The sequence below is a fragment of the Hemiscyllium ocellatum genome, chromosome 8, assembly GCF_020745735.1.
Source record: "Hemiscyllium ocellatum isolate sHemOce1 chromosome 8, sHemOce1.pat.X.cur, whole genome shotgun sequence".
Taxonomy (NCBI): domain Eukaryota; kingdom Metazoa; phylum Chordata; class Chondrichthyes; order Orectolobiformes; family Hemiscylliidae; genus Hemiscyllium; species Hemiscyllium ocellatum.
This window is the reverse complement of record NC_083408.1, coordinates 49,044,191-49,188,369: the sequence shown is the minus strand read 5'-3', so window position 1 is coordinate 49,188,369 and position 144,179 is coordinate 49,044,191.

Below are 144,179 nucleotides of genomic sequence, written 5' to 3'. Positions count from 1 at the left end.
ATTCCACAGATTCACTACCTGCTATGAGAAGAAATGTCTCTTGGGCCTAAAGATGTAACCCCTTAATCTTCAGTTTTGCCCTTTGGTCCTAGGCTGTCCCAGAATAGGATCCAACCACTCAGCATTGACCCTGTCAAGCCCCCTGAGAATCTTATGTTTTATAATAATGTTGCTATTCATTCTTCTGAGGACAGACTTGACCGACTCAACTTCTTATCATTAGAAAACCCCTCCATACCCAAAATCAACCAAATTAACCTTCTCTGCTTTGACTCCAATGCCAGTATATCTTTGTTAAGATTAAGAGAATAAAACAGTTGACAATATTCCAATTGCCTTTTAATTAGCATCTTGATTAGTTTTAACAAGACTTCCTACTTTTATACTCCTTTCCCTTTGAAATAATGGCCAACATTCCATTTGGTATCCCTACTCCCCATTGAACTTTTATGCCAGCATTTTTGAGATTCATGTACAAGGAAGCTCCAAATTCCTCTGTGCTGCAGCTTTCTACAGTCCCACTAAAATAATATTTGTCCCTTTTCTTCATCCAAAGTATATAACTTCATATTTTTCCCCATGTACAGTCATAGTCATAGAAATGTACAGCAGGGAAACAGACCCTTCAGTCCAACTCGTCCATGCTGACTTGATATCCTAATGTAATCTAGTCCCACTTGCCAGCACTTGGCCCATATCCCTCACACCCATCCTGTTCAGTCTGAGAGCTGACTCTGAAGGAGCTGGATCGATGTCAAGGAGACTCCACATGAAAGTAAATGATGACTTGGTGACAGGTTGCAACAGCTGTCTTTAAATTAGGGTAAGCATTTATAGAGCCATAAAGATATACAGCATGGAAACAGACCCTTTAGTCCAACTTGTCCATGCCAACCCGATATCCTAAATAAATCTAGTCCCATTTGCCAGTATTTGGCCCATATCCCTCTTAAACCCTATTCATGTACCCATCCAGATGCCTTTTAAGTGTTGCAATTGTACCAGCCTCCATCACTTCCTCTGGCAGCTCATTCCATACACACACCAGCCTCTGTGTGAAAAAGTTGAACCTTAGGTCCCCTCTCACCTTAAACCTATGCCCTCTAGTTTTGGACTTGCCCACCCTGGGAAAAAGACCTTGTCTATTTACCCTATTCATGCTCCTCATGATTTTATAAACCTCTATTAGGTCACACCTCAGCTTTCAGGGAAAATAGCCTCAATCTATTCAGCTTCTCTATATAACTCAAATCCTCTAACCTTGGCATCATCCTTGAAAGGGTTCAGAAAAGATTCACAAGTTTCACAACTTCTGGCATCATGCCATTATTGGGAAGCTTGCCTCATTCAATCCTGCCATCGAAGATTGAGCCCAGTATGTGAAAAGAATGCATTATTATTTTTCAGGCAAATGACATTGGGTCAGATAAAAAGCAACAAATAATTCTCCTAGCAGTTTGTGGACCCACAGCTTTTTCAGTTATTAGGAGCCTTACTCTCCCTGAAACACAAGATACTAAAACCGTCCAAGAGTTGATGGCTTTAGTTGGAATATTACAACCCCAAACCTCCTCTAATTCTGAGATGTTACTGGTTTAACTCAGCAATTTGAGAACCATGGAACTCCACATCGAGATGTTTGACTAAGTTAAGACGACTGGCAGACGCATGTGACTTTGGGCTATCCCCTTAATAAGACACTGATTTGGTATGTGCGATTAATGATGCATAAATGCAAAAGCACCTACCAGCTGAAGCCCAACTGAACATCAAACAGGCACGACAACTGGCTTTATCACTGGAAAATGTTACATGGAGCATATGAGTTGCAGTGTACTCTAATGGAAGTGGACACCGTCACCAGTCTAACTGAGCTTGGGGAATACCAGTTGAGTGAAGGCAATTGCATAGCCTCACTCAGGGCATATCCTGAACAGAAGGACACTAGGCCAGCCCACAGCAAAACCCCAAAACAAAGCCAAGCCTAGGTGGAAGGTTTAAAATTTTCTTCAGGATCCCGGCCTGCAAACTATTGTAGTTGCTGCTGGTATGCAGATTAGAGACAGGACAAGAGTACCATGAGACTTGAATTCAGTAAGAGAACTCAAAGGCCAGTATCCTGGAGAGTGCACACCCTGGAAAGCCCACTACATCTGGTTGGGAACCGGTAAATTGATTAGGAACATCCAAATCAGGACCAATCAAAATAAAGGTCTGATTAAGTGTTTATCTGGTTCTAATGGAGATCCATATCAGTGCGGCTGTTTCACTGATCACGTAACTAGTCTTTAACAAAATTTGTTCTGGCCCCCAACCCTTAAGTTTGCTCAATATCGAGACTGAGAACCTATACAGGAGAACCTTTACATATTAAGAGTACAGCTTCAGTTCCCATCGCTATGACAAGCAGCTGGTAACATTACCACAATTGCATTTAAAAGGCTTGGGCCAATGCTTGAAGGAGCGAAGTTGGTTGAGAAACATTCACAGAGATTAGCTCAACCTTTCTCGGTTAGAAACTGGCTCCCTGAGTGAAGCCCTAAGTAAAATACCTGGAGGTTTTTCAGGAAGGTCTAGGGACAAGGCCACTTTGCAAGTTGACCAAAAGTATTTTCATAATTCTCAAGTGCTTATGGGCATAAGTAGAGGCAGAAATCAGAAAGCTGGAAAGTGTAGGATACATCGAATCAGTCCAGTTTGCAGAATGGGCAGTACCAGTCATATTAATTGTGAATCCCATCCAATTGATTCACCTTTATGGGGATTTTAAACAAACAGTAAACCACTTCTTGCAGCTGGATAAATACCAATCCTTCACATAGAAGAATAATAGTAAAGTTGGCAGAGGTGTTGACCTTTATGAAGCTGGACATGAGCTGTGTGTACTTGCAACTGCGGTTAGATGAGGATTCCCAGAAGTATGTTATAATTAATACTCATAAGGGCTTGTACCAATATATGACACTACTATCTGGGGTCTTGTCAGCCTGTACAAGTTTTCAGCAGATGATGGGGAACATTTTACAAAGTATTCCCCAGATTGAAATTTATCTGGATGACGTGGTAATAACAGGGAGGACCACAAAGAGCACTTAGATAACTTGGACATAAACCTTAGACATTTCTGTAAGGTAGACTTTTGCCTAAGAAGAGAAAAAATGTGTGTTCCATGCAACCCAAGTGACCTATTTGGACTATAGAGTCAACAAGACTGGGTCACACCAGTTGGAAGATAAAATGAGGACAAACAAAGGAGCTCGGGCTCCCGCATTTGTACTGGAGCTTAGGTCTTCCCTTGGGCTGGTGAATTAAAATGGAAAGATCATACATAACCTGGCCTCCATCTTGGTACTTTTGTATCAATTCCTAAAAAAGGGTCAGCCTTAGAAATGGTTGCTCAGCTAAGCCATAGCTTTCAAGGAAGTGATGAAAGAGCGATCATCCTCGAAGATGTTGGCACATTATGATCTCATGCGATGCCTGATATTGACATGCAATGCTTCCCCAAATGGCTTCAGGGCAGTTCATAACTCATTAGCTCATAGGTGGCCCAATGGAGAGGAACCCCAGTAACGTTTGCATTCAAGACTTTGGCTATTGCAGAGCATAAAGATACCCAAATAGAAAAGAAAGGTTTGGTGGTCATATTTGGAGTCAGGAAGTTCCACTATCACCTCTATGGACGTAAATTTGAAATAATAATGGACCACAAATCCTTGCTAGGTCTACTTAAAGTGAACCACCCATAGCTTCAGGCCAAATTCAGTGCTGGGCTTTAATGTTAAGTGTGAATAATTACAAGTTGGAACACTGTCTGGGAGGCAAAGTAATAAATGCACGTGCATTGAGCTACCTTTCACTGGCAGATACACTACTGGTAGTACGGCCATGGAAAATTCCGTGATGATTTAAAATTTTCTTGGCAGACTTTCTGTCACAACTGACAATATCAGATTTTGGATGCAGAAAGGTCTGGTCCTTGTAAAACTGAAACAACTGGTGATGATAGGGGAAACCAAAAGGCTGTCAAAACCTGAATCAAAACTTTCTTTGGACTCGGAGAGACTCGATCATAGTAGAGGTCGACATATTATTATAAGAGCTGAAAATGTGTTGCTGGTTAAAGCACAGCAGGTTAGGCAGCATCTCAGGAATAGGGAATTCGATGTTTCGAGCATAAGCCCTTCATCAGGAATGAGAGAGAGTAGCCAAGCAGGCTAAGATAAAAGGTAGGGAGGAGGGACTTGGGGGAGGGGCGATGGAGGTGGGATAGGTGGAAGGAGGTCAAGGTGAGGGTGATAGGCCGGAGTGGGGTGGGGGCGGAGAGGTCAGTAAGGAGATTGCAGGTTAGGAAGGCGGTGCTAAGTTGAGGGAACCGACTGAGACAAGGTGGGGGGAGGGGAAATGAGGAAACTGGAGAAATCTGAATTCATACCTTGTGGTTGGAGGGTTCCCAGGCGGAAGATGAGGCGCTCCTCCTCCAGCCGTCGTGTTGTTATGTTCTGCCGGTGGAGGAGTCCAAGGACCTGCATGTCCTCGGTGGAGTGGGAGGGAGAGTTAAAGTGTTGAGCCACGGGGTGGTTGGGTTGGTTGGTCCGGGCGGCCCAGAGGTGTTCTCTGAAGCGTTCCGCAAGTAAGCGGCCTGTCTCCCCAATATAGAGGAGGCCACATCGGGTGCAGCGGATGCAATGGATGATGTGTGTGGAGGTACAGGTGAACTTGTGGCGGATATGGAAGGATGCCTTGGGGCCTTGGAGGGAAGTGAGTGTGGAGGTGTGTACTCGAAGATATTATAAGAAACAAGAACAATTGTACTGAACAAAGGTCACTGCCAGGTACTAGCGGAACTCCTCCAGGGTCATCCAGGGTTTTCTAAAATGAAGATGTTGGCTAGTAGTTATGTCTGGTAACCAGGATTAAATGCAGACATAGCTTCATTGGTGGGCAGTGCCCAGATTGCCAACAAGGACAGAAATTACTGTCACAGATCGCCCACATTCGTGGGAATGGCCAGGTCAACCCTGGACACAGTTACATGTCAATTATACATATCCTTTTATGGGCTCAATGCTCTTAGTCATTGTGGATACCCATTCAAAGTGGCTGGACCTGCATAGATTTCACTCATCATCATGGGGATGATGAGAGAAAAACTGCACCCATTTTTTGCACTCACAGAAGACTTGAGAACAGGAGTATCGGACATCCTGTTCACTCTGAGAGCTGGGCCTGAGGGAGCTGGAATAGTGTCAAGGACTCTCCATGTATAAATAAACGGTGACTTGGTGACGGGATACCAGCCTCTGTGGAGACATTTCAGAAATGTGCAAAGTTTTTTGTTCAGGCTTTCATAGAATTCCTACAGTGTGGAAACAGGTCATGGGTGCAGGCAGGTGGGACTAGATTGGGTTGGGATATCTGGTTGGCATGGACGGGTTGGACCGAAGGGTCTGTTTCCATGCTGTACATCTCTATGACTCTATGACTCTATAAGTCCACATCAACCCTCCAAAGAGTAACCCACCCAGACACATTCCCCCAACCCTATTACTCTACATTTACCCCTGACTATTGTATCTAATCTACACATCCTTGAACACCATGGGCAACTTAGCATAGCCAATTCACCTAACCTGCACATCTTTGGATTGTAGGAAGAAATCAGAGCAAACTCACCCAGATATGGTGAGAATGTGCAAACTCCACACAGTCGCCTGAGGCTGGAAGTGAACCTGGGTCCCTGGCACTGTGAGGTAGTAGTGATAACCACTGAGCCACCTTTTTCTGACTTACAATCAAGACTTGTGTGTAAGAAGTGTGGCAACCAATTTGCATAAAGGAAGTTGTTGTAAGGTATTGGTGCCTCCAGCTGGCATTTGCTTCTACTAGGGTCTATTTTGGTTAGATTTGCCAAAATTCTGGTCTATACAATTTACTAGAATGAAGTGATGAAAATTTAACCATAATAAATCTTCTGCTGAAGATGTACATACTTGAGTAACAAATAGTACATAGTGGTCAGATAATTGATTACATTAATAAAACTAGTTAACTTCATTACTACTGGACTACAGACATTGTTACATTCTAGGAGAACTAGAGCTATGCTACATGGCAACAGACTGTAGAACAGGCCAACAACAAACTAGTAGAACGAGAATGGACTAGCTCCTTTGAGAGATTTTCATTTATATATCAGTGGGTGGAGCTGTTTTAAAGTTTTAGCGTTAACCCTTGCAGGCCGACTATCTGATAGAACAGAAGCTCCCATAAACCACATTGAGGTAACAACTAGTAATCTATTTCATTCCTGCTGAAGGGATAAATTTTGACTGCATAAAGCTACAATTGAATTTCCTGATCTATTATACAGAACAGGATCCCAGAAAGTATTAAACAATTTTTGCTAAAAGTAGTCAGGTTAAACTAGCTTGCCTATTGATTTTGGCTCTAAATACACTTGGGGTCGTTATTAGTCTTCATTATTAAGTGTTTCCCATCATAATTCTATCAGGAGATCAAGAAAATCTCTTGGAAAAAGATAGGGACGTGGAATCCATTCTGGCAAAGCAATTGATAGCAAGGGCATGGAACTATAACATGTGTTACCCATGCTGGGAGTTCCCACACATCAGACTAAACATGGCCCTTGCAGTTCTGTGAGAAATAATGCTTTGAAGCTAAATGAGGTTAATTGTCTAACCCAAAGGCAAATGTGAGCTCCCACTGTTGGGGTCGCCTTGAACCCTAGAAGACAAGGACGTTTTTATTGAACATACTTTTCATACAGTATGACCCACTTATGCATCAAGCCACAGAGACCACAGCTACGATACATGTGGACCTAACAATACATCCCATACATGAGGAAGCTGGCATCGGATAGTCAAGGATAGATGAGTGCCAGAGATGCACCATTGGTTTTACACCCACTTGAAGCAAAATGCCCTGCCACTGACTGTGTAACTCATGGAGTCAGCACTGGATGATACAGGTGGGATGCCTTCACTGTGGTTTATTTAGAAGACTATTTAGAGAATGAAGCATAATCAGACAGAAGACAAATACAGGGCTCCTTGTGTCCAATGGAGACTTGTACTTGGAATGGAATTGAGTCAGATGACTGACTAGAATGTTGGTGGTGAGTGTGACCTTTCACTTAGCACAAAGGATTGGTGGCACTACTCTGTAATTTAACACAATTTAAGTTAATTACAGAGCCTGAATCAGCAAAGTCTTAGTTGTAAGTATATGACACATTAATTGTGACTTCCAAGTTTATTGTGTTGTACCTCTCGGAAATGTTTGAGTTGCAGTACAGCTTCACTTCAAAAAAATGCCCAGCTCTTGGAAGGCAACAGGATGACTCCAGTGAAATGGTTTGGTGATTTATTGGGTTCACTGGGCATTTTATAATCTTAACTAAGTTGATACAAATGATTAGAATGCGTACACTGCTGTCTGCGCTCTGAACTTTAACAACTTTAATAGTGGGGAGGACTGTGCAGGCTGTAATTATGTTTGCTTGGATGTCTATTGCCAGGCAGGGGAGCTCCAAGCAAATGGAGCCATATAATATAAACAAGACATTGCCTGGGCTGAAATGAATAGTCTCACATTGGTAATGCATTTATCACAATCTAAAACTCTGGCAGATTGTAAGCTTTGATTACTTAACCATTCACTAATGGGATGATTCCAAAAATTTATTTCTCCTTCATGTTATAAAATTAAACAGAGAGTTTTGCCTGATCATATGAGCTGATGCAAATGCCACATCGTAATCCTGTGAAAAGCTTTGACTGGTTTGATAGTTAATCCAAACATGTGTCTGTTAACTTGGCTATGGGAAGAATTAATCTTTAAAAAATTGCATCTTCGAAAAGGAAACTAATTTTGCTCATATTCAGCAGCTTATTAAAAACTGAAATTTTGAGCTCAATTAATGGATTCCTAGCTCCTACTAAATGCTCAGCTGGGTGAGATCAACAATGACAGTTGGCTCTGGTCTTCCAAAGCTCATTACTCACACAGATACACATTTGGGTACGCAATGACATCATTTCGCAGCAAAAGACTCAGATGTGTGCTTAATGAGGCGGCAAAAAGTGGCCAAGAACAGTGAGGAGGAGTGTAGCACAGCAGCAGCCCCGACCAGCCAGGGAGGTTAGCCAGTTAGCATGAATTCCACTGGAGTTCAGCTGGGTTGTACTTCCTTTGTCTGAATCTGCCTTGCTAATGGGTCAAACAATCAAATATTTGACCGAAGAAAAGGTTCAATAGTTAGCTCCAATAAATTAGTGTTTGATCCGGACATTGCTGGAGCTATATCATTTTAGATCAGAACTGCAGTTTCTTTATTTCATTTAAAGAAGATATTTCACAATATTTCAGCAGTAGAGGTTTTTTTTTATTTTTCAGTCTTATAATATGATGCAATTGCATTTTTGCAGTTCCAGGAAAAAAATTTGAAAGGGCTATATCCTAAACAAAAAATTTGTCTAAGTGGACAATCAAATATGCCATAAGGTCAATTGAACTTTCATCGTGGTGTTTTTTTTTATTTTGATCCGTGATTTTTATTGTGATTTGTCTTTGTTGTCTGTATCCACTTTGTCAAGCAATCACTAACATGAACCTCACATTCTTAGGCTTGCTCTAAACTACGCTTAGAACATGTACTCTAACTGCGCAACTGCAATCCCCAGCTCCTCGATTTGGGTATAATCCAATGAAAGAAACTTTCCAGGGCTTTATTCTTAAGGTTACATTGAATGGAATGCTGATGCCATCTCGAGCTCAAACACACTGAATTTAATTAGCTGGATTTTCATCACTTCGCCATTGGTGGCCATGCCTGCAGTTATTTCTACAATCCCCTTGCTAAATATTTCTGCAGAACTGACCTTTTCAGATGCTAATTAAAACTGACAATTTCAATCAAATTTTTGGCCAGTTGTCTTAATGACTTAGAGTAGGATACATCCGGTTATTTGAAATCTATCCTGCAGCATTCTATTTAAAAAGACATTAGCCTGTAATTTTCGCCCAATCCTCATTAGACACAGGTGAGGTGCCAGAGGACTGAAGCAATGCAAATGTGATTCCGTTGTTTAAAAAAGGTACAAAAGAAATGCCAAACAATTATCGGCCAGTTTGTCTTACCTTGGTAGTAGACAAATTATTAAAATCAATCCTGAGTGTTCAGATAAACTGTCACTTCAGAAGGCATGGACTAGTCAGGGATTGTTGGCATGGCTTTGTTAAAGGAAGGTCATGCCTCTTGAATTCTTTGAGGAGCTGACAATGAGGATCGATAAAGGTAATGCAGCAGATGTGGTCTACATGGATTTTAGTAAGACATTTGATAAGGTTCCACACGGCAGACTGGGCAAAAACATAAAAGTCTATAGGATTCAGTGTAATGAGTTTAATTGGATTAAAGTTGGCTTAGTAATAGGAAACAAAGGATAATGATTGATGGCTGCCCTAGAGAATGAAAAGCTGTTTTAAATGATGTTCCACATGGCTCAGTTATACATTAATGATTTAGACTTGAATGCAAAAGGCCTAATTGGAAAATTTTCAGATGGTACAAAAATTGGCCAAGCAGAGAGCAGTGCAGAGAGTACTGCAGTGTAGTCTAAGGTCCCAAATTATATAGACAGCTGTAAGTTCCAAAATGATATTGAGTTGGTGGAGTAACAGGAAAGTGGCAGATAGAGTTCAACTCTGAAAAAGCATAATGTAATGCAGTTAGGGAAGCCAACGATTAGAAGGAAATACATAATAAATGGGAATATACTGAGGAGTGTAGATGAAGTGCGAGAGCTTGGTGTGCAACAAGTTCCTAAAGGTAGCAGTACAGGTCGGTGAGATTCTAAAGAAGGCACATTGAATTCTCTCTTTCATTCGCAGAGGTATAGAATACCAAAGTAGGGATATAATGATGAAAGTGTACATGGCACTGGTGGTATTGTGTGCAATTCTGGTCAGCGCATTATAGGAAGGATGCAATTCTCTGGAGAGAGTGCAGAGAAGATTTACTAGAATGTTGTTAGGGCTGGAGAACTATAGCTACAAGGAAAGATTGGAGAGGTTGGGGGTATTTTTCTTGGGACAGAGAAGGCTGAGGGGTGACATGATTGAGGTATACAAAATTGTAAGGGGTAGGGAGAAACCTTGACAGACAGTTCAAAACTCAGGAGTCATAGATTCAAGTGAAGTGGCAGAAGGATTAGAAGGAATGTGAGGAAGCCTTTTTTTAAAGCAGTGGGTGGTGCTGGAGGCAGAGACCATAAACTCTTTTTAAAAGATATCTGGATCTGCACTATAAGTTGCAGGAAGATGGGATTAGAAAAGGTATCTGGGTGTTTTTGGGTTGACATGAATGAGATGGGCCGAATGTGCTGTATCATTGTGATGGTAATTTTCTACAAGAACCAGGCAACGTGCTGCAAGTTATTACAGTCACAGAGAAAGCCTCAAAACTGTTGGTTCAGGAGAGAGAAACTCAGTCCCCTTCTTTACTCATCCTCCCACCCCAGCTCCTAGGTGGGGAGAAGGATGGTGGCAGGTGAGACTAGCTTAGTTTGGGATTGTGTTCAGCATGGATTGGTCGTTCCAAAGGGTCTGTTTCTGTGCCATATGGCTCTATAAGATACAAATTACATACCAGAAATTAAAGAATTACATTGGGCTATTAAAGTGAGATAGCTAAATCATTTAATGTAAGTAGAGAAAATACACTAGAGAAACTTAAGGCACTAAAGCTGACAAGTACTCAGGGCCCAATATACCCTAAGGTTCTAAAAGATATAGATTTAGAGATAGTGGATGCATTGATTTAATTTTTGAAATACCTTTGATTCTCGAATGGTTCCATGTGAACTGGTAGTTAATATATGTAACACTGCTGCTCAAAGAAGGAAGGAGTGCTACAACATGAATGGAACAGCCACTGATATCAATTTTCAGCAAACTACTGAAATTTATTTGTAAAGAAGAGTTAATAATGCACCCAGAAGATCGTAGCATGATCAGACAAATTCAAACTGGCTTTGCAAAAGAGAAATCATGTGGATAACGGGGAGCCAATAGATATATCAATTTTCAAAAGGCCAATCAATAATGTGCCACACAGAAGATTACTAATGCAAAATAAAGACTCATAGAGCTTTTTTAACATGCTATCATGGATTAGTTAACAGAAAGCAGAGTCACAGTAAGTTGGCCATTTTCAAGTTGGCAGGCTGTGTTGAGCAGTAGTGCTACAACCATCAATGTTTGACTTCCACTCATTTATAATATACACACTAGCTTTGAAGAGACTGATGGTAATGATTCGAATGTTGATGATAATTGAGTACAAGAGTTGGCAGGTCATGTTACAGTTGTATAGGACTTTGGTTCGGCTACATTTGGAAATACTGCATACAGTTCTGGTCACCACATTATCAAAAGGACATGGATGCTTTGGCGGGGGTGTGGAGTGAGTTCACCAGGAGGTTGCCTGGTATGGACAGCACTAGCTATGAAGAGAAGTTGAGTAAATTAGGATTATTTTCATGAGACGGAGGTTGAGGGGGGACCTGATTTTGAGGTCTACAAAATCATGAGAGGTGTACACAGGGTGGATAGCAAGAAATGCTTTCCCATAGTGGTGGATTCAATTACTTGGGGTCACGAGTTCAAGGGGAGAGGGGAAAAGTTTAAGGGAGATAAGCGTGGAAGGTTCTTTACACATTGGGTGGTGGGTGCCCGGAATGCGTTGCTAGCGGAGGTGGTAGATGCGGGCATGATAGCGTCATTTAAGGCGTATCTAGACAGATATATGAATGGACAGGGAGCAAAAGGATACAGACACTTAGAAAATAGGTGACAGGTTTAGAAAGAGGATCTGGATCAGTGCAGGCTTGGCGGGCCAAAGGACCTGTTCCCGTGCTGTAATTTACTTTGTTCTTTTTTGTTGATAATGGAACAGAAGCTGGGAAAGTAAGTTGTGAGGGGGACACAAAGAGCATGCGAAGATGAACAGATTGATTCAGGTGAATGCTTAACAAGATGGCAGCTGGAATAATAATACTGGGAACTTGGAGTTCATTCATTTGATAGCAAAAATAGAAAAACAGATCATTAAAATGAAGTTGGAAAACCCCCAAATATTGACTTACAGAGAAACTTGGGAAGGCAAATGGCCTTGTGAGCCTTTATTGCAAGAGAAAGGAAAAGCCAAATAAGAAAATCCTATGACAATTGTGCAGGACTTTAGTGAGATGATACGTGGAATACTGTGACTAGTTTTGGTTATATCTGAGTAAGAATATACTCCATGGAGGTGGCACTTCAGGGATTCATTAGATTGAGGAGAGGGGTAGAGGTGATGAGAACTCCTTGACTGGAGGTCAGCATCACCAAGAGAAGCAGGCAAGAAAAGAGCGCCTTGACAAGCAGTTGGAGAAAGAGTTGGATTCATTGGAGCTGATTGGAATTGGTTTTCTCAATAAAAGAGAAAGACTCTTTGGTCAGTCACTGATAAGTGGTTAAGGTCTTTTTTTATTGTTGTTAATAAAATATGTAAAAGTCAGAATAAGTAAGTGAATAATACAAGTAATTTAGAAAACCTCAGTATGGATGTGAGTTCAGATGATATTTCAAGGCTGAAGTATTTGGGAGCCCTTGAATACCATAGATATGTTTGCCCTGGATCATGCCAATTATTTGTTCAAGCCGTTTTGGCTCATGAATTTATGGCCTTACGGCTGAAGTACAACATTGCAATGTATCAGGGAGGGTAAATGTTACCTAGATTCTTTGAACAGGAGCAGTCACACTATTTGGGATAGGTTCTTCTGATTTAGGACAGTGCAACTGTGCGCAAGGCAGCTAATGGGACCCAGAGATCAGGAATGCAGGAATGTCAGCTTCTGCAATGGTCCAATAGGTTTTAAAATCTCTCAGCCTGTTTGGAGGAAAATGGTTCTGCAGGGTGGATGTGCTAATTGACACAGTTCCATGGTGTAGAAGCCATTCAAGTGAGTGGAGCAACAAAGAATGTACTGGCAGTAGGGGAGTGTATGATGATGTTGATTGATAACCATTTTTTGCAGCAAAGAGCAATAGTCCAGATAACTGTGTTCCTTATCTAGAGAGGCTCTGTATAAAGAATATGAGGAGGTGGTGACAGCCTAATGGAATTATTGCTGGCTTATTAATTGAGGGAGTCAGCTAATATTCTGGAGACCTAGATTCAAATCCTGCCATGGCAGATGGTGGAATGTGAATTCAATTGAAAGAAAATCTGGAATTAAGGGTCCAATGACGATTATGAGTCCATTGTTGACTGTCAGAAAAAAAAACTTTTGGGGAAGGAAACTGCCATCCTTACCTGGTCTGGCCTACATGTGACTCCAGATCCACAGCAACATGGGTGACTCTTAACTGCCCTCTGGACAATTAGGGATGGGCAATAAATGCTGGCCTCGCCGCTGACGTCCTCATTTCATGAATGAATAAAAGAAGAGGCAGGTTCTAATTCAAAAATCAGAATCTCAAAGTTACAATCTCTGGATTGCTCCCTGAACCATGTACAAATTGCCATACAGTATATAAAGTTAGACAGATGAATACCTAACTCAAAGGTTGGTGTGGGAAAACTAAATTCAGGTTCATGGGCCACTGGAACCAGTACTGGGGAAAGAGGGGCTATACCTGAAATATGCTGGGGTTGGATACTTTGCCAATCATTAACCAGGGAAATAGTGATGGTTTCAAACTAAATAGTGGGCTATCAAATGTGGAAATAAGTGGTATATCAAAAATTAAGTACATGATACGGAAGAAAACATTAGTATAGTAAATGAAGGTAAGAGAATGGCTGGAAGGAGCAGAATACATTTAAGATCAAGTATTACAGAAATAACAAAAAAAACTAAAAACTAAAAACGCATAACCTTCATAACAAAGTACAAAAATTGTTGGCGCACATTAAAATGAAATAAATAAGACCCGTTAGCCATTACAGAGACATGACAAGGATCAGATACTGAATACTGAGAGTTATTGACATTTAAGAAAATAAGGAAGCTAGGTAAAGATGGAAGGATAGCACTGCCCATCAAGGATGGCATTTGTGCAATAGTTAGAAATAACAACCTTGTTTTAGGAGATCAGGATGTAGTAGTGGCTTGAGTAGAGACATGGAACATTAAGGCAAAGAAATCAAAAGTGGGAATGGTCTACAAATGTTGTAATGGTAATCACAGTGTGGAACAAAATATACAAGGATAAATATTGAGTGCTTATGATGAAGCGACAGTAATAGTCATGGGCGATTTTAATGTGCATATAAACTGGAAAAATGAGATTGTCAGTGGCTTGGATAAGGAGTTCGTAGAACACTTGTGAGGTATTTTCCTGGAGCAGCATATTCAGAAATGACCAGAGAGCTGTTTATATAGACTTTGTATTGTTAATGTGACAGGATTTGTTAATGAGGTCAGAGTAAAGGCATTCCTAGGTAACAGTGATCAAATATAATTGCATTATACATCCAGTTTGAAAGGGAGTAGACTGTGTTTAAGACTAGTATTTTAAACCTAAACAAGGGCAATTACATGGGCATGAAAGCTAAGCTAATTGAAGTGAACTGGTATACCAGGCTAGGGGATAGATCAATTGAGATGGACTGGCAAACATTTAAGGGAATATTTCAGAATATTTAAAAAACAACTCTAAACAAAGAACCCACCATAAGGGGTACACTGAAGGAGTTACGGAATATGACAAATTTAAGAAAAAAGCATATAATTGCAAAGATGAATGATAGGTCAGATAATTGAACAAAATATAAAGAAAGGCAGCGATTGGACAGTCTGGGCTTGTTTCCAAAAGAATATAGAAGAGTAAGGGATGATGTGTGTATTTGATTGTTGTGTAAGGCCCTGAATGGCCTTAATGGACATGGAAAGAATGTTTCCTTTCATGGTTTAGTCCAGACCCAGAGAGTATAGTTTTAAAATAGGAGTCACCCATTCAGGACAGAGGTGAGGAGAATTTTATTTTCTCTGAGAGGGTTGTGCACTGTTGGAACTCTGAAGGTGCAGTCATTGAATATTTTTCAGAGAAAGGTGGATAGATTCTTGTTAGGCTGAAAAAATCAAGGATTATCGGGGGTAAATTGGAATAAGGAATTCAAAACACAAACCACAGTCTTATTGAATTGTGGAGCAAGTGCTAGATCGTGAAGGGTTTACATATGCTCCTGTTTAGTAGGTTCATCAGTCTGTGTTTAGATTTGTCTCCGGGACAAGAGGGCTGTCCTATGATAACAGGCTGATTAAATTAAGTATACAATCTTGGAGGTTCAGAAGAATGAGCAGTGACCTCATATAAGATTGGCAGAATAGACACAGGAGTTGTTTCACCTGGCTGAGAATTTGGAACATTGGGCACTATCTCAGTGTAAGCAGCTGTTCATTTAGGACTGAGATGATGAGAAAATGCTCTGTTCAGAGAGTTGCAAATCAGTGGCATTGTCTGTTTTTAAGAGTTATGAATGATCCTACACTGGATATATTTAAGAATGAGATTAACAAACCTTTAGTCTCTCCAGTGTTCAAGGATATGGGGAACAACCAGTAAAGTAGAGTTGAAGCTGAAGATCAGCCATGACCATGTTGAATGACTGAGGAAGCTCGCCAGACCAAATAGTTTGAACCTGCTCCTATACAGAAGCTTGATGAAAACCAAGACAAGTTTAAGGGCATAATGCCATTTTTCATAAAGCTAGCAAAGAAATAATAAATGATCATTGTAAAGAGAAATTTGTAAATGTCAAAAAGAAACATATTCTTCTCTGAAAATAGTTCACTTTCTAAAAAGGTTTATGTACTCACTGTATCCAGCGTGTTGCTTATTCTGTACAAAGAACTGTTAATTGTTATACTATCATTCACTTTAGCACCAAATGCCTTCCAAAAAAGGACTTCAAAGAAGAACAACCTTCAAGAAAAGTGTTGTCCATGATCCAAGATCAGAGAATAAATAAATCTCCTTGACTTTTGGATTGCTGGCTGTCCAACCACCTCATCAAGTTATGCATGCCATCACCAGAACTACAACAGATACCATATTTTAAAAATGTGATGATAAGAAACCAGCAGTTAGAATTTCAGTTACTAAATTGCATTAAGAAAAGGAGCTGGCTTGATAATTGTTTAATCAAGGATTGTAGATACTAAGGGCAAAATCTTCCCGTGATGTGGACATCAGCAAGAAAGTTGGGAAAACCTCAAGCCAGGAGCTTCTCAACTTGAAAAGCAAAAGGTCCCAATACCTAACCAAATATTGAACTGGGAGATGCTGAACAGTGACAAGAGGCCTATTTGAGTATATTAACATCTCTTTATTTAATCTCACCTCATTATTATGCAGTTTCCCATTCTCCCAACCACCAGATGGAAATATTGCCTGACAGAACAGATGCCGAAGGACTCCAACTTGATGGTTACTCCTTCAGACCTCCAACCTGGACATCTGACACCACCATCTCTTCATGGAACTTTTAATGTACAAATGTTATCTTTTCCAAGTGATGAATTAAATTGGGGAGGAATAGATTTTTTTGAGGCTGTGGGATCATGAAAAGTTGTGGAATCATGAAAAGTGAGCTTCAGTACATTGGCTCAAAAGAATTCCATCTAATTTTAAAACAATGGAACTCAAATTATTTCAACAAGTAATAGGTTGAAAAGACAGTGAAAAACACAATCTGCAAAGCCCTGGTAAAAAGCTCAGAATCCCAATTAATGATAAAAATGAACACTTCATGAATTGAAGCTCAGTGAGTCTGGTCCCTGTGTAGGCATCCCTTGTTCTGTTAGAAGCAATAGTTTCAAAGGGCTGAATTTTCCAAGCACCAGGCTGGCTTGGAGGCAGGGTGAGGGAAGAAAGAAACGGGAAATTGGGAAGGTTGTGTTGGACAAATGCTTAGTGATTTCCTGTTGCTAAAGAAGTTTCCCAAGGAACCAGATTGCCTACATCCATGATATGGGAAGCCAATTAACTAAAAATGTCCCAAACATTCTCCCCATCACATGTGGAGAATATCAGCTCAATAGAGGCAGGTGATGGGCCCAGGGGAACTGGAGGCTCCATTGCCCAGTGAAAAACACGGACAGAAAGGTCCACATCCACACATAAAATGATGCTTCTGGAGGGATTTCCTCTTTCACTGGGGAGCCTAATGGCTTTGATTCTATTAGTGGTTGAACTGAACCCATTCTCTGAGGGTGCCTCTATGTTGTCATGCCCTTGCGGTCTCCAACACATCTCAGCAGGTCCCACCTTTACATGTGGATCTGCCAAGGCCCTCAAGTTGCCAATTACTGGGCTGGCGGCGTTGGAAGCCCATCTGCCACCTTCAATAGAATGGCAAGTGTGAAGTTGGCCAAATTGTGCAGCCAGTCTTGCCGTCAACAATGCAGATTTGAAACTCCCATTTTATCTTGACACTGGGGTTACAAAGAGAAAATCCAACCCAATGATTGTGAAGAAATGACCTTTTCCATTTTTATGCTTTTATCTTGTCCATTAACTCATTTGTAATTGTTGATCAGTTTAATGGAACATTATGATTTAGCTATGAAGGTTGTTTTCAAAAATAATGCAAGTATCAACTTGTAAAATCCAGTACACCACATTTATATTTAAATGATAATATTGGCTGTTAATGCCTGCAGAATTAGAAGCTAAATGCTTCCTGAATTAAGTGGCAAACGACTAGATAACTCCTTTATCAATCATTCTGTTCTTGACCATTGATCATAGCTGATCATAATATGAAGCAAAGTTAAAAATAAATTTTAATAGGATTTAGTGAGAATGACTCCAAATTACTGATCCAGCTCTATTGGTTTGGGAATTGCCACTATATGCCCACATTCTGGCTACATAAGATTAATGTCTTGGTCCACATTCTTCTCTTGGTCTGCTTAATCATTTTCAGCGAGTAAGGGATTCTGAATATATTCACTGCAATTGTTTTGGTTTAATAATCCCTGAAGGAAAATCTTTAAACTATAAGTGTTCCTTAACATGTATTCTTCTTCTGACTGACATTTAGTAAGAATGATGATTGACAGAATTATAAGGAAATGAAACTTCTGTCGTATTACATCAATGTTGCATCATGTTTTGCATTTTTGGTCATCTTTCATATAACAATCACAATATATAATCCACAATGTATAATGTGTCATTTAAATATATATATTTGAGTAATAAATCTTCCACAAATAATATTAATAGACAATACAGATGTCAGAGATAGTTTCTTTACTCAGACAGTAAGACAGGTGTGGAACGCACTGCCGGCAACAGTAGTAGGCTCGTCAAGTTTAAGAGCATTTAAATGGTCACTGGATAAACATATGGATGAAAACGGAATAGTGTAAGTTAGATGGCTTCAGACAGGTTCCACAGGTCAGCGCAGCATCGAGGGCTGAAGGGCCTGTACTGCAGTGTAATGTTCTCTGTTCTATGGTACATTCTGAGGCAATCTTTTATGTAAATGTTTAATATAGGTTACGATAATTACTGGATTTTATAGCTGAAGTCATAAACCTTCAGATAGTGCAATTGAGTTATTACATTTTTGAAAGGTTATTTATAATTGTATTAGTTTCTACAATGAAACTGCTGTGAAGATTAGCTTAGATTCAGTAACAGTGAGGCTTGCTGACTGGTTTCGCACTCCATTCAGTAATCAATGCAGTTTTGACCAGATCACATGATTTACAAGTATATAGGTAAGCTGAAACAACTAATGTTATTACATTAATATATTGTGTGATTCATTTTGTTCACACACACCATAATGATCCAATATATATTTTATGCCATAACATTGATGAAAAGCTATAAATGACCTTCAGTGCTAAGTCCATACTATTTTAAATTTCACATTAATATGTTTACATCATAAATATACATACAATCTTACGTAATTATACATCTATTTAACAAACTATAATCAACTATAATCCTTGCTCAATAATGTCACCACTGACAAAATGCTGAGTGAACAGTGGAACAACAAGAAATTTGTCATAAAGCAAGATTTCACATCTCATTTACTTGAAGGTCTTATTTCAGTGATTGACATTTTGTTGGAAAAGTTGTGGTAATCATTTAATTCATGGTGCAACCAATTTGACTGTAGCTAAACTAGTGTGACTTATTGTTCATCAGGTGATGATTTTGTTGCTAATATTTATTATCAACATCTTTTTCAAATATGAGAAACAAATCTACAATGCCCTCCGATTTTATGCATGTCATTTTTGTAAATGGTGGCTGTGAATACCAGTGAATGCCGGAAGGCAAACCAAAGAAGATTTTTAACTGGTTTACAGATCCATCTGCTGTGAATATTTGTTGTAGTGCAACTCAGTGAAGTCAACCATAGCAAAATGAGTGTTGAAGTTGAGAGCAAAGCTGAATTTGTTTGTAAATTTTGAACTATTAATTGCTCTCCGGCAGTGATATTGTGTAGGCAAATCTGCAGAATTCTCCTAAACAAATTAGCTGTAAACTGAGCGAGAGGGCACAAGGGTCATCATATAAAGCCAGTAGCTGACAGGCACTGGGATCTCTGTGCATAGCACATAGAACAGATGTTCCCAAAGATGCAGTGATTATTGCGCTGGTAATAAAAAAGCATCAGCTTACAGGCAAGGATAATGGATGCTAGTAACTAGGAACCATTCCCCAAGGAGAAAATGACAGAAATCTGCTGTATCTCCAGATCACGGGGGTATAATTAAACCTCCAGTAACAGTTGTTAATAGGCTGCAAATAAAATTGAGGGGTATTTTTACACAACCTTTCCTTTGTCCTTTTTGAATGGTACTGGGACATTTGGAGGCAAAATTGTGCAGCATTACATGATTATAGGCAAGCTGTTTTAATATGTTACCTAGTTTAATTAGCGTAATAATGTAAATAAGATTACCATCTCAAATTTGTACTGGCCTACAGCCCATACTCCAAATGAGGTTATCAATGGCACATTCTAGTAAAGAAAACTTTATTGCTCCAAGGATTCAACGAACCAGTTTTGAGGTATCATTTACAAATTTAAATGGAGAAATAGTTCATCCATTAACATTTAAGGATTCCTGGAACATTTCTGTGCCACATGGTTACAAGAATTAAATTAGAATTATGATATAAGGAGTAGTGCCAGGTGCCTGAGGCCTGGTCGTGTTGCATTTGAAAATACAGTTGAATCTCAGGGAATATTTGACTCGTTTGCTAAGAAACGTTGTGTTTGAATCAAGATTATGCTTGGATCAGGACTGCTTTGATGATGAAAGTGAACTGACTGGCACTGTGGAATTTTACACTTGGGTCACATATGCATTTATTCTGACTTGACTACAAGGAGCACGACGTGAGCTACAGTTATTTATTTCAACTGACGAAGTTCAATAATCCTCAAGAGGTCAAACTGTACACTTCATTGAAATATTGTAATTGTACTGGAATTAGTCTACTTTCCAAGACAGAATTGTTTTTTACAGCTATGTTTCGTAAACCTCGACAGTTCTATCCCAAAGCTGCTGGAAGCTTTCTGGTGCTGAAACTTTAAAAAGTTATTCCTATGTGGTTCACGGTGATCCATGATAACAATTCTGGGAAATTTATGGGCTGAGTTGGTGAAACTATGTTGACAGTGAAGAACAGTGGTTACATTGTCTGTGGTAAGCAAGTCTGTGAATGTGTTCAGGGATTGATTATGCTGACAAAGGTCAGTTGCCAATTTTATGCTGCTCCCTTTCCTTTTTACAGTTTTAAAAAGGTTAATTTTATTCATTTTAAATTAGCTACTAAAATAGTCCATGCACAAAATCTTATTTTTAAAGATGACAAATTGTACCACCCTCATACAGCACAGGGCTCCTTGGAATTGGCACTGTGGTCTAGGTAGATTTGGGATAACACCATCAGGAATGCTTTTGTGACACTAAACTATTGACCTTGAAGTGTTTCATCAGTGAATAACTTGCCCTAAAAAATTGGACTTCTGAGAACATTGCATTTCCTGCTTTTTCTTGTACAAGCCTCCATATAAGATTTATTAAATGCAGTTAACCCTGACTGAGATATATTCACAACGCCACCTTTTACAATGTCATTTTTCTATGAAAAAAATGTCACTTTCATATTTATCCAGGTACATGTACTCCAGAACAATCCTTCCCTGATAACAGAATTCAATTTGAAAAGTAAATTAGAAATTCCCAGTATAGATGGATCCAGGTTTCAATTTTTACAGATAAAACATTATTTTCAATAGCTGGGCACCGTTTATGCCTGTGAGGTTTCCTTGCGCTGACAATGACGATCAGTATCTGGTGTCTGCCTTAATCTTTGAACTCTCTTCTCATGTGTGTCTTTAGGGAAAATGAATGGATTCTGCCAATTTCATGTAATGACTCAAATTGCTTGTGGCTTTAATAATAGATCCCATTCCCTTGAAGGCTTTACTGGATGAATTTCACTGCCTACCTTTTTTATGATTCCCATTCTCATAACAACTGTACCAATTTCATAGCACTCTTTACAGCTCTATAAAATGAATCCTTAAGCAGATTTTTCTAGAGCTTTCTTACTATCTGCAGTGCTACTAATTATCCCTGTTGCTCCAAGTCTTTTCCCCCCTTGATGAACCCCATAATGTGTGGTTTAAATAAATATTTCTCACTTTACAATGGTTTGTACCCAATCACCCACCTTTTCTGCAGTTTCAATAAACAGCTAACTTCTTCTGTTAAATTTTATCTGTTTTGACATATAAGTTGCCCTTCACATCTTTGGTTCTGGCTTTTTGATATTCCTGGGTCTGTGGCTTTAGTTAAAATTCCTTCTGTGGTCCATGATTCTCTTTCCGGTAGTCTGTCTGGTGGTCTCCAAGTCGAAAAGGGTGACGCTGGAAAAGCACAGCAGGTCAGGCAGCATCCGAGGAGCAGGAGAGCCAATGTTTCAGGCAAAAGCCCTTCAGCAGGCTTACACCTGAAATTTCCCTCTCCTTGGATATGGCCTGACCTGCTGTGCTTTTCCAGCGCCACCCTTTCCGACTCTGACTCTCAAAAATCTACTGGGCTCACTTATACCTAATTGCTATAAACCTCACTTTCTCCTGTCTTGTGGCATCTGTCTGCTATGCAGTGATGCTCGCACTGAGCTGTAAATATTTCAAGCTTTTCCAGCCTGTAAGCTGTGCAGTTTATCTCTTGGCAACTTGGGATTTTAACTTTACTCAAACAGTTACCACTGGTGTTTGCTTTACAGCTGAACCCTGCACTTCTACAGGTTTTTGATGAAATTTGTAATTATTTCATGTGACTAGTGTTTCAGCAGTTTGAACTTTCAAGCTCTCAGTCACCACTGAATATCTCTTATTGGGTCTAGATTTTTTTAAAACAATTAATTGTAGATTCTATCTTGCTTAAACTTGCCATGAGGCCCTCTTTTGCAGGGTTCCTGAATGTTATCTTCCAGCTGCTATCCACCCAAGCTGCCTTTTAAAGTTGTCTTTGAAGAATCAACAGATCTGCACCACTAGCAATGTTTTAAATAGAGTCTGCACTGCTTATTGCCAACTTTATCTGACGAATCCTTACCACAGCTCATCATAGTAGAAGATCCGTCTGGTAGATTCAATGCTGCCAACATCTTTCTTGGTTGGGCCTGTTGCTCTGGTGTAGTAGAGGAAACCCATCTGGTAGTCTAATGACAAGAGACTCCTATCTTAAATAAGGTCTGGCTTGTGACAATTAGGAATGAGTTACATTGGCAAGATAGACATGTTACTGAGAGTATGAGAGAGACTTCTGCGCTAGATCCTACCTCTCCAAGATCCAAAACTGCTCCCTAACAGAATGGGGGTCACTCAAAAACATAGAATCCCTACAAGTGGAGAAACAGGCCATTTGGCCTAATATGTCCACACCAACCATCTGAAGATTAACTCACTCAGACCCATTCCCCTAACTAACACATCCCTGAATACTATGGGCAATTTAGCAAGGCCAGATCACCTAACTGCATATGAAGACACCGGAGCACCTGGAGCAAATCCACGCAGATACAGGGAGAATGTGCAAACTCCACTCTATCGGTCGCCCAAGGCTGGAACTGAACCTGGAATTCTGGCACTATGAGGCAGCAGTATTAACCGTTGAGCCACCATGCCACCCAAATATTGGGTGAAGCTGAATGAACTCCTAAGTATGAACCTTTGCAGACACTTATACAATAACACATGGTTGAGCAATGTCTAGTCCATTAACAAATAGTGAATGGGATTTTGCTGGTCACTAGAAACAAGCTATTCAATTTTCACCTTTAATATTGGCATCAAAACTTTTAAAAACAAGTATAGAAACTTATTAAGATCAGAAAATTGGTGAATCTGGAAAGTTATCCATTCATACCAAAAATCAATGTCAGGAGACAACAAAAATAAAGACAAAGCAATTGAAGAACACATTCGGATTCTAGGTATGGTTACCTATTTGTGGTGGGAATGGTGGAATTTTATAATAAAATTAAATAAGAGGGAATGTTTTAAAAGTAACAAAATAAATCTGCAATGGAACAAAACATATGCAAAAACAACCAGTCACAAAAATATAAAAATGGATGAGTCATTCATCGTCCCAATGAAGCCCCATCTCAACAGTCAGTAGAATCTTTTGCCTTTATTATCCTCAAGTATTGATCACTCATTGCGAGAAGAAGTACTACTTTACATCTCTCTTTGCATCTTATCTACACATATATGTTACAAGATTCCTTGTCTTCACATCTTTCAAGACTGAGAATTTTCTATATGTTCCTTATAACTCAAATTATGAATCTAAGAATTAGCCTTGATGTCCCTCCCTGAACCACCTCTTTATTCATACAATTTCTTTATGTCTTATGGCCCAGTTGAAATTATAACTCAAGTTGTGGCCTGAGCAGAATACTATACAAGCGCTTACTATTATGTATGTTTTGTTAATTATTGCTTTGTATGATTGATTGTTGTTTGAACTGGTGAAATATGAAACTAGACAATAATACTTTTCTTGATAACACAGAATGCAATATTATATAAAGAGCGTTTCTTATCTCCTAGCCCAATGTTCTAGCTGTCTCTCTTTATAAGAGCTTTTATAAATTTTTATAAACAGTATTTAATTAAAAGTACTTAATGAAACTATGCCTTTCAATGTTGTATATTAATGATTAACATAAAATTAACAGATGCAGTTCATTTAGAGTCTTCCATAAGCCCAAGGAGCTAATTTTCTTTTCCAGGCCTTGATCCAGCTATAAGAATGAAGTGCCAGTTGAGATTCAGTCCTGACACTGGAACCTAGAGGATGATTTTTGGGGAGACAGATAGTTAATTATCCCCCTTTGGGGGCTATTTTCAATTAAGGACAGAGAGTAAATTCCTGGGTCCATAGGAAACCCTCCAACAATGAAAGGTTAGCAAGGTGCCAGCCAAATGTAGTTACCAATGTAGCTGAGGGAACAACAAGGCACCTTAAGAAGGAGGTGACCTCTGAATATTGTCTTATAAATAAAAATAAAATGTGTTGATTTGGAGTGCAGTCTCCCACCTCACTGGTGGTTGCCTCTTCATCAACAGGGTTTTGGCCTGTGCAGAGATCCTCTCTGTAGGTTTGTAATGTGTGTCCTCAATTGGCCTCATTGGTCACCTGCTGGGAGACAGGTATCCATAATCTAGCCTTAAAAGAAATTACCAGAGGATGGTATGAAACTGGCATGCCAGCCAGTAGCGGGAACTTGCAAGTTGGCAATCTTCAGACCCTGCCTTGACAATGATCTCTCCCAGTTTCTGTACTGACTAGTGCAACACCATTAATGAAGTATTCCAAATGAGTTACAATATGTACTATTCTGCATTGAATCACATGTAATATCTGGGACATTCTGCATTTTTTCAGATGGCTTTTCAGATTCTATATACCTCTAAATATGGTATTATCTACAAATATTTTCATCTGTAAAAACTCAATCCAGAAGGATCATGAAGATCAGATAGAGGAGAGGTTCTAGCACAAATTCCTGGATGGATTCACTTAAAGTTCCTGCTTTTTCTTCAGCTTCTGTATTAGGCTTGATTGGCTGGAACCTATGATAGGGAGGGTATATGCATCACAGCAATAATGTGGTGGGGGTAAGTGTGGGGGTTCGTAAACGAGATTAGGATCAGAATTCACTCTTCCTGAACAGGAGGTTTCACCTGTTGGCCAATCTGCTCAAAATACAAGAAGGTGTAGGCAAAAGTGTGGTGGTAATTGCACAAAGGCTTTTCACAAAGAGAAGCCTGGTTCTGGAGGACCAGTGAGGAAGAACAAAAAGGGGTGTGGCAGAGTTGACCTCTTTGGAGGAGGGAAAATAGGAAGATCTCCAATTGTGCTCTGCATTCTGCCTGTCTTTACAAAGAAGCCCATTCAACCCTGGCCTGCTTGCCATAATTGAAGATTTATGGCAATAGAAGTGGATTGAGGACCTTAATTGCTAAGTTAATGGGCAGTTAAGTGCTTCCTGTTTAAGAGTGTGCACCCTGGTGGGTCACTTCCCCCACCCCACCCCTCTCTATTATGGGGAACAGGTCAGTGGTGGGTTGGAAAGGAGTGAGATGGACACTCAATGTATTATTGGCTGTTCACTGGAAAAAGCATCCATGGACAGGCATAAATCTTAATCCCATGGAGAATTTCCTTGAGTTCAGAATATTTGGTCTAGCTAATTATTGCCACTATCTGATTACTATTGCTTTGATAACTCACTGAGTAAAAAGTGTAATCATGTTATAGAGTCATGAAGATGTACAGCATGGAAACAGACCCTTCGGTCCAACCCGTCTATGCTGACCAGATATCCAACCCAATCTAGTCTCACCTGCCAGCACCCAGCCCATATCCCTCTAAACCCTTCCTATTCATATACCCATCCAAATGCCTCTTAAATGTTGCAATTGTACCAGCCTCCACCACTTCCTCTGGCAGCTCATTCCATACACGTATCACCCTCTGCATAAAAAAGTTGCCCCTTAGGTCTCTTTTATATCTTTTCCCTCTCCTATGCCCACGAGTTCTGGACTCCCCCACCCCAGGGAAAAGACAGTTTATTTATCCTATCCATTGTCCCTTATGATTTTGTAAACATCTACAAGGTCACCCCTCAGCTTCTGACGCTCCAGGGAAAACAGCCTCAGCCTGTTCAGCCTCTCCCTATAGCTCAAATCCTTTTACCTTGGCAACATCCTTGTAAATCTTTTCTGAACCCTTTCAAGTTTTACAACATCTTTCTGATAGGAAGGAGACCAGAAATGCATGCAATATTCCAACAGTGGCCTAACCAATGTCCTGTACAGCCGCAACATGACCTCCCAACTGCTGTACTCAATACTCTGACTAATAAAGGAAAGCATACCAAATGCCTTCTTCACTATCCTATCTACCTGCGACTCCAATTTCAAGGAGCTTTGAACCTTTTCTCCAAGGTCTCTTTGTTCAGCAAACACTCCCTAGGACCTTACCATTAAGTGTATAAGTCCTGCTAAGATTTGCTTTCCCAAAATGCAGCACCTCGCATTTATCTGAATTAAACTCCATCTGCCACTTCAGCCCATTGGCCCGTCTGGTCCAGATCCTGTTGTAATCTGAGGTAACCCTCTTCACTGTCCACTACACCTCCAATTTTGGTGTCATCTGCAAACTTACTAACTATGCCTTCTATGCCCGCATTCAAATCATTTATATAAATGACAAAAAGTAGAGGGCCCAGCACCGATCCTGGTGGCACTTCATGAAATATTTATCCATTGTTGCATTTGACTGGTTGAATCTGGTATAATTGAACATTTGTTTGAGTCAAGTTCTCCAAGAGACACATTTTCCAAATTAATCACCTTTTGTCAGATATAGTTCCTTAAGGTCCTCTGTTTTCATGGAATTGCTTTTTGCATTAGCTTAACTTTGATAATCACTCACTTCAGGTAAACTGCATCAAAAGATTTCTCCTCAGAAAACTCGCCCCAATCTCAGCAATTGCTCTGCAGTCCCCTTTCTGAACTTCAGAGACCTTCTTGATTATGATGGGTCAAATCATATGTTTTCTAAGACTAGCAGAAAAAAAAATGCTTCAAGATTCACACAAAAATTCACCAATACACACTAACTAAAATCCTGACAGTCACAGCTCTGCAGAATTCCATGTCACAACTATAGGTTAATGTGAATGATCTCGGCCTCACCCTATTACAACTAATTCTTTGAAATCTTTGACTGCTTGTTTTCACATTAGAGTTTCTTACAATTAAAAATGTGTTTGTTGGTTTATTCCTTCAAATCTATGTTTTTTAGCACATGGTTCACCGTAGGGTTTTTTTTAACAGGGGAACAGCATCCAAGTTTAAAACCTGATATCATACAAGGTAGAGCTTAAAAGGCTTGTTACACATGAATCAGATAGCCAGAACTTCACTCTGACATCTGATACTGTTCGGTCAGAAAGGTTAAAACAACCTGCATGAGAAGTTTGAGTATAGAGCTAACACATAAAATCAGAGTTATACAGCATGGAAACAGACCCTTTGATCCAAATCGTTCATGCTAACCATGCTCCCAAGCTAAACTAGTCCCACCTGCCTTCGTTTGGCCAATATCCCTCCAAACCTTTCCTGTTCATGTACTGATCCGAATGTCCTATACATGTTGTCACATACCTACATCCATCACTTCCTCTGGCAGTTCACTCAAAACATAAACGACTCTCTGTGTAAAAAGGTTGTTCTTCATGTCCTTTTTAAAACTTTCTCCTCTCACCTTAAAAATATGCCAGGCAGAACTGAGTACTGGAGATCAGAGTCAAGATTAGAGTGGTGCTGGAAAAGCATAGCAGGTCAGGCAGCATCTGAGGAGCAGGAAAATTGACGTTTCAGCCAAAGGCCTTCATCAGGAACCAAAAATATGTCCCCTAGTTTTGAACTCCCCACCTTCAATTCACCTTATCTATACCCTTCATGATTTTATAAACATCTTTAAAATCATCCCTCAACCTCCTACATTCCAGGGAGAAAAGTCCCAGCCTATCCAGCCTCTCCTTATAATTCCAACTTTCCATTCCCCTGACAACATCCTGGTAATTTTTTTTTCTGAACTCTCTCCAATTTAATAATGTCCTTCATATAACAGAGTGACCAGAACTTCACACAGTACTCCAGTCCTGTACAATCTCTATATGACATCCCAATTCCTGTACTCAAATGTCTGGGAAATGAAGGCAAGCATTCTAAATGCCTTCTTCACCACTTTGTTTACCTGTGACACTGCTTCTGACCAGCCTGTGCCCAGTGTACGCCAGCTAGTGTACGTCAGTGTGGATGCTCATTTGAGTGCATTTCAGATGAAAGTCATGCCTCAGTTAACATTACCTGCATCAGAAATTTTAATGCAAAGTCCAAGTACACTTTTGAATTCTGCCATTCACTCGTTCATGATTCTCTGTAATTTTACAGCAATCTGAAGGGATTAGAGATTAAGCCAAACATTAAAGAATTTTCATTCTGTATCTGCATAGACATTTCCAATGGAACATGGCACAAACATGACAATTCAGCTGTCTCGGTATTGGAGACTGATTGCCATTATAGAGCAATGCTAAGCGCCAGCTAGGGGCCTGACATTTAGGTCCCATTGGCGTAAGGGAAGACATTTCATGGGCATTTTCATCAAATTAGAAGAAGACAACTCCACAAACTTGGTAGATCTGGCAATAAGTCCAAATAAGTGAGGTTAGGAGTTAATTGAGGAGGTCATGGAAGCCCAGGTTGGAAGTTAGCTTAGGAGGGACATGGTTGCTTGGAGGTAGCAACCAGGAATCAGTCATGGGCTGCACTAATTCAACCCAAAAAAGACCATCACAATTGTGAGAGCCACACAGCCATTGGCATTCAGGTGCCATGAGGCATGCACTGGTTGTGGGGAGAGTATTGCAGGGATTAACAATCGTTTGGGCCGAGGAGGAAGGGAATGATGCTTTTGTGCATTAGGAGTCAAGTTGAGTGCATACATGGCAATGGCTGATAATGATAGTATAAATCAATAATGGGTTCAGTGATGATGAGGAGCAACTTCCTTTGTAGGAATGTTAGAGCTGTCATGGTGGAAGATTTCACAGAACTGTTCATCATCTCCTGCTACTAACTGTTGAATCACTTCCTCACTACTGTCATCTTCCAAAAAGCAGTCGTGCACCATGGTAACATTTTGCATTGTACATCATAGAAACTTGGGAATTAGGAGCAGAAATAGGCAATTCAACCCTTTAAACCCACACCACCATTTAACGTGATCATGACTGATCTTATCCTGGTCTCAGCTCCACTTTTCTGCCTGCTCCCCATTGCGCTTTTCATTAGAAATGTATCTATTTCATTCTGGAATCTGTTGATTGATTATGTCTCTGCTGCACTCTGGAGCAGTGAGTTCCACAGATTCATGACCCTCTGAGAGAAGTAGTTTCTCCTCATCTCAGTTTTGAACCTACCTCCTCTCACTCTATATCTGTGACCTCTTGTACGAGACTGTCCCACAAAGCAGAACATACATTTAACATCCATTTATCAATCCTCTTTAGCATTTCATATGCTTCAATCATATACCTCTTGCAAGAGCTGGATAGTACATGTCAGTTCAGGAAGATGGGACCTCACATACAGAGGGAAATGGGTCTTATCCTCACAACTGGATCTTTCCAACTGCAAAGCATCATTAATTGCACTCGTGACCATCAAGGCACTCACTGAGGCACAGAATGAGATTTATCAATAGGAAGTGGAAGATGTTCAACTGCTCTGTGGCCACAACAAGAGTTTCCTGTCTGTCTGAACTCACTATCTGAGGAGCTCCCATGATTCTTCATCTGCTGTCAGTCCAGTTTCCTGTAACTCGCCAGTGTCCCCAAACCCAAATGATGTGGATGAATTCAAGGAAACGAGGGATATACCTTAAATGAGAGGATACTTACCCCTCCAGGAGAACCTGGACAGAGGCACTATACCCCAGACTATCTGCTCACTAAACTGCAACTGAGCAGCCTGTGAAGTATCTGAAGTTGCTATTCCAATATTTACCCTGGTCGGATTTAACTTTGCGATTTGCTATTATTGCAAGGTCTGCAGCTCTCTCAAAAACACAATCCTTCAGAGAATGGGTCATCCCAGCAATCTCCATAAGCTCCCTCCTAGATGATGATTACGACATGGAAATACAGAGGCCCTTCTCAAGCCAGTGCCTTTTTTCTGGCAATGTCAACAACAGAGAATGAAAGCAATGCGGCCTCTCTGGCCATTGTCAGCAGCTAAGAGAGACAGGAAGTCACAAGAATCAATGTTGGAAAATCCTTAGTTGCTGCTCAGCTACTTCAACAAGCCTTGTTGAGAGCTCAGTAGGTGCTCTGAGCTCACATTCTATTTGCAGGAGTAGCATACACACTCAGATTCGTAAGCTGGTGTGGTTTCTGGAGGTTGAATACTCAGAGGCAGTCCAAAATGGTGCAGGTTAGGTGAATTGACCATGGTAAATTGCCCATAGTGTTAGGTGAAGGGGTAAATGTAGGGGAATGGGTCTGGGTGGGTTGCTCTTCGGAGGGTCGGTGTGGACCTGTTGGGCCGAAGGACCTGTTTCTACACTGTAAGTAATCTAATCTAATCATATCCAACTGTTTGGTGATGCATTCACCTTGCCAGAGTGAATGAGGTAATTGAACCTTTGCCAACATTAAATCCAGTTCTTCAACATATTTTATTTGCTGATGGTCATAACTTCCATCCAAACCTGTCTAAGTAACTGCCAGCTTCTGCCACTATCACAAAAAAGGACATTTTTTCCGGTTACAATATTGAGTAAAACCTCTTGGGTCAACGTACACAAAACAAAAAGCAGCTCTACCTTGGGTTCCAGATCTCTACTTTTCCCATCATTGTAATTCAGAGTTAAATATGTTACTACTGGATAAGTCAGATTCCAATGATGTAATGATTTCTCTGTTTATTTTAATGAGATTTAGCTTTCAAGCTAGTGGTATAGAGATATTGGTCTAGGTTTTGTGAAGAGATTAAAATATTAAGTAGGTCAGTCTTCTTGGAACCATTACTTGAAACCAATTTTCAAGGGAAGGCCTCATGGAGTGTTCATGGAAGTTTGTCAACACGGTGTGAGTTTACAACAGAAGGTAACACATTCAGCCAGTAGCTGTAGTAGAATCTCAGTGGAGCAATTTTAAAAAATAACTAGAAAGGGCAGCATGGTGGCTTAGTGGTTAGCACTGCTGCCTCACAGCACCAGAGACCCAGATTCGATTCTAGCCTCAGGCGACTGTCTCTGCAGGGTTTGTACATTCTCCCCATTTCTGCATAAGTTTCCTTCTGGTGCTTTGTTTTTTTTCCCCAACATCCGAAGATGTGCAGGTTAAGTGGGTTGGCCAAGGTAAATTGCCCATAGTGTTCAAGGATGTGTAGGTTAGGCACATTAGCCATGGGAATAATGCAGGGTTACAGGGATAGGGTCTGGGTGGGGTTCTCTTTGGAGGGTCAATGTGGACTTGTTGGGCTGATAGGCCTGTTTCCACACTGTAGAGATTCTGTGATTAAAAAAATAGTTGGAAAGCCTTTGGGTTCAGGTTGAAGGAGATCCGACAGGGGTGAGAAGTAAGTCTAATCTCTCCCATTTCAGGAGATTGTTCAGAGCAGTGAATGAATAATTTACCTCAGTAAAAGTTTGTGAAACCTCCAGACCAGGGATGTTTGGTTAGCATTCTGTAGATCGTTAAAAGACTGAGAAAATCCAAGCTTTCGGCACAGATGGGCCAATGGGCTGAGAAGTGGCAGATGGAGTTTAATTCAGATAAATGTGAGGTGATGCATTTTGGGAAAGAAAATCTTAGCAGGACTTATACACTTAATGGTAAGGTCCTAGGGAGTGTTGCTGAACAAAAAGACCTTGGAGTGTAGGTTCATAGCTCCTTGAAAGTGGAGTCACAGGTAGATAGGATAGTGAAGAAGGTGTTTGGTATGCTTTCCTTTATTGATCAGAGTATTGAGTACAGGAGTTGGGAGGTCATGTTGTGTTCAGGACATTGGTTAGGCCACTGTTGGAATACTGCGTGCAATTCTGGTCTCCTTCCTATCGGAAAGATGTTGTGAAACTTGAAAGGGTTCAGAAAAGATTTACAAAGATGTTGCCAGGGTTGGAGGATTTGAGCTACAGGGAGAGGCTGAACAGGCTGGGGCTGTTTTCCCTGGAGCATCGAAGGCTGAGGGGTGACCTTATAGAGGTTTACAAAATTATGAGGGGCATAGATAGGATAAATATACAAAGTCTTTTCCCTGGGATGGGGGAGTCCAGAACTAGAGGGCATAGGTTTAGGGTGAGAGGGGAAAAATATAAAAGAGACCTAAGAGACAACTTTTTCACGCAGAGAGTGGTACATGTATGGAATGAGCTGCCAGAGGATGTGATGGAGGCTAGTACAATTGCAACATTTAAGAGGCATTTGGATGGGTATATGATTAGGAAAGTTTGGAGGAATATGGGCCAGGTGCTGGCAGGCAGGACTAGATTGGGTTGGGATATCTGGTCGGCATGGATGGGTTGGATTGAAGGGTCTGATTCCATGCTGTACATCTCTATGACTCTATGTGAGTGGTCAAAGTAAAAGACTTCACAGAACAAGCAGTTAAATCAAACCTACAGTTTGAACAAGGAAACAAAAAAAGCCCTCTAGATTTTGATTAACTGTAAAGTGATAGTATTAGGGAATACAAGTAGTTTGATAATGCAATGGTTGCATTCTTTTGCAACCCCGTGTTATGGAAAAATTGTGCTTCAGAAACAGCACTTAAAGAGTTGGCAATGTAATTACATTGCAGCTGACAAACGTTTTAAAAGTTTGCACTTTAGAAACAGTGTCACCAATTCGTCAATCATGAATCGTGTTAATGAAACACGTATTATAGCAGAACGACCTGTAGATGGGACTTTGTTTTGCCATGGGTTTTGAAATCTTCAAATTATTATATTTAGCTGGCTTGGGATGGTCTTTTTAAAATTTCTTTTGTGTAATAAACTTCTGTTTTATTGCTAAAACTAAATCTGCAGACTTGCATGCTTCAGTGAAAGACCAAATCAAATAAACCAAAACAAAAATTGTATGTCTATCAAGCCTGATTTTATTCTGGAATCTGACTTGTCATGCGGTAACATAGTTGGAATCACAACAGTGGCCTGTTTAAATTAGGCCTACACTCATTCAGATCCATCTCCATTCCACCCCTGCTGTCCATGATTGGCCATCCAACCCACACCACAACGAATGAACATGTCACTTATGGAAAAATCTAGACTTTGTCCACTTTCCCGTACACCTTCAGACCAGGATCGGCCCATGAACATAGTGCTGATACATGTTTTCTAAGTCTGGAGAGAAAATCAGGGTTCAGATGCTTGACTACAATGAACATCAGAAGATTGGAAGAAGGTTGCCTGAGCTATTAGAGAGTGGTTTAAAAACAGATTACTTGACTGCACTCTGAAGGGAAGAATTTCATACAGTGCAGAGAAGCATCAAAAGATCAAATGGAGAAGACTAAAGGAAATATTTTGTATAAAAATCAGAGAAATGTTCCATCAATAAAATTTAGGTTGAGCATTCTCTGCCTCTTCACTCTGGAGAATGACACAGGCACTGGGTTTTCAATTTTGATGCAATGGTGAAGAAAAATGTACAAACAAAACAAGGAAGGGAATGATATATTTTGCAATCAAATGTCTATATTAAATATTTCCACTTTCGGAGCTAATATATTTAAAAATGAATCTTAAGAGATTATGCAATGCCTTTGGCTTAGTGAGATATGGAACTGTTATCAATTTCAACATTTTTCCACTGTTGCCTTAAATTCAGATGAGTACGACTGTTGTTAATCAGGGGTGCTTGTATGTCTATTTTGATGATTGTGCCTAATGCAGAGAAGGGTTACACTTGTCCCCAAATGTTTCATCTTGAAACACATTGGAATAGGAGCAGGCCATTCAGCCCCTTGAGAGTCATTTGCCATTCAATCAGATTATGGCTGATCTCTAACTGAACTCCATACATGCACCTTTTCAATACATTCTTGATCCTCTGACACAACCAAAATACATTGATCTCAGTCATGAACATCTTGATGGCCCCAGAGTCCATTATCATTTGTAGGAATGAATTTCAGATTACCACAACTCTCTGTGTAAAAAGTCTGGCCACTGATAAAGTGCTGAAAATTCTTCAACATGCATTTTAAACTATCTGAATGAAAAATCACACATGACGTTATTGTACAAAATACTACTGAGCGAATTCGAATTGTGTCAGTTCAAAATACAAGTATTATTGATGATATACCACAGTAATTTTATTGCACCTATACCCAACTGAATATTGTTAAGCTTTCGCTAAGTTATTATTCAGCTATCATGAAGCTATTGCAGATTGATTTTGCCAGCAGCAGTCATCATGCATCATACAAATTCCTTGTCAGGCATTGTCAAAGAGATGAAAGCACTGTACTGTAATTGCCATTTTTTATCAACATAATGACCAGATATTACAAACCACTATCAATTGCGAAACTCCATTTTACTAAGGGCAATTCACATGGCTTACCCTTGAGAAACTTACTTCATACAAAATTGTTGCATGTTTGTATCTCCTTTTTTAACACACTTAGGAACATTATGCTGCTCTTCATTTATCCTTTCACTGATCTAATTGGCCCCATGGAGGACACAAATGTCATGCTTATATTTGCAACTTTACACCAGAAGGAAGTGTTGTTGGATCCCATATCGGTATCAAATAGCCAGTGTGTGCCACACTCAATCTAACAGCCAATATGGATTTATTGTATACTGTAAAACTTACCACTGCAGGGATAATGTCAAAGCACTTTTGATATTCATTTTGTGAAGCATCAACTGTGGCTTGTTTGAAACTAGTATCTACATCCTTTGTAATCACCAGCAGTGAAAGGTGAAGCTATTATCCAAGCTCTTTTGGGAAAGGTAAAATGATCCAGTAAGCTGTACAGACATTGTGCCTGTGTTAATACACTTTGTGCAAGTTCAAATGATGACATAACTGACTCCCTAGCACAGGTAAAATAACTGTAAATCTTTATGGATTAGTTTAAGTGTTGTTATTTTCATGGCTTCAAGATATGAATAGCATGTGTGTTGAAATGAAAGTATCTTTGAACTGTTTCAAGAGTCTGAAAGGCCATGAGATGAATGCTCTTCCTATAACTGTAACAATGTTTCATACCAGCCAATAGGTTGGTTAGACCGATGTGATACAATTGTTGTATAACTCCCAGAACTCACCTACAACTGCACGACCAGAAAATTTCATTTGAAATCTAACCAAAATTTAGCATCCAAATCCTAGTCACACTCACTGGAATAATATTACACAAAACTAATTTGGATAAGAACTATAATTATTTTGATTTATGCCAAGTGTTTGTTAAGATGCTGGAATGAGAAGTGGCCTCCTGGATTGTGAATCTATTTGTACTATAGAAGTAATCACCAGGGGCTGTGTGTGAAGTGAACAATGATATCAGTGCAGGTAATGTCAATAGAAGTTTAATTCTACAGTGCCTACGACGAGATGTTCTGTAAAGAGACAGCATTCCTGTTTTGATTAGTTTGTGTATTGAAACCTATTCAAAACACATTGCAGACCCAGCAAACAGGAGGGCAGATTCAAAGATTCTGACAATTTACAAACTTGATCATTCCTGGGAGCCAGCCAAGACTGTCAACCAGGCCTGAAAGCAAGCTGCCACACATGAATCTACGGAAAGTATCATTGTCTTCTTCTCTTCAATATAAATACACCAATTATACACAATAATCAGAGAAACAATAATGTGAGCTCTTTATTTGAAGATAAGATACAGAAAATGTTCACTGGGTGGATATGAGGCACCTGTCTGAGCTTGACTATTGCATATTGACTGTGTACTAGTCAATGGCATTCATAAATCAGATTCTGTATTGAAGTGTTGATGATTGATAATAGTTTAAAACATGTTTCAATGTACATAGCACGACACCACAACAGTTATGCAAAGTTATACAGCATGGAAACAGACCCTTCAGTCCAACACATCCAGATATCTTAAACTAGCCCATTTGCCAGCATTTGGCCCATATCTAAACCCTTCCTATTCATATACCTATCCAGATGCATCTTAAATGAGGCAAATGGGATCAAATGTTATGAGGAGAAAGCAGGATTAGGCTATTGAGTCAGACGATCAGCCATAATTCTGAATTTTGGTGGAGCAAGCTTGAAGGGCCGAGTGGCCTCCTCCTGCTCCTATCTTCTTTGTTTTTGTGTTTAAGTGTTGTAAACAAGCTCCTCTGGCAGCTTGTTCCACAACATCCACTTTTCTTTTTCCTAATTGAACAGATACCTTCAAGAATCAAACAGTTTACAATGACCATAAATTTGCAAGTTTCTGAAATATATTGACGGTTTGCTTTAGCTGTTCACAATTAGTTACGATGAAACTCTCTGGAGGCTATTGTCCATTCTCAGAATGCTGAGTTAGAGATACTTTGTTTGTGTTGGATTTTGAACTTCACAATTGCCCAGCATTAACCCATCTTTGTTTGTATAAAGTCTTAAACAACATTTTAGTCGCAATAGGACTACATGGTGTGTTTGGTGTGGCATCGTCCTGATTTGGCAGCTGTATCATTGCACTGTTGTGTCATTTATTCTGCTAGATCCTGCTGAGTGTTATATTCAAGCTTTATATCCAATGTTAAAATGAACTAATTTATTGCCTGTGTATTGCTCATGTGTATATTCCATCTTCCCTTGATGTTTGAGTAATGCATCAATTATTCCTGAAAGTATGCAAGATGACAGAAGTTTGCTGCACTTGTTTGCCGAATAGTAATGCCACATTAGTTTCACTATGCAGATGAACTTTGCAGGTTCAGAATGAGTACTCAAATGTACTATTGAGACAACTAGCTAATGATTTGCGTTGCAAAGTTAGATGGTCTTCTACAAAAAACATTGGTTTTTGATGGTACTGCTTATGGTCCTCAACATTCTCTTGATTGTATCATGGAAGTTGACCAAGAATAGGTTCTTGTACATTGGTAGACCAGCTATCATTGCTGTCATAATATAAAATGTTTGAGGTGATTAGTGTAAGTTTTTGTAGTGGCACTGAGACAATGAATCCAAGGGATGGATGCTTGAAGTTATTGTTCACAGCAAAATACTGTTGTTTGGGCAAATCATCACTTGCCACTTCTTTGGATAGATAAATGCAGTGTATGAAGTAGAGAAATGTTTATACCTAGGAGAAATTAAGGATTGCAGATGCTGGAGATCAGAGCTGAAAATGTGTTGCTGGAAAAGTGCAGCAGGTCAGGCAGCATCCAAGAAGCAGGAGAATTGACGTTTCGGGTATGAGCCCTTCTTCTGGAATGAGGAAAGTGTGCCAAGCAGGCTAAGATAAAAGGTAGGGAGGAGGGACTTTGGGGAGGGGCGTTGGAAATGCGATAGGTGGAAGGAGGTTAAGGTGAGGGTGATAAGGTAAGGGTAATAGGCCGGAATGGGGTGGGGGTGGAGAGGTCAGGAAGAAGATTGCAGATTAGGAAGGTGGTGCTGAGTTTGAAGGATTTGACTGAGACAAGGCGGGGGGAGGGGAAATGAGGAAACTGGAGAAATCTGAGTTCATCCCTTGTGGTTGGAAGGTTCCTAGGCAGAAGATGAGGCGCTCTTCCTCCAGCCGTCGTGTTGCTATGGTCTGGCAATGGAGGAGTCCAAGGACCTGCATGGCCTTGGTGGAGTGGGAGGGGGAGTTGAAGTGTTGAGCCACGGCATAGTTAGGTTGGTTGGTCCGGGTGTCCCAAAGGTGTTCTCTGAAACGTTTCGCAAGTAGGCGGCCTGTCTCCCCAATATAAAGGAAGCCACATCAGGTGCAGTGGATGCAGAAAATGATGTGTGTGGAGGTGCAGGTGAATTTGTGGCAGATATGGAAGGATCACTTGGGGCCTTGGAGGGAAGTAAGGGGGGAGGTGTGGGCGCAAGTTTTGCATTTCTTGCGGTTGCAGGGGAAGGTGCCGGGAATGGAGGTTGGGTTGGTGGGGGGTGTGGACCCGACGAGGGAGTCACGGAGGGATTGGTCTTTTTGGAATGCTGATAGGGGAGGGGAGGGAAATATATCCCAGTGGTGGGGTCCGTTTGGAGGTGGCGGAAATGACGACGGATGATACAATGTATATGGAGGTTGGTGGGGTGGTAGGTGAGGACCAGTGGGGTTCTGTTCTGGTGGTGATTGGAGGGGTGGGGCTCGAGGGTGGAGGAGCGGGAAGTGGAGGAGATGCGATGGAGAGCATCGTCGACCACGTCTGGGGGGAAATTGCGGTCTTTGAAGAAGGAGGCCATCTGGGTTGTTCAGTATTGGCACTGGTCCTCCTGGGAACAGATGCGGTGGAGACGAAGGAATTGGGAATATGGGATGACATTTTTACCATGGGCAGGGTAGGAGGAGGTGTAGTCTAGGTAGCTGTGGGAGTCCGTCGGTTTATAGTAAATGTCCATGTTGATTCAGTCGCCCGAAATAGAAATGGAGAGGTCTAGAGAGGGGAGGGAGGAGTCTGAGATGGTCCAGATAAATTTGAGGTCGGGGTGGAAAGTGTTAGTAAAGTGGATGAACTGTTCAACCTCCTCGTGGGAGCACGAGGCAGCACCGATACAGCCATCGATGTAACGGAGGAAAAGGTGGGGGTGGTGCCAATGTAGCTGCGGAAGATGGACTGTTCCACATATCCTACAAAGAGGCAGGCATAGCTGGGGCCCATGCGGGTGCCCATAGCTATACCTGCTTAGTTTATACCTGCCTAGTATTGGACCTAGATTACATTGACCCTTCAAGTGCGAGCATATAATCTGAATGATAGCAATGGCTTCTGTTTGTACCACAGTATCAACATGTTCCTTGATATTCACTGTTAGGTCTTTGTCACTGATCTGGTCATCCTCATCATTTGACCTTGTAACTTGGCTAAACATTTTGTGGATTGTATCTTTGCGCTCATATTTACTATTTGTGGGTTGCTGTGCTTGTCTGACCTTTGGCTGAGGGATCCCACAATATTGAACAAATTGTTTCTGCCCTTGCTTTTCATTTTGGTACTTCCAATGCTCTCTGGTGTCACATGCTTTGCATACAGTAATAAAAGCTAGGCAGTTTCTGAGTGCATCTATGAGACAAGTATCCAAATTGTTTATTAAGTTTACCTTTATTGGCTAATGTGACAATGGTGGATAAATTATGCATAGCTTGTTTCTCTGTCCCTCCATTAGTATCGCTTTGTATTCGCATTCACTTTCTATCAGTGCTTCTGAAGGTGTGACCTTTGGGGGAGTCCAGGATGGCTTGTTAAAAGGCTTACATTGGCGTAAATATTTTGACTGATGAACATTAATAGTCTGTCAGCTTTTTCTGCTGCTATGAAATCACAACTACATGTTGTTCTGCTGTAAAAAGCGTTTTGTCATTATGAATTGGCTATAACACTATTGACGATTAGGGGACGCTGTTTTTAAAGTGCAAACTTTAAAAATGTATATCGATGATAACGTGATTTCATCGTCAACCCTTTAAGTACTATTTTTATTGCGTGATTTTTAAAATATAGTGCAGGGTCACACAAGACCACAACCACTGCATTATGGAAGAACTACCTGCATGCAGTTGTTTTTGCATTGAATAATGAGTTGGACAGTGGCCTTTGGCAATTGCTGATTAAAAGAGATGAAATCATGGTGCTAGATACTTAAGTTGCACACTTAACAATAAAAACAATGAGCTGGGGATGCTGGAAATCAGAAACAAAAAAACAGATATTGCTGGTCAAACTCAGCATGTCTGGCAGCATCTGTGGAGAGAAAGAGTTAATGTTTCAGGTCCAGTGGCCCTTCTTCAGAAGTGTCAAGATGGATAACAGAAATGTTGCAAACAGATTACAGAATGAAGGTATAATCAAATTGCTGACCCAAACATTTAATAAGATGATAATACAAACTACTAAACTATAATGAGTAGCAGCAACCCAGATCACTTGAGATCTTCAAATATTGAATTATTGAAATAGTGTAGTGCTCCATAATTTTACTATTAATAATACAATAATACAACCAAATCATAAGTTTTTTTCTGACAGATTCTCACCTATGTTCACCATTTTGAATGAGTTCTCTGGTAGATTTGTTGCTCCCATCCTTTTTCTTGGTATGGATGTACAGACCCTATTTGTTCTAGTGAGGTAGAAGAAAACCACTTGGAAATCTAAGATGAAGAGACTTTTGTTTTAAATAATTGCATGATGGCAACAATGTCAAGTTACAGTCATGTGAAAGGTATTGTTACTAAGACTTGAGGAAGAACCTAGTCTTACTCCTTAAAGATCTTAAATTATTCTCTCAGCATTTCCCAAAGCCATTAAAAAAAACCAGAAGCGCTGCAGATGCTGTAAATCAGAAACAAAAACAGAGGTTTCTGGAAAAGCTTAGTAGGTCTGGCAGCATCTGGGAAAAAAAATCAAAGTTAAAGTTTCGGGTCCAGTGACCTTTCCTCAGAACACTGCTCACCATCTGCAAGGCACATGTCACAAATGTGATAGAATACTTGTCAATTGCTTGGATCCATGCAGCTCCAACAACACCCAACGAGCTTGACACCATGCAGCACAAAGCAGCTTATTTGATTGGCACCACATCCACAAACATTTGTTCCCTCCACCACTAATACTCAGTAGCAGCAGTGTGCACTATCTGCAAGATGCACTACATTTACGTTACTGAAGATTCTTAGACAGCACCTTTAAAGCCTACAGTCACAACCACCTAGAAGGACAAGTGCAGAAGTTGCAATGGAACACCACCAGCTGCCAGCTCCCTTCCAAGCCAATCTCCATCCAGTCTTGAAAAAACATTGCATGCCTTCAGCGTCACTTGGTCAAAATCCTGGAACTCCCAGCTAATGGCATTGTGGCTCTACCTAAAGCACATGGACTGCATTGGTTCAAGAAGGCAGCTCATCATCATCCTCTCAAGGGGTACCAGGGATTGGCAATAAATGATGACCCAGTCAACAATGCTCATGTCCCATTACTGGTTGGCAGTGATCTTCGTTTTTAAACCATTGTGTTCCATACAGTGTGGTACATCCACAGGGATATTAAGGAGGAAATTCCTGAATGTTGACCCAGCAGCATTGAACCAACAGTTATATAGTTCCAAGTCAGTATGGTGTGAGACTTGGAGGATGCAGTTTCCCATGCATCTGCTGTCCTTATGAACTCTATTACTTTCAAAAGGCCTTTACTTAAATTTAAAAACGTCATGGGTCTCAAATGAGCAAATTAACTTGCTGAGCATAATACACTAGATTTCCAATCCAGAAATCTTCTCTGAGGTCTCAGGTACGGTGAAAGAAAACCTCTGACATCTCCTAAACTGAATACTATAAACTAGTTAATTAAAATAAGAAAAGATAACATTTTCATTTTGAACACTGCATGAATAAAGTGTTGTCAATTTTAAGATATGGTGGTATAGTATAGAGGAAGATAGCAGTATTCATCCTTAAAAGATTATTTTGTACATTATTGATTCAATTGTGTTCTTTTCTTTTGACTTTCATTTGACTTGCCACAGGCAATTATTTAAAAGGTAAACACCTGAGATAATGAGATAATGTATTGTAGCCTCTTCTGGATCCATTAAAGTAAATGCTGCATTATTGTTTGAGGGTAACTACAAACGAAATGACAATTTTGTTGTGAAATACACATAGCTAACTAAGAATTCTTTGAAAATTGCATAACTCAAAATCATCATTAAAAGATATTGCTAGAAATGATCTCCATCTTAGCCAAGTTGAACAGCAATAAATCACAAATCAGAGCTATGAAGAAAATTATTAATTATACCTAAGGCACTTTGAGCCTTCCTCAGGTCCTGAGTTATGCTACAAGAATGCAAGTCTTTCTGTGCAATAAATACATCTTTAGACGAGGAAATTTCATGTGTCTTTGTGCCACAGATTTGTCCCTTCAAATGGTTTTCTTTTGTTAAGTTGGCCAACCATTTTGTTTTCAGCATTGATTTCATCTTTGATTAAATAGAATTGAAGTTTTCACTACTTTACAGGAATCACTAAAGCTACTCAATGTTACTATTTCTAATTTTTAACACAAGTGTCTTGTCACAAAGAATTGTGCAGGACATTAACATCAGCTGTGGATGTAATTATAGTTTTCACAACGCTTATATTTATTAACCCTAACCCAATTTATGCAGGAATAACCATTTCATTTCTAAATATTCCACAACTTGCTTCAACTTTGAGACTAAGAATGTGGCTGTTTGAAAAGCGCTTGCAATATTGTAATGAGTACTTTCAAAATGCCGCACTTGGTTCAATTCTACACTCAATACACATGAGGAAATGATTGAAATAATTGATATTACTCTGAACGCATAGTATAGTTTTCCCATGCAGCAAATTATGATGATGTAGCAATTTAAAAATAATTATTTATTAAAATTTTCTCCAATTATGAAAAATGGAGTTCAGCGCCATGTGTTTCTGCACAGCTGTTGGGACTGGAGGAACTCTTGGAGCACTGCCAGACCACTGAAGAAAATGTGCTCCTGGTAAAATGCATTGAGTTTCAGATGTAATGCGATAGGGCAAAAAAACAAAGAAAAACCAAAGAAATTCTTCCTTGTCTGACCCTTGCAAAATAACTGACTCATTTGTCATTCCACAGGTAAAGGATGAAAAATAAGAGTCCTTATTTGGCAAAATATCAGTTTTGCTGTTGTAATTGGCAATTTGAATCAAATGTCCAGGCAGGAAACTCACAAGATTGGAAAGAATGCAGGTTTTACACCCGATACTACTCTCTCTTCACTTCAGCATAAAGTGAAACCAGGTTCCTCCCAATCCTGTCAGTACGTTAGGTTCAAATTGCTAACGTTCTTGCTGTGAGAGTATGATTGTTGAACACTGAATGCAGCACACTTCCCTGCTGAAATGGGTACCTTAACTGCGACCCTGCAACACTGACCTCCTAACCCATTTGGAAGAAGAAGAGGATACTTTCAATGGGAAAAGTGCCGCATCATATTTATTCCTTTGAGCATTAATAAAAGGGTTCAGTTAGCCTCATCTCATTATTTTACTATGAGTATTGACTTTGGCCTACAGTCATGTATAGATAAAATGGTGTAAGGGCTTGTCCTAAGTGATTACTCAGAATTACAAATCATTCCACATGTAACCAAATACCACAGTCTCTCTGGCACCTCATTCAGTGCATACGAATAAGCCAAGGCAGAGAAGTGATTAATCTCACTTACAGACAGCTGAATTTTAATTCAGCAGATTGCTAGGGACCTAGCCACTGTCACATAGCATACGATTTGTGGTTTTGGGACAGACCTAAAGACATGACTTGTAGAAAAGAAATTTGCCCCTGTGGAGGATTTTCTGCCTGCTGCGCTAAAATTATAATGACACCAATTTTTAAAATCGGTGACAATGAAATTCCCATTGACGATGTAATTATAAAAATGTATTTAAATTTAAAATGCTTCTATGTACATTCATTTAAAATGCATACATGCTTCAATGCACCCAAGATATTTAGGAACTTTTTCATTGTTTGGAACGTCATCACATACAGTGTGATTCAGAACGAAGCACAGTTAAAACAGGAAATCTAAGTAATTGGATGCATCTTTTGAATGAATGAAAGGCATTAAATCACTTTAACATATTATTTCATAATCTGCAATGCAACATTCTGCAAAGTACCTCAAGTTATTAACAATAGATATTTGTTGAAACAAACTGCACACCAACGAAAGGGAAGATAGTATTGAGACCCAAAGGAATGCCCAGCCACAGATTGGTTTGTAGACTAGCTGATAACATAAATTATTTACTAAGCATGGAGAAAAGAAGCAACTTAAACACATTAAGTTTGTGGCCTTGTTATTTTGCCTTGACTCCTGCAACCTTTCCTGTTCAATTAGAGGCAGAGAAGGGGTGATCTGATGTGTCCTTTTCAATGTTCATAAAAAAACAGATTAAAATTTCATCTCTAGCTCCCAGCAGATCAATCTAATTAGGAAATCAGGCTTTTTAAAGAATATTTTATACACTTAATAAAATAGCATATCTAAATTCTGTGCCTGCTACTTGTCTGCAGGCAAATAAATGCAAAAAGGAACTTCTAAACTGTAAGAATTCTGACAGTTAAAACAATTTATATCATTTCATAATTATGTCAAATTACTAAAAGAGGAAAGTAGGTTCTCAAATTGCCATTTGGGCATTAAACTGATATGAAGTCGATAGAAATGAAAACTGGGGAGTTTCTGTAATCGACACCTAATCTGCAACATTAGTTTTACATCTGGGTGGCAAGTTAAAACGTATCCCAGGGTTTTGGTTTAACAGTGATCCTCCGGGCTAAAATCCCTGCATGTGGTGTGTGTAAAATTGTAAACACCTTTGTAAAGAATGAGTTTACAATGTCACACGTAGTGCACTTTGGAATGTTACCTGCTTATTTTACAATTCTTCAATTCTGAATGTTCTTCTGGAAATACATTTAGTAAAATACTTTGACAATATTGCATTTATATACATTAAAATATGGAAAACATTACTAGAGCTTTGAAACATTCAGGCACATGCACAGTGCACTCAGGATTAAAGAGTTTTTTTCAACATATTTTAACAGCATGTTGGGATAAAGGTTCAGAACTGGGTTACACTAATCAGTTTCTGGGTGAAACAATTTTTTTCAGCTGCAAACCCTGTAATATATTTACTCATTTTTTATGTGCTGAAGAAAATGAATGCAATTTGAAAATCATTACCAAAGATACCAAATCAACAAAAACTAATAGGGTGCATTGCCAGCTGGTGTAAACAATTTAACCTCTCAAACTGGTGTAAAGTATGCCATGATTCATGTGTCTATATTAACTCATTTCTCAATAAAGTGAGGTACTATGAAGACAGAAGTAGCTAAACGATTGCTTGGCTGTTTCCTTCTTCAATATTCAGACCTTAATCTCAATGGCAGAAACAAACAATATCCCCATGAATGAATGTTAATCAAGATCAAATAAAGTAATTAGGGCTCTCGTAATCACTTTGATCTCTGTTCAGCGCATTATTATCAGTTTCTCTTTTCTCCAATAAACCCAAGTGGTAGATGCTGAGTGCAGGTCATTTTGAGATGTTGAGCTAGAGACAGGGAAAGCTAATTACCACGACTGAGAGAAAGTGAGGACTGCAGATGCTGGAGAAATCAGAGTCCAAACGTGCGGCACTGGAAAAGCACAGCAAGTCAGGCAGTATCAGAGGATCAGGAGGATCGATGTTTCAGGCATAAGCTCTTCATCAGGAATGGGAGGGTTAGGGCGTGAGGGGGCTGAGAGATAAATAGCATGGAGGCAGTGAGCGGAAGGTAGATGGGAAGGTGATAGGTAGACGCCCCACCTCATCCCAGATCCAAATGTCCAACTTGTCATTGCCCTCTTGACCTGCCCTACCTGTTATCTCCCTTTCCACCTATCTGCACCACTCTCCCCTCCAACCTATCACTATCTCCCACATCTGCAATTAGCTATCACCTTCCCAGCTACCTTCCCCCTATCCCCATCCTCCTATTTAACTCTCAGCCATCTTTCCCACCTCCCCACATTCCCAATGAAGGGCTTACCCTGGAAGCATTGATTCTCCTGCTCCTCAGATGCTGCCTGACCTGCTGTGCTTTTCCAGTGCCACACTTTTGAAAAGCTGGTTGCTAGTTACAAATTTTATGCCAATTGATATGGCTTATGTGGCTTCCTGCAAAAAGCTACTATTTCTTACAACTGTCTACTTCCTACAATTCAGCATTTCTTTCATTTCTGACATTTGTACCTCTCGTTTCAAGATGCTGGTACAAATCAGGTGTTTTGCCAGAAGTTGCTCCCTGACTGGTGATTCATCCATAGAGAGGATGGTTTATCATTGCAAAATAATGTACGTAAAGCCCAGCCACAAAAGTAACACAGGTCCAAAGTAAACTCCTTGTGAGTGAAGCAAATGCCTCAAGCATAGCCTTCCCAAAATGCATACAAATCAAATAATAGCGTTCCTTATTGTATGTCACTTGAAGCTGTGTTCAGGGACTATTCCCTCATTTCTACTATCCTATCTCACCACCATATACTGTCATCTTTAAGGATATTGCTGTTGCTCCTACAGCACTTGCTGCCAGTGAATTCTCCATTTCTAAATTACTTTGTTGATTGTTGCAAAAATGCAAGCTGTCATACTGTAAAATATAAGGGTCTTGCAGCACAGTGGTAGTGTCCCTATTTCTGAGTCAAAATGTCTGAGTTTATGTCCTACTTATTGTCGAGGTATGCCATAGCTTGTATGAACAGGTTGATTAAAGGTAATATTTACATTAAAATAAAATAATGTAAAATGGCTGCTCTGTCATTGGGCTAATTCATTGGGCCAATTAAGAAATAATCTTCCCTAACCTTTAAAGGCTGAAAAATTAAAACAGTTAAACAAGAAACTATTTCTATGAATGGGGGGAGAAAGGGACTTGTGAGCCTGCTGGAAGAACCACAGGAAGACTTTGCCAATTTACTCCATTGTGCATACTTGATAGATCGGGAAACCTAGAGGAAGGTTTTCCACATATGCATCCGAACGCTGATTGCCACCAGGATACAACCAAGACAATGTGATGATTCCATTTGTGGAGACCGGACTGAGAGAATATCATGACTTTACTGTGCAAGAATTGGATGAGTTCAGAACAGAGATGGGTTAATGGTAGGGGAAAGTGAAGTTCAAAATCTAAAATTTCAAGAATGGATTTTGAAGACTGAAAGAGTTGTAGCGTTTGTTTTAAAGTAACAGCAATTCAAATAACAAGAAAAATACATAAGAGAGAATCTAGGCCAAAGATTTAGTGACCTGTAATTTATGTAATAAACTAGATTGGGCAAATTGAACAACTCTTACAAATTTCCAAATTGGAATTGGCTGCTTACGCAGCTCAGTATACTTCGCTTTATGTTAAGTCAGAAACTTTTCTGTTTTTCCCTCAACACATACATTTCCAAGAAGTGACTAATTGTAACTGTTAGAAAGAGTTTGAAAGCTGTAATTGGGCGTTCAGATGTAACTTGAAACTTTACATTTGTAATTTTGTACTGCTTGTTTATTTTGTAGAATGTTCTGAGTGATTTTGGGAGATGATCATCTTTCATTTATTTATATCAATGTATGCCTTAAACACAAAAACAACAAAAGTGAAAGGATTAATTTACAGAAGGGGAAATCCTGTTAGGACTGTACCATCAATCAAATAAGGATGGGGAAGAGCAGTATATAAAATCCAACAAAAAAGGAATTGTAAATAAACAGTGGCTCTTTGGTGGCAACGAATGCTCTCACAAAACATTTGTGAAGAATGAAAGATCGCAATTTCATATGCTCTTGAGTTTTGAACTTTTAAATTTCAGTATAAAACTCTACATTTATCATTCCCCTTCCCTGCTGGCCCCCAAACTTACCCCATTGTTTAATTTTCATCAGCAAGGTCTGCATTTTTTCCCCTCACTCTCGAGAGTATTGCAATTTGTCGTAATTTTATTGTGAACATTATATATCATACCTCTAAACATGGGGGAGTAGGGAAATTATTTGGGTGTTTAAAATCTGCACCATCCATTCTGCTTTAAAAGTTCCTATTTTCTACCAGCCTATTGAATTGTTGCATTGAGATCAAGTCAATAAAAATTGCTTCAGTTGCCAATAAAAGCTTTTCTTAAACTGATTCTTGTTACTGCTGTGCACTCACCTACCCAGACAACAATAACAGCACATACACTTTCCAATGGAGCTGGGAATGCAGTTGAAGAATAACACCTCAAACAAAATAAATTTGTGGAGGGAATTGGGGATGTGGGAGTAAATAGTTAAGTATTTAAGGTTCAATATTAACAGAACTTGGGAGGAGATATGATGTTAAATATTAATTCATAGTCAGGATGATGAGTGGTTTGGAGGGGAACTTGCAGGGTGTAGTATTATCAGTTGCCTGCTTCATTTGTCCCTCTAGGAGGAAGTAATCTAATTCAAGAACAGTTACAGAGCAGGACTGTAAGGGCCTACATCATATTGTCATCAGATTTCATAGAATTGGAGCCTGAGTCTGGAGAGTTCAAAATGTCCCTTCTCACTTTCTCTTGTAGAAGGCAAACCTTCTGTGCTGTTTAATACAAAGTGATAATGTTCACTTATAAGAATGTAAACTGTAGCAATTGTAATAAGGTCAGCCAGGTGGACCTCATAGTGTAGGAGTTCCCTGATTGCAGCTGTTAATCTGGTCCAATCTGGGAGCCCTGGCTGACAGAGAAGAACAGGAATGTCAGACATCCTGCTCACTCTGAGAGCTAGTTCTGAGGGAGTTCGATCAGTGTCGAGGACTGTCCATGTATAAATAGAGAGTGACATGGTGATGGGATACCGGCCTCTGTGGAGTTATTTCATAGAAAACAGTCAGGAAATGACAAACTAGGAAAAGATAACCGATCCATTCAATCAGCTTTGCAGAGGCCTTTCTAGGATATATGGAAGGAATTTCCTGGGAAGCCCATCACACAGAGGCTAGGAATCCTGCAATGAGTAACTTACCTCCTGGTTCTTTTCAGGCTGACCACAGTCTATAAGCCTCAAGTCAGGAGTGTGATGGAATACTTCCTGACTGCCTGGATGGTGCAGCTCCAAAAACACTCAAGAAGCTTGACACCATCCAGGACAAAGCACCCCACATGATTGGTACCTCATCCACAAGTATCCACTCCCTCCACCATTGACACTCAGCAGCATCAGTGCGTATTAATTACCAAGATGCATGGAGAAATTCAGAAAATTTCCTTAGACAGTACCTCTTAAACCTAAAACCACTTCTTTCTCGAAGGACAAAGGATGCAGACAAATAGAAATGCAATCCCCTGAAAGTCACCCTCCAAAACACTCCTATTAATGTTAAAATTACAACCAAATCATAATTGTTGCGTGACGCATCCTCACCTCTGTTTATCATTTTGAATGAGTTCTCCCATAGATTTGCTGCTGTAAACGCTTTCCTGATACAGATTTACAGACCCTATTAACTCTAGAGTGGTAGTGGCAAACTACTTGGAAGTCTGACACAAAGAGTCTTTTGTCTTAAATAAGATATATTTATTGCATAATAGCAACAAAGTTATGTTACAGTGATGTCAAAGACGTTATTACAGACACTTTGGGAAGACCCAAGTCTTAGTCTTCAAGGTCCTACATTATTCTCTCTGCACTCCCAAGGTCTACAAGACACAAGGTGGGAGTGTGATGGAATACTCCCCACTTGTTAGATGAGTGTAGCCCCAAAAAGCTTGACACCATTCACGACAAAGCAGCCCACTTGATTGGCACTGCATCCACAAACATCTATCCCCTTCACCATCGACAGCAGCGCGTACCATCTGCAAAATGCACTGTGGAAATTCACGGAAGACCCTGAGGTGACACCTTCTCAACCAATGACCACAACCGTCTAGAAGGACAAAGGAAGCAAATATATAGTAACACCACTAGGTCCAAGCTGCTCACCATCCTGACTTGGAAATATATTGCTATTCCTTCAAATGTAGGTAGGTCAAAATCCTGGAACTCCCTCTCTAAGGGCATTGTGACTGTACCTACTGCATATGCACTGCAATGGTTCAAGGAGGCAGCTCACCACCACCTTCTCAAGGACAACTAGGTAATGAATGCTGATTCAGACAGTGACACCCCAGCCCATAAATTAATTCTTTTAAACCCTGAATTATGCCTCCTCACTCAATTCAGCAAGTGCATCATCAATTACCTATGGCTATCATCTAACAGTTCAAAATAGGCACATGACAAGCAGAAAATCTAAATGAAAGAGGTTGCAAGGCAATTTTCCTGAAGACCAAATGGACAAACCAAATTAATTGAATACTGGGTTGAGGCAAACAATTCAATGACATGCGTACAGTCTACAGAATAAGCAGAATTCCAGAGTAAATATGACCTTAGATTTCATGTAAATGCTTAGTAATCTGAATGTAAGGCAATGTTTGGGTTGCAGAGACTATCTTATAGTTCAGTGCATTAATTATCATTAAAAATGTGGGGAAAAGAAAGACACTGGAACAATGAAAAGAGCTGTCAAGCAGTGAGGTAGACTAGAAAAGGAAACAGAAGAAAACTGACTTTAAGAGCATTTCATAATTTATGGAAAGTAACAATAATCTTAAAATATCATAGGATATACATGAATAAATGCTTAATGAGCTTCCTTACTCTACTGTTATAAAAGATAAACAAACTTGCACAAAAACTGAGTTCATGCCTCTGCTTAAATAATAAAAGCAGACATTTTATATGAGTACTTTAAATCAGATGCTGATAACACATGATAAAATTTCATAGGTACAAAATGGAGAAACACCGTTGCTAACTACAGTGAGGAAACAGCAACAGCAGTGAAAGAACTTTGTGGCTAAGCAGAAATATTAAGAGGAACGACTTGCTTTCACAATCTTAGAGCTAAAGGCATTCACATTTGAAGCTTCATTACACAAGCAGCTGCGAATAAAAATTGTGAGAAAAACAGTTACATTTTCACCCATAGACATTTACAATTATGACTTTGTGAGCTATTAAACATAGATTTTTTATTATCCTTCTCCAGAAAATATCCTCCTCTGGTACATGTGTATGGTAACCGCAAGTGGACAAATTGCTCTTTGCAATTTTCAATACTCTACAGCTGACATGGTAATCCATTGACTTAGAAGGGAAAACACAGCAGTAAGTTGCATAAACAAACAGTTGGTATTGTGTGGCGATTTTGGTTCGGGGTGTAACTTGTCAAAGATGAATGACAGTTTGTAAGTTATTCAAGAAGTAGTCACTTCCTGTAACCTCAGAGAGAGGTTTGTAATCAATGCAATTGTTATTCCTTATGTGGTGACCAAACAAACTGGACAGTGTTCCCTTTTACTGTTGATTTTTCTACTATGGATATGTTTCCTCATCCTACTGACAGAAGTAACAGCCATATGATACAGGCAACAAAATAAAAACACAAGGATGCTGCCAGATATGTCTATTCAATATATAAGAAATGGGCTCAATGTAAGAATGATCAATACTATTGTGATACTTATACGTTTGAGCAGAAACTAATGACTGGCAGTGCGCAATTCGAGATTCTAACTTCAACTAATCACATAAATCCTGATCCGTTACTTAAAATGATATTTTTAGCTCACCTCAGGGTCCGCCTGAGGCAAGAAATAAACTTATTGATGAAATAACCTTCCTTTTGTGCTTTAGCAACATCCTCCATTTTGTTGCCTTACATATTTTGCAATCCGTAATATCACTTATTCAATGGCCATGTTCTGTATGGTTTTGATATGGTTTTTGATCATTAATGACATCTTGTAACCCTTCATTCTATTTCCTTGCTGAATTGCTGGGTTGAAGCTATACAATTAATAATAATTGCATGATTTCAGATTTATCATCCAGCTCTGTAAGAGTCTGATATTCATTCATTATCAGACTATAGCTATATTTACTTACAGTGAGGGAAACTACAGAGGGCTTTGCAGGACACCTTCAGAAAGCATCGGGACTTAGAGGCCCAGTTCAGAACTGCATCAATTTGCAAAGGTGACAGTCTACGGTGGCTGGGAAAGGACACAGGCAGAGTTTTAATGGTGAAAACGAGAATGCTGTCATGCTAGCCAGGTGAAAACTGAAGAGTTCTGCACAGAGATAACAGATGGACACTATGATATCACAGTATTCTACTGAGAGTCGAACACATTTCTTTGATGACTAGTATCCACACCCATGAGGGTAGCAATCTCAGCTTATATGGCACCAAGCTAAATTTTCACTGCAATACTGAGCCATTTGGTATTTTCTGCCTCTGCTGTGATGAACAATGAGGCATCAGCCACCGGCCTCTTCATCAGGGTCGGATGCAACCACCTCCAAGCTGTGTGCAAAGCCCGATATGAAGCTGGGGCTGGAGTCCCCCATGCTCCTTAACAGTAACAACAGGATCTGTGGCAGCCCAGGGTACTGAACATGTCTGTGTGCATATCCATCAGCATTCTGCTACACACATGCCATCCCAATCAAAGTCTTCATCTGAGACCCTTGCCAGGCATCAGTAATTGTGCGCAGTATATCCTCTAGATTGGTATCTGTTGCAATAACGTGAGTCACTGTCGGTCCAATATTTCAGTCTCCTCTATATGACTCCATAAAAGCAATCATGTCTATTCCACAATGATTCACTGCTGCTGCCTCCTTTTATATATGCCCTTGTCCTGCAAATGAGATGCAAAAATGTCAGTGAAGTTTTTACGATGCATTGGGATAATTGGCCTGACAAAGCTGAGTGGCAGCAGTGGAAGCTGTGAAATGTGGATGTGAGGCTTGTAGCCATGGTACGGACCTGAGAGTGACTTGCAGGAAATACTCAGCATGTGTCCTGATAGCTCAGTGAAGGGATGTGGTACATTGAGCAGTATTGAAGATGATAGCACAGTGACTAATCAATGGCATTTGAAAATGCAATCATTGACTATGGCCAGTTGGGTGAGATCTTTGAACTTCTTCCAGGATTAGGTTAGAATATCTGGTCGGCATGGGCGAGGTGGTCCGAAGGATCTGTTTCCATCCTGTACATCTCTATGACTCTATGACGGCAGCACATCCTTGGGAGCACCTCACCCGGCATTGGGTCCTCATGCATCATCTTTGCAAGCGCACCATTTATTAGGTCCTAGTTTTTCTCATTTTACCATGTGCAGACAAAATGTAGATTGGCTCTTTAAGAACAAGTTTGGATTGATATGCTTCAATATCCCTTGCCATTACTTACACAAAATGCTGACATAAATTACCATTGCTCCAAGATCAGTTGAACTAATCAAGGGTTTGATATAGTCCTCCTGCTTTGGAATAATTTGCAAATAAAATAAATCAAATAGGGAGTGCTGCTGCAGTGGAAGCTTTTCCTGTCCCAGACCCCCACCAATCATTCGACAGATGAGCAGAGTCCATCATAATACATATATAACAGATGGTAAAACAATGTTCTCCACTTCCTACAGTATCCTTGCAAGATTCATGTCATGTTTTGTCAGCATTCACCTATTTTAAGTCACTAAAAGTTAAATTGGAAATTAAATGTAACTGTAGTTTGCAAACACACACTTCATTTATATGTCCCTTCAACATCCTAGCATCCAGCAGATATGGATCTTATACTTTCGTCCATCAAACTGACTGACTCTCTCTACCATGGATAATATAATAGCCATTGTCCAGTTGCATCTACAAAATGGCAGACAATAGTAGGGACCGCAGACCATCAGCTTTGGACTCTGCCTAGTTGCCAGGTAACTACCCTGCCCCTTGTTCTGCCAAACCTCCATTTACCCTGACAGCCCATTTCCACTTATCACTCCATCCAAATATGGACCTACGACATTGAACTTTGGCACTACTGTCCTCCCTGTCCTGACGATATACCTTAATAATACCAATTCTGGTCCTCTACCCTTTCCTGATGGATAAAGGTTGGGTGAAGCCAGTTGCCATAGATCATACCCAGAGATTCTGACCAACACGGAGAGCTGAAGTTGCCAGGTATCCACTTGGTCTTCCACGGCAAGATTTCTTGGCATCTACTTCACTCGGTGAGTTTGGGATGATAGGAAGCTGAATATTAATGAGGCAAGATGCACAATTAAATATGGTCGTTGACATGTAGCAATCCCCTTTATTAGGTAACTCACTGCTGCCTAGCCAGAATCCTGCCTCCATGCCTGGCAGTTACACAAATGATGCAGAGTGTTGGTCTCGATGTTGAGTTGGGTCTCAATTTTGCCACACATCTTGCCATAGTTCACATTGTTCATGCCCTTATAAGATTCTGCCCAAGTATTCAATATCAAACCCAAAAAATAAAGTTACAAACAACATCTCTTTTGTCACCAGAACAAATAACTTAAAGTGTGACAGCATCCACATTAAAGGTGGCATACCTTAACATTCCATTGGTATTTAACACACAAGAAAACATTCTGATTATTCTTTTAAATAATGAAGGGAGAACATCTTTAATCTCCCTTGCTATATCAAGTATTCTCCACCTGGACCTTGCTGGCTCTCATAATCCACCATTTGTCCTGGGTAAAAAAACTGGCCTATTAACTATTCAGTCAATATTTGATGGTATTATCCTCCAGTTGTGCTGTTTTAAATGAAGCAAGGTTTTAGTGCCATGAAATACTTCGTGTTGTACTGAACTGAAACCAACCATTTGAAGCTGAGCTGAAATTCACCTCAAGTTGGCAGGTTGAATTGTGTTCTAATTTTAAATCTGTACAATTTTCAAAGAGAGAAATGTATCCTATCATGCTTAGTCCAGGTTTCAGTGTAAATTAGTTTACAGCCCAAAAAGAGCTATAATCCAAGATTAATAGCAGAGTCACCAGGTTATTTTAGATTACGTACAGGGTGGAATCAGGTCCTTCAGCCCAACAATTCCAAACCGCCCCTCCAAAGAGCAACCCACCCAGACCCATTCCCCTCTGACTAATGCACCTAACATTACGGGCAATTTAGTATGGCCAATTCACCTGACCTGCACATCATTGGACTGTGGGAGGAAACCGACACAGACACAGGGAGAATGTGCAAACTCCACACAGACAGTCACCCAAGGCAGGAATTGAACCCAGGTCCCTGGAGCTGTGGGGCAGCAGTGCTAACCACTGAGCCACCGTGCCACCCCACGTGGTGAAAAATAACATCAGACAACTGGAATAAGTGCAATGTTGAGAGTTGAAGATAATGCTGCCTTTTACTTTGACCTGGCTCTAAATGGAGAGGTAAATATACATTGACTGAGTTATAATGATAAGGATTACCTTTAACATACAATCAACCAGGGGAAATCATCACCAGAAAAGGTAATTTTGTAACGTTATTGCAAACTCTTAGAGGGCAATGCATTGCTATTGAAGCTATGGGAGCAGAAACCCTGAGTCTTTTATTATTAGAAATTAACAGGTATCAATGACCAAAAGGCAGATATGGAGTAATTAACCGTTGACCTTCTCCTACCCAGCTTCTGAACAATGTGAAGGAATAGTGCTGTAGAGCAGAAAAATTACAAAAAAGCAAACTAAGTTTGATATTTCTCATGGAGAAAGTGAGGACTGCAGATGCTGGAGATCAGAGCTGAAAAATGTATTGCTGGAAAAGCGCAGCAGGTCAGGCAGCATCTAAGGAGTAGGAGAATCGACGTTTCAGGCATAAGCCTTTCTTCAGGAATGAGGAGGGTGTGCCAAACAGGCTAAAATAAAAGGTAGGGAGGAGGGACTTGGGGGAGGGGTGTTGGGAATGTGGAAGGAGGTTAAGGGGAGGGTGATAGGCCGGAGAGGGGGTGGGAGCGGTGAGGTCGGGAAGAAGATTGCAGGTCAAGAAGGCAGTGCTGAGTCCGAGGGTTGGGACTGAAATAAGGTGGGGAGAGGGGAAATGAGGAAGCTGGAGAAATCTGCATTCATCCCTTGTGATTGGAGGGTTCCTAGGCGGAAGATGAGGCGCTCTTTCTCCAGGCATCATGTTGCCGTGGTCTGACGATGAAGGAGGCCAAGGACCTGCATGTCCTTGGCTGAGTGGGAGGGGGAGTTTAAAGTGTTCAGCCACAGGGCAGTTGGGTTGGTTGGTGCGGGTGTCCCAGAGGATTAACGAGTTCAACACGCGGCGAGACATCGAACAATTCTTCCGCCGCCTTCGCCTCCACACCTACTTCTTCAGCCAGGATTCTCGCCCACCCTCTGACGACCCCTTCTCCCACCTTAACACACCCCATCCACCTGGACACCCCGTGCTGAACTCTTACCCACCCTCGTCCATCGCCAGACCATGGCAACACGATGCCTGGAGGAAGAGTGCCTCATCTTCCGCCTAGGAACCCTCCAACCACAAGGGATGAATGCAGATTTCTCCAGCTTCCTCATTTCCCCTCCCCCCCACCTTATCTCAGTCCTAACCCTTGGACTCAGCACCGCCTTCTTGACCTACGATCTTCTTCCCGACCTCTCCGCCCTCACTCCCTCTCCGGCCTATCACCCTCACCTTAACCTCCTTCCACTATCGCATTCCCAACACCCCTCCCCCAATTCCCTCCTCCCTACCTTTTATCTTCACCTGCTTGGCACACCCTCCTCATTCCTGAAGAAGGGCTTATGCCTGAAACGTTGATATTTCTCCTGGTCAAGAACAAGAATATATTCGCCTAGAAATTCACAACTTGAATATGACTAGAAAAAAAAGACATGTTTCTAAAGCTTTTCATTTCATACTTATCAGGACAAATGTAAGAATACCAAATTTTGATTGATTAGAATTTATATTGCAGGAGGACAGGGTGTTGATTGATTGGTACATTGACTCTGATTGACCATGATATTGCCATGGAAGTCTCTTTTTGAATCACCATGAGCTTAGGGAGCTTATAGTTCCCCCTTGCTTCCTCCAAATATCCTGATATTTACTATTCTTGCATTTGTCCCGATGAGTGCAAGGTAACAAACTTCAGCAACATGTATTCCTTACCATAAATATACATATGTTTAAAAAATCCACTCTTATACAAATAAGACTCTGAACAACAAGGAATCAGATAACATACTGATAGGTGGTGCAAATGAAATGTTGCTCTAAATATCTACATAAATCCAGGAACATTTTCCTTTATTTTATTTGGATGATCTACAGTAGTCTGATGTATAAGATTGAAATGATAATACTACAAATTAATTATGCACAATGTTGAGGACAAACGTGATAACACATTGTAATATGCGTCTTTAGAAAGAGTTGGATAGCTAAACGCTCTCTTACAAAAAGGCTTGATATTTGCAACCAGAAGATCCCTGAGGGTTTAATTCTACATGTATGTCTGGAGAGATGCAAGAGGCAGGTCATAATGCTGAGTATTAAGCATGCCTTAATACTTTTACCAATCCATATTGAAACAAAATATTGGCTGAAATTGTGCATCTCCTTTTTAGCATAGTCATCCCCATATCCACTTTTAATAAAAGACTCAAAATAGACAGCATGAACCCTCTTCTACTCATTGGATCCAGGCAAGGGATCGGTCTGTATAATACATCGTTAGGTTTTATTTCAATGTGAAATAAATTCTATAAACAACAGATTGGTTATTTCTCTTTTTCCATCTATTTATGAATCTGATTTGAAAAACTGTTTTATCCCTATAAAACATTCTCAACAAATGTTTGAACTGCACAGATTCCGTCTTCAGAAAGTATAATAAAAGGAAGCAAAAATATGAACAGTAAAAGCTTTAAGATCTTATGGAATCATTTGTGCATTTGTGTAAGTTCATTAAAGTGAGAGATTTAGGCATTTACGCATATTTGAAAGAACAGTATTCCTACATATTCTAATAATACTTTATTGTGTTGATTGCTTCTATTATAAAATAACAAAATTAAAAGCCATGCTCTATATAGGTTTTTTTTCTCTCTGCTTCTACAGCCTTCTGTTAAATTTACTGCAAGCTGCAGGGAACAACCCAGACACCGTCATCAATCACACACTTATTGACACATGATGAAACCTGACCAGTGTGGTGATGTTTTAATAAGACGTCCATTAAAGCCCTCAAATAAATTGCAATTTGAAAACAGAACATAATACTGGCGAAGTTTTTCTCATCCATCTTACAACGTGTCATGTAATGTAATTGCATTGTTAATTTATCCAAGAAATTCCTTGGTACACTGTTTTGCTGGTATCAGTTAATTTCCCAGAAGAATATTTTTCTTCTCTCCGGGTAGAGTAATGTTTCTGCTTAGCATGGCATTAGGCAGAGAGCTAATCAAACCTCTGAAGAGCCTGACACATTATCAATGACTCCTCCACTCGTTTCTACACATCTAGCATCAGGCCAATGCAATCACCCTGTTCACCATCATTAGTGACTCTGACAGAGGGATTGCTCAAAAGGCCCGCGGATGATATCAATAATATCGACAGAAGAGTTTGGGCCATTTAAGAACAGAAAGTACTGGCACTCAAAAGGACAAAACTTATTTCAAATCACTGCCGAGGATGTGTGGGTAGAGTTTTGACAAGAGCAGCAGAACGCAAGAACCCATAAATCAATAGGGAGGAACTAAAATGTGCTATGATGTTTTGAACATTGTTAAGCTGATGAGATGATCATATTTATGAATGATATCATTGCAATATGCTTAGAAGCTTGCACCGTGCACATTTGTGAGCAGATTCAGCTGCTGCTAATCGAGGACAAGCTGTCGAACTTGCATTATTTCTGTTATACTTCTAAAATGCTGCATTTCTCAGCTTGTAGAAATCATTCCTTATGCATTAAAGACAATTAAATTGCCAGGATAGTGACTTAGAAGCCAATGTCAAATCGAATACCGCAGTGGAGTTTTTACTTATGGCAATCATTCATAGAGAAAGTCATGTAAATATGAATTTCATCACTTCACATCGATGCTTTCACCATTTTGTGTTCCACACAGCTTGGTGACAGAAATCCAGCGGCAGTGAACTTGACATCATCACGCTCAACAAGCTGCTGGCACACATTTCTCACTGAATATCATGTTTCAGCCACAATGTCACTTCTGCTTTGCACTAAGAGGTGGGGGGAATGTAGACTAATGCCAGCAAAAAAAAAGACTCAACAAAATGGCAGCTTTATGAATTATTCACGAGTTGGAATGTGCAGTGATAAATATATTTGATTTTCACTTGAAAAACGACAGATCTTCAGAAAACCCCAGGAATATTATTTCATTATTCTTTATCATATTCAGTAAGACAGAATCCCTCAAAACATAAAACAAAAGCGCAAAGCATGATTAAAGCAAAGTTCCTGACATTATTCAAAGTATTATTTCTGATTGCTGACAGAAAAACCAACAGGATTTAAATTATATTCTGTACATAGTCATGTGCTTTCACGAAAGTTTTTCCCTAACACTAAATCACAGGTTGACTGGGCTCCAATGTACTGTACTACGCAATTAATTTTAAAATGTGAAAGTAAAATATCATGAAATGATAGCAGGTACCAAAGTAAAATATATCACCAATGGTTGTGAGTCACACAGAGAAACCACACACACAGGACCAAGCACGTACAATTCAGACACTCCAACACACTTACATTCAGAAAACATATTAACTGGTCAAACTGATGATTCAAAATGCATGGAGCTTTTAAGTATTCAATAAATGAATGATTCTCCTGTAAAAGTGAACAGGAAGTTTTTTTTTCCCCTTCTATGCAAGGAAATAGAGCAGCAGGTTATGCTTAAAGTGTTTCAGAAAAGAGGAGGTTCAGTGCACTCATTTGTATTGTATAACTGAACTTTGAAGTTCAGAAAGCTGCATAAAATAGAGCGATTGATTGTACAGTGGTGGCGCTGTATGAAAAGGAATAAATCATCTTATCTTATTTCAGGAATCATAAGACTAGGGCAGTTATGGCTCATTTAAAGCTAAGTCAGGAAACATGCCTGATTCGTACCTGTGTGTGAAATGGTAGAAAATATCTTCTATTGTATGTGACACTAATGTAGACATATTCATATGGAGCAGCCAGGCATTTATTGAAGCTAGGGGCTTATTTCATGTTTAAAATATGGGAACAGAAACTGAAAAGCTGAGTCAATTGCTTCCTGTTTAAGGCTGGATGGATTTCATCGTTTAAAGAAAAACAGATTTCAGCCTAAAAGACAAAAGATTTGTTTTTAGGAAATATTGCCCGAAGGAAAGCTCAGAGTCACACAACTATGAGAAATGATACACCCTTGTTGCTTTTAAATAGATATGTCCCTCATTTGTGTCTCACCGATAAGGATGGCTGGTTTGGCAAAAGAACTGAACGTACCACGTGTGGAAATGGAAATGGCTGCGGTTCATTCACAAAAGAAATATCACTAAAGAGATGTCCTGTCAAGCGATGATGGTTCAAATGTTTGGATAAGTTTCGTCTAACTGCTAAGAAAAGTCTACCTTTCTACCCGAAGGGCCATTAGAGAAATACAGTTTCATCAACTCTAAAGAAAAGTCATTCTGGACTCAAAATAATAACTCTGTTTTTCTCTCTCCACAGATGCTGCCAAAAGTGCAGAGTTTTACAAGCATTCCCTGTTCATTGTATAGTTTTACCCTTGTAGCCTGACTGTTCCCATACTTATTGGAATGCAATTTATGTTGAAGACTGACCCTAGATAATAGAACATTAAAGTTTTCCTCACGTGATGGTGACAACAGCCAATGCTGCTTTGCCTGACTATATAATGCTATTTTACCCCAAATATGAAACTCTGCTTTCATTTTAATTCCTTTGCTGTGCATTCTTAAGAATTAGTGTAAACTTATATACTTTGCTCTTCCTACCAATTGCCCTCATTCACTTATCTTTTGACCAACAAAGAACAAGACTTAAACTGTCAAGATCAATTCTGTAAATAGGGACTTTAATAAAAATTGACAGATACTATGTCTGCTCACACCACTGATTAACCAATTATAAAATGGGAATATTCTGGAGCCATTCAAAGCTTTCTTTCAAGGTTTTATTGGAGTTAGTGCTAAGCTGTTACCAAAGCTGAACCTATAAATTGGTGTAGGTGTAAATCTTTGTCAGCAACAATTGTGTCCAGCCATGAGGGAACGCCGAATTGAGCTTGATTTCTGTCTTGCTTGAGAATATTGGTCAAGCAACCATTAATATTGTTGTAGCAGTTATCGGTGTGATCGTTTGGTGGGTCTAACTGGGAAATCAACAATCTTAACTATCACACATCAAGACAGATCAGAAATAAGCCACTGAATCCATAAACCTGTCCTCCCACGCAACTAGATCATGGTTAAACTTAACTGCACCTTAACTCAATTTATTTGATTATAGAGGAACCTAAATTATCTAGCATTCGATTATCTGAATTTCAGATTATCCAAACAAGATCACAAGGTCCTGATGCATGGCTAAACTATGTTATCCAGCATTCAATTATCTGGCATTCAATTAACTGAACAAAATACTCCCCACCTGTGGCCTTCTGATAATTGAGATTCCTCTGTATTTTCTCCATGTTGGTTGAATCTATCCCAAATTATTTTGATAGAATCTAAGTTTTGAAAATCTCATTCGGCCTGGTTTTCAAACTCCAGTGTGTTCTAATTCTTCCAATGCCAGCATATCATTCATGAGAACTGAAATAACTGTAGATACTGCAAATCAGAGACAAAAACAGAAATTGCTGGGAAAGCTCAGCAGGTCTGGCAGCAACTGTGGAGAGAAATCAGAGTTAACGTTTCGGGTCCGGTGACCCTTCCTCAGAATGAGGAAGTCTGATTTCACTCCACAGATGCTGCCAGACCTGCTGAGCTTTTACAGTAATTTCTGTTTTTGTTTATATTACTCATGAAATTCAGTCTTCAGGTGAAGTCTTACAGAGGCATTATACAAATTAAGTGTAGTGTTCCTCACTTTTGGATTCCAACTCCCTTGAATGAAAGGCCGATATTTCTTAAGACCTTATTAAAACTTTTTCTTCCTCTACCTTGAGATTTTGTTGCTGGTGTACATGGCATCTAAATTCCTTTTGTTTCTCTATCAATTCTATTCTCTCACACTAAAACAAACGCAAATTCTACACACTCATTTTTGCTAATATTGCCTTGCACTGAGGGTTATTTAACATCTTCTTGACACTCTCCTACTTGCCACGTTAGTAACCTACACAAAAATTGATGCAGCATCATCAGACATGACTGACCTTTCACCAAACCATGCTGACTCACTTTGATCTGCTCATAGTTAAACAATGTTTTCTGTCTCTGATGATAGATTCCATTAACTCCTCCACAGTGATGCTAAGCAGACTTGTTTGCAGTTATCTGTCATTTGCCTACTTCCACCTCCAAATCCTTTCTTGTTTTTCAATTTTCTGATCCCAAGGTATAATTTTTGAAGCTATATAGTTTTGGAAGATGGCTAACACACTAGTTTTATTATCTATTCTCTTTGACTGCCTTTATGACTGGGTATTGGAACTGATTTTGATTTCCACTTGTCAGGATGCAAGGGAAGCTACTACTTCACTGAGTTTCTTCTGGGAAAATATCTTGATAACAAGAAGCTTGTTTCAATGCTTCCTTGACATTTCACTTTGTTGAGGTCAGAAGGGCTTCTGGAAATATAAGGTGGCATCAAAGCTGTAAAGTCCAGAGCAGGCATTATGTCACATAGGACAGACAAGCACTGCCTGCAGAGAGATGGTTACACAACTAGAACTCAGACAGCAGCCTCACACAGCGAGACAGTAATGCCAATGAATGTTAATATGATTTATTTGATGTCTTTAGTTCGGCTAGCACAAGTGACACCTGTGTCTTTGCTTTCATTAGGAGTGTGCAAGAGGGTACTGAGTCAGTGAGTTTAACGTGGGAAACAAAATCAGAAATTGCTGAAAGCATTCAGCAGGTCTCGCAGTAACCTGGAAAGAAAGTACAGGAGTCGGAGGAAGGGTCACTTGACCTGAAATGTTAACTCTGAGTTCTCTCCACTGTGGTGAAAGTGAGTACTGCAGATACTGGAGATCAGAGTCGAAAAGTGTGATGCTGGAAAAACACAGCAGGTCAGTCAGTGTCCGAGGAGCAGAAGAATCGAAGTTTCTGGCATAAGCCCTCCACAGATGCTGCCAGACCTGCTGAGCTTTTCCAGAAACTTCTATTTTTGCCTCTGATTTATAGCGTCCGTAAATCCCTCAGTTTTTTAAAAATACAAGACATTGGTTGAGGCCATTTTTGGAGTACAGTTCTGGTTGCCCTGCTATTGGAAGGATATAATTAAACTGGAAAGGGTACAGAAAAGACTTACAAGGATATCAGTGGGACCAGAAGGTTTGATTTATAAGGAGAGGCTGGATAGGCTGCGACCTTTTCTCCGGAGCATAGGAAGTTAAGGTTTGTAAAACCCCATAGATCTGAAAGAGGTTTATAAAATCATGGAGGGCCATGAAAATAAAAAGGTCTTTTCCCTGAGGTAAGGAGTTCAAAACAAAGGGCAGAATCTCAAGCTGAGAGGGAAAAGATTTAAAAGGGATTTGGGGGCAACGTTTTCACACAATGGACAGTGTGTATATGGAGTGAACCGTCAGAGGAAGTGGTAGAGGTGGGTACAGTTCTAATAGACATTTAGATAGGTACATGAATAGGAAAGGTTTAGAGGGGTAGGAGCCAAATGCAGGCACATGGGACTAGTTCAGTTTGGGAAATCTGATCAGCATGGATGAAGAATCTGTTTCCGAGCTGTATGACTCAATGACATTGAAACAGTCAGTGAAAGATGATTTAAAAAGGCTCACAGGAAAGTCTACCCTGGGTTGTTTTGGCCATGTTGCTGCACTGTCGGATGCAAAGGTGATGTTCCTTCAAAAGAATGTCTTCATTTTCCTATTAGTACAATGCAGCAGCTCTCCTGCTTCCTCATCATCCATTATATCGCCTTGGCGCATCCTGTACTTGTCTGGAGCAAAGCCTTGAAGGATTTTGTCTGTAATGAATTGCAACAAACTCCCAGACCTGAGCAGAAATAGGAAGCTCATCTTGAAGAAACATCTTGTGGCCTCATTGATCTCAGTGGAGGAAGATGTTGCATTGCAGATACATTAGATATCATGACAGTGTGTTGTAACCATTACCTCTAGCTAGCAATATAGCACCACAACCTTTCTATAAATCTTCATGCAAGAACAGCAAATATGGGTCTCCTGCATTTTGGCTGGATATTCCACATTAGGAGGCTGCACCACATCTGTTGGAGATTGGGGCTGGTCTAGGCTTCTGGACATATATGTTCTTTATCTATTCCTGTGGATGCTTTTGGTGCAGTTACCGATGAGATGACAGCAGCTTCTATGTCTGGATCCAGAAGAAAATACAAATTAGAGCCCATTCTCTTATAGAATGAAAACTACTTACTCAGCCTTTCCAGGTACAGTGGCAGTGATTTTTAACTCTGACTGTACACTTGTGATTTGGATAAGAATGAAGGTAACACACAGAAGTGCATCATAGAGTGAGTTGCAGACTCAGCCTCTCAATGTAAGTGACTCTGAAATCTTCATGCTCCTTTCTGCCATGCGCTCAATGTCAAGCCAATCAGATTTGATCTTCTGCACAATCTCACTCAATTCTTTTATTGAATGACTCATCTCCCCACTTCTTCCTTTGATTCCCCACCAACCAGCTTAGTTATGTGAAACAGAGGGCTGCACTATCCTCCCATTGAAGCCAGTGTGCTGGCTGACTGTCTATAATACCCTCCTGTCCCAGTACTCCTTGCCTTCTCATGTTTGACAGTCTCCACATTTGCACGATGAGTTGACCCTTTCATAATTGTCACCCCTTCATTGGGATCCATGTGCAGCTTCCAAACCCCAACATGCCCAGTACAGTAGTGGCTCCTGATTACCCTCTTGAATTTCAGTGAACAGATTCCCATACTGGAGTTTAGATCAGAGTGGTGCTGGAAAAGCTCAGCAGGTCAGGCAGCATCCGAGGAGCAGGAACATTGATGTTTCGGGCAAAAGCCCTTCATCCCCGTCATCCTGATGAAGGGCTTTTGCCCTAAACGTCAATTTTCCTGCTCCTCGGATGCTGCCTGACCTGCTGTGCTTTTCCAACACCACTCTGATCTAAACTCTGGTTTCCAGCATCTGCAGTCCTCACTTTTGCCTAGATTCCCGTACTGCCTTTGACTCCACTCCCCTGAGCAGCTTGAAAGCATAGCCCCCAGTGATGTCTAACCGGGTTCCTGATTGATGTCTGTACAGCTCTCTCACTGACTCAGCACTAATCTCTTGCCTGATTGCACTGGACTTGCAGGACTGACCGTAGCCCACTCCCTGGATTGTAATCATACAACACTCTTCACCCAGATTGTACCAAGCAGCTGACTGACCATGTCCAATCTAATGGACAATGCCCTGGACTGACTATAAGTAGTCCTGATTCCTGATGAAGGGCTCTGGCCCGAAACGTCAAATTTCCTGTTCCTTGGATGCTGCCTGACCTGCTGTGCTTTAACCAGCAACACATTTTCAGCCCTGGACTGACTATGGCAGGACTCCCTGACTGACAATTACCTCCTAGGACTGAAGATTAGTCCTCTTAAACTTTCAGGTATGGTCATTTGGTTGAAGTGCATGCAGAATGTTTAGCATGTAAACTACTGGCATGTGCTGCAGATGTTACATTGATGTTACAGCAACACATCCATCTCCTTGATCCTTGCTGGTGACCATAACTCACTGCCTGGCTACCTGTCTGTGCTTAAAAGCAAAGCCAGACAGAAGTACTGTGAGGCTGCAAGTTCTGAATGAGGTGGTAATGTGCGAAAGGTCAAGTCAAAGCATGGAACCGCCACTGTAAGCATCCAAGTTAGCACAAAGTGAGTAAACACTAAGAGATAAAACTAAGGGTTTCCTTTAACACATCCTGTTCAGACTGAGGAGATGAGTACATGTTCTTGAATACCATCTGTCCTGCAAGCACACTGCAATTTACAACATTGGCTTGCTCCAAATTATAGCAGTGAAGTGGTGATTTGATTTTAAGTGAGTCAGCAATGTTCTGGGATGATGTACTGTGGCTGATGCATGTCCAATGCTAATTTCCATTGATAAAGTACGCATGGAGTTACTGCCCGTGCTAAGTGCCCTGAGGTGTTGGTAACTGATGGCCAAGGCAGAAGCCCAGAGGAGCAACTAATATGCTGATTTCGCTTGGCACCCGGTCAGACTATCATGTCGGGAAAAGTCAGCACCTTGTTCCTCTCTAATTCTGCTGCTATGGTCTTATAGTCACTGCCCGGCAAAATGGCAATTAGTGAGGTGAGAATCTCATGAGCTGCACGCTAGTGAGATTCTTGTCATTAAAGTTTTGGCTGGAAAATCAGATTATTTTCTCAAAATTTTACCAGCTGTCTAGTTATTGCCCACATTGTTCCAAGGCTGGGAAGATTACGCCCACTGTTCCCGGCTGATGATGGTTCATCACAATTAGGAAAGATCAAACATGAAATGTGGCCTAAATCAAGTCAGAGACAGGGAAAAAAGAATAAATATTTCCGCAATTTCAGCTTTGATTTCAGATTTCCAGCATCTACAGGACTTTTCTTTAAGATTCTTTTATAGATATAGTTTTCTACAACATTATTTCTCTATACAGTTCCAAATTTTGTCTTACATTTAGCTAAGTTTTTGAGCTATTGATTTAAGTAACTCTTTGTTTTGCAGAACAGCTCTGTTCAGTCTGCAATAATCACCTGACCTCCTCATGGTTTGTCATTTTAATTCTCCATCTTGCTCCCACACTGACATCTCTCTCCTCAGCCTGTTGCACTTTTCCTGTACAGCTCAACATAAGCAGTACTTCTACTTTTCATACTCAACACTGAGCTCAATAGCTTCGGATCACAACCTCACCTTTATTTTGCAGATTCCAATTCTTGTCTTTGTTTTTTGCATTCAGGCAGCAGCACACCTGGTGCAGACATCTTTTTCTGCTCCCATTAAAAATCTCCTTCGCTCTGAGACTGATTCTTCTATTTTTTTTCAGGTTCTCCTGTCATCTATCCTACCATAGACTTTACTCTTTTTCCTCAACCCACTCAGCATTTGCTCAATAACAGTTACATCTCCAACTTTTCCCAGTTCTGATAAAAATCCAACCACCTAAAACTTTAACTCTGTTTCTCTCAGTTGCTGCCAAAACATGACAAGGTTTTCTCAACATTTTCTGTTTTATTTTTGATTTAGATGCTGGAAACAAAATCAGTGCAAAATATTTTCGGCTACATTTGTTCCAACCATCAATGAAAGCCATCCTTTACTATGTAGCTAAACTGTTCCCAGGTAATCTCAAAGGAAGATTTAGTATGAACTGAGTGGAAACAAGATATCTCCTCATTTCTTCTGATGTGTGATTGATGTTAATACATTTTACCTTGTACTTTCTCCTTAATGCTGGTACCTAAGCCTTAGCCATGTGATGTTTGAGGCACGGGTTTTTCTTCAATTTTGTTGACTGAGTTACATTGTTCTTTATGTGCAAAGTATGATTTCAGCACATTCAAGCTGACTGCAGTTCCCAGATGTGGAAGAAGAGAAAATATTGTCCCAGGATTGGTGTATTTGAAATGATCAGGAAGTCATCATTAGCAGCTTTTTTGTCCCAGATGACACAAAGAACTGACGAATTATCTGCTGCTGTCTTTGCTTTTTATCTTGGTGGGATTGGATTCAACAGCTTCAAAACCTTCAATCATCTCCACTATTGTAAAGGTCGCAAATCTCTCAGCAAAAGCAGTGTTTCACTGTCAAACATTCTGCGGAAAAGCTCCAATATCATCCAACATTACTGAAGGACTTGCAACCTGAGGACTTTTTCTGAGCAACACAAAGCTGAACTTGAAATTTCAAGTTCCACTTCTTATTTTATGTTTTGTTTTGTATTATCTATTGTGCCATTCCCTTCTATGTAAATCTATGAAAAGAGCAATGCAGAGTTTTCACAGTATGGAAAGATATGATAGAAAACAGCAGGAAAATTTGGATTGACACATGGGACTTTTTTTTTAACAAATGAGTATTGTTTCACTTAAATAAAGGATTTGCATTTGTTTTGTAGAGTTTCACATTCTTGTAAAATCATATACAGCACAATTATTGCTTTTGCAGAATTCCCAGCCTCTGCCCTGTTCTTGTAGCCACTATATTTCTAAGGCTAATTGAGTTCAGTTTCTGGTCAATAGTAACTCGCAGGATTTTGATATTGAGGGTTTGATATTAATTCTGTTGAATGTCAAGGATAAATGGTTGGATTTTCTCTTGCTGGTGATAATCATTGCCTAGGAAAGGAAGGCGCAAATGTTACTTGCTACTCATTTACCCATTTTCCAGGTCTTGTTGCATATGGACACGAACTGCTTTAATGCCCGAGGAATTGTAAATAGTGCTGAACATTATGCAATTATCAGTGAACATCCTCACTTCTAAACTTATGATGGAGGGCAGCTCAAGATGGTTAAACTTAGCACACTAACCTGAGGAACTCTTACAGAAATATCCTGGAACTGAGCTTACTGACTTCCAGACTAATACAATCATCTTCCTTTGTACCAAATATTATGCCAGCCTGTGGTGAGTTTTCCCTCAAGTTCTGTAAATGATTCAATTAATGTGTGCTGTTTCCATTTTTCAATAGTTCAATCTATTAACTGGTATGCAGTTTTATTGGGGCTGTTCTATATTAGATGGAAATGGCATGAGAGCAGTAGCCTTTTCTGAATGTATTGATGTACTCACGACTCAATCGGCACATCTCCTAATTTGTATTAGAGCAGAACCTTGAGTAACAATTAGATAAATTAATCTTTCAGTGTTCTCTCAATGCAAGTACTTTGAAGTTGATCAAGTATCCTGTTTAAGCCATGACCTTATCGAGTGACAGTCCAGGATCAAGAGACCTTACGATCTACAATTTATTTTCTGTCCTTTTCAGAAACTGTAGCGTCATTGATGGTCACATTAGCAATCCAATGGATAGATTGCAAGACAACACGATGCAGCACTCACGCTGTGCATTTCAGCTTATGTCAACTAAGGAAACATAGTGACAACTTCACAAAGCAAGTTTAAAAAAAGACAGAAGTCAGAGATTGCATGCCACCAATGTTTGAATGGAAAAACTCCACCTGAGTGAGGTTGAGGGTCCTTTCAGGCAGGGAGATTTGACCTTCATGGAGTAGCCCATCTGCGGATTGGGAATGAATACAAACAATAGAGAACCTTGACAGCTTTGGTTACCACAGCAACATCTGCATCATCATCATCTCTGAAGACCAAGAGAAAAACATAACCATGCCCTTCCGCTAAAACACACTTTGAAACCTTCCAGCTTCTTATGGTAAACTCAGATTGATATTTGGCAGGACTCATAAAACACAAACACCAACCAAACCATTATATCCCAGTGTTTTTGATACAACAGATTTGTCTCTTGTCTGAAAATGTCAATTCTTCTTATAATGGATATGCCCAATTCTTTTAGAGAATTGGCCATTGGCCAGTTATCATTTCCTGCATGCCTTGATTAGCTTTGATCTCCTCCGACAGATTTTCCAGGGTGTGGAAAAGCTACCATGGTGACAGATGGCATCCTTCTTGCATGTGGCAGTTATCCTAATGGTTTATGACACATATCCATTTGCTAACACTATTAAGAAATGGTCACAGTACAGGATGTCTATCAGTTTCCAAGTCTAAATCTCTGGTGAATGTTCATTAGATATATTCACTCCATTTTATTGAAGGCTATTACTGCATAAAAGCAGGTTGACCGACAGCCAATTGATTATGGATTGTAACTTAGTTATGATGAAGTATTACATTTCCAAAGCTTAAATTTTATAAAATTCCAGTGGATTAAGAAGATCATTTAGTGCATACTAACTTTTATTTTCATTCTGACAACTTCCTAAAATGACACACACACACAGACACACACACACACGTGCGCACGCATGCACTGAACTGTTCTCTGATGCTATTGATTGTCTTGGAATAATTTGATGATTTCTTTTGTGTGTTAATTTTAGTAGTAAACAAAGCAACAACAAAAATGTTCACAATGAGCTGATGTTTTGCAGCTATGGCCATTTAGCTCTGATGCAGAATTTGTATTTGAAGACACCACCACACACTCCTGCCTATTTTCTTGGTCAGCAAGAAAATTGCATTAGCACAACAATAATGAGCAACAATCCAATTCATTGCTCTCCTATTCATTTATGTATCTTTGCAGAGGAATAGCAGACAAAACTTTGTAGCAAGTGATTGCATCAGATATACTTTACTAGTTATGTGACAATGAGCTCCTTACTTGAGAATACAGCAATTGTATCTTATGGTGCCTAACCATGGAGATAATGAAAGGGAACTCAGGTTTGGGCTTGACTGAATCAAACCAAATTCTGAGTAGTCGGTAATGCTGACCATGTTTAGCCCTTTTTGCTTAACCATAGTTCTAAAATCACACAAGGTATGATTGGATATATGAAGATTAGAAATACTTTGATGGACAATCAAGTTAGTGTCAACTGGTTATCATGGAAATAGAAAATGGTATTGTGGTATTGTTAACAAGAATTAACAGATAGCATTAGCTATGTGGTGAAAGTTGAGAATGAAAATTTCCATAAATTATTGTTTATGCACCAAAGTAACAATACATCGAGAAACCCCATTGTGCTAAATTAAAACCAGAAGTTATTGTTGAAATTGACATTCAAAAGAAAAAAACACATCCCCATTAAGTATTGAAGTGTTCAGAAAACAGCTATATTTTAAAGTCACTGAATTAGTACATTGGCAAACCTCATAATGACCTTAGTTCATCCTGAAATGAATGGGGTTAAACTAAGTTTACAACTTCCTATTATCCACAGAAGTACTGTTCAGAAAGGAAAACACACATTAACCACAACAATGACAGCTAGACAAGGCTTGCCAAGGTTGGTGTTCAGCTGAAGGTTCAGGACACAGGAGAGCAGCTGTCACCTTGCACATTTGACTATTGTGATAGTGAGAGGGAAAATATGTAGGTTGTTTTTGTGAGTGATGTGACAAAGAGTGAGTCTACAAGGTCAACTCTTGTTCTATTTTTATCCCAATTCTGTATGCAGGTAAGCAAGAAGTGAATGATCTATTTCAATTGAAAAATTCATTGCAGTTTCCACATGTGTAACTTTTTCAACTCCAACTGATGCACCATTGGCTTACATGTAACATATAATATTGAGCTCAGAGAATTAACTTTATCAGAGTGATACTGGAAAATATTCAATAAATGCTATATGCGCATTATTTAACTGTTATTTACTCCAAATCTGTATTGATTAGGAGTGCATTTTATATATCCTGATATGTCACCACTAATCTTTGCAAGTACTAGATATAGTTAAATGTGCAATTAACTTAAAATTAAGAGCAGCATGTATAAAGAGGATTCAAACTCCTGACAGGTCTACTCTTACAACTACTAATTAACCTATGTTATAGACTGGTATAAAATTGCAAAAGTATTTGTTCATATTACAGCACGGATTCTTAGGATAATAAAATCATTTATTTTGAACTTCATTTAATCCTGATCAATCCTGTTGTGTGGCAATCACAGCCAATAGGAAAAAATGAACCTGTATTTAAATGGTTCCCATATTGGACAGAAATATTTTGAAATGCTTAACAGAGGGAAATATGAACTAACGCGAAGCCATAGTTATAGAGTCAGGGGAGGCAACCTGCAGTTTATTTTGAACTTCATTCAGTCCTGATCAATCCTGTTGTGTGACAAGCTCGCCCAATAGGATAAAATGAACCTGTACTTTAGTAGTTCGCATATCGGAGAGAAACATTTTGAAATGCTTAACAGAGGGAAATGTGAGCAAATGCAAAGCCATTGTTACAGAGTTAGGGTAGGCAACTGGAAGTCTGGATGAAAGATTGAGTTTCAAGAACACTTTTGTGGATAGCTAGTTGCCAGGAGAGCCTTTACTTCCAGATATTTTATTCCCATTAACAAAAGTTATTTAATGTAACAAAGACAGTAAAATACATTTTGAAAGTAAAACCACCACCAAAGTGCTGGTTGTTTCACAGTTGAACTCATTCCTCCTCAATAAATGAACTCATTACTACAAGGGCAATTTAACTTTGCACAGCAAGATATGGATATTTCCTTCTTTGAAAATCTACCAATCTTGAAGAAATAACTGGGTGTTCTTTGATTTAATTATCAATTTTAATTTTCCTTTTTACCCTGGTGGATAACAGAGGACTAGAAACATAGAGGGAAAGCATTGTCATTAAAGAAAACTGTGAAACAAACATTCAACTGTTGCATTCAAGAGGGCATTGGATGGTTACTTAAATACAAGTTACGTCTAAAGATGTGAGGAGAAGCAGGAAATTGACAGGAGGTAACAGTGTACATTTAAAGAGCCAGTGCAAACACAAGGGTTGAATAGTTTCTTTCTGGTCCAGAATGTTTCTGGAACTCTTTGACATCCGCTTCTGTACTGAGTGCATTGTTACTTCAATGTTACAGTCATATCACATTGCAGCATCACCACCTTAGTATGCAAAATCTTCAGGTCAGAAAATAAACTTTATACCGTCATTATCTTTGTTATATCATGAAGATATATACCCTTGTGAAGGAAGACAGCGGGCAGCAAGCGTTATGAAAATTCATGGGGTTGGATTTTACATTCGCAAACCAGAAAGGACAGCTGCTCTCTCCGAACAGACTTAAAGCAGGATGCGATGATGGTTGCATAAGTTAATCATGGGCTGGTCATATAATTGTGTTACGCCAATCTCCAAAATAATGGAAGGTGAAGGACAGAAGATTTGGTAGCTGGCCTACCATTTGAAACTGACTAAATTCACAACTTACTGAGCACATTAGTGACCCAATTGCCTGCAATTTTCCTGGTCCACTGTAATTCTGCACTTCTTGAGCATCAAACATGAAAAATGTTTAGGATTGATGTGCAGCAGCAATCAGAAGATGGCACGTGGGTGGAAAATAAAGCATTCCATTGTAACTATGGTTGAATATAGCAGCAGAGGTCACTGGTGAAGAGGCAGCAGCTGCATCTTAGTTTTAATTTTGACATTTTTTTGCATCTTCTGGAAGAAACAAAGACAAGGTCAGAGAGCAGAAGATCCTTAAACTTGTAGCTGTGAGTGACTTTTTAATTCAGGCCACAACCTCTCTAATGCTTGAGGTGACAGACAAAACCACTGATTGAATGCGGAAACCCCAAGATGCTGTTAATTAACGTTTGAAATGAACATAAACTTACTTAGCTTCTAAAAATAATTCATTTTTAGCAAAGTTTAATTTGTGAAATTTGTTTTCTTTAAGATGGAATTACATGCAGAGATGAGCAAAATTCCCTTGTCATTTATTTTCCTCCCTACAAATTGGGCACTCTCAGTCTTTCCATTCCAGTTTGGAATAGTGGGATGGCAGACATAGACAGGTGGATAGGTGCCAGTTGAACCTTTTCCACTCTTCCCAGTCTCACTTTCTCCAATAATGTAATCAGCTTATCCACATAGAGATTGCCCAGTGGCATAGCAAGTTAGACCCGAATCAAATGCTATCAGGTGAAATACCCAATGTTAAAGATACTGGGCTGTTCCTGTATTCAGTATATATAAATTAATTTTAAAAATATGCATAAAGCAAATAACAATCATTTTAAACTAACGTATGCCATAGTTCAGCGAGTTTTACACACAAAATGCTTCTGAAAACTACATAATGATCTCAATTCAAATAAATAAATGTTAGTCAAACAACGACCTAATTATTTGAAATATGGCATTAATAAATCAAACAGTGCACAGTAAATAATACCATAAATTTTATGATCTAATTTATGTCCTTCATTAGTATTCTTTGTTTAACATTTTATGTTTATTGATAAATGAAGATACATTTAAATAATTCAAACAAAACATTAGCTGCAAGCAAGGTATTAATAATTGATGGCAGCTGGAAGGTTTTTCACTTTGGGAATAGATAATATTAGCCTAATGTGGATCTGTAGAAATAGAGGAAATGTAATGGATCTGGTTGCTTTAACTGATGATGGTTATTGTGGTCTAAAACCTGCTACAAAGGCAAAAGCAGGATGTATCTGCAACATGCAATAGATTTTGCTAAAGGAAGCTGACAAAGCAGATTGTGGTTTCATACTCCAGATTTACACATGGCAGGAGAGGTTCCAATACCCAGGGCAGGATCTCGGAGTGCATACTGAGCACTGGGACCAGAGGCAATAACATGACGAGAAAATCAAGATTAAATATTTTACAAATATCATGAAGCCATTCGATTTGGGCCTCTGCTTTAATAAAGAAGCTATTGTTTCATCCTTTTCATTACAGAAAACTTAGCTTTTCCAGTAGGCAGGAATTTTTATTAATAGAGCATTCTTGAGAAATAGAGCACTTTGAAACTCTGTTATTAAAAGGAAATTAACCCAGCGGATGGACCACAACTCATACACTCCGTCTGGGTGGCTTTAATGATTCTGGTAAACCTGTTTAATACTTTATGACTTAAGCACTGGTGTGTCTGGAGTGAGCAGTTATGCATTTAAATGTGTACAAGATAAAAGTCAGGAGAACAAAAGAAGTCTTTTCTCCTTTAATATGCTTTTCACATTCTGCAATAAACCAACACACTGCTCTTATGTTTTTGTGAAGAGCTTCATTCTGTCACTAATTTGATTTACTGTTCTGTTACTCAAAATACATTTGCAGAGATGGCCTTTTTGTAAACGGCATGATGCCAGACAGATCCAGAATGTTACAAAAGGCACAGAAGTAACAGGGCAGTAATGGCAATGTCAGCTGAAATACCACAAAGGTTTATTCCATCTTGGAGTGGTTTTGTTCAAAACTAAATAAAAGGTTTGTGTCAGCAGAACAGTTAAATAATGTTAGGAGAGTGTTGTAAAATTACAATGTAACTGCTTTGGGATAAGGATCATCTTTCCTAGAGATATAATGCAAAAATACCACCTGAGGGAAGTTACATTCAAAATTCAATGTCACTGCTTCATAATGTACAAAGCACTATAAGGGAAATATAGATTATTTATGGAATTTTCTCAATTGTAATATACAAGTGTAACACTTGTATTATGGGAACTGAAAAGTGATTTTGTGGTCGAGCATTTCTGTCCATATGGTCTAGAGTCTGGGTGAAGAAAAAGTACTGAATATTTACTATGTTAGTACTATCTATATTGCTTTATTTATTGAGATGAGAATTTGATGGCTCAGTTGCAATCTTTCTGAAAACAGTTTTCCCCCTCATCATTTATCAAGGGAGTGGAAATAACCATTCTGAAAAGAGCTTACAGTAAAATCATTATTTATAACCTCTATTAGTGCACATCTGTAATTCCATAATTTAAACAGGAACTATAAAAATAACATTTTAGATTACATACTAGTAACTTAAGTATTACTGTAATAAAATAATGAGACTTTAGTTGACTATAAATTGCAAATATTACATAATGTGAGTTAAACTATAGAGAAATATTTTATTTGTAGGGTGGTTTAATCTAATCTTCCTACATTACATAAAGCACTGCAATTGTATCGACTGCAACTCTTGGAAGAAATGATCTTAACACTTGGAGGCTAAAAAGGCAATGAATTGTAGCATTACAATACACATATATTACATTGTGTTGGAGAAAGACAGTTCACTCTAAGTAGTACTTCATCTCACTTTGAGTAAAATATATGAAATAATGTGACGTCATTAGTTCAAATGAACCTTGAAGAGGGACAGATACGAAAGGCAATTGTAGATTGAGATATTGGACATCCCCACTGAAACTACCAATAAACACCACATAAAGAAAGACATTTGGAAGCATTATAAGATTATGCTTTGTACAAGATATTTGGGTGTGGCAGATGAAACGATACCCATACCAAATGTAGCAATCCGTCATGCCCTGATTACAGTTGCCAAAGCAAAGTAAACTGTCTCACAATGAAAAAACGCTAATGGCAGATTTATCATTTTATTAGATTTCAAATTACATGTAGGAAAAGTTTGTTTGATTTGGATAGGCGTAAGGAGCTGGGACTCTAAAGAATGATTTGATCTTGGTTTATAAGATGATGAGGAGAATAGATCTGTTTGTGGAGGCATTTATTTCCACTAAATAGGTTAGGGAGAACGAGAGGGCAGAGTCTCAATCTTTACAAAACAGGTTAGATTGTCAGGGGTGTTTCTGTTTCCCAAGGAGCAATGAACCTTAGGAATAACTGTCAGCTTGTGTGGTGAATGTTAACTTACTTTAACCAAGTCCTGGGTCTGTAGAGAGAACCATTCTTACAAATGTTTGGTTCTGTATGATACTAATTATGGCCTGTGTCTTCTCTTAGACTAATTTTGATCATCTATGGAGGTTAGAGAGGCAAGTTTCAGCCTTTTCCCTCCAATATTGAGTTAGCAATGTTCATCTGTCATATTAACTTCTCCCAGATGGTTCAACAATCAACCATAATGAGATGTGTACATTATTGTGGTGCACCAAGCATTACAGTTGTTTGGAACAGGTTAGATGGACAATTCAGTCTATCCTGCCATCTTGCTTGTATGTAAACAAAATGTATTTGAATCCAAATTCTACAATTTAACACTTTTATGATGACTCATTGGATGTTATTTACATGAGTAGTCAACACAAACACAGGAGATTTATATTTTACTTATTCTTGCTGTTGATTTAAGACTGTTTGCTGAAGGGATAACTGGAATGCTAAATTCAGTCCAAGCAGTTCTTGGATAGGCAAAATTAACAAGTTTTGCTACTTTTCATCACCTTTTACTGTTGCCCTAATTTTCCACTGTTCCTATCCAGTGTCCATTTCAAGAAGGAAATGTGTGAATAAAGAACAATAGAGCATAGGAAATAGAAACAGGAGTACACCAGTTGGTATTTCAAATCTTCTCCTTAGTCCAATAAAATCATGGCAGATCAGGTTGTGCTCTTCCTGCACTTTCCTGTCTGTTGCTCATCAACTCTCAACTCTCTTCAAGATCTGTCTTGCTCAGCCTTGAGTAAAGTCAACTGCATGAGGCACAAATGTGTCTGGTTCTATTAAGAAAATGGCACAATGACAATCACTGGCAAAGATTACAGACAAAAAATGTCTGATAGCTCAGAGAGTGACCGAAGTTCTAGGAAACAGTCAGTGCGTTTGAGGAACGCCAGGAGTGGAAAAAAACTTGTGGACAAATACATTAGAAGCTATAAGTCCTATAACTTTGAGCAACTTATGAGTAAATTGTTCACTGCTGAAGGCTTGGTGCATGGAGTATTTTTGTTTAGCACTCAAAGAAAGGTCTTGTAAAATGGTGGCACAATGCAGAGCACAAGAAATAGCCGGTTCCTCAAAATATTTTGAATATTGAAATAAATCTTCAATAAGAATAAAACTGAGGTGAGTCTTCTATCTTGGGCAGGTCTGATTTCTCACCCTCTGAACCTTGTAGGTTTTTATCTGATATGGATCTCTGTCTGTACAAGGAACACAGCTAGTGTATTTTACTTTATGGACATAGTGGCAATCAGTCACAAATGAGGAGTGATGTAGCAGATATGCGCCAGTGATGTGCCATTTTCAATAGACGTTTATACTGAGAACTGAGCGGTACAGTATTTAATATAGAGTGTGTTATGAGGCTGGTGCATATGCTTCATGTATTCTTATCAGTGTAGAACCTTGTGAGTATTTTAGGCCTCCTAAATACGCCTCTACCATTTTCTTTCAATATCCAAAAGATAGGAGAGAGGCAAGAGTGGACATTGGACCACTGGAAAATGAGGTTGGAAAAGTAGTAATGGAGAACAAAGAAATGACAGAGGAACGAAGTAGGTACTTTGCATCAGTTTTCATGGTGGAAGACACTAGTAGCATACCAGACGTTCAAGAGACTCGAGGGGTGTGGGGATGTATTGGTGGTAGAATCGTAGTGGGCATCACTTAGAAGGAGGTGCTGGGGAAGCTATAAAGCTGATTTCCTAATTCATGCCTCCACCATCCTTCATGCCTTTTTCAAAATGTTGCCCAGCCTAAAATTCAGAAAAGTGGTGATGTAATAATAATCTTTCATCCCATTAAAACATATATGAAGATCACATTAAAAATCCAAAACAGTGACAGTTTGCATTGTTTGTCCATTATTCAATCCTTTCGTGTGACATAACTTCAGTTCTCAGCACAAAGGCCACAATTACATCTATGGGCATGGCAAGGCATCAGGAATTGAACCCTGTTTGCACCAACCTGACCCACATCAGCTATCTGGAAAACTATAGCAACTTTACTGTTGTTTGTGGCTTCCTTCAAACTCAAAGCAATCTAACCTGGATTAGGAGATCCACTTTTCAGCTTCTCCAGCACCTTCTTATAAGTGATGGCCACTACTATTTACCTCCGCACACCCCGCCCACATCACCGAATCACTTCAATTCTGGTATGCTACTGGTGTCTTCCACAATTAAAACTGATGCAAAGTACCTATTTAGTACCTCTGTCATCTCTTTGTTCCCCATCACTATTTTTCCAGCCTCATTTTCCAGTGGTCCAATGTACACTCTTGCCTCTCTTTTACCTTTTGGGAATTGAACAAAAACACTTACAATTTTCTTTTATATTGCTAATTAACTTAGTCTCGTACACCATCTTCTCCCTCATTATTAGATAAGATTAAAATTAAATTCCCTACAGTATGGAAACAGGCCCTTCAGCCCAACAAGTCCATATCAACCCTCCGAAGAGTTACCCATCCAGACCCATTCCCTAGCCTATATTTACCTCTGAATAATGCAACTATGGGCAATTTAGCATGGCCAATTTATCTGAGCTGCACATCTTTGAATTGCGGGAGGAAACCGGAGCACGCGGAGGAAACCCACGCAGACACAGGCAGAATATGCAAACTCCATACAGACAATCGCCCAAGGTGGTTTTTAAAGGAATTTCTTCAACCAGAGAGTGGTGACTTTGTGGAACTCATTGCTGCAGGGAGCTGTGGAGGCAAAGTCATTGAGTGCATTTAAGACAGAGATAGACAGGTAGGAGTAAATTACTGCTGATGCTGGAATCAGTACTGAAAACAAAAAGTGCTGGAGATTACAGTGGGTCAGGCAGCATCCATGGAGAGAGAACAAACTAATGTTTCTAGGCTAGATTGATTGGTAAGGGGAACAAAGATTACTGGGAAAAGGCAGGAGAACAGGTTTGAGAAACATCTCAGCCATGATCAGATGGCAGAGCAGACTCAATGGGCTAAATGGTCTAATTCTGCTCCTTTGTGTTATGATCTTATTGTCAGATTTCTGGTCTACCTGGATCAATCTTGTCAAGTAAACAATGAAGTTTCTTGCATTACTGTATCTAATTACAGGTCTATAACCTACATTAGTACAGACATTGTTAGGAGCACACTAGCCCCAGGTCTGTTTCTTCTAAGCTCCTTCTATACTCTGACGAAGACCCCATGACATCATCCAGTGGGTTGGATTTACTTCAGTCTGCATTTTTAAATGCAGGATAGGGAGATGAATCCTCAGCCTTCAGCCCCTCAGGACCTCTGTTAATTTTGGACTAGATTGGTATGACATGGACTGGATCAATAATTCAACAGTTCTCCATGTTGTGTAGATGTCACAATTCATTTTCAAGAGTGCTTTAACCATTCTGACTCCACATTCTGTTTCCACTAGATTGTAGGTACTGCCATAGCTTGTGACATGCTCAAATCCAAAACTGCCAGTAAAATGGCTGAAACCTCATTCGTGAATTGGGCACATTATCTGAAACAACGATATCACGGATGTCATACATTGTGAAAATCTTCCCTAACACATGGATAATTATTTTCACGGTCACCAGATGCAACTCCCTAACTTCAATCCATGAAGAGAAATAGTTGATGATGAGGTAAGACTTTCTATTTATTAAAAAAAACCTGTCCCCACTCATTCCCAAGATCTAGTAGAGAATTTGATGGGTATTAATGAGACTTTATGGTCTGGTCTCTAGATGACACATGTCTAACAATTGGCCATGAGATGGCGATCTCAGGCCATCACAATTGCAACTGAGCTCCAGCCTGGAACTTGATGATTTCCAAATGTCTTTGGTGCGATTTCCCAAAGATGCACTCTCAAAGTTAAGCAGGGATGACATGTTCCTTATGATACACAAGCTATGTCCCCAACAATGGTGAAACGTTTCCTGTATTCAAAGCATATTTTGATGGTCACACGGCTAAGCCTTTGATGTGGCCGGCCCTCAGTGCAGTATCAGCAGATGTCTCTTATTTGCTCTTGTCAAATTTACCTAAGCCCATTGTGCCACCATGGACCAGGTGCATGGCTCAAATATTTTGGATGAAATCTGTACCATGACTGGTAGCACATCTGCTGTCTTCTGCAGTTTTCCCTCTATGTAGGCTATTTCATAAGTCAATCTGATGAGACAAAGTAAAAATCTTTGTATCTCAGAGGCATTCTGCTTCTTTTCCAATAGAAAGCTTAAAAGGTTTGTGATCTGTTTCAATGTGCACCTTTAAATCAATGATATCTTCAGAAAATCTCTTGCAAGCCTATGTCAAAGAGGCATCTTCTTTTCAATCACAACATATTGCAATTATACATCTTGTAACTCTTTGAAACAGAATAGACTTGTTTGTCACACCCATCCAGTTCTCCAGGAGGTGTTGGTCTTCCTAATCCTGAAAATGAAGTATCAGCTGCTATTATCAAAGGAATTGAAGGATTATAATGCACTAAGAAATCTGAATATGCCGACATTTTATAACCTTCCAAAATGAGTTCCCTCAATGCAAATTCCAACACCATATTAGTGTCTCCTTGGGGGGTTGGGCAGTTCGAAAAACATTTCACCAACTAATTTCACCAGATCCAAGAATCTTTAAAAACCATGGACTGGCTTTGGAGTCAGGACTTATACTTTTGTCTTCTGGGAATGTTTTGATCATTGCGTCTTCACTACTCATAACATGTCGCAAGAAACAACCCGTTGGAATGTTCACACTCATCATTGAGAGAAAGTCATTCTACTTGGAAACATTTTTAAACTGTGCACACTCTATGAACATGCTCTTCAGCTGTTTCCCCATGATCAGTATATCATACATATAACATATGGCTCCACCTTTGAAGATGTTTGATCTTGGAAAGTCTGTGGGACTAATATATTCCAAATAATAATCAGCTAATACAAAATCTGTTGTGGTTCTCTTCGCCGAGCTGGGAATTTGTGTTGCAGACATCTCGTCCCCTGTCTAGGTGACATCCTCAGTGCTTGGGAGCCTCCTGTGAAGCGCTTCTGTGTTGTTTCCTCCGGCATTTATAGTGGCTTGTCTCTGCCGCTTCCAGTTGTCAGTTCCAGCTGTCCGCTGCAGTGGTCAGTATATTTGGTCCAGGTCAATGTGTTTGTTGATGGGATCTGTGGATGAGGGCCATGCCTCTAGGAACTCCCTGGCTGTTCTCTGTTTGGCTTGCCCAATAATAGTAGCATTGTCAAACTCATGTTGCTTGTCATCTGTGTGTATGGCTACTAAGGATAGCTGGTCATGTCGTTTTTGTGGCTGGTTGGTGTTCATGGATACGGATCGTTAGCTGTCTTCCTGTTTGTCCTATGTAGTGTTTTGTGCAGTCCTTGCATGGGATTTTGTACACTACGTTGGTTTTGCTCATGCTGGGTATCGGGTCCATCGTTCTGGTGAGTTGTTGTCTGAGAGTGGCTGTTGGATCGTGTGCTGTTATGAGTCCTAGTGGTTGTAGTTGTCTGGCTGTCAGTTCAGAAATGTTCTTGATGTGGCTAGTTCTTTGGGTTGTGGCATGGCCTCATTCCGTTGTCTTTCCCTTAGATATCTGTTGATGAAATTGCGGGGGGGTCCGTTTTTGGGGAATACATTGTATGGTGTTCTTCTTCCACTTTTTGCAGTTCAAGTGTACTGCAGTGTGTTGTGGCCCTTTTGAACAGTGTCTTGATGCAACTTCTTTTGTGTGTGTTGGGGTGGTTGTTTTCGTAGTTCAGGACTTGGTCTGTGTGTGTGTGGCTTTCCTGTATACCTTTGTGGTGAATTCTCCGTCAGTGTTCTCTGTACCATCACGTCTAGGAATGGGAGTTGGTTGTCCTTTTCTTCCTCTCTCGTGAATCTGATTCCTGTGAGTGTGGCATTGATGATCCAGTGTGTGTTTTTAATGATTACAAAGGTGTTATCCACATATCTGACCCAGAGTTTGGGTTGAATTTGCGGTAAGACTGTTTGTTCTAATCTTTGCATTACCGCTTCTGCTATGAGTCCAGAGATGGATGAACCCATGGGTGTGCCGTTGATTTGTTCATATATTTGGTTGTTGAATGTGAAGTGTATTGTGCAACACAAATTTCCAGCTTGGCGAACAGAACCACAACAACGAGCACCCGAGCTACAAATCTTCTCACAAACTTTGAACACTACGGGTGAGAGACGCTAAGACAAGCCAGGAAATGGGAATCCTGTGCCAACCGCCTAAGCGCCACATACAAACAACTCCAGTTCCTGCACGAATGCCGAAAGAATCGAATCCTTCCACAATGTGTCAGATACAGACAACCAGTCAACAATCCACAAGCCAGGGACACAGCCAGACAGAATGAATTCAGGATGATCCAGGTAATGATTACAGACACACACAACAGACTTCACAAATACAGACAAGAAATTGTGTGCCAAAAATCGTTAATTTCAAAAACCACCAATCAGGAATGGATCCGGACCATAGAACAGGCTGTCACCATAGGACAGAACAGGACCACACACCGCAAAAAAACGGCACTAAAAGAAAAAGTGGCCAAGCTAACACACAACAGAGAGGACACCACAACACATACCTGGGTTAGAAACTTCTCCCACAGATAGCTCACTGAAATGGAAGGAACAATACTGGCCAAGGGGCTCAACTATAACCACAGGGACTCCAAGACAGCAGACTTTCGAGCAGCACTGGAATGCACACTCAGGAACAATGGACTGACAGAAGAGACACAACAAACATTGAGACAAAGTATCGTACCCTTGATAACAAGGAAAAGACAAACACACAACCTCAGCACCAAGGAGAGGGAAGCACTATAAACACTAAGAAATGATAAGAATATAATCATACTACCTGCAGACAAAGGCAGAATGACGGTCATCCTGGACAAAGCAGAGTACATCCAGAAAGCGCAACAACTACTTGCTGATACCAACACCTACCAAAAGAGAGAGTTTGACCCCACCCATAGCTCACCAATAGGATAAACAACATATTGAGGAACCTGCAAAAAAACAGACAGATAACCAGGTTTGACCTACAGAGAATGAAACCTGAAAGCAACACCACCCCCAGATGCTATGGACTACCTAAAGTGCACAAACCAGACATCCCACTCAGACCCATAGTATCACTACCAAGGACACCATCATACAAACTGGCTAAAGAACTACAGCAGAAACTGAAACACCTGATCAGCAGATCCAGACACTCTATACAGTCAACATAGGAATTCTTGGACATCATCAGAAATATACACATAGACAAGGAAGAAACTATGGTCTCATTCGATGTAACGGCACTGTTCACCTCTATTGACAAAACCCTAGCCAGAGAAACAATAGCCAACCTGCTAGACATACAGAACAGATAACAAGACGGAGAACCTATCAACAAAGACTGCATACTCAAACTACTGGACCCGTGCCTCACAACACACTTCTCATTCAACAACCAAATATATGAACAAATCAACGGCACACTCATGGGCTCACCCATCTCGGGACTCATAGCAAAAGCGGTAATGCAAAGGTTAGAACAAACAGTCTTACTGCAAATTCAATCCAAACTCTGGGTCAGATATGTGGATGACACCTTTGTGATCATTAAAAACACAGAAATAGAGAACACACACCGGATCATCAATGCCACACTCACAGGAATCAGATTCACGAGAGAGGAAGAAAAGGACAACCAACTCCCATTCCTAGATGTGATGGTACAGAGAACACCGAATGGAGAATTCACCACGAAGGTATACAGGAAAGCCACACACACACAGACCAAGTCCTGAACTATGAAAGCAACCACCCCAACACACACAAAAGAAGTTGCATCAAGACACTGTTCAAAAGGGCCACAACACACTGCAGCACACCTGAGCTGCAAAAAGAGGAAGAAGAACACCTATACAATGTATTCGCCAAAAACGGATACCCCCGCAATTTCATCAACAGATGCCTAAGAGAAAGACAACGGAATGAGGACATGCCACAACCCAAAGGACTAGCCATGTTACCGAACATTTCTGAACTGACAGCCAGCCTACTATGACCACTATGTGGGCGGCATGGTGGCACAGTGGTTAGCACTGTTGCCTCACAGCGCCAGAGACCCGGGTTCAATTCCCACCTCAGGTGACTGACTGTGAGGAGCTTGCACGCTCTCCCCGTGTCTGCGTGGGTTTCCTCCGGGTGCTCCGGTTTCCTCCCACTGTCTAAAAGATGTGCGGGTTAGGTGAATTGGCAATGCTAAATTGCCCGTAGTGTTAGGTAAGGGGTAAATGTAGGGGTATGGGTGGGTTGCGCTTCGGCGGGTCAGTGTGGACTTGTTGGGCCGAAGGGCCTGTTTCCACACTGTAAGTAATCTAATCTAAAAAACCCACTAGGACTCATAACAGCACTCCATCCAACAGCCACTCTGACAACAACTCACCAGGACAAAGCACCTGATACCCAGCATGAGCAAAACCAACGTAGTGCACAAAATCCCATGCAAGGACTGCACAAAACACTACATAGGACAAACAGGAAGACAGCTAACCATCCACATCCATGAACACCAACTAGCCACGAAACGACACGAATAGCTATCCTTAGTAGCCACACACACAGATGACAAGCAATATGAGTTTGACTGGGACAATACTACTATTATAGGACAAGCCAAATAGAGAACAGCCAGGGAATTCCTAGAGTCATAGCATTCGTCCACAGATCCTATCAACAAACACATCGACCTGGACCCAATATACCGGCCACTACAGCAGACAGCTGGGACTGACAACCGGAAGTGGCAGAGACAAATCACTATAAATGCCAGAGGAAACAACACAGAAGCGCTTCACAGGAGGCTCCCAAGCACTGAGGATGTCACCTAGACAGGGGACGAAACGTCTGCAACACAAATACCAGCTCGGCAAACAGAACCACAACAACGAGCACCCAAGCTACAAATCGTCACACAAACTTTGAATACAAAATCTTCTAAATGCAGTTTAAGTGAGGTAAGCAATCTCAATAGTTCATCAAATGGATCTTGACAAAACTTGCTGTTTCTGCCAAGTTTTGTGAAAGCTCTGCTCTTGGGTAGTTTAGCTACACTGTAATCAAACATGGATACAGAATGGTTTTCCTGTGCTACTGCCTTAACATAAATACGAATAATACCATTAGGCTTGGGTACCGGAACCATGCCTGACAACCACTCAGTGAGTTTCATGACAAGAGAAATAACTCAATTCCTCTTATCTCTTCAAAGTAGTTCTCAACCTGCTTTATTAATAGATGTAGTGGGTAGATTGGAGCATAAAGGTTCAGCATCTTTATTCATGGAATGCTGTGCTTGAGTTTTCACCTTCCTAACACTTGAACATCTGATGAAAATTGACTGGAAGCAGAGCTAGTGGGCAAGACAGTAGAGCAACAATGGCAGAAGCTTCTGGGTGTAATTGAGGACTTAGTACAGAGTTCATTTCAAAGAAAAGAATGATTATCCAGGGGTGTGGATTAGACAGCAATGACTGATAATGGAAGTCAGGAAATGTATCAAAGAAAAAGAGAGAGCCTATAAGGTGGCCAAGGACACTGGGAAATCAAACAATAGACAATAGACAATAGGTGCAGGAGTAGGCCATTCTGCCCTTCGAGCCTGCACCACCATTCAATATGATCATGGCTGATCATCCTTAATCAGTATCCTGTTCCTGCCTTATCTCCATAACCCTTCATTCCACTATCCTTGAGAGCTCTGTCCAACTCTTTCTTAAATGAATCCAGAGACTGGGCCTCCACTGCCCTCTGGGCAGAGCATTCCACACAGCCACCACTCTCTGGGTGAAGATGTTACTCCTCATCTCTGTCCTAAATGGTCTACCCCGTATTTTTAAGCTGTGTCCTCTGGTTCGGCACTCACCCATCAGCGGAAACATGTTTCCTGCCTCCACAGTGTCCAATCCTTTAATAATCTTATATGTCTCAATCAGATCCCCTCTCAGTCTTCTAAACTCAAGGGTATACAAACTCAGTCGTTCCAGTCTTTCAGCGTAAGGTAGTCCTGCCATTCCAGGAATAGACCTCGTGAACATATGCTACACTCCCTCAATAGCCAGAATGTCTTTCCTCAAATTTGGAGACCAGAACTGCACACAATACTCCAGGTGTGGTCTCACCAGGGCCCTGTACAGCTGCAGAGGAACCTCTTTGCTTCTATACTCAATCCCTCTTGTTATGAAGGCCAGCATGCTATTAGCCTTCTTCACTACCTGCTGTACCTGCATGCTTACCTTCATTGACTGGTGTACAAGAACACCCAGATCTCTTTGTACTGCCCCTTTACCTAAATTGATTCCATTTATGCAGTAATCTGCCTTCCTGTTCTTGCCACCAAAGTGGATAACCATACATTTATCCACATTAAATTGCATCTGCCATGCAACTGACCACTCACCTAATCTGTCCAGGTCACCCTGTAATCTCCAAACATCCTCCTCACATTTCACCCTGCCACACAGCTTAGTATCATCAGCAAATTTGCTAATGTTATTGCTATCAGAAGATTGGGAAGACTACAAAAACAAACAGAGGATAACAAAAAGAGAAATATGGAAGTATAGGATCAAATATGAAGGTAATCTAGCCAGTAGTATCAGAAATGATAGTAAAAGTTTCTTTCAGTACATAAGAAACAAATGAGAGGCAAAAGTTGAATTTGGGCTGTTTGAAATTGATGCTGGAAAACTAGTACTGGGCTATAAGGAAAAAGCTGAAGAACTTAATAAGTATTTTGTGCCAGTCTTCACAGTGGAAGATTTGAGTAATATCCCAACAATTAAGGAGTCATGGGCAGAGTTGAGTATGGTTGCCATTACAAAAGAGAAAGTGCTATAAAAGCTAAAAGGTCTAAAATTCAATAAATCTCCTGGCCCCAATGGGCTACATCCTAGAGTTCTGAGAGAGGTGGCTGAGGAAATTGTGGAGGCGCTGATTGTGATCTTTCAAAAATCACTGGAGTCAGGGAAAGTCCCAGACAATTAGAAAATCGCTATTGTAACCCCCTTGTTCAAGAAAGGATCAAGACAAAAGATGGAAAATTATAAGCCAATTAGCCTTACCTCAGTTGTAGATAAAATTCTAGAATCCACCATTAAGGATGAGATTTCTAAATGCTTGGAAGTACAGAGTCGGATTAGAACAAGTCAGCATGGATTTAGTAAGGGAACGTCATGCCTGACAAACCTACTAGAATTCTTTGAAGAGGTAACAAGTAGATTAGACCAGGGAAACTCAGTGGATGTTATCTATCTAGTCTTCCAAAAGGCCTTTGATAAGGTGCCTCATGGGAGGCTACTGAATAAAGTGAGAGCCCATGGTGTTCCGGGTGAGCTACTGGCATGGATTGGGGATTGGCTGTCTGATAGAAGGCAGAGGGTTGGCATAAAAGGTTTTTTTTCGGAGTGGCAGCTGGTGACAAGTGAGGTCCCGTAGGGGTCAGTGTTGCGCCCACAGCTGTTCACTTTATATATTAATGATCTGGATGAAGGGACTGGGGGCATTCTGGCGAAGTTTGCCGATGATACAAAGTTAGGCAGACAAGCAGGTAGTAGTGAGGAGTGTGGGAGGCTGCTGAAAGATTTGAACAGTTTAGGAGAGTATGGTTGATGAAATTCAATGTGAACAAGTGTGAGGTCTTGCACTTTGGCAAAAAATAACACAGGCATGGACTATTTCTTAAACAATGAGAAATTTCATAAAGCCAAAGTACAAAGGGATCTGGGAGTGCTAATCCAGGATTCTCTAAAGGTTGATTTGCAGGTTAAGTCCTTAATTAAGAAAGCAAATGTAATGTTGTCATTTATCTCAAGAGGGTTGGAATATAAAAGCAGTGATGAGTTTCTGAGACTTTATAAAGCTCTAGTTAGCCCCCATTTAGGATACTATGTCCAACTTTGGGCCCCACACCTCAGTAAGGACGTACTGGTGCTGGAGCATGTCCTGCAGAGATGCACATGGATGATCCCTGAAATTATAGGCCTAACATATGATGAATGGCTAAGGATCCTTGGGTTGTGTTCCTTAGAGTTTAGAAGGGTGAAGGGAGATCTAATAGAAACTCACAAGACAAAGCATGGCATAGAAAGGTGGACGCTGGGAAGTTGCTTCCGTTAGTCGGGGAGACTAAGACCCGTGGTCACAGCCTAAAAATCAGAGTGGGGTCAATTTAAAATGGAAATGAGGAGACATTTCTTTAGACAGAGTGGTGGGCCTTGGAATTCATTGCCACGGAGCACAATAGAGACCGGGACGTTGATAAATTCTTGATCTCAAAAGGAATTAAGGGCTACGGGGAGAGTGTAGGTAAGTGGAGTTGAAACACCCATCAGCTATGATTAAATGGTGGAATGGACTCGATGGACCAAATGGCCTTCCTTTCACTCTTATGTCTTATGGTCTTAGGGTCTAACATATTGGAATACTTCTTTTCAACAGAACTTTTTAACTTCTGTGCTTCAGCTCTGGTTCCTTTTGAGATTAAGATCAATCCATGCCTGGCTACACGGGACAGCATATTCTTGGTAGTGGGATAAGTAAGTGTTTTCTAGTATTTGGTGTCTCCTATGCTGGAGTGTGCTTGTTACATACCTTTAACGTTAAATTCAATTCACCCTGAGACCATGTCAAGGACCTCTGTCAGCTGTAAGTAGCGTCTTGTCAACTGAGGCTGTCTACCTGACAATACTGTGACAATTTTCTCCTGTATCTAACTTGAAATTTGTGACATACCATTGTCATAGATGTCAGTGTGCCCAAATGTTTGGTCTGGGTCACTGTTTTCCTTGGGAAACCTTCGGTTTAATTTCTACAAGAGACTACCTGGTTTATCACTTGTGTGAGTAGTTGTTTGGTTTTTTGCTTTTCTGGGACCGAATTCTTGGTGAGCACATCTTTTTTTAAAGTGACCTACTTTCTCACAATAAAAGCATTCAGTTTTAAAAGCTGGACACTATTCCTACCTGTGAGGTTTCTTTGCTCCATAGCATTGGCAAGGACTTTCACAGTCTGGTGTCCCTACTATCTGCTACAATGGTTTATCTAGGGTGTCTTTTGTGGTGTTGTACCTTAAGGAATGACAAAATTTTGTAGATCCTCAGTTACAAGTTTTCACTTCTCCTAGGACTGATCCATTTATATTTGGACCTCTGTTTTTGAAGGCATCTGAATGGCTTTCATGTAAAGCTAGGCTAACATTAGATTAGATTGCATACAGTGTGGAAACAGGCCCTTCAGCCCAACAAGTCCACACGGACCCTTCAAGGAGTAACCCATCCAGACAGATTCCCTTTGACTAATGCACCTAACACTGCGGGCAATTTAGTATGACCAATTCACCCTGACCTGCACATCTTTGGACTGTGGAAGGAAACCGGAGCACTCCCACGTGGAGAATGTACAAACTCCACACAGACAGTCACCCGAGGCTGGGATTGAACCTGGGACACTAGTACTATGAAGCAGCAGTGCTAACCACTGAGCCACGCACCCTAGACTATAATAAAGCTGACAAATTAATGCCTGCAACAATCTCAGGAATTCTGACTTCAATGCACCACAGAAACATCTCTCCAGTGGCTTGTGTAGATTGGTATTTAAACTATCTAATGGCTAACTTCAATCCTGCACTGTTTTTCTGAATCTTGCCCTTTCCAGAATGTCACTCCATATGAGATTGAAACAATTATTAAAGACTTTCACAGTAAACCACTTAGCACAAATTCACACACAATACCGTGGCAATTGTAAGCCCCTCCTGTAACATAGTGAATGGCAGTGACCAGCACTATAAGAGATTATAGGATAGGACTTCAAGAAAAATCAGAAGAGAAACATACTGGTGACACAGAGACTTCAACAGATATTGCAGGTTGCTGATGTCAGAGAACTCCACAAACTCCACAAAACAGAAGAATATTTCAGAAAATAACAAAGTGTATGAGCAGAAAACATGTTACAGCGGGGACTCACCACTGTCATTATATTGTGTGTGGACTTCTGCAAGCCCAAAGTGGTCTACTATGGAATATGATATCTATATTTCTGGTCTCATAATGAAAGTTTTCTGCAGTAAATATTATGATGTTTACTACATTGTTGCAACTGTTTATGGGGGGGATGGGAGGTGGAGGGGTGGCGTGGTTACATGAATATTACCTGCAATGTTGTAGCAGCTATTAGAGTGCACCAGCCTCAGGTCTGCTTCATACAAGTTCCAATTCCCCATGACATCATCACAGTGGCTGCTACCTACTGCACTCAATCACATATTAACCATGTCAAACTGATGCACTACATCTCTCCCATGTCTTCATAACCCTCATAACTCTTTAGCCCATTCTTATTATCTTGTTCTTTTTATACATACTTATATTTACCACTATCCCATCTCCCTCAAGTCTTTTACTTTACAAATTCAGACCACACTCAATCACATGTACACCCTTTCAGACTTATTATTCACTATACTAGCCCCCAAAGAGTCTGTGCTGTTGTGACAACCTGCATTTTTACCCACATGTTGTAGTCCCACATAGAATCATACAGTCATAGAGATGTACAGCATAGAAACATGTCCTTCGGTGCAACGAATCCATGGCGACCAGATATCCCAAGCCAATCTAGTCCCACCTGCCAGCACCCGGCTCATATCCTTCCAAACCCTTCCTATTTATATGCCATTCAAATGCCTTTCAAATGTTGCAAATTTACCAGCCTCCACCACTTGCTTTGGCAGCTCATTCCATATATGTACCATCCTCTGCATGAAAAAGTTGCCCCTTAGGTCTCTTTTATATCTTTCCCTCTCACCCTAAACCTATGCCTTCTAGTTCTGGACTCCCCCACCCCAAGGAAAAGACTTTGTCTATTTTTCCTATCCATGGCCCTTATGATTTTATAAACCTCTAGAAAGTAACCTCTCAGCCTCCAACGCTCCAGGGAAAACAACCCCAGCCAGTTCAGCCTCTCCCTTTAGTTCAAATCCTCCAACCCTGGCAACATCTTTGTAAATCTTTTCTGAACCCTTTCAAGTTTCACAACATCTTTCTGATAGGAAGGAGACCAGAACTGCACACAATATTCCAACAGTGGCCTAACCAATGTCTGTACAGCCGCAACATGACCTCCCCACTCCTGTACACAATACTCTGACCAATAAAGGAAAGCATACCAAATGTATTCTTCACTACCCTATCTATCTGCGACGCCACTGAACCTGCACTCCAAGGTCACTTCACAAATACGCATAACAGGGCAGATGAATGGTGACTGTATGAAGAACGCTAGAGAATGGCTAAAAGATTGATCAGGAGAAAGAAATCAGATGATGGCAATAAGTTAACTGGACATAAAGTAAATAGAAAGTGTTTCTCGGCATATTTAAAAAGGTAAAGCATAAATAAAGTACCTACTTGTCTTCTAGAGAGTGGGAATGGGGAGTTAACAGTTGATTATAAATAAGTGGTAGATCCAATGAACAAATATTTTGCTTCTATCTTCAATATAGAATACATGCAAAATCTAGCTGTAAATCAGGAGGTGGAAAGGAGAGAGAAACGTGATGAAATTCTAATCACTAGGAAAGTGGCACTGAACAAATCGATAAAGTTGTTGACTAACTAGTCTCCAGGTTCAGATGGACTTCATTCTAGTATCTTAAAAAAGAGATGACTTCTGAAGAATAGATGCATTGGTGTTAATTTTCCAAAATATGATAGTTTTGAAAATGTTTAATTAGATTGGAAAGTAACAAGTGTTCCCCTCTTTATTCAAGGAGAAAGTTAGAGGTAATTTAACTTGAGATCTGTCATGAGGAAGGTATTAGAATGAGTCATCAGGTGAACTGGACTTAGAAATACCCAATGTAATTGTGAAGAGTCAGTGTGGTTTAATGAAAAGTAGGTTTCCTTATGTTCCTTGAAGGAGTGATATGAACTGTGGATAAAAGGGAATCTCTAGATGGACCATAATTAGATTTCCAGAAAGTATTTGACAAAATACCACGTAAAAGGTGATCTTTCAAGGTAGGAGCTCATGGGTGAAATATTAACATGGGTTGCAGACTGGCTGGCTGATAGAAAGCACGGTGAATGTGTAAGTGAGACTTTCCAGGATGTGGTCAGTAGGGTCCACCAGGAGACTGTGCTGGGGCCCCAGCCTTTTATATTTAGATGAGAGGAGCAAAGGCATGGTAGCTGCATTTGTAGATAGCCTAAAGAAGACAGCAAACTATGTTAAGTATGTGATATGCAGACAGGTATAGTTAGGCTGGATGATTGCTTCAAAATCTGACAGAGTAAAATGTAGGAAAATGTGAAATTGTTTACTTAGGCAAAAAGCATTTAAAAGGAGTATTTATTAAATGGGGGTAAAAAATGAGGTCTGCAGATGCTGGAGATCACAGTTGAAAATGTGTTGCTGGTTAAAGCACAGCAGGTTAGGCAGCATCCAAGGAATAGGAAATTCGACATTTCGGGCATAAGCCCTTCATCAGGAATGAGAAGAGTGTGCTAAGCAGGCTAAGATAAAAGGTAGGGAGGAGGGACTTGGGGGAGGGGCGATGGAGATGTGATAGGTAGAAGGAGGTCAAGGTGAGGGTGATAGGCCGGAGTGGGGTGGGGGCGGAGAGGTCAGGAAGAAGATTGCAGGTTAGGAGGGCGGTGCTGAGTTGAGGGAACCGACTGAGACAAGGTGGGGGGAGGGGAAATGAGGAAACTGGAGAAATCTGAGTTCATCCCTTGTGGTTGGAGGGTTCCCAGGCGGAAGATAAGGCGCTCCTCCTCCAGCCGTCGTGTTGTTATGTTTTGCTGGTGGAGGAGTCCAAGGACCTGCATGTCCTTGGTGGAGTGGGAGGGAGAGTTAAAGTGTTGAGCCACGGGGTGGTTGGGTTGGTTGGTCCGGGCATCCCTGAGGTGTTCTCTGAAGTGTTCCGCAAGTAAGCGGCCCGTCTCCCCAATATAGAGGAGGCCACATCGGGTACAGCGGATGCAATAGATGATGTCTGTGGAGGTACAGGTGAACTTGTGGCGGATATGGAAGGATCCCTTGGGGCCTTGGAGGGAAGTGAGGGAGGAGGTGTGGGCGCAAGTTTTACATTTCCTGCGGTTGCAGGGGAAGGTGCCGGGAGTGGAGGTTGGGTTGGTGGGGGGTGTGGACCTGACATCGTCGATCGCGTTTGGGGGGAATCTGTGGTTCTTGAAGACCCTCCACCGCATCTCCTCCACTTCCTGCTCCTCCACCCTTGAGCCCCGCTCCTCCAACCGCCACCAAGACAGAACCCCACTGGTTCTCACCTACCACCCCACCAACCTCCGTATACAACGTATCATCCGCCGTCATTTCCGCCACCTCCAAACGGACCCCACCACCAGGGATATATTTCCCTCCCCTCCCCTATCAGTGTTCCGCAAAGACCACTCCCTTCGTGACTCCCTCGTCAGGTCCACACCCCCCACCAACCCAACCTCCACTCCCGGCACCTTCCCCTGCAACCGCAGGAAATGTAAAACTTGCGCCCACACCTCCTCCCTCATTTCCCTCCAAGGCCCCAAGGGATCCTTCCATATCCGCCACAAGTTCACCTGTACCTCCACAGACATCATCTATTGCATCTGCTGCACCCGATGTGGCCTCCTCTATATTGGGGAGACGGGCCGCTTACTTGCGGAACGCTTCAGAGAACACCTCAGGGACGCCCGGACCAACCAACCCAACCACCCCGTGGCTCAACACTTTAACTCTCCCTCCCACTCCACCGAGGACATGCAGGTCCTTGGACTCCTCCACCAGCAAAACACAACTACACGACGGCTGGAGGAGGAGCGCCTCATCTTCCGCCTGGGAACCCTCCAACCACAAGGGATGAACTCAGATTTCTCCAGTTTCCTCATTTCCCCTCCCCCCACCTTGTCTCAGTCGGTTCCCTCAACTCAGCACCGCCCTCCAAACCTGCAATCTTCTTCCTGACCTCTCTGCCCCCACCCCACTCCAGCCTACCACCCTCACCTTGACCTCCTTCCACCTATCACATCTCCATCGCCCCTCCCCCAAGTCCCTCCTCCCTACCTTTTATCTTAGCCTGCTTGGCACACTCTCCTCATTCCCAATGAAGGGCTTATGTCCGAAACGTCGAATTTCCTATTCCTTGGATGCTGCCTAACCTGCTGTGCTTTAACCAGCAACACATTTTCAACTTTATTAAATGGGGAATGACTGCAGAATTCTAAGGTGTAGAGGTATGTAAGTGTTCTAGTGCACAAGTCACAAAAAATTGGCATGGTAATACAGTACATAATAAAGAATGCTAACGGGATACAATCCTTTATGATATGGGGAATTGAACAAAAAAGTAAGGATGTTATTATTTAGTGAGGCAGGGCATTGGTGAGATCACATCTTGAGTACTGTGTACAGTTTTGTTCTCCTTATTTAAGAAAGGTTTTAAAGGCATCGGAGGACATTTAGGATAGGTTTATTATTTTGATTCCTGGAATGAACTGCTTATCTAGTGAGGAAAGGGTGAACAAGCAGAGTATGTTTCCACTGGGTTTTAAATAGTGAAGTTGACCTGCTTGGTCTTGACCAGGTAGATGTGGAAAGTATATTTCCTCTTGTTGGTGAGTCCAGAACTAATGAGGCAATGTATTAAAATTGGGAGCTGCCCTTTTAGGTCAGGGATGAGGGGAAAATGTTACTCCCAGAGGGTCCTGCACCTTTGGAACTCTCTGCCTCAGAAGGTAATGGAGGTGGGGGGGTCATTCAAAGCAGAACTAACAAGACAGGGCCTAACAAGAATTTAAGCCTTTTGGGGTAGATATAAAAGTAAATTTTGAAGCACAAGCAAATCAGCCAGGAACTCTTCAATGATTTGATTATTTTTCATGCGATGCGGGTGTCACTGGCAAGGCCAGAATTCATTGCCAACTCTAAATGCTGTTAGATTGATTAGCTTTTTTGGTCATTTTAAAGGCCAACTATGAGTCAACCATGATTAAATGTCAACCTGGCATCACACATGGGGCACATTTCATAAAGAGCCAACTGGGTTTTTACAACAGTTTTTACAACTGGGTTTTTACAACAGTTGATGATAGTTTCATGATTTCATTACCAATGTTAGGTTTAAATTTCAGATTTATGGATGGAATTTAAATTGCACCAAAATGTCATTCTGAGATGTGAACCCATACCCCACGGCATTATCTTGGGTTTCTGGATTACTAAGATACACGAAAGAACTGCGGATGCACAAAATCTGAAACCAAAACAGAAATTGTAGGTCAGGCAGTACCCAAGGAGAGAAAGCAATGTTGTTATTTTGGGTTTGTTCAGAACTAGCTCTGAAGAAGGTTCACTGGACCCAAAACGTTAACTCTGCTTTCTCTCCACAGACGCTGCCAGATCTGTTGAGTTTCTCCAGTAATTTCTGTTTTTGTTCCTCTGGATTACTGGCCCAGTGACCTTACTATTATGCCAACATCTTCCCCTATGTTGATGTTGATAAAACAATTCCTTAAAAATTGAAACCGAAATAACTCCGAATGCTGGAAATCAGGAACAAAAACTCAAATTGCTGGAAAAGCCCAGCAGGTCTGGCAGCATCTGTGGAGAAAAACTCAGAGTTAATTCTGTTCTTAGGAAGGATCACTGACCTGGAAACATTAACTCTGATTTCTCTCTACAGGAGGTTGGGCACATCTGTAGAGAGAAATCAGAGTTCATGTTTCAGGTTCAGTGATCCTTCCTCAGAACGGAACTAACTCTGATCTCTCTCCACGGAAGCTGCCAGATCTGCTGAGCTTTTCCAGCAATTTTTGTCCTTAAAAATTGAATTTCCTGTGGAATACTTTTTTTTCCATAAATCCCAATGGGAAAAAAATGTTAAGATCTTCAATTTAATTGACTTTTTAAAAAAAATCAAACAGCAAATGGACATTGTCACTGAGTCAGACATACATTGACAGAGCAGCTTGTAGAAAGAATACCAAATAAAGATATTTCACATTTTCTGATAATTTATTCATTCACAGGAAGTGTAGATTACTGAGAAGGCCAGCATTTATTGCCCATTCTTAATTCCTTTCATAAAGTGGTAGTAAGCCACCTGCTTGAACTATCGTAAACAAATGACATAATCTAGGAAACTTGTACATTACTTGTGTGTTATCTTCATTGTAACATCTCAGTTATCTGTAAAAGTCTTTCACATAGACGTCAAGGTATTGTTTACAATCAATTCCTTATTTGTTATCCACAGCAGCTAATCAAGTTCGACTTGTCTCAGAGGAGTATCATAATATGTCCAAACAAGTGAATTTTTAAAAAATTAATTCAATTAACATTTGGGAAAATACATTGGGACACTTTTGATGGCCTTTCAAAGTTCATACTGTGAGTTCAACTCTCTTAGTTTACAAACAAAGAGAGGTACATCTCCCTACAAAGGAGCATCCCCCCTATTTGACTACTTTCTCTCTAGAGATGCTGAGGGAAATAAAAGTCAAAGCCTCAACATTCTGCTGTTTTCTATACTTGATAGAAACCTACAATCAATTGCTTAATCATCTGAGTATTCTCAGAATAGTTATCTAGAATTTACCTCTGGATGTAGTTAACATAACTAACTCCATGTGAGGTGAAATATAACTAAGACCATAAATATTTAGGCCGGTGAAACTTAACAAGAGACTTTATTCAGGGTTCCGCCAGCAGAGTGTGAATCCCAGAGTCAAGATGTGGCCAAAGAACTGTGGTTCCTGGCTGTGGCTGCTCAATAGATAATTAAGGGTCATGAGATAGTTCTTCGTGCTACCTGACCAAACAGGCTGACAGCAGTACTACCACCTTGGCAGCATCATTGAGACAGGTAGCCAATGCCGAAGCTGACGAAGAATGGGAGAAACTCCCTCAAAGAGGTGTTAGCACATTTCCTAGCGCAAGGGAAGCCTCCAGTGGCAGTTAGAATGCTCCATGCCTCTAAGGGACCTTAACATGGACCGTGGTGCCTCCAGATGCAATCGCTCCTAATCCCACCCCAAGTAAGATGCTGGGAGGCCAATAGCATTCCTATATCTGAGGTGAATATCAACATACTAGTACAAGTGTTTGCACCAATTGTAAAGTGATCCAGCATTTGGACTGCATTGGACAGCCACCCCAGCTCATCACACCAGATTTTACCAGGCACACCTCACCTCTACATTGTCAGCTGGCTGTCAATAAAATCTTGACCAATGGTTTGAAGAGAACAATTCAAAGGATTTGCCATGATTGCTTCTGAAAATGGTCAATGCTTCAATTCCATCGCAACCTTTAAAGATTGCTTCTATTATGTGAAGCCTACCTTTTGATTTTTCTTTAAACTTAACATCAGAAAGAGGAGCACCCCTTAATCAGCAGCATTTTGTGAATGATTATTGATTTTTCTTTTGGTAGAGCTGCCAGCTTTAAAATTTTAAAGTGAATTGATTCAGCAGAAATAATTCTTACTCTATGCTCTGTATTTTCTTGCCTCATTTTTTAACATGGGCTGGGTTTCCCATCTGGGGTCCTGTTCTGAAAGAATATTGACAGCATTTTGTGTTCCTTCACTCCTTTCAAAAGAATATGAGGCCTGACTTTCAAAACAATTGTAATGTTGCAAGGGCATTAAACAATTTCAAACCTTCCATTATTCTCCTCTGTGAAGATTTTGTGACTGCAGGATATTTTCACCTTTTGATTTCGCAGGTATTTCTCTGGCTTCCAAAGAGCAAACAAAATCAGATCGATAAAATGACAAACTATTTGAATAAATGTTAAGATTACTGTTGAGTATTGACTAGATTGAAGTGTTTACAAAAGGTTGCACTTAGCAAGGCTGCTCCAGGCACTCAGCATGCTCTAAAAGCAGCATTCGAACCTTACGTTCTATTATGGAGCACTGTCACAGCTGTGTTCAAATCTCCCACATCACTCCTATGTAATTCATCCCTAATTTGCCACTGGTCTCCATAGTTTAGCAGGGTTTTAAAAGGCAGTCATGACCTCCAAACTTTGCCATACAGTAACTTCTCGCAACCTGTGAATACATTTGTCTCAGAAATGGCGCCCAGACATTGTGACACTACAGCCTGATGCAATCAGACAGCGACAGCTCAGTCAGACTGACCTGAAAAGTTCACCGATACAAATAGGATCCATTTGAAAGCTGCCATGCTTAGCTGCTCAGATATTCTCATGAAAACTGTCTGACACACCTTTGGGCCCCTTTGTTCCACTGATTACTGAAGTTCTTAACTGTTTTCAGATCACATATTTGCAATGATTTTTGTTTTAAACGGCCATCCTTGCATCCTTGCCAAGTATGAATCTAGACAGATAAATTACAGCAATAAAATGTAAATGACCTTTGAATGTTAAAAGGCAACATCAAGAACTATGCTTTTCTTGTTCAGTACATTTTTAAATTACTGGTGAAAAAAAAATCATAGAGCTGGTTTGGGATTAAATTTTCAAAATTAACGAAATTCCAATGGAGGCATCCTATTTTAAACTAAACCTGAACTGTACACAGATTGGATTTTTAAATATAATTTATTATGACATCTCAATCGTACTGATCAGTCGTAGCATTCAGAGTTATACACATAAATCCATTTTCATTGCTCATTTTAAAACGGTTGCATTGCTTTGACTAAAAACATGAAAGAAAAATCAGATTACATTAATAAGAGATTTATTTCAGGAATGTAGTAACATTTTAAAGTTTCTCTTTTTAAGTAACCTCAATAACTTAGCATTGAGGGGTTTTAAAAACCTCAATATACAGGATACAGCAAACAGTCAAACTAGCTTTAAACAACATAGATAATTACCACAATGTGCACAGAAAAATACTTCTTAAAGGAAAAACAGTTGATGATTATGTCTTCTGTCCTCAACATCATGAACATTAAAGGAAAGGAATTCTATTACTTCTAGCTTTACTACAAATCCTATCAGCAAAGTTCTGATATTCCCAAAGATTTTGGCTCTGTTTCTTTATGCAAAGAAACAATCTGCTTGTGTCTAGGGATCTTTGATGGGCTTTTTCTAGAAGATGAATAAGCGGCTTCTGCCCAACTCTGTTAGAGTAGAATCTGGCATGCAGAGAACAGACATGCACTCCAGTGTCTGATGTGGCAGAGGGGCAAAAAAAAGATTCTTTTATCCAATTCATTTCTGAAGTCCGCAGCTGTCAGTTACTTTTCTGTCACCACTCTTATCAGCATGAGTATACACATATATTAGCACTAATACAAAAAACTACAGAGATATGCTCGGAAGAATGGTGCCACCATTACCGTAGTTTTGTCTGGTCACATAATTATGAAATAGCCTACAAAAAAATCATCTTAACAATTGCATGGTTGAAGCATAGAGGTTTACTATCCAATGCCAGAGGCTCCACATTTATAACCCTCTTTCTTTTACTTCATAATGTCTTTCTGTTGTGTCCTACATGAAGTGTGAAGTGTGTCAGAGTGTATCATTGGCGTACTTAAGCCACTATTCTATTCAGAGTGAAAAGAAAGGGCTGCAGATTTGCTACTGGCAAACAGTCTTCTAGGTCAGAATTCTGACACTGTGAATCACTTTAATTCGACAGCTCTGCATATTCAATTGTCTTTCTCAGGCTGCTAGATTGTATAACTGTCGTACAACTTCTGTGATAAAGAATGAAAACCCAGGACTAATCGTATGTCAAAGAATTGCAAAAGAAAATATATTTAATTAACCAAGTGCATTCAGCAGATTGTTATTAACTTATCTCATTGCAGATTAGGATTACAAAGTTCAATTGAACACATTCCATTACGAATGAAGAGATGGTAAATTTTACAATCTGAGAAAAGAAATTATTATGGAGAACAGTTGTCATGACAGAAATGTGCCATTCTATTCTATTCTATTCATATGCATTTTCTAATAAATTGCATATGAAACTCAATCCACAGCGTAAGATTTTTTTTCGTACATCTCCAAACAATTGCAATAAAATGCCAGTCTTCCTTCTTGTTTTATTTTCTAAGTATGCTTTCGATGTGCCAAAGCCATCTGAAGTCACATTCATTTCAGGGGCTACTCATAAAGACCATTTTGTTGCAAATGGTTCATTAATGTTGACTGTACTCTAAATCAACTCCAAAGGGGCAGCATCCTATCATCAAATCACCCTTTATTTACACGTGCATAGTACTTGACATGAATCTGGCTTCCTCAGAGTCAGCTCTCAGAGTGAACAGAACCTCGGACATTCTTACTTATATCTGTCAGCTTGAACACCCCAATTGGAACAGATTAATGGCCTCAATTAGGGAATTTATATTGTACGAGGTCCACCTAGCTGACCTCCTTTCTACATACATCACTATATTCTCAGTTCTATTTTGTTTGAATTAATATTTTAATATCTTTTTTGAAATGAGAAACTACAGTGTAGGACCAATAGAGCAGTAGGGGAAGACCAGGAAGACAAGAATGAAGAAACCTTTTCACTTTCTTACACTGGCAGCTCCCAGCTCAGACACTGATGCTGTGCAAACTCTAAAGGACAAAGCTTTGAGGTGGGACTTCAGGAGGAAAGATTGAAGTGTCAGACCTCTGCAGCCAGGGTAGAGAATAAGTGTGATACCAGCTCCCCTGAAGGTAAGGAGTCACGAGTTCTGTTGCAGGGAATCTAAGTAGACTCTTGGACCAGCAAGCTAGAGAGTGAGGCTGCTGAGTATGCAAAATGAAATACTTGGTTCATTGATAAGCCCACCAATATCAAGGAGCATGTTGAAATCTTGCATGAACTTGACAGAGGGTTTTCCACAGACTGTGCTGTGAAACAAGTCCAACTTAGTGCCATGAAGGTTTATCCATCATAACTGGGAATTCAAGAATTCAAGTAGAGCTCTCAGGGTGTCACAGGGATCCAGCAATATTTTCTCCAACACATGGCCAGGATCGCTGAGGTGCTGCCCTCAAATGGTGACTTTGGTTTCCCGGAACTTGCAACTTCTGTCCAGTCGAAGCATTCATCCTCCCACCACTTCAGAGCTAGAGCCCCTGCTGTTGTCCTTCAGCCAGTGCAGGCAGATGCTGGCCTTGCCAAACTGTTGGAGACCAAAGTCAAATATCAGACCACAGCTGGTCTAGATCCATCCTGCCAAAGCTTTCTGCATACCCCTCTGCTGAAGATCAGCAGCTACACTGCAGCCACTGTGTGGGATTTCCGGATAGGCAAAGACATATTGAGGACTGGAAAGGAAGGGAATACAAAAGAATGATTAGTTAATCTTTGCATACAACATGAACATATCTGATTTATCACTTGTTTTGCTTTGACTGTTAACTTTGCATTGTGTCAGAATGCACAATGTGACAGTGAGATGCTAAGCTCTGACAACATTGCTGTGTGGGGAATTGAGGTGACATGCAGTGGAAGCTCAGTTAGAGGAGTCAATCACTGACAGCTCAGCTAGACAGCACTTGTGTTGGGTGCCATTGCCTTTCCCTCGAGTGTTGACAAAGGCCATACCCTGATAATAGCAAGTTGTTTAGAATGCAATAGACCACGGTGAATCTTGACACACACACTCTGTCAATGAGTTCTGCAAAGCTTACCATTGTGATGCAAGCAGCAAACGCACAACACAACAGTCTGATCAGGCTCAACTTGTGCAACAGCGCAAATTTTATTTTGTGACTCTGCATGTGACCCTAGATCACCTTCACACTTATCAAAGTTTAATTCCAATATGTGCTTTTTTTAAAAAAAAGGACTGAGACAGCCAAAATGACCCCAAATGTAAGTTATATATCTGTCTAGAGAGAAAGATTTGTTGGAAGATCATACCTGACGAGATATCAAGGCAGCTAAAGGGGGGAAGATGCCACGTAAACTGAACTGTGATGTTCTGAGAGTTATCTCAGACAGTTAGATGGACGAAAACACAGTAGTCTGGGCGAAAGACATGTTTTGTGTCTGCCCCTTTCAAGAATACCCAAGAACAAGAGTTAAATACCGTTTGACCTGAATCTGTGTATGTTCATGGTAGAAGGTGCTTGAGTGTGCCAATGGGTTGAGATACATGTGTGAACCAGCCTGGGTTAGAGTACTAGAGTGCTATGAAAGATATAGTTGAAGAACCCCACACTCATCACTACTGAGATATAAGTGAAGGATTCTCTTTTTCTTGAGAGCCAGGAACCAGCAAGTCAGTCATGAGAGAAAGAGAGAGAGGAAGAGTTTGTGTACGTGACAGTGTCACAGACAGCAAGAGAGTCTGTGCAAAAAGGGGAATGCATGAAGCATGGAGGAAGAGCTGTTACCACAGAGAGAAAGTGCCAGACAGCATGCATTTGTCAGAGAATGTGTGCAAAAGGGCAGGTGCTCATGCGAGATTGTGCTTGTGAAAGAGAGACAGAATGCACAGAAGAAGAAAACAGCATGTACAAGAGAGAATGTGTGAAAGAAAGAGATAGTCAACATGTGAGATTGTGAGCAGGCTGAGAGGGTTCAAATGAGGCAGATATCATGTGAGATCGAGATATCCTGTGAGAGACGGAGAGAGATCATATAGGAGAAAGATTGAGTGACTGCAAGTGAAAATGCTTCTGAGAAAAAGAGCTGGAAAGTGTGTGAAAGAATGCATGTTGGCGATGGAGTGAGTGTGTGTGAGATGAGAGAAAAATCAAGAGCTAGAGAACTTAAGAGCAACAGAGGTCGAAAACAAGAGAGAGAATAAGAAAGAAAGTGAAAGAGTGGATGCAAGGGAGTCTGAGAGAGGGTGTGAGAGACAGTTTGCATGAGAAAGAGCATATAAGAGTGACTGTGTGAGAGTGTTTAAGCGAGAGAGTGGGTGTATAAGAAGAGGAGAGACAGAGAGAACAAACTTGACAAGTGCAATGTGACCCCATGCAATGTGGCCACAAAAACAGGAAGGCAGACTATTCTTTGAATGGGGACAATTTTGGAAAAGGTGAGGTGCAACAAGGCCTGAGAGTCATGGTGGGACAGTCACTGAAGGTTGGCATGCAGGAGCAGCAGATGGTGAGAAAAGCTAATGGCAAGCTGGCTTTCATAGCGATAGGATTTGAGTATTGGAGTAAGGATGTCTTGCTGCAGTTATACAGGGCTTTGGTGAGAACACACCTTGAATATTGTGTACAGTTTTAGTCTCCTAGTCTGAGGAAGGAAATTCTTTCTGTTGAGGAAATCCAGCAAAGGCCCACTCGACCGATTCCCAGGATGGCAGGACTGACATATTAAAGGAAGATTGGCTTGACTGGATTTTGTATTCATTGAGATTTAGAGGAATGACTGGGGAATCTCATAGAAACAGAAGTGAATTGAATTGAATTTATTGTCACTTGTACCAAGGCATAGTGAAAAGCTTTGATGGGATTGGACAGGCTATGTTGCCAGTCCAGAATGAGGGATCACAGTCTAAGGATAAGGGATATTCCACTCAAGACAGTGATGAGGAAGAATTCTTCACTCAGAGAGCTGTGAACCTGTGGAATTCTCTCTCACAGGAAGCTGTTAGAAGTTCATTAGATGTATTCAAAGGGGATCTGGACATGGCCTTTGCAGCTAAAAGGATCAAGGGGTATCGAGAGAAAGCAGGAACGGCATACTGAGATTTCATGATCTTCAATGATCATACTGAATGGTGCTGCAGGTTTGAAGGGCCGAATGGCCTATTCCTGCATCTATTTTCGATGTTTCTATGCTTCAGAGAGAGAATGAGAGAAAGATTGAGCACATGTCAGATTGTGAATAAGAGAGGCTGTACAGAGAGATCGTGTGTTAGACAAAATGAGTGAGAGCGAGTGAAAATCAGCTTTGGATGGGAGGCTGATTATGAGAAAGAGTGCATGTGTGAAAGGGAAACATAGACACAGAGAGAAATTAAGCGAGTGCAGGAAAAAAATGCACTTACAAGAAAATATGTGCTAAAGTGAACAGGGACATTGCAACAAAGAACATGGTGAAAAAGAGAAATAGTGTGCGCTATAAAGGAAGAGTAAGTGCAAAGAAAATGTGAAAGACAGTGTATGCGAGAGAGAGGGTGTGTATGCGTGTGTGTGCGCGCGCACGCATGTGTATGCATAAGAGACAGAGATGCAGCTGAAGTCATAGAGTCAAAGATACGTAAGACATAGAACATAGAATAGTACTGCACAGTAAAGCTCCTTCAGCCCTCGATGTGGTGCCAGCCTTTTATCCCTCTCTAAGATCAGGCTAACTGACATACCCTATCATGTACTATCATCCATGTCGCTTAAATCTCCTTAATGTATCTGACTCTACTATCATTGCTGGCAGTGTTTTCCAGGCACTCACCACTCTCTTTGTAAAGAATCTACCTGGAAACAAACCCTTCGGTCCAACTTGCCCATGCCGACCAGATATAACAACCTAAACTAGTCCCATTTGCCAGTATCTGGCCCATATCCCTCTAAACCCTTCCTATTCAAATACCCAACCAGATGCCTTTCAAATGCTGCCATTGTACCAGCCTCCATCACTTCCTCTGGCAGCTCATTTCATACACACACCACCCTCTGCGTGAAACAGTTGCCCCTTCGGTCCCTTTTAAATCTTTTTTCTCTCACCCTAAACACCTGCCCTCTAGTTCTGGACTCTCCCACCCCAGGAAAATACCTTGTCTATTTACCCTATCCATTCCCCTCATGATTTTATAGACTTCTGTAAGGTCACTCCTCAGCCTCTAACACTCCAGGAAAAACATCCCTAGCCAATGCAACCTCTCCTTAAAGCTCAAATCCTCCAACCCTGGTAACATCCTTGTAAATCTTTTCTGAACCCTTTCAAGTTTCACAACATCTTTCTGATAGGAAGGAGACCAGAATTACACGCAATATTCCAACAGTGGCTGAACCAATGTCCTGTACAGCCACAACATGACCTCCCAACTCCTATACTCAAAGCTCTGACCAATAAAGGAAAGCATTCCAAACGCCTATTTTACTATCCTACCTACCTGCGACTCTACTTTCAATGAACTATGGACCTACACTCCAGGGTCTCTTTGCTCAGCAACGCACCCCAGGACCTTCCCATTAAGTGTATAAGTCCTGCACTGAATTGCCTTTTCAAAACGCAATACTTCACATTTATTTAAATTAAACTCCACCTGCCACTCCTCAGCCCATTGACCCACTTGATCAAGATCCTGTTATACACTGAGGTAACCTTCTTCGCTGTCCACTGCACCTCCAATTTTGATGTCATCTGCAAACTTACTAACTATACCTCCTATGTTCAGATCCAAATCATTTAGAAAATGACAAAAAGCAATGGACTCAGCACCGATCCTTGTGGCACACCACTGGTCAGAGGCCCCGAGTCTGAAAAGCAAACCTCCACTACCCTCTGTCTTCTACCTTTGAGCCAGTTCTGTATCCAAATAGCTAGTTCTCCCTGTAAAAAGTGAGGTCTGCAGATGCTGGAGATCAGAGTTGAAAATGTGTTGCTGGTTAAAGTGCAGCAGGTCAGGCAGCATCCAAGGAACAGGAAATTCGACGTTTTGGGCACAAGCCCTTCATCAGGAATCCTGATGAAGGGCTTGTGCCCGAAACGTCGAATTTCCTGTTCCTTGGATGCTGCCTGACCTGCTGCACTTTAACCAGCAACACATTTTCAGCTAGTTCTCCCTGTCTTCCTTGTGACCAATCCTTGCTAACCAATCTCCCATGGGAAGTCTTAGAGAGACAGAGATTGCACTGGAGAGTAGATGTGTGTGCATGTCAGAGACATAAACAATGAGTGTTCATTAGAGAGATTTCAAGAATGCAGGAAAAAGTGTGTGCAAATGAGAAATGAGAGAGAATGTATGCTACAGAGAGCAAATGCCAGAGAATGTGTGCATTTGAGCATTTGTCTGTAAGACAGGATAAGTGTGAGAGAGAGAATCTGCATGTGAGACAGTGAGTGTACCTGACAGAAAGGGAGAGTTTGCATGTGAGACTGAGTGTGCCTGTCAGAGAGAGACAGAGAGAGAGACAAAAAGTGAGTTCACAAGAGAGTTCAGCTATGAGAAAGATCAAGTGTGTGAGTAAAACTGAGTGCAATAGAGAGACTCTGGGGGAAAGATTGGAAAAAACAGAAACAGAGGGTATGCAATAAAACTATGCACAAGAGGAAAAGTTTGTGCAAGATAAAGTGTCTGCCTGTGAGACTGAGTGCAGCTGAGAGATAGTGAATTTGAGAGAGGAAAAGTGCAAAAGAGGTTATGTGCCAGAGAATGTGGGAGAGAGGTTGCAAAATAGAGAGTCGTGAGTGTTTTAGAGAGTGGCAGGGATAGAGATTGAGTGCATGCAAAAGAGTGCACCTGTGTGTGTATGTGATTAAAAAAGCATGTGAGAAACAGGGTGTGCGTGCAAAATAATGTTTCTAAGAGAGCACAGATAAAGTGAGAGTGTGTAAGACAGACAGAGTGCAAGGAAGAGTGAGAGAATTTGGAAGAGATAGATTGCAGAAGAGAGTATGCAAAGAGAAAGAAAGCGTGTGCAAGGAAGTGAGTGATTAAGAGAGCAATTGAGTGAGTGCGAGACTGAGGGAGTATATGGGAGGGAGATATTACAGGAGAGTGAGTATGAGCAAGAAAGTACGTGTGTTCGAGAATACACACATGAGAGAGAAAGGGAGCGAGACATTGAGTGAGTGCATGAGAAAGCATGTCTGAAAGAGACAGCATGCCTGAGAGAAAGAGTTCATTTGAAAGCATGAGCTTGTGTGAGTGCATGCGATAGAGTGAAAGTGCATGCTACAGAGTGATGGCATGTTAGAGGGAGAGCAAGTGGGAGAGTGGGTGAAAGAGAACATGCTCGTGGCAGGGAATGTGTGTCAGACTGCATGTGCAAGAAATAGTGTGAGAGACAGAGTGACCATGTGCCAAAGGAAGAGTTTGAGAGAGAGTGTGCATGAGGCAGAAACAGGAAAAGAGAAAGAGTACGAGTATGATTTAGATAGTATGCAAGAGAAAAAAGTGCAGTGTAAAACAGAATGTGTGCACAACAAAGAGTGCATCAAAAAGAATGAAAGATATGAGTGAGGATTTACAAAGTTAAAAATCACACAACACCAGGTTATAGTCCAACAGATTTAAATGGAAGCATAGCTATTGGAGCGCTGCTCCTTCATCCACAGCCACCTGATGAAGGAGCAGTGCTCTGAAAGCTAGTGCTTCCAATTAATCCTGTTGGACTATAACCTGGTGCTGTGTGATTTTTAACTTTGTACATCCCAGTCCAACACCAGCACCTCCAAACCATGAGTGAGGATAACTGTGAAAGAGAGTGCACGAGAAAGAGGGCAAGTATGACTGAGAGAGTGCATGAGAGATAGCATGAGTGTGAGAGAGAGGGTGAGTATAAGGGCGAATGTGAGAAAGAACAAGACAGGTTGAATACAACAGAGGGCGAGAGTGAGTGTGACAGAGAGGGCGAGTGTGAAAAAGGGGTAGTATGAACGAGGGCCAGTGTGAGAGAAAGTGAGAGTGAGTATGACAAAGAGTGCAAGTATGAGAGAGAGGGAGAGTGCGAGAGAGAAGGAAAGTGTGAGAGAGAGGGAGAACAAGTAGATGAGAGATGGTACAAGGAAGAGAAAGAGAGGTGTGTGAGGGACAGTACAAGAGGGCAGCAGTGAGAACAAGATATGCAGTTGTGTGACCACATAGGAAGGTGCAAAAGCACGAGCAAGTTCAAAGGCTTGAGAGTAAGTGACAGAGAGGGTGTGACATGGAATGGGTTTGTGAAAGAAAGTATGAGTGTCAGACTGTGAGAAAGAGGAAATGCAAGAAAGCATGATCAAGTGTGGATATGCAAGAGTTAGAGAGAGTCTGTGCAAGAGAAAGACAGTGACTGCAAGTGAGAGCAGCATGTGCAAGTGAGGAGAAAGCAAATGAGTGTAAGTGATAGAGAGTGCAAGGGAAAGAGATGTAAATGAGCAAGTGACTATGAGAGAACGAGAGAGATGCAGGGAGGAATGAAGACATAATGTGAGAATGAGTGAGTGCACGAGAGAGCGAGTGCAAGAGAGTGGGAGTTTGAGGGAGGTTGCCAGGCAGATTATGTGCAGAAGATGCGGGGGGGGGGGGGGGGGGGGAGAGAAATTGCACAAGAGAGAATACGCAAGAGATAGTATTAAGCCCGAGGCTGGAGGATCGCATTAACTTTCTGCAACGTCATTACTCCATCATACATGTCATTATCTTACCCATTTCCCAGTATGGCCAATTGTATGCTTGCGCTATATTTAGACTTAGCATAACAAAAATTACTGACCATTTTTCTTTAATAACCACAAAATGATTAATCATTATAAAACAAAGCTTATACTCCAAAGATGTAGATTGGGTTAACACACACTGTTTGAAATGTGACAATATGGTTAAGGTTTGAGGTGTTCAGTTGGTTGTTGGTCTGCCACTCTGGCACATATCGGCATTATAGGTCAGGTAAAAAGAACTAGGAAAGCAGTTCAATGGCTCCACTTCACAGGGTTTGCTGAGATTATCTTTCTGCTTTCCAGGACTTGCTGCTCTTTAATCACTTTTCTCCAGGCGCTTTTTGACTTCTTCACAGGAGGCATATACAACTGGTACATTAGTAACTAAGAGGCTTTGCGGTTAATCAAAAGCCACAACTCACAATAACCACTATTCTGCAGGCTTTAGGTAGTTTAACATAACTGCAGAATGAGACACTCGGACTTCCTGAAGGCTTCTGGCAACATCACTGAGACATAGGAGCTGTTCAGCTACCCAGGGACCAAGTACATGGTTGTTGGCAGGCTCATGGCTTTTTATCATCAGCAGTTGGTCACCATTCCACGGGTCAATCAGCTACTTGCTGCCAACTGAATATCACTGCATCAGCCCATCTACCAGCAATCTTTCCCAGCAGGACAAACACCACTAACAATGCATTTCCACAATGTGCAATTCAATAAAAAGGCAGAAATTCCTATTACATCCTCAGTTTCAACACTATCCCTTTCTCATTTCAGTCCCCAATCAAAATACGGAAAAATAAAAGGACACAGTGATTACACAAGAGTCAGTGTTGTCATTTTTGAAGCAAAATGGCACTGTAAGCAAAAGGAAATCTAGCACTGTGCATTGAAATTGTGTGACCCATGTTTTGAAGTATCACTTCAAGAAGAGTGTCAATGGGTCAGTGTAGCATTGAGTAAACACTGTTTGCTAATTGAGACTTGAAAACAAAGGCCTGTTTGTGAGGGCAGGTGGATGTAAGATCAATCATAGAACACTTGCAAGATGTCCTAGGCAGGATTGCTCCCTCAGTCAACAACATCACCAACATAGAGTCAGATGTACAGCATGGAAACAGACCTTTCGGTCCAACCCGTCTATGCCAACCAGATATCCCAACCCAATCTCGTCCCACCTGCCAGCACTCGGCCCATATCCCCCCAAACCCTTCCTATTCATATACCCATCCAAATGCCTCTTAAATATTGCAATTGTATCAGTCTCCACCACATCCTCTGGCAGCTCATTCCATATATGTATCACCCTCTGAGTGAAACGTTGCCCCTTAGGTCTTTTTTATATCTTTCTCCTCTCACCCTAAATCTATGCCCTCTAGTTCTGGACTCCCCCTCCCCAGGGAAAAGACTTTGTTTATTTATCCTATCCAAGCCCCTCATAATTTTGTAAACCTCTACAAGGTCAGCCCTCAGCCTCCGACGCTCCAGGGAAAACAGCCCCCGCCTGTTCAACCTCTCCGTGAGGTCAGATCCTCCAACCCTGACAACATCCTTGTAAATCTTTTCTGAACCCTTTCAAGTTTCACAACATCTTTCTGATAGGAAGGAGACCAGAATTGCACGCAATATTCCAACAGTGGCCTAACCAATGTAGAAAATTGTTCCTCTTTAACCTGTTGATGTGGATATTTTCTGACATGGAACATGATGAATAATTTATTCCTTCAACATGTAACACTGTCCAGATCTTTGTCTTCTCTTGTATAAATTTCTTCTGATTACTTCACAGCCAGTTTTCTACTGTTCATAATATCCCTGAAGTCACAAATGGCATCTCCTATATCACTGTGGCCATAGAAGATCATCTTTATCTTCAACCTCACTGCTTTCTTGTCATGGCTGACCAGACCATCCTTTTCTAATACCTCATCTTTGCTGACCAGCCAGCAGGACCCTCTATTGCTCTTACTCATATAATGACATTAGGATCTCTACCAATCATATCACGATCTGCTTCAGTCACCTTCTGAAATCCTCATCCTTTGTCACCTACAGAAATTGTGAGTCTAAAATTCTCCTGATCAGCCTCCTGTCTTCCAGCTTCTCTAAACCGAAGTTTTATCCCACATCAATTTTCAACCATCTATTTAGTCTCCCCAATGCCTCCATCTCTCAGTTCCTCAAACTGAGTATTCTCATCCTGAATTTAAACCTCTCATTGAATTCACCTCTACTTAACTTTATAAGCTTCGGTGCTATAACCAATTCTAACGGAATCTCAGGTAACAGAGAACAATACATACTGTAGACTATGGTTCATTATAGATGGATGGCAATCCAATCAAATTTCTCTGACGTCTGAATCCAGTCATTCTGCCACCTTAAATACTTGTAATTCTCTTCCTGACTCACTCTGCTCCTCAACCTTCATCTCCTCCTTTAAGATTCTCTATAAAAGCCACTTCCTGGATTACCATTCTCAACAACTTCTTCATTGACTTTGCAGCTATAGTTTCCCTCATGTCTCTGAAGTGCTTTTGGATCCTGATCTACATTAAAGGCATCATATAACTTGTCATGATGGATCTAGCAATAGTGACCATATTTTTTTGTGAAGCAGCTTCTGTTATGAATGCAAATTGGAATTCTACTTTTAGTTTCAATTTTAATGCCAGCTCAGGTAATGGTAAATGTTTTATCAATCCAGGTGCTAGTTTCCACTGAATGGAAATTGATATCTTTGTTGCCCTTATTAACATTTTTTCAGTTGTCAGATTAATTTATCACTGCAATTAAATTGATCATCTCTTAGTATTCACTTATTATTTGAACCCATGTTCATTCCAACAGCATTGGCAATACGGCCACAAAACATGACCTAACTACAAGCTGCTACAGAAATATGCAAGAAGTCTACATTCTCCAATGTATCATTTCAAAAGAAGCATTGTGGCCTATTTTCATTAATCCTTAGAAGTCACGTTGAGTCTTGAAACATAAGTTCATGGTGATAAAGGACTTAGGATATCATGTGAGTGAAACTTACATTTGGCACTTTGGAAAACTTTTAAAAAATTACTGAAGGATATCTTTATTTTGGAGTGATTTAAAAATGACTTCAGTACAACGTTTAATGATCGAGTGCATTGTTTTGCAGTGTTACAGAAGGCCTGAACGTAGAGAGACAAATCAGCTCTGCCTTAAAAATTTAGCATTTAATAAGGAAAAAGCACATGCAAGGAATAGTCTCAATATTTAATTTTTATATCAGGTTTACAGATGTCAGCTAAGGTTCAGCCTGCAATTCCAAGAATTGAATAAAACCTTCAAAGTAAATGGTACACCTTAACTTCGCCAGATATAGCAATATGGAACAGTAATTGCAGTCGGATCTGGCACATTTTACAACAAGTCCTTGTTGACAAATGTGTATTATTTTTAAAACAAATGTGTCATGGATAAGTACCCAACAGTGTAACAAACTATATCTTCTTGCCACAATCCCTGCAAAAATGTTTTTTTAGTTCCCAAACATACGAATTTGTTTTTTGTTGTTCAAAATGATGTTTGAGCTGGCTGATTGACGCTTTCTTTTGTCCTATTCTTTGAGCTTGCACTTCAACGCTGTAAAATATTGTGCATATGTAACTCAAGTAATCCACTGACTGCTTGGAGCAATTTTGTCTTAATAATTCACATGCTGCTTTGCTTTGAAGTATTTCGGTTCAAGGTTCTAAGCTTTACTATATAGAATCATCATGCTCAAAGAATAGCTTGCAGTCTCTGAAGGCTGCAAAGAGAAAATGTAATAATTTGGCACAAAGAAATCCAATTGTGCTTCATGTTCTGGCAAAGGCATGAAATGAATCAAAGTTACCATTGTTCATTCCCATGCAATTCATTTAAAAGTTCTCCAGTACAAACAATTAGTTGCCATTTGTGGACTTTTATTCAAATGGACTCTAACTAGTCCATCTAAGAATATTTGGTAACGTTTCAATTAATTCTTCCAATGAATTGCTGGGTGGTGTACATTTAAAACTGTGTCTCTGTTTAGTCATTGCAGTCTTCAAAAAAGGCCAGAAAAGCGTGGCTCTGCCCTTTGAAATACAAATCTAGCATTTCTAGGGTTTATTAGCTGAATTATTTGCTCAAAGAAAGTCTGACAATCTTCAGAAGCCCTCACAGTGAACAAACTTGTGCAGAGAGAGCTAGAAGGAAGTGACAAACTTACAATCTCATCAAGACGTTCAGAGCATATCATAAGCAACACAAGTTAAACAGTAATACATACAGTTCCAACTTGGGTTCTTGAATCACAGAGTATTTTTGGGTGGATACAAAATGGAGCTGGAGAGGCACTGCAGGTCAAGCAGCATCGGAGGAGCAAGAAAGTCGATGTTTTGGGTTGGGACCACTCATCAGGACAGGGACCCTTGTCCTGATAAAGGGTCCTGACCCGAAATGTTGACTTTCCCGCTCCTTTGATGCTACCTGACCTGCTGTGCCTTCCCAGTTCCATTTTTTATCGATTCTGACTTCGAGCATTTGCAGTCCTTACTGTGAAACCAAAGTTTAGGTGGCACAGTGACTCAGTGGTTAGCATTGCTGCCTCACAGCACCAGAGTCCCAGGTTCAATTCCAGCCTCAGGCAATTGTCTGCGTGGAGTTTGCACATTCTCCCTGTGTCTGCATGGGTTTCCTCCAGGTACTCTGGTTTCCTCCCACAGTCTAAAGATGTGCAGGTCAGATGAATTGGTCAGATTAAATTGCACATATGGTTAGGTGCATTGGTCGGAACGAAATGGGTCTGGGCGGGTTACTCTTCGGAGGGTCGGTGTGAACTTGTTGGGCCGAAGGGCCTGTTTCCACACTGTAGGTAATCTAATCTAATATGATACAAATACTAGAGACATAAATGCTGGTTTGATTCAGTCTAAGCGGTTTTGCCGAAATATTCTTTAGTACTTCAGTCTCTACAATATTCATAATCTGAACGATTTGAGCTGTACCTGTATCCCTGCCTCTTTAAAATACATGGTTGCTTGAGTGCAATATTCACATTTTCTACACCAATCATTTATGGTTTCCGAAATGGTTTCCCAGAATGAGGCTGCCTGATTAGGAGCTGAACTCTGGGTATAGCTATATTCAATGGATTTGCATACATTCAGACTAGGTTCAGTCCACTATAGTTTTCCATGTTAACTATTGTCCACTTGTTATAGGAAGTTATAATCTCTGAAGCATTCCAGCTGTTGACACAAGCATCTAAATCAGATGTTGCAAAATTGTGGCGTAAAACAATCAGCTAATGATGATCCACATTGTCTCATGAATAACTCGACTGGAGCTGCTGTTATCTGTTTGAATCTATCCCAAGTCATACAGTGGTAAACTGATGCCCAACATGCTAGAGATTGTCCTCATTGTGAAGTTAGCACTTGGTGTAACTGCTCCTAGGAGTACAGTCATGGTCAAATGCATCTGTGGCATTGGTGAGGGCAAGCTCAAGTGGCTCATTTCCTCAAATTATTTCCTTCACCATCTGACATGTCCAATCTGGTAACCATGTCTTCCTAGATTCAGCCAGCCTTTTCACTAGTGGTACATCTTCAGATTAGTTACACCAATCCTGACTGTCAATCAGAAAGCAGTAAAGATTTGAGCACATAATTGAATCTGACGCTCGATCACAGTACTGAGGGAGTTCTTAAAAATTCATTCATGGGACGTGGACGTCACAAGGCAGGGCCAGCATTCATTGTTCATCCTAAGTTGCTCTTCAGAAGTTTGTGGTAAGTTGTCTTCTTGAACCACTGCAGTCCATGAGCTGTAGGTAGACTCGTAATGATACTAGGATGGAATGGTGGATTTTGACCCAGTGGCGCTAAAGGAAGTGCCTCAGATGTCCAGGTCAGGATGGTGAGTGACTTGGAGAGGGGAAGTTTTAGGTGGTGGCATTCCTATACATCTGCTGCCATTGTCCTTCCAAATAGAAGTGTCCATGGGTTTAGAAGGTGCTATTTAAGGAACCTTGGATAATTACTGCAGGGCATCTTGCAGATGGCACACTGCTGCGACTGATCATCAGGAGTGCAGTGACTGAGTGGGCTGTTTTGTCCTGGATGGTGTCAAGTTTTTTGAATGTTGTTGGAGCTGCATTCATTCCAGCAAGAGGAAGTATTCCATCACACTCTGACTTCTTCCTTGTCGATGGCAGAAAGGCTTTGGTGAGTCAGCGACTGCTGGACTCCTCATCTTAGACCTGCTTTTATAGCCATAATATTTATGTGAGCAGTCCAGTTCCATTTCTGACCATTGATAACACCCAGAATGCTGGTAGTGGAGACTCAATGATGACAATACCATTGAATGTCAAGGGGTCTTGGTTGTCCTGGAGTATATTCTGAGCTCATGCTACACTCAGGAACAACATCCAAATGGCGTTCAGCATGGAGGAGTACTGAGCTATCAGGTGTGAGAAGGAAGTTGGGGGTAATCAGCAGGTTTTTATTTTATTCACTTGTGGGGCATGGGTATCGCTGGCCAGCCAGCATTTTTATTACCTGTCCCTAATTGCTTTGAGAATGTGGTGATGAGTAGTCTCCATGAATCACTGCAGACCACATGCTGTAGGTTGAACCACAATGTCCTTCGGCTGGAAATTCCAGAATTTTGACTCAGTGATAGTGAAGGAACAGTGATGTATTTCCAAGTCTGCACGGTGAGTGGTTTGAAGGGGAACCTGCAGGTAATAGTTGTTCACATGTATCTGCTACTCTTGTCCTTCCAGGTGGAAGCAGATGTGAGTTTGGAATGTGCTGTCTAAAGACCTTCGGGGAATTTCTGCAGTGCATCTTGTTGCTGATACACATTGTTTGTACTAAGCATATGTGGTGGAGGGAGTGGTTGTTTGTGGATGTCATACCAATCAAGCGGACTGTGTTGTTCTGGATGGTATCAAGTTTCTTGAGTGTTATTTGAACTGCATCCAACCAGGCAAGTGGGTGTATTCATCACATGCCTGTCTTGGGCTTGTAGATGGTGAACAGGCTTGGGGATTCAGGTAGTGAGTTACCTGCTGCAGTATTCCTTGCCTCTGACCTGCTCTTGTAGTCACTGTGGCAAGTCCAGGTGAGTTTCTGTTCAATGGTAATCCCCATGATGTTGGTAGTGGAGGATTCAGTGATGGTAATGCCATGAATATCAAGGAACAGTAGTTAGATTGTCCTTTACTGGAGATGCACATTTCCTGGCATTTTTATGGCACAAACAAAATGTGATTTGCCATTTTTCAGCCCAAGCTTGATATTGTCCAGATCCTGTTGCATTTGAACATCGACAGCTTCAGTATCTGAGGAATTACAAATAGTGTTGAACATTGTTCAATTATCAGCAAACATCTCCACTTCTGACCTTATGATGGTCTGAAGGTTATTGATAAAGCAGATGAAGATATTTGGGCCTAGGATACTACCCTGAGGAACTCCTGCAGATACGTCCTGAAGTAAGATGGCTGATCTCCAACAACCACAACCACCTTCCTATGTGTCAGTTACAACTCCAACCCACGTAGAGTTTGTTCTCTTATACCCATTGTTTCCAGTTTGTCTCGGGTTCTTTGATGCCACACTCGGTCAAATGTTGCCTTGATGTCAATGCCTGTCATTCTCACCTCATCCTCTGGAATTCAGCTGTTTTGTCCATATTTGAACCAAAGCTGTAATGAGGTCAGGTGCTGAGTGGTCCTGGCAAGCCCCGGCTTGGCGTCAGTGAGAAGATGCTGCTTGGTAGCACTGTTGATGACACCTTCCATCACTTTATGGATGATTGACAGTAGGCTGATGGAGTGATCATTAGCCAGGCTGGATTTACACTATTCTTTGTGTACAGGACATAACTTGGCAATTTTCCACGTTGTTGGGTAGATGCCAGTGTTGTTGCTGTACTGGAACAGCTTGGCTAGGGGAGCAGCAAGTTGTGGAGCAAAAGACTCCAGTACTATTGCCGAATGCTTTCAGGGACCATATCCGTTGTAGTATCCAGTGCCTCCACTCATTTCTTGATATAATGTGGAGAGAATCAATTTGGCTGAACACTGGAATCTGTCATGCTGGCGACTATTGGAGGAGGCCAGAATGGATCATCCACTTGGTACTTCTGGCTGAAGATTCCTGTGAACACTTCAGCTTCACTTTTTGCACTGATGGGCTGGGCTCTTCTATCATCAAGGATGTGGATATTTGTGGAGCCTCCTCCTCTAGTGAGCTGTTTAATTATCGATCACCACTTATGACTGGATGGGGCAGGACTGCAGAGCTTAGATCTGACACATTGGTCATGTGATTTGACCTACTGTTGTCACATGCATCTAAGTACAGTGAGAAGTTTTGTTTTGCATGGAGTACAGGTGGATCATAACATACAAGGACATACAGACCATAGAGTGAACAGAGCTGGGCATACAAAATTATGGTTGCACAGGAGGTGTAAGATCAGCATTAGATTTGAAATGTGACAGTTCCATTCAGCAGTCTAATAACAATAGGCAAGAAGCTGTCCTTAAACTTAATGGTACATGTGTTGAAGCATATTTATGTTCTGCCTGATGGGAGAAGTTGGAAGAGATTATAACTGGGGTGGGAGAGATCGATGATGATGTTTCTACCTTTCCACGAAAATGAGAAGTGTAAATAGAGTCAGTGGTTGAGAGATTGGCTTGCATGATGGTCGAGGCTGTGTTCACAACTTTCTGTAGTTTCCTATGGCCCTGGGCGGAATAGTTGCCATACCAAGTTGTGATGCACCCAGATAGAATGCTTTCTCTGGTGCATCTGTAAAGTTTAGTGAGGGTCCTTATGGGCATGCCAAATTTCCTTCGTCTCCTGAAGAAGTAGCTCCCAGGAACTGGATGCTCTTGACAATGCCTGTGTCAGCTCCATTGATCTAGATAGGGGAATGTCCATCACTTAGCTCGGCTTATCACTCACTACTTATATTGTTTAGCATGTAAGTAATCCTGTGTGTTGATTTCACCAGGTTGACACCTCACCTTCAGGTATGCCAGGTGCTGCTCCTGGTATTCCCTCCTGCACTTTCCATTGAACAAGAGTTGATCCACTGGCTCGATGGTAATGTTTGAGTGGGGAATACGTCTGGCCATGAGGTTACAGATTGTGCTGGTGTACAATTCTGCAGCTGTTGATGTTCTACACTGCCTCATGGGTGTCCAGTCTTCAATTGCTAGATCTTTTCAAAGTCTGTCCAATTTTGCAAGGTGATCATGCCACACATCACAATGGAATGTATTCTCAATGTGAAGGCAGGACTTGGTCTCCATAAAGGCTGTGCAGTGATCACTCTTCCCGATACTGTCATGGACAGATGTATCAGCAGCTGGCAGAATGTCAAGGAGGAGGTCAAGTATGTTTTTCCCTCTTGTTGGTTATGTTACCACCTACTACAGACCCAGTCCAGCAACTATGTCCGTTAGGAGACGACCAGCTGATCAGTAGTGCTGCTGCTGAGTTGCATTTGGCAGTGGATATTGAAATCCCCCACTCAGTGTAAATTATGTGCCCTTACCATCCTCAGTGCTTTCTTACATGTCCATTTTTGACTTGATGCCATCAATTCATGAGGTCCAGTCTCAATGTGCAGCAAGGGCAATTCCATTCAGCAGCGTGTCATTATACATCAATATTTCAATGCAGACATAATGTACATGTAATTAATTCACATGTTTATGATTACATTTGGCAGTGTTTAAAGGGAGGCTAGAAGAGAGCACAGTACTTTAGAAATCTTGAAATACAATTTCCCTGGAGGCCTAGTTGGACTTGACAACAGAATCAGGTCTAATAACCTTCTGTCTCACCTTCTGATCATGCAGTGAAGCAGATTGAAAGTTTGGCTGGCGGTAAAGCACAAAGGTGTGCAATATCAGAATGCAACTAAGAAGCAGAGAGGAGGGAGTGGCAGCTGAACAACATTCCCTCTGGTTTGACCAATAAGCAGTGTTAGAAAAGGCAGTTACCTCATAGATCACCTTTGGATTCCCTTTGTCCAGAACAGTTGCTGGGCATCACAGCCAGCAGGTATTAAAATTACAGTGATTTTTAAGATAAACTCCCTCATTGAACTACTTTAAGGATAGATTTTCTTGGTACTGCAGTTTAAAAATAGAAAAAGCAGATAAAAATTGAAATTTGGACCAGCTTGGGTCAGACTGTACTTCTATATTTTGAAATTCACTTGCCCCCTACATCCCTCCAAAGGGAGTTACTTCCATGGTTCCATTGCACAATAAAATTCTTGAGAGCACTGAATAAAATTTATAATACAGGTTATTAAAATTACCATGTCCACCTTTTCAGGTCTTACTGCAATGCTTTCTATCAAAGCAGATTCATTGGAGACCAGAGAAATTGAATCCTACATTCAGCAAAATGTGATAGATTCATAACATGTAATGAGATTACTCATCTATCGTTATAGCCAGAAGTATTAAAATTATCTCCAAAGGTAAGTGATATAGCAAACAATAGGTATTGCAGATAAAATAGAGGACTGAAGTTGTGCTTCTTAACTATTTCACCAGGTTACTCATAGCACTCCAGGCTGAAGAATACTGAAAATCACTAATCACAAATTTGTGAGATCTGTCAACAAGAACATAATCTCTCTTCTGAGCTTATTTCCTCTATTTTTGCTGCGTTGTCCATCTTCAGCAACACAGAATGAGAGTGCTCACCAGAACTTGGAGAATAATGTTATGAGCCGAATTGGTGTTATTAATGAACAAGTCAGATTTCAGAATGAAATCTGGCTTGATAAATATTTTAATTTAACTTGTAGGTCAATCGTTGCAACATAATCACATAAACCTGCAGAGTCCCTTCAGCTACATAAGAGAAGTTCACTACACAAAGTAAAAAGCTATCTGGATTTAGAAGAGAGTTTAGAAAAAATCTTAAAACACACAGCAAAACAGATTTTCACCTATTTCACAATACCATCAATTTAAATTTGGACTAATTATCCCTCTTTAATCAAATCTTTAAGTTCTACTGAACTGATTCTCCCCAATTTCTTTCCTGTGAAGCTCTCTTAAATGAATATTCACAGAACAGAGCTAATATTTTCTGTCATACTTTCTAATGCTCTGCAGATTTCTAACCAAGCTCTTCTGACCTGGAAGTTACATAAGCTAAACTTTTCTACTGAGGTGACTATGTTTTCCGTGAATTGCTCTGAAAATAATCCTGTCTAGGAAAGAAAAACACTTGTTTCTGACTCCAATCAGGTCTCCTCTGAATTGCTTTAAAAACCTACAGTCAATTTTTGATTATTCTAAACTGAAAACAAGCGAATTGGCTTCAATGCTTACTTATCCGTCATGAACCACTATAGTATAAGCAATTTTCTATCAATAAACCACAGGGTTCTACAGCCACTTGCTTTCTTAACGAAATTAAATTAAGACACTGTTTCAAAGGACTCTAAAACCTTATTCTTTTTAAAAGAAAACATTTCACAGAAGTAATCAACACCCACATGCCATTATTTTGAAATACAACTCTAAAAATGATATGTATAATATACCTTTCATCTCAGTAATGAGATCTAGGTAATGACCACTGTGAAGAAAAGTCTATTGCTTTACTGACAACCATCTAGTTTAACCTCTTTATTGTAATATTTTTGAACAATATATTCAATACCAATGTCATTTCTAAATTGCTTATTCCTTTATATTCGATAGAAGAAACTGTGAGAGCCTCATCTTCAATACAGGCTTAAAAACTAAGAAATCCCTATTCAATAGTCCAGAAAGGTTTGTGGTGTTATTATCTGTGAAAGCCTGTTGAATACTCAGCAATTGGGAGTTATCTAAGTGGATAAGGTCAAATTATCCAAGTGACAGTCAAATTCATTGAGAAGTATTACATTTCAGTGATAGTGAAATCCAGATTTTAATTTTACGTTGTGTCAAAGTAAAGCATCAAATTCCTGTCAGTTTGATGTGCAGCAACCTTTTATTTCCCATCTTCCAGCAAAGTGAATTAAAATGTAAACACCTAGCATTAAGTGCATTTGTTAAGGAGATTATAATTTGCCTACTACAGAACTGCTTCTGGATTCAGGATTGGATTGAAGGCTCATATTACACAAATTGCATTTTGCCATCTATATTTTTCTAGTATAACTTTTAAAACTTGCTGATCAGGTCTCACTAGTGCATTTATTTTCAGTTGATCCATGTAATGTAACCTTCACAATTCCCACATGACATTAAATTCACTTAGATCTGCTGAATGTAGAAAGGGATTCAAGTGAGTATGGGATGTAAAACTGTACAAGCACATCCAATAATGCAGCAGAAACACAATATACTCATAAACAGAAGCCTATAATGCACGCAATTACATTTTTGCATTGAGTATTCTTGCTATAAAATAAGGTATCAGTTTTAAATTGATATTATCAAGAGGTTATAAGTTACAGGATTCCTTATCTTTATCGGCAATTTTTGCTTTAAAAACTAATTACAAAAAAAATTGTTTTACTGCTCACTAATTAAACACAACAAAAAACTGGAAACCATAGGAAACATTGCAATATTTTGAAATTTGAAAGCAAACTACATTATAATGAACTTTAACTTCGTCAATATTATTTCAATTCTTAATTTACTTATAGAGTGATGCTTTCTACAGCATATTAAGCTAAGAAAAGAAATATATTCTAATAAAGAAATAAGCAAGGACTTTTTAAAATGTCCAAAAGACATGCTAGACTGTGCTGTTGAAAGGTGGTTGAATTACTATGGGTAATTCTAGTAAGCCTCCAGTTATCCCACATCCCAAAATGGATGTAGGTCTCCTGGCATAGAATAAGTTATGGTGCAGGGATTGGATGAGGATAGAGAGAATAAAATAAGGAAATGAGTAAATGAATTTAAAAGTCAAGACAAACTGGTAAGAGCTCCACAAACATTAGCAAGGGATGCATTACTTCTAAGGAAATACAAACTATTTCCAACATTTATAATTGCTAGATAACAAAGATTGTTTTTTGAAAACAATTTTTCCCCATAAGTATATTTGTTGATATAAGGTTTCATATGCATTGATACCCCTTTAATACCAAACCCAAAGTGCTTATTGTTTGCATACAAGCCCTATTTCAATAGCAAGGAGTATACAGTTAAGCATCATTTTGTCTTTCGTTTGACATGGTCACACACTATTTCCAGCAGGGATCATTGCATTATAATCAGGAGTGGGAATTCTGGCTTTTATCCTCACGGAGCCAGGGACACAAGGGCCAGTTAGCACACCTTGATTCAGCACAGACTATATGAGCTTGTACATCCCAGCCATTCACTGAATAAACTTGCTCGGCTGTCAGGGGACCATGGATATGCAGTTCAAGCAATTTAGTGAAAACCACATTGACTGTGGATGCATCAACTGTTCCAAGACTGAAACAGTTTGTTCCTTTTCAAATTAAAGGGGTGGTCTGATTGAAAATTCAAGTCATAATTTTTCCTTACAAGAATTATTGATTCAGTTGTGAGCATTATGCCATAGAGGGGAGGGCACAAAATGGATTAGAAATCTCCTATTCCAGACTGTTAATTCAGCAATACTCCTATTATGCTTATTGAAGAAAACAGAAAGTACTCCAGGTGTCCAAACCAACATTACTCCTGCAACCAAGAACAGTTTCTCTATTCCTCTGAGTCATCCTGTCAAACGTCATGCTTGTCTATGACAACTACATGTCAGCAGGAATGAATTGTTTGGAATAGCTTTGAGATATTTCTGCCACGTTAATGTGAATTCTTAATTTTTATTATTCACAGAGGGATTATTTTCATTACGCTGAAGGATAATGGTTCTACTATTATGTAATGAGACCTAGTAGAAGATGAATTAATTATAAATTTAAACTTTTGACACAAAACAGGGTGGCCTTTAATTTAGACACAGCTAGTTGTGTTTAGCTGCATTCTGGACATAATAACACAGACATGAATAAAATGTAATCCAGCCCACATTAGCTGGCACATTATATGCATACAATGTTCCTGATGTACTAGGGATGGTTAAGCAGATTGGTGTGGCGGTATAACAGTTCACTCAGAGGACATGACGTATGTATTAAAGTCTGTTTCCAGACCTAGATCTTCCTGGAACAAGTCTTCAGACTGTCACTGCAGTGTCCTTTTACATCAAGCCTGACTAACTATGAAAATCTCCCATTCTTACCACCTGTTATGGCAATACTGGAAAGATTTACAGACTGAGAACCAGTCTTATTGGTTACATTACGTACACAGTTTACATGGCCACCAAAACCTCCTGGAGGCAAAACTGAACACCACACCTGACTCAGAGGCAGGAATGATGCCTTATCTGGCACAATAACTTCCTCTTAAATCAAAATACCTTGAAATTACGAGAGGTTTAATTTCCAGCCAATAGACACTATGACATTACTGTTTTGTTACAATATCAAGCAAAAGATTAAGGATTTTCTTTCCAAAAAGAACCCAAAAAACCATTTCAATATCTGTTTTACCTAAGGTAGTTGTCAACATTAAGTTCCCATATGGGAATCTCATCCACCTTATCGGACATGTTTAATCATCAAATACATGGAACTTGTACTCTGGAGGTCACCACTTAAACAGTTGTGCTAAGGGCAAGTCTGTCAGTTACCTCAGCACAGGAATTAGAATCATTGAAATAACATATACCCTGAATTCCCAGGATGATGTTACACCAATCAAATGTATACTTATGGAGCGTTCCTAGTTATATCAGTTGTTCCTTTATTCACTGTGATGGTCGAACTATCAAACACAAGACTACCCAATGGAGTCTCGTATCAATGAATAGAAAGAGATATGTGCAGGTATGAGATGAAAATTAGCTATATGAAAGAACATTTAAAAAGCACTATTTTGAATTTTGCCTCAAAAACTAAGTACAGGAGCAAAATTAATTCTCTGACGAGAATGCAATTTTGAAAAACTGTCCCTATGTTTATATTTCTGTTTCTTCTTGTTGTTCATGTGTTATTTACCAGTTGTCTAACATAGCAATTCTCTCACTTTCTTTCAACATCCTGACTAGCCTTTCTACCCTGACACAACAATTCCAACCCCACCATTTTCAATGGGGAAATGTCTAAACAGAAGCCATCTATCTCTTAGTGGGGGAGGGACAAATCGATGAAGATGTCAAAGCAAATTACTCTCACAAGGTGCTTCCTCGGAGCTAGCAAAGAGATATACTGGCAGAAGATTGTATACGTACCACTTACCTCACTGGTATGACCAGGCAAAGAGCACAACCAGAGATATTGAAAATGGTGAGAAGTTCTACTTCGGAGGTTATGCATTATTAAAGTATAAACAGACTAATCCTTTCAAAGTTTCTCAGCAATACGGAAGTTAATCATTTTAGGCTATTTTTCTATGGCTGTGCTCACCAATTTCAATTAAATATACTCTCAAAGCACAGAAATGCATGACTCATACATTTTGTCAGATTTCAATTTGGCCATCATAAGAGTTTTCTGGTCGCAAAGAAAGTAAAAGACCTGCAATGTTTCTCCTCGAGGAAGGTTATTCAAAATCCAAACCATTAACACCAAAAGTGCAGCTGAAGAGCTTGTTCTGGTCCCCTGTACCTCTGTGAGGAGTGTGAGGTAGAACTTATAGCCTACATAGGCAAGTAAAAGCTTCTACTTCAACGATGCCATGCTCATAGAAGTAATATAATGATCATTGTGAAAAGCAATACCGCGGGACATGGTCTTGCGTAACAAATAAATATTAACAGCAAATAGGAAACAGGAGGACTAGGCCATTGGGCCCTTCGAGCCTGCTGCACTATTCAATAAGATCTTGACTGAGCATCCAATTCAATATTGTGGTCCTGCTTTCTCCCTATTCCCTTCGATTCCTTTAGCCCTCAGAACTACATCTAACTCCTACTTGAAAACATTCAAAATATTGACCTCAACCACTTTCTATCATACTAAATTCCACAAGCTCACCACTCTCTGGGCGAAGATATTTTCTTGACCCTTTATCCTAAATGACAAGCCTCATAACTCTAGACTGTGACCCTTGGCTCTAGACTCCTTGGTCATTGGGGACATTCTTCCTCCATTTATCCTGCCTAGCCCTGTTAGAATTTTATTGATTTCTATACAATCCACCCCCTCCCCCAGTCCCCACCACTCGATTCTTCTAAGCTCCAGTGAATATATTCCTTACCATTCGATCTCTATTCATATATCAGCATGCCATCCGAGAAATCAATCTTGTGAACCGTTGTTGCACACAATATTCCAGGCGTGGGCTAACCAAAGGCCTGTACAATCACAGCAATACATACTTTGTTCCCATACTCGACTCCTCTCATTATGAAGGCCAAAATATCATTTGCCTTCTTCACTACAGCTGCACTTGAATGGTTGAGAGACTGGTGCGCAAAGAGACTCAGGTCTTTTTGCACCTCACCTTTTCCCAAAGATGTGAAAGCATTGGTTTATGCAGCACTGACATCGTAGGCCAAAAGGTCTTTCCTGTGCTGTACTATTCTATATTCAATGTTCTATGTTCTGAAATGATTCCAGGTTTGAGACACTTCGGTTATGAGAAAAAATCGAAGCAGTTGGGCCTGCTTTTGTTGGAGAGGAGAAGGCTAAGAGGAGATTTGATTGTATTTCTCAAAACTATGAACGGTCTAGACAGAAAACATAGAGAGAAACTGATTCCACTCAGAAAAGGATAGAAAGCCTGAGGCAAAGTTTTAAAGAGTTCTGAAAACTAAATAGTAGTGAGGTGAGAAAAAAATTATTTCAAGCAGTGTTTAGTTAGGGTGTGGAATGCATTACTTGGTCGTGTGGTGTTGGCAGGCTCAATTGAGACATTCAAGAGGGCATTAGATTATTATTTAAAAAGAAGCAATGTGCAAGGACTGCTGAGTAATAGCAGGAGATTAGCATTAAATCAAGATAGTCAGTGCAGTCACATTCGGCGCTCTGCATTGTAACAATTCTGTTATTCTGTGAACTTGTCAAGGCAAAGGATTTTATTATTCTTGGTGCAAACAGATGGCTACTAGCAAGTGAAACTGAATGAAAGCAATGGTTTTCTAACTGCATTCTGGACACCATTCAGGAGATGGTTGCTCATGCCATTTGGTACTCCCACTGCTCCAGAAGCTTGTGCAATGCATGTAGCACAAGATAATCAGTGATGTTCTAGGAGTCCAAACTATTGTAGATGGTCTATTAGTCTATGGATGTGGAGACACAATGGAAGAACTCATTGTAGAATCACAATCAGAATCTTGTGTCACTGCTAGAGAGAGCTTGCCAGAGGAGCCTGAATCTGAAGAAAGAAAGGTGCAATTGAAGGTGTCTGAAATCAAGCACTTAGTTAATATTCTGACAGCAAAAAAGACTTCACCCAGAACCCAACAAGACAAGTACCTGCAGCAATCAATAAGTGTGAAACTGCTGCAACAATTTGTTGGATTCATGAACTATTTAGCAAAGTTCTTGTCTCATCTTGTCATCAGTGTGTGAAGCTCAGTGGCCTTCAGGCAATAGTATCAGAAAGCAGCTCTCACCAGCAGTAACCAACTATCGATGACCATGCCAGTACTGAGGTACTCTGATGTTAATGAAGAAGTCATCTAACAGTGCAATGAGACATGACCTGGAGCAACCCTTACTCAGCAGGAAGGCAGGCTGTATTTGCATCCGAAGCATGAATGCAAACTGAGTGACACTGTGCTCAGATACAGAAAGCATGCCTGATCATTGTCTTTCCTTGTGAGCATTTTGGGGGATGTAGTGGGATAGGGGTTAAGAGATGGGGGGCAAGTGATCAGGAAAAGGATAGTAGGGAAAAGAGGAGCAGGGGAGGAGGTTGGGATCCAGGAGATAACCCAAGAGAAAGGGAATAGGTAGGGTTACGAATCGGGGGAGTGCATAATATAGACAGAGAAGGAGTTGGCTTACCAGCTCCTGGGTTATCTTCGTCATCTCCCCCCCCACCTGACGTCCCAGTTCCTGGGCGCTCCTTGGTGGCCACTCTGTGCCCCAACACACAGCTTCTGGGACTGCAAGGCTTCCCACTCCAGGGCTTCTCCCCCCACCTAAGCCCAGCCCCACATTGCACAATCTCCCCACCGCTGAAGCCCAGTTTAAAATCCTGTGCCCCTCCTTGCCCATGCATCGGTGCCTGACGTCGCATGCCAAGTCTGTGTAATGACATCAATGTTTAGAATAGTGCATCTCTGAATCACCATACATGCAGAGTTGCCTGCAGTTGTTGGTATTACCAAAAACAGCCTTTAATCAATACAGTTTAGAATCGACAAAATGACAGTAAAGTCTGACCACAGGCCACTTCCGTGCATTTCACACAAACTGCTTTTATCTGCTCTAAGCAACTGCAAACCATATTAAAAACAACAAATGTTGGAGATCACAACTGGTCAGACAGAATCCATGGAGAGACAGAGCAAGCTGATATTTCAAATCTCGATGACTCTTCAGAGCTCTGATAAAGAGCCATCTAGACTCGAAACGTTAGCTTGCTCTCTCTCCATGGGTGCTGTCTGTCCCATTGTGATCTCCAACATTTGCTGTTTCCAATACAGATTGGAGAGACTGCAGTAATTTGCTCCTGCAAACTGTATTACTTTGTTGGCAGAGATATGATCTGGATGTGACAAGTAAACACAGGAAACCGATGTACACTGACAATATGCTGTTGGGAGCAGCAGGCCCTATTGAGGAGTGGAGGTTGCCAAAGCAGGATGTATTGTCTTCCAGCTTCAATGACACGTAACAGGTATCAACCTGAAAGGAATCTTAACTCTGAAAGACAAACATATTGTTCAAGTCAAGCGAATTATGCAACAAAATGAAACTATCCAAGTGCTGCAGGAAGTACTGATGTAAGAATGGCCAGAAAGCATTGAAGACACACACTGTCAGTCTAACAGAGCTTTAGACACACAAAGATGCAATAGTTATGATGGTGTCGAGTCAAGGAAATGAGAAAAGAGATGCGGAAGCAGATCAATGCAAGTGATCAAGGAACTACATCTAATCTGAAGAAGACAAGAGAACTGTTCTATTAGCCAAACATGTGCCAGAAGATTCAGGATCATACCAGGCAATGCAGTAATGACAATGAATACAGACTATGCAAGCTAAACAGCCATGAATGACGAACGGCTTCCCAGACTGCTCATGGATAAAGTGTAGGGTAAACCTCTACACTCTTGCAGTAGGTGACTACTTGTCACCATCAACTACTATTGTTACTACATGGGAATTAGACTACCTGACATCAATGACTCCAAGTGAGGTTTCAGAATATGTGAAAGTTCTATAAGAGATTCTTAACATTGTTATGAGTGACACTGGCACATAGCTCCTTGTTATGATCCAAACTGATGGTCCCACTGGAAAAGTCAGATCCTAGAATGGAACCTGGCTTGAAAAATCATAGTTTTATTTCATTTTAGTTAACATGGTAATCATAAACCTAGCCCCACAAGGCTGCAGAATTTGCTCAACAAGAGAATTTGCTCCACAAAAGATGAAAACAAAATTTAAAAAGTAGTATTTTGATAAGGAAACAGTTCAAAAAATTCTAAAAATAAACAGTGTAAGGGACAATGTATTATTCCGTCTGGAACTATAAAAGGGAAAGGAAGTCAAGCTATGCAGTTGAAGTATGAGGAGTATATTTTCACAACTTGGAAAAAAATAAAATAGTACACAATTTTATGATTTTTATATTATTGTGCAAAGCCACATTGTTGTTGGAACTGAGGTTGATACATATTGAGTCTGTGCAACACCAAAGGCTTTTGGGTTCCTGACAGCAGATCTTGAGTTGCATGATGTTTCCTGATCTGTAAGCTCAAAATAGTCATAGACCTCCAGAGCCAACAAACTGAAAACATCTCTCTCCACTCATTTGGTGTGAGGGAAAAGGCAGAAAAAAAGGCAAAAAACTTAAAAAAGAACGTATCCTAACAACAAAAGTTCAAGATCCACTGGATCAACTACTAAAGTGAAGAATGACTATTTTTTTTACAAATAAAAGCATGACAACATTGTTAATGTTCCCTCAAAGAAACTAACTGTGAGAGATAATTTAAACACACCCATGTAATCTGGACTTCTATTCTTCAGAATTTTGTTCCTGTTATGTATTTGTTCCCTACTTTTCTCCACTCAGTGTCAAATTCTGTCCTTTTAAATATTTTATTCATGAATGTGTGTGTATATGTGTGTGTTGCGGCGGAGGGGGGGGGGTGCGCTGTTGGGATTTAAGAGATATATTGTTTAAGCTGTATAATAGAAGATCAGTAATAATTTCATTTCTTAGCTATTTATTAAAATAAACTGTGTTTAGCATCTTAATGTATTTTGGTATATTAACTTGGTAGAAATTACTTTTGTTCTGAATAGCAGTCAGGCAAATTGATCATTTTGGTGATTTCATTAGGATTTATATATTTTGTAATGGCTTGTGGAACAATGGAATTCATTTTCAGTGTACTTTCTTCTTTAAGTTATGACAACCAGCAAAACAAAGATTTCAATCAACTTACTAACAGCATCAGTTTACAAAAAATTCAAATGCAAAATCCCCTTTGTGTCAAGATTTTAAGTTTGATTTAATTGATCCTCCCTAGTTTCTATCCTGTGGAATTTTCTATTATGATTACTCCCAAAACTGAGAGCTTATACTTTCTCATCTTTTAATAATTGATCTCCTTAACTGCTCCGAAAAACTCCTTGCTAGGACAGAGAATCTACATTTGCTTCTGGCTACAGTCAGACTGCCTAAAACCTGCCCGATAAATGTTTAATTTCTAGATTAAATATATTTGAGTTCTTTGAAAGTAAAGTCAATCTTCGACGATTCTGAACTAAAATAAATTAATGGTGCAAGGTTTGTAGCTCAGGTTGAGGTTTAGGGTGTAGGTTTGCTCGCTGAGCTGTAGGTTTGATATCCAGACGTTTCATTACCTGGCTAGGTAGCATCATCTGTGGCGACCTCCAAGTGAAGCGAAGCTGTTGTCTCCTGCTTTCTATTTATATCTTTCTCTTGGATGGGGTTCCTGGGGTTTATGGTGATGTCATTTCCTGTTCATTTTCTGAAGGGTTGATAGATGGCATCCTGATCTGTGCATTTGTTTATGGTGTTGTGGTTGGAGTGCCAGGCCTCTAGGAATTCCCTGGCATGTCTTTGCTTAGCCTTTCCCAGGATAGATGTGTTGTCCCAGTCAAAATAGTGCTTTTTTTCATCCGTGTGTAGGGCTATGAGGGAGAGAGGGTCGTGTCTTTTTTTGGCTAGCTGGTGTTCGTGTAACCTGGTGGCTAACTTTCTTCTTGTTTGTCCAACGAAGTATTTATGGCAGTCCTTGCATGGAATTTTGGATTCAAAATTCCATGCAAGGACTGCCACAAACACTGTGCCATAAACAAACACATAGATCTAGATGCCATCCATCAACCCCTCAGAAAACAAACAGGAAATGACATCACCACAAACCCCAGGAACCCCATCCAAGAGAAAGATATAAATCGAAAGCAAGAGACAACAGCTTCGCTTCACTTGGAGGTCGCCACTGATGATGTTACCTAGCCAGGTAATGAAACATCTGGATATCAAACCTACAGCTCAGTGAGCAAACCTACACCCTAAATTAATGGTCTTCAATATTGATTGTAACTGTCACTGTAGGGACTCTACAAAAACTCCAGTTCTCTGACACATGCTAGAGTAGTTCACTGTTCCAGAAGTCCTGTCAGACCTAGTGTTTCTTCTTAAACTGTGTTTATATAAAAGAACATTTTCATTGTTTAGTGAGCATAATGGGTAACTGGTCAGTCTGTAAACAATAGTTGTGCATTTGTTTAAGGAAAGGGGGCATTTGGAGAAATGTCATTTTACTTCCTCTGCTGTAAGTGCCTTTGTGTGCTGGTCAGAGTCAGCTATGAAACACATATCATGTGGAACAGTGGATCATATGATAAATAATCACATGCTACAGTTTCGAGATCTCCATCTAAAATGCAAAATTCTCTATCATTGCTCAGCACCATCTTCAAAGATGTAAATGGATCTCTGCATGTTGAGACTGAAAGATTCTGCATATAATTAAGTTAGTTGCTTTCTTTCTCTTGGAATTCTGAAACAAGGTCAAAATAAGAATTTTATTCTCACTAGGAACATAGGTGAAGGAGTGGGCCTTTCAACTTCTCAATCCTGCTCTGTCATTCAATTAGATCATGGCTAGTAATCTACCTCAATGACATTCTCCTGCACTATCCTCACATCCCTTGATGTCATTAGTATCCAAAAATTTATCAATGGCCTACCTTAAGATCTTTAAATGGCCTATCCCATGTTCTTAAAAATTGTCTCCTGCTTCGATTATGATGGATTAAATAGGGTGTGACAGAAGAACTGAAATCTGTAATTAGAGAAGGATCAGCTAACATTGAGCAAACTTTTATCGCATCATCTTTATACCCTTGGACAGGAAAAGTTTTCAAGAACTGAAAATGTGTTGCTGGAAAAGGGCAGCAGGTCAGGCAACATCCAAGGAGCAGGAGAATCGACGTTTCGGGCATGAGCCCTTCTTCAGGACTTTCCAGCAACACATTTTCAGCTCTGATCTCCAGCATCTGCAGTCCTCACTTTCTCCTAGAAAGTTTTCAAGAAGAATTGTTAAAAGAATGTCTCTAGCTACAAGAAAAATATTCAAGAAAACTGATCTGAGCAAATGTTGCAGTGAGTTTGTACTTTGAGTTTTTCTGCTTTTTTGGCTCAAAGAACTGGAAGATTTTATTGTCTGAAGTTCAACCCCTAGCTGTGCTTCAGAGTGAGGAAAGGAGAAAGTAAATTGGGATTCCTGTTCTGAACCACACCCTGATATTGGAAGTACATACTATGGATGTCACCAACAACAAGGTCAGGCTTTATCATAGCCTCCAATGTGGAGAACCTCCCCACTGTCAAGATGACTCAAGGATAGTCAATTTACCAAGTTATTAGGAGACCACAGTTGCCGATGAAATAACAATACATCAGCACTTACAGTTGACATGGAGAGGATGAAGACATTCTTGAGGAAATGAATTTAAAACAAATACAGCAGCTTGGACATCTAGTGGGCTTCTGAACACAAACATACTGAACAACACTTGCTTCTGTTACTTGATAGGGCAAAGGTTACCTTGAAAACAAAAGTTATTCTTCTTCATTGACACTTCAATTCCCACATGAAAATTCGTAAGTTTCTTTTCCTAATGACCTCTCATATATTATTTTCTAGCAGAAGACTTTTTTTTAACAGTTCTCACCATTTCCCTTGACCCCCTTCCATGCCAATCAAACTTCTGAAGTGAAGATAATATGGCAGCTCAGAAACTCTCTTTCCCTACAAATTTTGACAAGCTACAACTTGTGGGACTCTGTACTAAAGTCAGAGTTGATCAATTCTAGCATTTTCTCATTCCACAAGCTGTCCACAAGGCAAGCAGAGCACAGTACTAATTTAGAAGTTATTCCATGCCTGGGGCAGTGACCCAGGGTGATGTGCTGGTGCATATTCATCAAGACAGGACAGGGACCTAAGATGGCACATGAAGTGTTTCCTGAGGAAGGGTAGTTTCCGTACTGATTATTTTAAAAACAAAAGTAATTAGCAATAAGAGAAGATTGACAGAGAAATACTTAGCAAACTAGTAATGTTCACTGAATTCAAACTAGAACACAAACAAAATTACTGGATGCCAAGTTGTGTGAAGGGAATAAAAGTGATGTCTACTTGAGTCCCGACAAAGGAAGTAGAATTTTCCTGGCCCCATTATAGACATATTGAAAGCAAGTGCTGATGGAGGGGAAAAAGATCAGGGGTCACATCAGGAGGGCTCACATCAGAGGGACTCACACGCATAAAGTCAGTGACAGGGAGGTTCTCCTTGGTCAAAGTTTGGGAGAAGATTTGTAGCTCGGGTGCTATTTGTTGTGGTTCTGTTCGCCGAGCTGGGAATTTGTGTTGCAAACGTTTCATCCCCTGTCTAGGTGATGTCCTCAGTGCTTGGGAGCCTCCTGTGAAATGCTTCTGTGATGTTTCCTCCGGCATTTATAGTGGTTTGTCTCTGCCGCTTCCGGTTGTCAGTTCCAGCTGTCAGCTGCAATGGCCGGTATATTGGGTCCAGGTCAATTGTTTGTTGATAGAATCTGTGGATGAGTGCCATGCCTCTAGGAGTTCCCTGGCTGTTCTCTGTTTGGCTTGCCCTATAATAGTAGTGTTGTCCCAGTCGAATTCATGTTGCTTGTCATATGCGTGTGTGGCTACTGAGGATAGCTGGTCATGTCATTTTGTGGCTAGTTGGTGTTCATGGATGCGGATCGTTAGCTGTCTTCCTGTTTGTCCTATGTAGTGTTTTGTGCAGTCCTTGTATGGTATTTTGTACACTACATTGGTTTTGCTCATGCTGGGTATCAGGTCCTTCGTTCTGGTGAGTCGTTGTCTGAGAGTGACTGTTGGTTTGTGTGCTGTTATGAGTCCTCGTGGTCACAGTAGTCTGGCTGTCAGTTCAGAAATGCTCCTGATGTATGGTAGTGTGGCTAGTCCTTTGGGTTGCAGCATGTCCTCGTTCCGTTGTCTTTCCCTTAGGCATCTGTTGATGAAATTGCTCGGGTATCCGTTTTTGGTGAATACATTGTATAGGTGTTCTTCTTCCTCTTTTTGCAGTTCTGGTGTGCTGCAGTGTGTTGTGGCCCTTTTGAATAGTGTCTTGATGCAACTTTTTGTGTGTGTGTTGGGGTGGTTGCTTTCATAGTCCAAGACTGTGTGTGTGGCTTTCCTGTATACCTTTGTGCTGAATTCTCCGTTCAGTGTTCTCTGTACCCTCACGTCTAAGAATGGGAGTTGGTTTTCCTTTTCTTCCTCTCTCGTGAATCGGATTCCTGTGAGTGTAGCGTTGATGATCCAGTGTGTGTTCTCTATTTCTGTGTTTTTAATGGTGACAAAGGTGTCATCCACATATCTGACCCAGAGTTTGGGTTGAATTTGCGGTAAGACTGTTTGTTCTAACCTTTAAATTACTGCTTCTGCTATGAGTCCAGAGATGGGTGAGCCCATGGATGTTCCGTTGATTTGTTCGTATATCTGGTTGTTGAATGTGAAGTGTGTTGTAAGGCACAGGTCCAGTAGTTTAAGTATGCCATCTTTGTTGATAGGTTCAACGTCCTGTTGTCTGTTCTGTATGTCCAGCAGATTGGCTATACAGGAAAGCCACACACACAGACCAAGTCCTGAACTATGAAAGCAACCACCCCAACACACACAAAAGAAGTTGCATCAAGACACTATTCAAAGCAGCCACAACACACTGCAGCACACCAGAACTGCAAAAAGAGGAAGAAGAACACCTATACAATGTATTCGCCAAAAACAATACCCGCGCAATTTCATCAACAGATGTCTAAGGGAAAAACAACGGAACGAGGACATGCCGCAACCCAAAGGACTAGCCACACTACCATACATCAGAAGCATTTCCGAATTGACAGCCAGCCTACTGTGACCACTAGGACTCATAACAGCACACAAACCAACAGCAACTCTCAGACAACAACTGACTAGAACAAAGGACCCAATACCTAGCATGAGCAAAACCAATGTAGTGTACAAAATCCCATGCATGGACTGCACAAAACGCTATATAGGACAAACAGGAAGACAGCTAACGATCCACATCCATGAACACCAACAAGCCACGAAATGACACGACCAGCTATCCTTAGTAGCCACACACGCAGATGAAAAGCAACATGAATTCAACTGGGACAACACTACTATTATAGGGCAAGCCAAACAGAGAACAGCCAGGGAATTCCTAGAGGCATGGCATTCATCCACAGATTCTATCAACAAACAATTGACCTGGACCCAATATACCGGCCACTGCAGCAGACAGCTGGAACTGATGACTGGAAGCGGCAGACACAAGCCACTATAAATGCCGGAGGAAACATCACAGAAGCGCTTCACAGGAGGCTCCCAAGCACTGAGGATGTCACCCAGATACGGGATGAAACGTTTGCAACACAAATTCCCAGCTCGGCGAACAGAACCACAACAGGTTCTCCTTGGGCATACAGGCTGGGAATCCAATCAGCTGCCCAGACCGAACAATCCAGATTACAAACTGATTACAAACTCAAATCAAAAAGCAGTTGCTGGAAATCTGAAAACAAAAACAACAATCGAAGAAAAAGATCAAGTAATATCTATGCAAAGATAGAAAAGTATAGCTAACTTTTCAAGTTAGTGACCTTTCAGAAGAAGCGAAACATCAACACTGCTTGGCTCTCTATACTGATGCTGATTAGAGGCATTTTTTTCCTCCAGCATTTTCTGGATTGGGTCATGGACATGCTGTTAGTTTGTCAACAGTGGAGTAATTTCACAGAGGCAATCACTCTGGGGCTAACTGAGAGAATTGAGAGAGTGGTGCTGGAAAAGCACAGCAGGTCAGGCAGCATTTGAGGAGCAGGAGCATTGTGCCCGAAACGTCGATTCTCTTGCTCCTCGGATGCTGCCTGAATTGCTGCGCTTTTCCAGCACCGTACTCTCAAATCTGATCACCATCTGCCGTCCTCACTTTCTCCTAGCTAACTGAGGGACCAAGATCAGTTGTTCAAAGTCTCATGAAGGGAGGCTGCCAGCTGGAAAGCCACACACACGGCCAAAACAATGTGCCCAAGCAGCTTTGGCCTCTGCTTCGGTGAGCTGGGCAACTCCCCTCCCAACCATTTTAACTTTCAATGCACACCCACAAAGGCACCTCAATGTTGAGATATCTTCACAGTGTCCTAGCTGACACAGCAGTGCCACACTTGACACAGCAGTGGCACCTCCCCTGGTGGACCAGCCATGGTTGCAGAGCTGCCACTCCCATGAGCTAAGCAGGAGGCTGCCCCTGGAAGATTGCTCAATTTAATGGGTTGCAGCTAACTTTATATTCAAGATTGCAGCTCGATGTCATCTGTGAGAGTGTGAATCCTGCAGGAAAATCTAGTCCGCAGTATTCATATGAATTCATTTTATTTTAATTTACTGATTCCTGGGACACAGTTATCTCAGCAAAGGCTGCTCGTTTCTAAGTTCCCTTGGGACATTGGTGGTAAACACCTTCTTGCAGCACTGCAGTCCCCATCTACAGGGTGGCTAAGATGGACGTCCAGGATTTTGATCCAATTGACAATTGATGAAGAAAGTGATACATTTCCAAGTCAGAATGGTGTGCAACTTGAAGGTGAACTTGCAGGTCATGGCACTCCATGCATCCACAGTCCTTAATTTCACCTTTCAATTATCTAGCTACCCAGAGACACCATATTTTTGTACAGTGAATATCAACTTCACCATCAAATACGCATTCCTATTGGCAAACATTGGTCTGAATTTTCCCAGCTCCCCATGGCGATGGAGTTGAAGGTGAGATGGGCTGGGAAGTTAGGTGGTGAGGTGGTTGCACATTCTGACAGCTCCCTAATGGATTCTTACCTCTGGATGGATATGAAACAGCATCAGCTGCCCTCTTCACAGACATGAACAGGCCACATTTGGGGCTAGTTAGGGACAGCAACAGCATCTCTTCTCTCACTGGACCAATCCATGATGCATTTTGTAAACCACCACCTCATTGGAGGTGTACTTGCAGTGGCAGGCCAGTAGCTATCAGAGGGAGACAGGACCATGGATATCAAAGGGAGGAACTACGTCTTGCTTGGGGACTCCATTTGATTCAAAAGTGTGGTGCTGGAAAAGCACAGCTGGCCAGGCAGCAGCCGAGGATTAGGAGTAAGCTATGCTCAAAATGTTGACTCTCCTGCTCCTTGGATGCTGCCTGACTGGCTGCACCTTTCCAGTGCCACACTTTTTGACTCTGATCTCCAGCATCTGCAGTCCTCACTTTCTCTGACTCCATTTGATGACTTCATTGCAGGAAGCTGAGGGTACCTCTGTTTTCCTATGCCATCAAACTTTCCTACTCTTCTCCTGTCCTGACAAGAATGCAAACATTTTGATGTGACCTTTAATGTCAGGAATGTCACTGCAGAAGAGCCCTTTTGAGAAGTTGCCTACCAGCAATTTGCACAAGTAGAAATGCTGAAGACAGGGCAGCCTCCAGATCTTCCACACAGATTGACGTTGGTGTGTTGACACTCACTGGAAAATACAGCACATTTTATCTTCTCTAGTAGTGATTTTTATAACAGAATATGCTTATTTTACACAATTTCTAACTCATTTTAAAAGCCCAAATGTCACAGAAAACACCATTGAAAATCTTTCCTTATGTTTTGACCTGTATTTCAACACATGTAATAGATCTACATCCTGGATAATGTCTCTAATATTAGACAAGGTGTAGTAGTTAGACAGGCAAAGAGGTTCTAACCAACAAAGCAATGGTTGATGTACACATCGATTTCCCGTTTCATATATCTTTAATGAGGAGATTAAATACTTGTTTGGGAAGCGTAGGCTGGCTTAAGTGGTGCTTGTCAGTACAGCATGTAATGCTGAAGACCCTCTGATATCTCCCCAAGGTGATGAAGTTAATTTGGGTTTCACTGCGCAGCCCATTTACAAAGTCACATGTTGACTTTTCCTACAGCCAGCGAACCCATCAGAGAAAGGCAAATACAAATGTTATTATGCACACTTGGATCCCTGGGGCATTTACTCTCTCCTGCAGCTATCTTCTGCTAGATAGTTAAGGTTCAAAACCTTTGAGCAAAAAAAAAACCCAGTCAAATAAATTCTACAATAAATAATTGCCATCCAGTGCAAACAATTGAAATATAACAGAACATGTAAAAATTTTCATTTCTGTCATACAGCAGATACATTCACTCAAAGTAAAGAACGTGAAATGGTGTCAGATAATGATATGTTTATTGAAATTTTATATCAGAACCATTAATGGATTTACATAAGTTCATGAACTCAGTACGAATGAGGACAAAAAGCTAAACTTTCAAATAAGTTGCTTTCATTACATTTTATTTTCCTCCTGGTAAGAACGGGGAAACTGAACCATTTGTAGCCAGAGTATGATTTTCATACTTTTCCTGTCCTGTGGTTTGGAACATAACACTGTGTTTGTATTAGATTGGAATGGACAAGCACATAGTCATTACAGAACTCAGCAAGCAGGAGAGGAACCACTGCACGGAGCATTCAAATGTTGAGCAGAGTGCTCATTTTATGTTGTTTTGGGTTAGGGCACATGTCATGGCGGCTATCTCAAAGGAATCAAGAATCTTTATGTTTGATTTATTTTAGCCAGAGAACAGAAACAATGTGCCATTATTTGCTCATGATCATTTAAAGTAATATCACAATGAAATGTAAAAAGCTCACTGATGTGGATTACAGTGAACAATGTAATTGCATGCTTTTTGTTCCTTAGCTCTAGCCAACTGACTTGTCATTGAACCCTCTGATACATCCACTTTTTTCAATACTGCAATGCTTTTATCTAAAAATGGCACCCCTCATTTTTATAATTTCCTATATTTTATGAACAGTTAAAAGCACTAGGGAGCCAACTTCCAGATGAGTAGCATTGAAGAAGAAAATCGGAAAGTGATTGGAAGTACTCTGGAGCGCTTTTGGTGTTGTTGAGAGTTCCCGGAGCAGACAACTCCCAGCAGAAAACGCTAATCCATCCTTGCACGGAGAGATGGTGACCTATCGACACAAAGGCTGTAAAGTATATGGGGCCAGGAGTGACAGTGGCCCAGAACTTCCAGCACAACAAGGGAAATGAGGCTGCTGAGAGGAAAAGCTCTGAACATTGCTTTCTGCAGATTTAGAATTGAATTCCTCTGTGCTCTCTGCCAATGACTTACCAAATCCCGTTGAAGGACTTATGCCCAAAACGTCGACTCTCCTGCTCCTTGGATGCTGCCTGACTGGCTGTGCTTTTCCAGAGCCACACTTTTTGACTCTGACTCTCCATCATTTACAGTCCTCACATTCTCCTTACCAATGACTAGGGGCTGTCTGGAATGCTAGACCTCCAACCAGCCCTGTGGTGTGGATGTCCATTGACACTATCCCAAATACAGAGTGGTGCTGGAAAAGCACAGCAGCATCCGAGGAGCAGGAAAATTGACATTTCGGGCAAAAGCCCTTAATCAGGAATGGAGGGCTTTTGCCCGAAACGCCGATTTTCATGCTCTTCGGATGCTGCCTGACCTGCTGTGCTTTTCCAGCACCACTCTGATCTAAACTCTGGTTTCCAGCACCTGCAGTCCTCACTTTTGCCTACTATCCCAAATACAATCTGCTCAAGGTCCTCATCTATGGCAGGCTTGGTTGCAACGCCAACCTCCCAAGAGCAGATACACAAGCCATCTTTTACTCTCAGCCAGACTGGAATCAGTTGTATTCAGTAACCTGTCACTTGGAGATCTCCACTCTATTCTCACCTCCAGGATACGCACAAAGTCAATGCCTGAGCTGTTGGCTGGAAGTTATCAGATCATGTGACGCAGACTTTTGATCAAGCCTATGCTGATATTTTCTTTCCTATTGGACTTGCTGTGTCAGGTTAGGTGCCAGTTCCTAGGTGTTTAAAAGTAAAAATGCAGACAGGACAGTTGGATGGAAGGGATATGGGTTAGGGAACCTCTGGTTACACAACTGCAATTCGCACACTGCCAGAGAGCAGGATGAGAGTGAGCTGCTCTAAGTGACTCTGACTACTGTCACAGCCGAGTGCATCACGTTGAGCACCATTTCTCAGTCAGGCTCAGGAGATACAGGAACCCTCCCACCCCAACCTCAACAGTTCCTACTCTCTTATATTGCATGCTGCCTAGCCCTGCAGGAGAGAAAGGCAAGAATTACAATGACCGTGTAGCAGTAAGTGTTGTGCACTCCTAAGTCGCAGGAGAGATGTAGATAAATTGGGTGAGAGACTGGCAGCGTTGAGCTAGGTGTAACAGTGAGTTATCTCGATGTTAAGACTGGAGTTCAAAGTTCCAGGAATTGTTGGTTGGTGACTGAAGGGCTTAGGGTGGGGATCAGGTAAGGAATTTCATTTGAAAATGCATTCACTGCCTGCTCCAATTCCAGCCATCCTGGTCCCCTGTAGGAAAATGGCATCTTTTCTCCTGTCACTTCACCTGACACTAAGAACAGAAGGCTAGCCACATCACAGGCTATTAGCACTGTTCTACTGAGCTACCAGCAGCAGAGGCAGCCAGACATCTGGATACCATTCAAACCAAAACAATTACCATGTGGACAGGGTAAGCAGCAGATGTGGCTTCAGCATATTTTATGTGCTGCCTAACTTCACTCGAACCAATCCAGATTGGTTACAAATCCCAAGCATGAAAATACTGGGCAAATGAATATTTAGCCCAAAAACCTCCATTGACTAACTCACTCAGTAGCATACAAGAACGCAAAAAAGTTACTTGTTTTCTTTTTTAAATACATCAAGGATTTATCTTTAAAACTGAGTCATACCTTTGTTCTTATTAATACAACTGAGAATGGTTAGCACACAAAAAACGCATCCTATTCTTGCGTGCGCTATTGCTCACCAGTAAGAAATCTGATTTTAAACAATTTCCAATTATTTAAATGACTAAGAAAAATCTGTGCTCTATAAATTAATGGTCAGGATTTACCTGGGGGTTTTACAGTAAAATGCATCTTCCACTGCCCAAATGCTTCAAGAACAGAACAAAATGCAAAGTGTCTTCTTTAACCAGTGTAATCAGTGGAAGCTGACAAGTTTTACTCGGCATCATAACAGTTTGGCTTGGTCTGGACAGAGAGTCTTTAGGCAGCATAACAGATTGCAGTAACATTAAAAAAATGATTTGAGACACAAGTCACATTTCGAAACCCAATCTTTTGCTTTAGTTGAGTCAATTGCACTGATTTGGACAATTGTGCTGGCCTCTAGAGGGCACAAAACTCATTGAACCTCTGCCCCATTTGTTTAATCAATTTAGCCTTTGAAAGTTCCATGGTTCACTCACATAAAAATGAATGAAGTTTCTTTACACTTAATCCAAGTATCAAATTAGAAGAAAACAGACATAATAAAAATGTTCAAGACAAGGTGAAAATAAGTACGGGTTGCATTAACAAGCTCAGAATTTATAATAAAAATTAAATCATTATAACATTTGAAAAAACAATATTACTTTATTTATCCTTAACTTGAACATTCATCTATTTTATCAATAAACTCTCTTTTGTTAAATTTGTGGATGTTACAGATATTTTAAATAAAATTGGTCTCAGAAATGCCTGTTTAATCTGTGTGACAGGAGTGAACGCATCGAGATTTTCCATAGTTACACTGCTGTTGGTGAGGAATACAGACCAGGGAGCTCTACTATGACTGAAGCATTAAAGATTGACAGTTTTGATCCTAAGTACTTTGGATGGATCTTGAGTGTCAAATAGCAGGACCGCATCACTAATGAGATGGTGCACGAACGAGCGAAAAGAATCCCATTTTCAACTACTGTGTGGAGTAGACACATCAAATGGGTAGACCATGTAGCTGGAATGGGAGAGGATAAAATATTAAAGACAATTGACAGTTTTGATACTAAGTAGATGGGAAAGACCTTCGGCATTGAATAGTAGGACCTCATCATTAATAAAATAGTGTATGAATGGACAAATAGAATTCCACTAACAATTGCAGAGCGGCGCAAGCATTGAAATGGGCAGCTAACCTAGCTCAATGGGGGAAAATAACAACAATGAATGAGAAGTGACGGTAGGCATCCAAAAGGGAACAGTAGTGGTGAACCTAAATGAACTGGATCCAAAAGGAAATTACAAAGGATCAAAACCCAATAGGCTGGTGGCTTGTTTAGATAATAGTAGAGTCAAGAAAAACAATGAGACACAATGATCATGTGGAAAAGACCCTAATTTTCTCCTTGTTAAATGTACAAACACAGAAAAATGACTGGCAGGAAAGGACAGACTGATCTATCATGTCTGCTTCATATTCATGCTGCCTCTAGCATTGTGACTGGACACTTCCTAACCCTCTCGCAATCAAATTATCTCCTGGGACAGGCTAGAAAAGTGCTGAAAGAAACTTGGGGCCAATCAGCAAAATAAAATCCTCTCCAAACCCCTGAGGCTATCGAACCCAGTGTAGGAGATCACATTGACAATGTATTAATATGATCTTAATTTAACCACCTGAGCAAAATCTCCCCTGCAAGTTTAAAGTGCAGTGGGCTGAAGGAAGCAGTTCAGCATTGTCTTCAAGCTAATTAGGGATTAACAATAAACATTGGCCTGGCAAGTAACACCTACATCACACAAACAAAAATAAAAGATGCTTTCACCACCACGGCCCACTCATTTTTGTTTTCTCTCTTGAAGGCACTAGCTCCATGTTGGGATATAGCTCTACATATTTCCATTGCTCCCTGGTAATTTGCTCACGTACAAGTGTCTTCAGTGTACTTCACTATGGAGGACATCACATCTCAGCAAAAATCTATCCTCAGCAGAAACGTACATCAATGCATTCTAATTCCCACCCCCTACACCATTCCCTCAGACAGACGGTCAGATCAAGCCCTGCCACATCCTTCATACTGGCTCAATGAGATCAGGTAAAATATCACAGATCCTTAATCAAATTAACAAGCATGGCTCAGCAATTGCCTGAAAAAGCTGAACTGTTACATAACCAAAAATGACATCAAAACACTTGAATCTTTTAGTAGAGTTAAGCAGGTTTTGTTATTTCTGCCAGTTTCCAAATGGCTCTGATTCAACCTGCTTACCTGCAGAGCCATTTGGCTTTTTTGAAAAGCCCAGTGAGTCCAGGCATCTATCAAGTAAAGCACATCTGTGCCTCCTCATTGGTCGGTGGATATGTAGTAAGAGAAAGGCTTCATTGTTTAGATGGTTGTATTCAACCTGATAAATATTTGTAATACTTCTGCTTGGAGCTGACAGGCCACCTGTCTCGAATTTAGAGTTCCTACAAATATAAGTAATGCCCTAAAGAAATTGAAGAAAATCCAGCCCAATCAGAACATAAGAGGAGGACATTGATATCTTTTTTCAGTTCCTTAACAGAACTGTTCAATTAGGCCCACTTTTCTGTTCTTTTTCCCTCATAGCCCTGGAGGCTTTTGCCCATTTTTTGCAAATATTTATCCAAATGTTTTGAAATGTTATTGTTTAATCTGCTTCCACCCACCTTTCAAGTTTACTATTCCAGACCATCATAGGCAAAGAAAAGTAACCTCATTTCATTTCTGTTTCTCTTGCTAACTAACGTGCATCAGTATCCTTTGACTACCAACCCCATTATCATTGGAGCAGTTTCTCCTCATTCATTCAATGAAAACTCCTCAGGACTTCTGTTAAACCTCCTGTTAAATTGTCTTCTAAAATAAATGAATTGAGTGAAGTATATTTCCCCTGTTTTATCCTCTCTAATTTCTCCTGCAGATTCCTTCTTGCTGATCAGTTTCAGTATTCTTAGTTGTACGTCATCCCTTTCATCAATGTGTTATTAAGATGTACTTAAATATTTTTAATCCAAACAATGCTCATTTTACTCTCCACCCACAATAGTTACTCCCCAAGTTCATTTGATCTTTCCTTGTTACAGTCATTACAGAGTTGCTGCATTGTTCTTTTAAGCCTCCTCCTTTGTATTATTTTAAGTTTTCTCATGTTTGATGTGGAATAGGTTTATTGCTAAATTTCTGCATATATTTGTTCCCATTTTATTCATAATTGATTTTCTCATGGACTTTTAATTCTACTTCTTGTGACCCAGTAGTTGCTAAGTATGAAGATGTTTCCATCTGAGGTTCACTGGTGAAAGCTAATATACTGTTTTCATCCAAAAGAATCTTGCTTCATTTGTCACTGTAGCTTGACTGAATATACTCAATCTGGGTCTCGTGGATGTTCAGTTTTAATCTGGCAGATTCTGAGAGGGAGAATCTGATCTACCAGTGACTTTATAGAACTCCAGTTTCTAATCCACATTGAATTTAGTTTCAAAGCTATTCAGAAACTGTTCCTGTTGTCCCTCTAAATTTGTTTGACTCCCTTCACTTCGCTTTATTTTTGCTCTGTCAGGAGTTTCCTGGAACTCTCAACAGAAGCAGCTGAGAGTCACATGAATGAACCAGATACACGGGAACTACTTACTCGTTCGCCTGCCATCACAAACAATTGCACTCAGCGAGGCAGT